This window comes from Notechis scutatus, chromosome 1 (genome assembly GCF_049901735.1).
Source record: "Notechis scutatus isolate UNSWTSFEM ecotype Mainland chromosome 1, rNotScu1.2, whole genome shotgun sequence".
NCBI classification, from domain to species: domain Eukaryota; kingdom Metazoa; phylum Chordata; class Lepidosauria; order Squamata; family Elapidae; genus Notechis; species Notechis scutatus.
In genome coordinates, this window is record NC_142009.1 from 123,741,218 (window position 1) to 123,885,396 (window position 144,179).

At 37.5% G+C, this 144,179-nt stretch overlaps 1 long non-coding RNA gene and 1 pseudogene across 1 annotated transcript; one reads left to right on the top strand and one right to left on the bottom strand.

Annotated features, from left to right (window-relative positions):
* Positions 1-12,020: 12,020 nt before the first annotated feature.
* Positions 12,021-121,073, bottom strand: LOC148132970 (uncharacterized). The gene is made up of 2 exons (XR_015745587.1): positions 120,716-121,073; positions 12,021-12,128 (listed from the first exon to the last, which is right to left on the bottom strand). It is a non-coding gene; the product is annotated as an uncharacterized LOC148132970 (long non-coding RNA).
* Positions 96,556-98,479, top strand: LOC148132971 (uncharacterized; annotated as a pseudogene).
* Positions 121,074-144,179: the final 23,106 nt, after the last annotated feature.

A 144,179-nucleotide genomic window follows, 5' to 3' on the forward strand; every position in this document is an offset into this window, starting at 1 on the left:
GAGATTGTGGATTTGGGGTTTTCATGAGCTATAAGCCGTAATCATCACAATTATGACAAATCACAGCTTGAACTATCTTGCCTTGCATGTAATGAGTCTATCTCATATATTAGTTTCACCTTTTAAGTTGCATTACTGAATTAAATGAACTTTTGCATGATATTCTAATTTTTCGAGTTTCACCTGTATACTTTTCACCATCTTATCCCTAAAGGCTTTGAAGTGATTAAATCAACTTAATAAATGAGTAACCTTAATATTTAAGCAGCAATCTATGGAATATATTTATTCCACTAAATAGGTAGAGGGGGTACTATTTTGAGTAAACATTATATTGTATTATGCTGTGCTGTGTTTTGTTTCATTGTTTTAAAACCTTTACAATAGAATCCCATTAGATTCAAGTGGCCCCCATTCTAGTAGCATTTTGAAGGACCCCAAAAACATGGCACTTCACACAACCTTGTAATGATTTATGTTTTTTTCTTCCTGATCCTTGTCTGCATCCGGATTTGCTTTCTCTGCCATTTTTGTTTCTTTGTTCTGTGTTTCTTTGTTCAGTTCCTTGTTTTTCAATGTTTTGAACAATTTGTAAAGAGTCACTGGGAGTCGGATGACACATATTTTTTTATGAACTACCCTTGTTTATTTTCTACATAGTTCTCAATGGTCTATTACTGTTTATTGACCAAGAAAGACTGATCCTGAAAGAAAAGAGAAACAAAATCTAGCTGAACTGCTTCCAAGTTACAATTATGGCTGCATTTTAACACAATGTAGGAAATCAAAAGTTTTCTCAGAGTCAAATGTAATCCCAGGTCATCGCATGGAGATTATGTTCTTGGTAATAGTAGAGAAGTAGCTTGTGACTGCTTTTTTCCAGGACTGTTTTAGTGTTCCATTCTAATCATCTTTGCAGAAGGCATGTCAGATATGCCTTCGTTATTCCCTCAATGGCCACTGTTGTTAAGAGATTTCAAAATTTTGACCTCAGTAACAAAGCAGCCAATGGCCATTCACCTGTTGGCAATTCTGGGCACAAGGCTCAGTGGGAGGCAGGGCAGAGGATGGAGATACTCCTCTCATCTTTCCTTGCAGCATAGAACCTTCGGGTTTCTGAGAAGTGTACTTGGAAGGCATGACAGCATTGGATTTTTCCACATTTCAATCCCATGTTAGTCATGAATCTCCAGTTTTGGACACATTCTGTTAGTTAGCCCATTCGAGGTATGTTGATTCAAAAATTGTTACTTTATGATGTACCATTTCATCCAGTTGAAGGTTACAAAGTATGAAACAGACACTAATGTTTTAGTATTGTATACATAGGGAGCAGTGGTAGTATTCTACCAGTTCACCCTGGTTCTGCCGAGCTGGTAGCACTGATGAGCAGTGGAGACCGAACTGGTTTTCTCCAATGCTCTGCTGTTATTCCCTGTTTTTGAAGCACAGCTGCTTTGCTGCTTTGCATCAGCTGCCGAAGAGATAGGGAGAGTGCAGAATTGCAGGAGGTGAGTTGGAAAGCCTCTGCGCCTGTGCAAAGTGCATATTTGGTGTGCACACACATGCAAATGTGTGCACGCGCGCAAAGTGTGCCCACCAAGCCATGCCCACCGAACTGGTAATAATTTTTTTTTTAAACGCACCACTGATAGGGAGGTGCCATGCACTCATCTATATAATTACAGAACTCCATTCATTTATATTACATAGATCCACATGCAGAATTTGGTTGAGATACAAGATTTGAGCCAGAGAACTAGAAGCCAGGGCCACAAACTGGAGATTCTACTAAGCTACAAAGTTTAGTAAGTGACTTTGGAGCACTCTTTCTCTGTCAATCTTTTAGGAGAATACAATTAGGTGAGCCTCCAATACACACAGTCTTGTAAAAACATATAAATTAACAAAAATACACAGGTACAGTATTTCGCCTTTCACGTCTGTACTGTAATCCTTTTCTGCAAATAATAGTATATTGCATATATGTATGTGCATGTGCATTTTTAATAAGTCAGACAGGAGACATAAGCAATTTCAAATCAATTGTAAATTTCCCCCTAACTCTGTCTTGATATGTTTTTCTTCTCATTTTTAGCTCCACATCCATCCCCTCCTATTGTTTTTAATTCTTGACATCGCAACTGATGTCTGCTCAGTAGATCATGACAGGTGGCTAGTTTCAAGTATTAAGTTTTTCAAGTTGAAAAGCCATCTTGTCATCAATAAGCATTTGAATCCACTCCCAAAGCAGCAGGACAACCTAAAAGAAGCTGTTGGATGGTATTTTTCTCTGTTGTTCTGTTTTGAACCCCCCTCCGTACTTACAGTGCTTTCCCAATACTTCAGATCTGTAGACTTGACACTATCTTTGGGAGAAGCAATATTGCAGACATTACCTTATAACAGTTCTGTTGTGGCAGAGCGCAGAAAGGGAATGCCTAATATGATCCTGCAGAGAAAGACTAAGTTATGATAGTTGTGCAGAGTTTCTACTTTGTATAGCAGCAGGATATGGAATGAGTGCCACCAAAGACAGCATCCTTCTAGATGATTATTTTGGAGCAAGGTGTGGAGTAGACTTTATGAACAACTGCACTGATCTCAAAGTCTCACACAATCCTAGTGGAACTTTCCTGGGAGAATTCGGCTGCAGCAAATCAAATCAAATTAATCCTAATATGAATTCATTAAGCAGTTGGGTATCTCTTATTACACACCAAGCAAAAACTGATTGTGAAACTAGAACAAGATCTTTTCTATTGTCTTGACCCAACTCATAACCCTTCCCTACAGTGGTGGGATTCAAATTTTTTTACTATCGGTTCTATGGCCGTGGCTTGGTGGCCGTGGCTTGGTGGGCATAGCAGGGGATAGATACTGCAAAATCCCCATTCTCTCCCCACCCCACTAACCTGCTTTCCAGCTCCATTCTCCTGTGCAGGGCAACAAAAGAAGACCCAGACGATCAGTTGGGACTCAGGAGGCAGAGAATGGATGTGGACAGGGCCAGTCAGAAGTGGTATTTGCCGGTTCTCCAAACTACTCAAAATTTCTACTACCGGTTCTCCAGAACTGGTCAGAACCTGCTAAAAACCACTTCTGGTTCCCTAAACATGACTATGTAATAAACTGAACCAACTAGAGTCTAGATTTTACAATGTTCAATTTGCATTTATAGAATTGATGAAGAAAAAAACTCAGCCTTATTGTATCCGTGTGTCTGAAAAAAATTCTGATGGGAGGAAATTTTGTTCAATTAGGATTTGAGAATTACTATTTTTTCCAGTTCACACTTTCCATGTGAAAATCAGAACAACGTTTTCATTTTACAAATACCATTTTCAAATTAGGTCCTTTTTAAAGGATATATCTAGTTACAGAGTTATACAATATCTTATTTAAAATGAGAAATGTACTTAAAATATTAGCATGTCTTTGTTTGCTATGGCATAGAAGTTGTTTCTCCTGTACAAGCAAGCAGGCAAGAGAAAATGTAGAGAATGTTCAATCATGTTTAAATCCCAAAGGAACCATACTGTGTAGATATAGCTGGATTAGCTTGTTGTTTTCAGCAAATGCTATAAGGAGTCTAAATTAAAGAGTGGCAGCATGTAATTTGAGTGGCTTGAAGTATGAGCCACACCATTTCTGGAATTCATGAAAATATAATATATACACAATCACATACAGGCCTAAATATACACCAGAGAGAGAAAGAGAGCACAAGTTATTTGTCTGGTCTTGGTTTCATCATTATGAAGAACTGGGCTCTGAAATGCATTGAGTTCACTTACATAATTCTTGCAATGATAACTAATCTTTCTCCAATATTAATAATGCTCTATTCTACTGCTGTTGTGTTTCCCCATTGAGTTTTGACAACTGCTAAGACTGAGTCCCACCACCACTTTCAGTAAAGGAACTACTGACAAAATCCTTGTGTTACATTGTCTGGATGAAGGTAAAGATAGAAAAGATCAGGTACTAAATCCCCTGCATTATCATAAAATAAAGTTATAACAAAGGAATGAAACAATGGCAGCATAATGTCTATGGTGCCATAATCTTCCAGCACAAGGAGCTTTCTTTTTTTAAGGGAAAAATAGATAAATTAGTGGATAGGAATGGGATAAGAAGTTACCATTTTACTTAAAACAAGTGGGGAAGTGATTAGAGCAATATCTCTTTAGTGGTGCAGTGGTTAAAGTGCAGTATTGCAGGTAAACTCTGCAAACAGCCTGGAGTTCAATCCTGTTGGGGTTCAAAGTTGACTCAGATCCTCCATCCTTCTGAGATTGATAAAATGAGGACCCAGTTTGTTGTGGGCCATATGCTGACATTGTAAACCACCCAGAGAGTGCTTTAAAGCACTATGGGGCGATATGTAAGTCTAAGTGCTATTACTATTGCTACTCTCTGCACAAAGTTCAGTCAATATTCCTAACATGAATAGTGAAACCTCATTAGTCTGTTTTGTGGTAGAATGGGAGACTGAGTTTTCTATTGGACACCTGGGAGGATATATAATTTGGTGCCAAATCTTCACTTCAATAAAACATTAGATTTTGTACTGACAGGTCCATCATTCAGGGTACTTAAAATAGATTCTCACTGTGAACCCAGGAAATAATCTAGTTGAATAATTGGATGTTTCTTCCCTCTCTTTATGTACTCACTATACAATGCTTAAATTTTCACAGCTATTATTTTTATCCCTATTCTTCTAGTCATGTTTGAGCATCATATTCAACCTCAATATTTGAATATATTTCAGTTAATTTGAGAATAAATTGTCATGCCTTGCTCAATAAAAACATAAAACAATCAAGATAAAGTTTATTTCTTTATTTGCCTACACTATATAAACAGAATCTTGCCAGATTAAACCCTAACCTAATGGACATACATTTGAAGATTCTAGGGAATGGCTATTCACAATCTCTTCCTTTTCCTACGATCCAGCTCTGGACTGGGCTGTCTCTTGTTTTGTGCCCCCTTCTTGGAAGGTGCTCCTTCCCTTTTGGAAAACTGCTTCATCATTGTAGTACATCACATGACCTCCCCATTCATAGACACTTTCCACAACACAAATGATGTACTGCCAGGATGGGATACTACTGGTTCGGCCCGGTTCTATAGAACTGGTTGTTATGATTCCCGGTAGTTCAGGGAACCAGTAAAATGGGCTCCTGGCTGGCCCCACCCATCTTTGCCTGTTCCTCCGTTCCCTGCCCAGTCAGTCTTTATTGTGCATGTGTGACATTGCATGCATGTGCAACAATCACTGATGGCATTCTCCTCCCGCCCACCCTGCCCAGTCACTCCTTATAGTGCATGTGCGCTACATTGCTTCCCACATTTTACCACCCACTGCAATCGCTTCCAGGGATAGAGAGAGAGAGAGAGGAAGAGAGAGAAGAAAAGAGAGAGGAAGAGAGAAAGAGAGAGGGAAAGAGAATGGGGAAGAGAGAGAGAAAGAGAGAGGGAAAGAGGGGAAGAGAGAGAAAGAAAGAGGAAGAGAGAGGGAAAGAGAGAGGGAAAGAAAGAGAGGGAAAGAGAAGGAAGAGACAAGAAAAAAGAAAAAGGAAAAAAAGAAAAAGGGACAGAGAAAGGAAGAAAAGGGATAGACAAAGAAAGAGGGGATGGAAGGAAGGTACAGAAAGAAAGAGAAAGAAAGAGAGGGAGAGAGGAGAAAGTGAATGAGATAAATGGATGGATAGATAGATACATGGAAGGAGGGAGGGAGGGGGAGAGGAAAAAAAGCAGAGGAAGGAAGGACATAAACCCTTTGAAATAGCACAGCAATCCAGGGCTTGCCTGGAAGGGATCTTGGAACATTTAAAATCATGTGGTTTGTTCTTTTTATGGTTAGTGATTTCTCTCTAAGCAAAACGGCATTAGTGATGGAAGAGCATCAATCTCAGGCTGAACTTGAAGCTTTGTATAAATTCAGGTCTTTAAAAAAAAATTGGACAAGTCAATGCAGGCTACATCATAGCAATAGTTGGGGTGGTGGTGGTGGTGTCCAAAGAGCTACAGCACTACACTTGTATTTCCAATGAACTGCTCAGAAATCCTATCAGAAGAAGAAATACTGCTGAAAATATTTTAACTAAATATTTTAAGTTTATTAAACCATACATAATTCAAAGAAAGTCCCACTAGACATGCATTATTCTCTGATTTCATGCTCTTGTTTCTAACTTCTGGTCTTCTATCATGCTGGATGACATTTCAGAATCATGGAACATTAAAAAAATTGGGGACATTATTTATTTAGACTTTTGTATATTGAATTGATAAACGACTTTTTCTCCAAGCACTCAAGAAGATACGTACATGGGGTTTCATGCTTTCATTTATCCCCACAATTACTCAGAGGTGAGTTGACTGGGAATGAACTGAACAATGGGTCAAACGCATATTTTCAAAGCACTTTTCCTTCTGGGATTTTATGTTTTCTCCAAATGTTTTATTCAAAAATAGCATTGATTTTTTTAAAATGAATAAAAATGTTTCAAATATTTAGAAAAGGAAATGCTATCATTTCTTCGATAAGATCTCGAGGTGATAAGAATTTTAGAGCCAACTCAGGGCCAAGGAATGGATAACACTAAGAAAGACTAGATTGTTGACATTAGAAGGCCATGATTTGTTGTTGGGCTGGCATGCCTTTCTATGGTATAAGGGAACTAAAACGCAGGGCTATTTTAGAAGACATTATATACGGGAGTCTTTGTGGTTAAATTGGGAGAAGATCAAAAGACATTGTTATTTGAAAATTCCAGTTTGGTTATCGACCATTGAAGCATTTTCCTATCCTATAATTTATAAGAAGGAACAAACAGTTAGATATGGGGAAATACTGGATGAAAAGGGTGAACTTAAATCGATGCAAAACTTAGAGGAACAAGGTATAAAGATGAATTGGTTTTCATATGCGCAAATACATTCAAGGTATGATGAAGATTTTAAAACAGAGTGATTTTATGATAAATTGACTGATTTAGATAAGATCTTGACAGGTACTGATGAAAAGGTGATTAAAAAATTATATGGTTATTTACTGGAAATTAAATTAGAGGAAGAACAAGTTAAAGAAACTATGATTGCTTGGGGGAAGAATTTTGGATATGGGATTGATTTAGAGAAATGGCAAAAATTGTGGTTTCAAAATTATAAAATGACTATGTCAACAGCTTATAAAGAAAATTTGTATAAGATGTTTTACAGGTGGCACTTTCCCCCGACAAGAATAGCAAGAATGTTCAAGAATAAATCTGAAAAATGCTGGAAATGTCATCAGATACCTGACTCATATTACCATATGTGGTGGACTTGCAAGGATGCTAGAAAATACTGGACTAAAATTCGCGCGTGGTTGGAAAAAATGACAAAGAAACATATAGATTTGAAACCAGAGATCTTTTTATTGGTAATCTTACCTGATACATATAACAAAGATTTGAAATACCTGATTGTAAATGTATTAATAGCGGCTAGGATTGTATTTGCTAAAAACTGGAAAAATGAGAAAATACCATTGCAGGAAGAAATTATTAAGAAAATATTGGAATGTGCTGAAATGAGTAGATTGACATTTGAAATTAGAGAACAAGAGGATAAACAATCTTATAAAATTTGGGACCTTTTCTATCAATGGTTGGATGATAAAATACAATAATAGAATATTTAGAATTTTAGATAATAATGAATATATAAAGAGATTTTTTTTCTCTTTCTTATTTAATATCACATTTATAAAATGCCTTTAGGGTAGATTTGGTATGATTATATGATTTGTTATAAAATAAATTAAGTAAATTATAGTTATCTCGTAAAGTATGAATGAACAAAATCATAGTCAAATGATTGTTTGATAGTGATACTAGGGTATATAATTTTTGATTGATAATATGAGTTAATATGTAATGTAACTGTAATTGAGACTACGAAATGAATGCACAAAAACTGGTAAACCAACCGACACACTGTTTGTATATTTATGAAAGAAAGCTGGATGTTTTTATGTTTTGTTTGTTTGTTTGTTTTTAAAAACTAATAAAATTGTTTTAAAAAAAAAAAATTTTAGAGCCAACTCCAACAAATGGAAAATTATTTCTTGGAATTATTTCTTGGAATGAGCTTGAAAGAATGCTGGATGCTAATAAGGGAGACTTCTTTGATGGGAATAGGTCTTGGGCTTCTCATAACATCTTATTTATTCCACTTGATATTTAGCTTTTTAAAAAGTTCAAAAGTGAGACAAGCAGCTAAACAAATGACCTTATGACATATTGCTTAATTAGAATAAATTAGCAGAAAATATTGTCTTAACGAGAAAGAATCTTTTGCGTTGACTTTAACAAGGCACTTAATTATATACATCAAGGAAAATTTCTTTGGGGACTTCTCTTTTCTTCATCTAAGTAACTCACTTAATGTAGTTTCTCATTTGCAAATGCGATTACAGGAAAAAATCTAACAAGATAAATTAGATTTAATTTCACCAAACATTAAAATAAAACTTTGTAAAAGTTAAAGCAAAGAGAGCAATTGTTTGGAAAGGATACAACACATTTTTCTTTTGCTGTTAGTTGTTTTTATTTTTTCCTCCTTGATAATCTAGTCATATAAATATAGCCTGGAGCCTCAAACTTCTGTGTATATGTGTATATGATATATATTCATCATATAATTATTGCTTGAATGTTATTAAACAGAGGGCATTGAAAGCAGCTTTTTATTTTTAAGAGAACCAAAAATTAGTTCAGCTGAAGAGACCTTCAATTTGTTGAGTTGATCTCAAGTTCAGATCCTATATAAAGAAATTGTCTTCTCCAAATTAGAAAGGCATATTGAAGATGAAACAAAATTAACTAATCATATAAATGATTGTCAGTAAATGTGAAATGTTTACATTTGGTTTGCAAGCTATTTCCCATCAGCTCCAGTAGAATGTCGCTGAAATATGACTTCTTCTTTAGAAATGAGCCAAAATAATTCATAAATAACCCATACAAATAAGCAGACAGTGTTGTTGCAGTTTCAGAAGAATCTTACTCCATATTATTTACAAAGTCTATTAATCTTCTCATCACTCCTAATCACCCATCCCCTCCCACTTGTGACTGTATGACTGTAACTTGTCGTTTGTATCCTTACAATTTATATTGACTGTTTCCTAGTATGATTTGATTGCTTATTGTACCCTATGATTATTATTAAATGTTGTACCTTATGATTCTTGACTCTTGATGAATGTATCTTTTCTTTTATGTACACTGAGAACATATGCACCAAGACAAATTACTTTTGTGTCCAATCACACCTGGCCAATAAAGAATTCTATTCTATTCCATAGTAATCATATTTTTCTTCCTAAATATTTCCAAGTCAATGGAATGCCAGAGCATGTAATTTATAGATATATTCTATTTTCTACTCCTCCATTAAAAATAACATGCAAATAACAAACAAATAGAGATGGCCATCTTCCAGTATTTCATATAGAGTTACTTTATATTTAAAATATTAAATTCAAAGGATAGTCATATTTATCTATATTTTTAAGAAGACGGATCTCATTTATGATGATGATCTCCTTGCCATGACTAGAATTATAATCATCCCAATATAAGTAAGATAGGTTATAAAATGAGGCACATAGACAGTTGCTAGGGAAGCATTGATTCCCACTTTCTTTCTATCTTGATTAAGCTAAAAGGCAGAATATTGATTTGCCTCTTAACATAGCTACGTAGTTCCTCATTTTTGTTGATTGATGATTTTAAACCCCAACAAAGTAAATTCTTTTATTTTATCTAACTTTTCATATCGATCTTGTTCATATCGATTCATCTATTTTAGGGATTCTAGGGCAGTTTCCTCTTTGTGTTTAATACTTCCCTATAATCTAGATTCTAACATTTGAATGAATAGAACACTATGCAGACATAGAAATCATATTTGTTGTTACTATCAATGCATAACAAAAGGCTGCTTTCATCCAATACAGTACCCAATGAAGGTCTACAAAGGAAGGAAATGTCATCTACAAGCCAATGGCTAAAAGAAAATCCCTATGGAATAGTTATAACATAACTACAGGTGTACTAATTATTCTCTTAAGAGTTGTGCATGGGTATAAATTTTTTTTTTTGAGACAAATTTTATTAATTTTAAAGACAAACAAAACATCATTAAACATTGAACACATAAAACCTCTTTCCATTATAAATTTTTACAAGGCAGATAAAACATTATTTTATACAACATAATTCTAATCTATCTCATTTCCATATGGACACATAAATATCTTTTAGCAAATTTCTCATTATTTCTCTTTACTCTTATTCAATTACATTTCTTTTCTATATTTATCCATTTTATAGTCATCATATTCATATTTCCCTCTGACTTGTTTACAATTATTCTCATCTGACATTCCTCCAAGGTTTTATTAATTCTCAAACAAACATAAACACACAAAACACAAAAACATAAAACTTCTTTTTAGAAAGTGGCTTGGCCCCAGATTACCTCTCTTTATACAGACTTCAATTAAATTCATGCTCATCTTATATACCATTACCTATCTTATTTACCATTCTATATCTTCTATATAACTTCTCCCCGCTTTTCACTCTTCTTAATTCTATTTTATTTATTTCATTTTAGTTTAAATCATTATACTTGTATCTTTTGTCCATTCTTTTCCAATTATCCATTTATCTCATTCCCTATAATAATAATAAAAAAAAGATTTCTCCTGAAATCACTAATCAAAGTATGATGCCTTTCTATCGTTCTCCTAAATTGACATTTAAAATAACACCTAGTTCCCAATCTGATTCTGCTTAGTACATTCTACCCACTAAATTTTAAGAAAAAGAGAAAATAGTAAATCTATAAAATAATTAAGTACATAATTAAATATTAAATCTTGTAACATTCCAATTATCTATTTCAAAGACAAATGCTGCAATAATAAGTTTATAATAACATCAACACAATAGTCAATTAAACTCTATAATTGAACTAAATATTTTAAACATTCCCTTTAATATTTTATTAAATCTTAAAATCTATCATTATTAAGCATTTTAATATTTTAATCTTTTTTTAGATCTTATAAAATTCTAATTTTCTATTTCTAATACAAATACTACAATACTATCTTATGTACCTTGCAGAATCTTTTTTTTTTAAAAAAATTATACATTACCCTTTATCCCTAAAAAAACTTTGCTTTTTCCCATCTTGTTTCATACCTTTGTGGCTTCCCCCCCCCCTTTCCCTTCCTTTCTTATCCCACCTGGCCTTTTTACACCCCCACCTCTCCTAACCTCCGCCTTTTTAGCTTCCCCTCTCTGTTGTATTCCTCTTTTCTTTTGCTTTCTAACATTGTATTGATTTTGCATCTTATTTTTCTCTTTCTTGGGTGTTTTTTTAGGTCTTAAGTCCTTCATTTTCCTTCCTCTCTTTCTCCTTTCTTTCTTAATCAAACTTTTGGATTCATTAAAGATGGCTTCTTCTTCTTCTTCTTCTTCTTCTTCTTCTTCTTCTTCTTCTTCTTCTTCTTCTTCTTCTTCCTCCTCCTCCATCAGTTGTTGTGTTTGCTGATAAATAGCAAGCGCCATTTCTAAAAAGTGAAAGGCTTCTTCCAAAGCGTCCTTGCCTTCTTTCTTTGTTTTTCCATATTCCTTTCTTAGTTCATCAACAGATAAAGCCATTATAAACCTTTTCTTCTTCTTTTTTTCCCCCTTCTTCTTCTTAAAACAACCAAGAAATTTCAAAGCTTAAAACAGTTCCCCAAAGTCCCAGAGTCATCAAGCAGTCCAAACAGAGCACAAAGTTCTTCCCTTTGCACTTTCTCTTCCTGGGGTAATATCAATTGAAAAAAAAAACCAGTCTGTATTTTAAAGCCTTATTGCAATTAACTTCTAGTCTCAAACTCTTCCAGGCATCTCCTCCAACAAGATCTTAATATAAATTTTTTTTTGTCCTCTCCCTTCCCACTTGTAACAAAGAGCTTTAAATTTTTACCTTCTATAAAAAAGCAGGTTTTTCAATGTCCATTTGTTAACTCCGTAGGGAAGGAGAGTAAACTTTCTCTTTCAGCACTTCCATTCGCCGCTTTAAAAATCTCCTCTGGAACCAAAGTATCGTTCAAAAAATCGAAGTTTTCAGGATGTTAGATGTATCTTAAGATCCCGGTTCAGCCAAAGAACTTTCACTTCAAAACTTTCTCCTTCTTCCTCCAGCACAATCTTGTCCAGCTGCTGGCTTCTTTGTGGCGGCCATTACTGACCGCCGCTCCACCGCCTTGAGAAAAGGGGGTTTTGCCGGTTGGGGAGGGGGTCTGCAATACCCCCAAACCCCTATCCGGATCCCCCCTATCTTCGGCTGCCTCTACGGGGCAGCCTTATCCTCCAGACCCGTCGGGGTCGGAGGCACCAAGACGGCTAGCGCAACAGGGATCGTGCAGGATTGTGAATCCCTGCTGCCGCCGAAGCCTGGCAAACCGGAAGTTCATGGATGTAAATTACACTGGTCTACAAATTTTGGAAAATTATCGACTTCCAAGATAAAAAGTGTTAATTTTACATATTTTGATTAGATGAATAATAAGGTGATAAAAGTGCTGGTTGGCTAAAGTTTTCAAGATATTTCACAATAAAGATTTATTCACAGGTGAGTATATTTCCCTACAAGAGAAGGAGGTGTCTAATGATCATGATGCCTTGTAGCTTCTCAACACGATACGGTAGAACAATGAAAATGGTACCACATGGAAATGTGTGCATTTATCTTCAGTTTGAGAACAGTAAGGCAGATGACTATGAAAAACACATGGAAGATTTGCTTAGGTTCTATAAAGCACTTGGTGCAAACATATCATTGAAAATTCATTTCTTAAAATCACATTTAGACTATTTCCCTTTGAATCATGGGGCAGTGAGTGATAAGCATGGGGAGAGATTCCACCGGGATATCGCAGGCATGGAGAGAATATACCAAGAGAAATGGTATCTGTCCATGCTTGCCAATTACTGCTGAAATCTCCCCAGGGACGATCCTATTTCAGTTCACAAGAGAAAAGCCAAAAAGCACAGTTTAGATACCGAATTAAGATGGAACCTTGTCATTTAATCTGATGTTAGAGCTTGTCAGTTTTTCATGCAAAAAGCATGAAAATGTTACATGAAAAATCAATAAATGAATGGAAAGTTATGTTACTGGTATCAATAAAAAGATGAATTTATAATGTTTCATGTGGGAACCATTCTCATTGCAAATATCACATTTTTCAGAAAAGATATGCAGCATAATCGCACATCGCTCTCATAATTTTGAATTATTTTGATGCAATTTTGACCTGAAGCTGCATCTTGGAAACTGGGACCAATTAATACTCAGGACTTCATTTTCCTTTATGAGTGACCTAATTCTGGTAAAATTAAGCTACTTTCATTTCCAAGGCTTTCTCCTTGTATACCAGTGTTATAAAGAGATATTTCACTGATTTTTTTCAAGAAGACCAGGCTGAACACTCCCAATCAATCTGGATCCTGGATCACAACAAGTATATGGTTTGCTCATAATAGCTAGCGAAATATAGTTTAGTGACACTAAACATGAGGAAATATCAAAAATAATCAATTAGCAAAAAAGACAGAAAGAAATGGTAGGCAAAACTGAGGAAGGGGGAGAGGAAAGAGAAAGAGAGAGGAGGGGAGGAGAAGGAGAGAGAGAACAATATGCAATGATTTACATTATTTGTATCTATATATCAGCAAAACTTTCCAAAGAAACTGAAAATAATATTGTGGATAATAAACCTGAGCCATCCCAAAGTGAATGGCCTTTAGTTATTCTAGTTTTAAACCTTTAACCCTTTTTTGTGTGCACCCACACATCCCATTCTGTTCTATACCACAAAGTTAACTATTTGGTGGATGTGGACGGTGCATCTAACAGTACAGTAGCAAAGCTTTCCTATGGCTGTTTTTCTGTACCTTATAAGGGCAGCAACTGTGTTGACACCCAGTCTTATTTTGCCTTTTGTGTAATATGTGTAATACAAAAATGCCTTTTGTACTATATATATATAGTAAATTTTATTTGAGTTTTCACAAAGAGAAAAAAAAATACAAATAAAACATCTTTTTTGAAAGCAGCATAATCCTGGGTTACATTTCTTTGTACAGACACAAATTCAGGTTCATGCTCATTTTTATATTCTATTCCCTATCTTATTACTATTTTACATTTTCTGCATAGCTTCTCCCCTCTTTTAATTTTCTCAATTTTATTTTAATTATCTCATCTCAATTCAAATCATTGTATTTATATTTTTTGTCTGTCCTGTTTCAATTATCTATTATCTTTTCTCATTAAACAAAATTTCTCCTGTAGTTACTGATTGGAGTATGACGCCTTTATATCTTTTCCCTAAAGTTGTAACATTCAATATAATACATAACTTCCATTCGGATTCTGCTTGGTACATTCTTAAAATACACACTGTATTCTTAAAAAAAGAAAAAAAAATTATAAATGTATATAATTAAAACAACATTCCATCCCAATTCAATTCTATCATTAATATTAATATTAATATTCATTAAAGTCTTAACATCTTTAACATTACTTTTCAATTAAATATCATACTTCTATGGGAACAATTATAAGCTTTCCATAATTAATTCCCCCCCTCTTCACTTATATTTTATAAAACATTAACTAATTAAAATGTTCCCGTTCCTTCCTAATTCAATTTTCTCATTTATTTTATTTCACTTATTTTATTCACAAACATTTCACTAAATTACACTAACTATTTTATCCCTCATTTAATCATACATTGTTTCCAATTTTCTAAAGTTATTTCTATTACTAATATAACAATACAATCTTATGTACCTTTACAGAACCCCTTTTCAGTTAGATTTTCACCCATTATCTCTAAATAGGTCCTGTTTCTCTATATCTTGCCCCAGTCCTTTGTAACTTCTTTTCCTTTCCTTCTTCCCTCTCTTCTTCTCTCTCCCCTTTTTACCCCCTTGTCTCTCTACCTCTATTTCTCTCTTCTGTATTCCCCTTTTCTGTTGCTTTCCAGTATTATACTTATTTTTCAAATTATTTTTCTTTTCTTTGGTTGTTTTTTTAAGTCTTAAATTCTCCATTCTCTTTCCCCCCTTTCCTTTTTCTTCCCTACATAGAATTACTTGTTCATTAAAGATGGCTTCTTCTTTGTCCCAGTCTTCTTGTTTTGCAGTCTTTTCTTGTTGTTTCTCATAGTTCCAAATCTCCATTTCTAAGAATTGAAAGACGAAGCCAAAAGAACCCTTCCCTTCTTGTGCATCTTCTTTGTACTTTTTAAGTTCCATTTTCAATTCATCCAGAAGTGGTGCCATTGTATAATTTTTTAAACAACCACCCAATTGATTTTAGTCATTCAAATATAATAACCAAAAATCCAAAGATCACCAAATAATCCAAATACACACAAGCTGTTTCTTTTTTTGCTCTTTTTTTTTCCACTTTCTCTTCCTGGGGTTACTATTTAGTTGCAAAGTTTCAGTTAAAATGTATCTTTTAGAAGTCTTGTTGAAGTTTTACTTTAGATTCTTTTTAATTCCAGGCAGTCTCCTCCCTCTTCCAGATCCTGCCCTTATTCTTTTTCTCTCCCTTCCTGCTTATGAAAAAGAAAAATTTTAATGTCCAGAAATCTTTATTATCCCTTTGGCATTTTGTTTTATTTTCAGCTTAATTGCCTATTGATGTCAAAACAGATTTTTGTGATTTCTTATTTAAGTCTCTTAGTTGTCAGTATAGGGAAGGAGAGAGAAGAGAAAAAAAAAGCCAAACCTTTCCCTTTTCACTTTCCTTCGCTGCTTCCGACTCTTCTTTGGGAGCGATGCTATTTTTTGTAAGTTTAAATTCCAGGGTACCTTGGTTGTTGCTTTTACAATTTAACCCGGTCAGCCAAAACTTTCACTTCTTATCTTCCTCCTGCACATTCTTTTCCGGTCAAGTTCTTCTTTGTGGTGGCCATTTCTGACCACCGCTGCAACCGCCTTCGGGAAAGGGAGTAATGGCCAGCTGAGAAGGAGAGATGCAGCTCTCCTCAACCCTGCTGGTGGTCTCCCCCCTCTTCACCACCTCTACGGGGTGGCTTAGCCCCGAAACCAGCCAGCCCGGGGCGCTGCAGCGGCGAGCCCAGACAGAAACCGTGCACAATCGCAGATTTCTGTCTGTCGCCGAAGCCCTTCAAACCTTTTGTGTAAATATATTAAGGTTGATTAAAAAAAATAGGATCGCCAACATGATCGCCAATGTCTGATGATATGGCACAAGAAGAGGAATATATTAAGAGAGATGATGACTGTCTCTGAACCCACCATTCCCCTAAAAGTGGGAGATATTTAGGGAAAATTCCTATGAAAGGGCTTTCTTTCTCTAGGATTGTGGCCAGGAAACAAAGAAGTCTTATTTTTCCCCCCCAGAAAATAATTTACTTATGTCTATAAGCATACACAATATGCTTCAATTAAAGGACCTTCAAAACAAAAACCATGTAACTGTTTCATCAACATGAAATATGGGATAAATATCAATAGAACTTCAGTTAGTGATAAGTCTGATACAACTAGTATGACTAAGCTTGCATCCAAACCTTAGAAATAAGAAAGGGCAAAACTATTTTGAAAAATAATCATTGAACATGTTTCTGTCTTTTTTTCCATCAAAAAAATTCAAAGAAAGATTCACTGGGGAGGAACAAAGGAGGTTATATCACAAGAATTTTTAGATGCATAGATTTATTAGTTTCTTAATACTTTATAGACAATTTTTAATCTGCTTTCATTTTTTTAAATATTTCTTGGCCTAACTTGCCATTATTTGACCTAGCTCTGGCCATTTCAACTTTTACAAAGAGCTTCCTCTATGCCAAGGATCCGGCCCGTGGGGTGCTTATATATCTGGCCTGCAGGGTCACCCTGGAAATAGCAAAGGATTGGGCCACAGTGCATCTGCCAGTAAAAACAGAGCTTACAAGGCCTGCATGCATCCCTCTTGAGCTCCGTTTTCACTGGCAGAGTTGCAGGAAGCTGCCCAGCTGAAAATGGAGCTTGCGAGAGCTGCCTGTGCCCCCCTGAGCTCCATTCTCACTGGCAAAGGGTTGCAGGAAGTTGTTGCAGCCAAAAATGGAGCTCAGGAGCTTGTTTTCCTTGGCAGAGTGCTTGAGCTGCTCCAGGTGCCCCTGACACAAGTGAATCATGCTGGCCACGTCCCTTGGTTACACATACCCTGCCCGAGGTCAAACACAACCCTGATGTGGCCCTCAATGAAATTAAGTTTGATACACCTACTCTATGCCGTCCCTTGTTAAAACACTGCAGTGAAGTGTGTCATCTTTAGCTATTGTTCCTACAGAATGGATATTGGATGTACCTTCTTTGATTATCTGAACTGACTGCTAAAAAGGTCAGGAAAAGAAGATAAATTTGTTAAATATACTGAATAAAGCAACACTTAAGAAAGTAAAATTAAGAAATATAAAAATCAGCACCTCAAGTTCTACAGATAGCATATAATAACAACAGTAATGCAGGAAGAAATGCGGAACATAACATTTAACCTCAATATAAAATAATTTCCATTCAAACTTACAAGTGGCATAAGGAATATATTGTCATTAATTATGCTAAACATTGCATTTTTTTGTCTTCATTTACAAAGTTTAAAATATAGGTCCCCAACTGTTACTGAGTAATTAGAAGAACCAGTATTATATCTTTGTAATTGTAATTAAAAATAAAAGGTGTTTTTTTTTAGTTTCTCTCCTCCTGGTTTTTCCACATTCCTTAATTACTTTCTAATATGCAAAGTGATTTTCTACAGGCCATCTCCATCTCTAGAAATATACTAATTTAAAATCAAGGAGAGGGCTTCTTCCCTTGTGGTCCTTAGCTACATCTGAGAAAAATAGTTTGTCACAGGACATTAGAGCCTTCTTTTTCCAGAAGGCATTAAGGTCATGAATCAGATCCAAATTCTTGCAACTTCATAGAAAATATCTGGTTAATCTGTTTTAACAGAGGTCTTCAGAAGTGTCTAGAGTTGGGCCAAAAGATGGCAAGTGACTGAGCAAACAAAGCTCTGCACCAGAGGTCTCCAAACTTGACAACTTTAAGACCTGTGGAGTTCAACTCCCAGAATTCCTCAGCCAGCATAGCATACGAATTCTGGGAGTTGAAGTCCACAAGTCTTAAATTTGCTACGTTTGGGGACCCCTGATCTACACTTCTACAGCTTCAAGCGTGTGGTAATCGCCACCTCTACTACCACCTGTGGTTGTTTCAATCGTTTAAAAAAATTCTGCATCTCACCACTTTATTTTAATTTTTTAGAATATCATGTTACACTTTTAAAAACTATTTTATTGCATTCTTGCCAATTGTCTTACATTCAGCTAAGAAAAAGCTGAGGTACATTTTATTTAAGAGAAAGAATGCACAAATACCTGTTTCTTTCTTGGTTTTTGGATTTTCCATTCCCCTTCAGGATTAAAAAAACAAATGCAAGGCTGGTATTCCAATTGTCTGTGAAGGAAGGAAGGAAGGAAGGAAGGAAGGAAGGAAGGAAGGAAGGAAGGAAGGAAGGAAGGAAGGAAGGGAGGGAGGGAGGGAGGGAGGGAGGGAGGGAAAACCCTTGCTTTATCTGCTGAGAATTTGATTCCTTTTAATTTCATTACACTTTCTTGTATGATCTTTGAGAAGCTTAAAACCTTAGCTCTGCAGATGCCAATGCTAACTCAGGAAGATTTCGTAAACACCCATTAAACCTTTTCTCCCTCTTCTGAAGAATGTAGATGCAGGCCACGGAGAGTATTCCTAACCAAAATCCTATTGCCCACGGCTGTTGTTGTTCTCAAGGGCTGCTGCCCTATCTCTTTGACAACACATAGCAGAAAGTGTTGTGGCAGCAGAAGCCCTTAACAAAAATCTGTAAAATCTCCTTATCTCTTTCTGAGAAATGTGCTTCTGTTGCTTCTCTTTATCCTAACATCCAAAGCATTCTATGCAATGGACCATTCTATGCCTAAGCTGCACACAAAAAAATAACTATGATATATTTATATATGAACATACCACAACATTACACTCTGCTAAACACCTAATTCCCACAGCATTGTTTTATGCTTAAGGATATTTAATCATGTAGTAGGACTGGATTTCTATTATCCTTCTCATCTTTTCTGTTACCTACTCCTATTCTTACAACTAACATTTTGTTGGTTGTATCTTATGATTTATGATTGTATCATATGATTTATGATTTATCACTTTGTTGCTTGTATGTACATTGAGAGCTTATGCACCAGAGACAAATTCGTCATGTGTCCGATCACACTTGGCCAATAAAGAATATTCTATTCTTAGTGATCTCCAGTGAGGTCACATTATACTCACTGTTGCATTGTTTTCTTTGATGTCCATTCCACAACAGTCAAGACCCAAATTGCTACATATTTTTTTCACAGCCCCATGAAATAATCCCACAGCTTCTTGTGACAATCTCCTCACCCCCCTTTCTCTCACTGACAAGGGATTTCTCATTCATGTCAACAGAAGGATTAAAGATATGTCTGCAAATATATTGTATATAGACACTGGTTGGCTGTCTCCTTGAAGAATAGATGCCAGCTATGAACAGCATGCATATGGATCTCTGGATAAATTAGGGCATTAATGGAATTTTTAGCAGGGATAGTAAAAATATAGTTTGGCCCAAGAGGAACCATGAGAAAGATCATAGTAAGATTCCTTTCAAAGAAGGCTGCTTCGGCTTGCTTTCATTCATGTTGGGCTTTGATTGAAATTAATATTTCTCAGCTCATCAGTGTGAGAGGTATATGAATAATGAAATTCCCCACTTCCTTTGCCAGCTGCCATGCAATCCTGAAAAGGCCTAAAAGAACTTTACTGCTATAAATGAGCTATGCAAAAAGGATCAACCCCCCCACTTGTACCTTGGCTTCATAATGGGATTACTAGAGTAGCACCCACTCTAGCCCTGTGTTTGGAGATAACTACATCTTTATGGATGAGCCAGAGACATTAGTTAATGCAGTATGCCAGAAGTTGCAGAGCAATCAAGATGGATTAAAGTTTATGCGCTGCTTGCTCCTCTCTTCGCTGCTTCCTCAGAGTTGAATCACCAGCAGGTTAATTCTTATGCAGTCACTCCTTGTATTATTAGATTTGAAGATCAAAACACAAAAATAGGGGACAGTGTTTATGAGAACAAGGATTTCCTCCTTCATCTTCTTTCTGTCCATCCAGACTCAGAAATAGCATCTGAAGACCAGGTCCTTTTGTTGGAATAGTGCTTTTGGGGATAGGATTACATATTCAATCTCTAGGTTAACACGAACCATTGTAAAGGAATATGGAAATAACCTTGAGGAAGGACTGGATGAGTCATTTAGGAAAAATGACAACTCCGTCTCATGAAACCGAAAAGCACGAGAAAGAAATTTTAAAAACCCTCAATTATGATTCTTTTTGGTATAAGGCCGTGATGGTGAACCTATGGCACGCGTGCCACAGGTGGCACACAGGGCCATTTGTGCCGGCACGTGAGCTGCAGGAAAACTTACCTGCACTGCACCTCACAGCTGATTTTTGGCTAGTTTGAGGCCTTTTTCAGCCTCCCAAAGGCTTGAGGAAGGCTTCTTTAGTTTTGTAGGCCAAAAACTAGCCCCGTTTCATCACTTCTGGTATTTTCAAAAAAACGGGAAGTAACAAAACGGGGCTAGTTTTTGGTCTACAAAGCTTGCAGAAGCCTGCAGAAGCCTTCCTCAAGCCTTTGGGAGGCCAAAAAAGGCCTCAAACCAGCCAAAAATCAGCTGTGAGGTGCAGTGCAGGTAAGGGGGCGGCGGGGGTGGGTGGATGGGTGAGTGATTGTGTGCGCATGCATAGGGGTATGGGGGACACGCATCCTTCTGGATGCTGGCATACGAGCGTACAAGCGCACATACAATTTTTGGGGCATAGGAGCCCAAAAAGTTTAGCCACTGCTGGTATAAGGAGAGAACAGGGATATTTTGTTGGGCATTCAAGATTCAATTACTGTACCCTGTAACAATAAAATAGCAATTCCTGGAATCCTTGCTGTATAGATAGTCCTCGACCCACAACAGTTCATTTAGTGACCGTTTGAAGTTACAACAGCACTGAAAAGGTGACCATTTTTCACACTTCTGACTGATTCATATTTTTGACAGTTGCAAATCTTCTGACAAACATAGTCATTGGGAAAGCCAGCTTCACTTAACAGCCATGTTACTATCTTAACAACTGCAATGATTTGCTTAACAACTGATGTGGCAAGACAACATTCACTTAACAATTGTCATGCTTAGCCACAGAAATTTTAGGCTCAATTGTGGTGATAAGTTGAGGATTACCTATATCTGTTTCCCTAACTGGCCTTACAACAAAGGGCTGCCTATAAGTATGACCTACAGACACAATAATCACAATTACATTAATTTGCATATCTGATCTGCAACATCTGTAATTGATCTTTCTCACATTTTTCAAGCTCCGTGCAACTGTCTTTGTCATCAGGCAGAGCTTAAGGAAGAAATGGTTGTTTTCCTTTAATCATCATCACTCCCTAATTCATATATGCTATAATAATTGGAGTAAGGGGCTTTTCCTCCAAGATATCCATAGGATGATGCTTATAGAGAGCAAAGAACTGCAGTGAACATAGAACCGGAATAGGTGGTCTCCAAAGTCCCTTCCGTAACATTCTCTGACTACTGGATATTATTTGCTCACATAAATGGAAAAAAAAAAACATGTCCCCAAAGGCCATACACAAAGAAAGGAGAAGAATTGGTGCTTCCAACCCCAACTTAAATGTGGGAAGACAGCATTTCTTTTCCTTTTCCTTTTCCTTTTAAAAGATGACTTCATTTCCAGCTTGTAGTAGAAAGGAGACAACCAGCTTACAGCTGCCACATAGAATTGTTCTGAGAAATGGGGCAACTATGGTTACTATGGTTAAAGGAATCTTTGGAAGCCATGAAGTAAGAGAAACAGAGCACTCAACCCTAGAATGTTAGTTCATCCCATTCCTCATGTCAGTGGTAAAGAAAAGATTACATGCAGATATAATACAGGCTTGTTGACAGCATTGAATATTGTTTATCGTAAGATGCTGAAGCTTGAATTATGATATTTTTTGATTTTGGCACATGGACTGAGACGTAGAATATTAACCCTATATGCAACAATTCTCTCATAATCTGGATTGATCCCCATTCATTAAAGTTGATCATTAAATCTGTTATGTTTGTGGGCAGAAGAGAGAGTCAGGACATGCCAGATTCTTTAAATGTCTTTCTTTTGAAAATCCCAAAAAGAAAAGCAGCAGAGTCACAGCCTGTGCTGGGTTTTTTAAACCCCGGCGCTGTCCAGCATTTCAGCCACTGATGGGGCTCTATTTCTCCTGCCAGTGGCTGGTCCAATGAGTGGAGTCTGATGTCAGACTCCTCTCTCATGAATATGTAATACATGAATATTTATTAGTCATGAATATTTAACAAAATCCTTCTTTTTGGATAACATTTTTCTGAGCTCCTCCTGGATCCTTTGGCTGTCCTCCGATCCTTTAGTTCAGTCAGGATCCCCAGCTTCATCTAAAGCTTCTGGTTCCTGGCTCATCATCTCCTGCTAGCCCACCTCCAATGTTGTTTTCTTTGTGTAGCTTAATTAGTCCATATGGGTCTTTGCAGAAATAAAAGCTGCATCCAAGAAACAGGAGGGAAAGAAATACAACAAAAGGAAGAGAAAGGGAGACATTCAAATTAAATGTGATTGCCTTCCAAAGCTTCTCACAATAATGGATCTGTACTTCCTTTGCATGCTGAAATTGTCAGTGTCTCCAGGCAAGGATGGGGCACTACTGTCAATCAATGTAGACTTTGCTGAATTAGACGGATCAATGATTTGTCTTTTGGAGAAGGCGCTTTCTATTTTTAGGAGCACATTGTGTGTGTCATCCCTCCATCATTTTTTAACAACATAGCTTAACTATGTTCCAGATGATATATTTTAAGTTATAAAGAAAGAATTTGCTAACATTGTCAGTGCTGAGTTCCTTCAGATAAAATGATCCTTCGTTGGTGAAATGAATGGAGCCAGATCATTCTATTATAATCTATGTCCAGATGAGATGCTCAAGATGTAATTTCCTTCCACTAGAAAGGAGCTTTCTTGGCACGGGCCACTAAGCTCCTGCCAATCTGAACTGCCATTTATCATGCTTTCTTGGCTGTATTTGTTCAGGCCATTACTTAATTTTATTTTAATATTCTGATTGTGAATTTGAAAAGGGGTGGAGCAGGAAGGGAGAAGATTCTCAAATACTGACATTTGTGTATTAAATAGTGAAAACTTTTTTAAGCTTCACGTGTGATGCATTGTGATTTTCTGTTTGAAAAAGTAGTATTGCTTTACTAGCTTTTCTTACGTAATAAGCCATTTAATAGCTTCAAGTACCTTGCTGGCTTGCATGCCAAATATCAGATAAATGATCTTAAAGAGTCTCCATATAACTTAAAAGACCTTTTATTTTTTTAAAGGTGGACATGACACGTCATGGGGACACCAGTTCACGAAAAGAGGGTCATAGAAAGTGAGATGAAATGGTCCATTAGGATAAGATTGCTTATGATTCAGAAGTGGGCATGTCACAAGAAAGAATTGAAGCATGGCCTATCTACCGCCATCGGTTGATTCGGCTTGTAATAAGTGACTTCTGTGCATGCATTTTATGAACTTGCAGGAGTCATTGTTACTAAGTGAAATCAATCAGCATAGCTATTTTGATGAACAGAAGTTGGTAGCGTTCACCGAGATGCTATAAGCAATGTTCTGCTTTGATGTACTTTTGAGCAAAGAATTCTTGTAAAAATCCTGCATAATGTAATAGAGAAGACCACCTGTCTTCCTTGGATACCTGTCTCACTTCTGAAAACAAAGGAACTTGAGTCCTGAACCTCAAATGTTGGAGGCATATTTCTGATCCTGAAACATTTAGGATAAAAGATTAGTTTCAAAACTTTAAAGCAACCACAATTAAGTTTCCAAAATTTTCCAGGGTCATCCAAATATTGACAAGATTATTGGGATAATCTAATGTGGGTATACTGAGCCTGTGGCTCAAATTGTCATAGAAAAGTTGAATAGCAAGAATAGAAATAACTATACCTAGCTCACATCATTACCTTTCCACACAAGGAACATCTCAGTGCAGAAGTTTCTTGAGTTTGTCTCAGAGTCTCCTGAACTGGATGAAGCTCTCTAATGGGAACCTTTTTTTAAAATGAAACTAAGGTTCTGAAAGTATATTATATACTTCTGGGGGGGTTGGATCTTCTAGTATTCTTTAGCAGGTGAAAGGGAGCTAATGCTTATAGAACTTGCATAAGTATATGCAATACTATAAAATATCTGTATTCTACAGTAAAAACCTGATATTAACAGGCTAGCTGAGAGAAGAAGTATCCATAATTCCCAATTGTCTGTTAAATAAAAATATATATGTCATCTCTTGGGTTTCCATCATTTTATACTATATGTGTGAATTGCATCCTGTGTATTGTAATATCATGACACAAAGGGCTTAAACTGGAGTAAAATGACTAAATTTACATAGGATTTGTTTGGCATGAGTTGTTTTTGACAAACCTGTATTGACTTCTGGTTATAAAAAGTTATAACCAGTTGCTTCTAGGTGTTCACAGATCTGTTTCATTATCTTTTCCAGAATCTTCCCAGGTAATGATGACAGGCTAATTTATTTGTAGTTTCCTGCATCTGGTTTTTTTCCTTCCTTTTTTTGAAGATGGGAGCCACATCAGTTCTTTTCGAGTCTTCTGGTAGTTCTCCGGTGCTCCAGGATCACTGAAAGATATGGTTGAATGGTTCGAGATCACATCTGCCAGCTCCTTCAAAACTCTGGAGTGTAATCCATTAGAATTATCCATTTCATTTGTTTCATGTGGAATCTGTTGTATCAATATCAGGTAAATGAAATCTACACATTACAAGCATTTGTATTCCATTTTCCATATTCATTCACTAATCTTCATTTCCAACTTCATGTTTCTAGGAAAAACAGAGATGATGATGTTGAATAGAAGAATATTAAAAGAAAAAAAAATATCTAGGACTTGCAAGACACAATCCGAGAAAAGCCTTACCACTTTAACTACCTTCAAGGGTTTTTTTTAGACAGCATGGCTCAATACCAGCTGTTTTATTTCCCCTGAGATATGTAATGATGCTCAATGGCTAATGTTTTTTTTTTCTGCTCCAACACAAAGTATTTATTCCATGACAGAATGCAGTGCCCCAAAACATTGAATTTGTGTCTTTTTTATTGTCAAGAGACAAACAGATTGCTGCAGAGTCAAAAACCCTCCAGCACTGCAATCTGGTTGCTCAGATTTTATAGAAACTTGTTAATATCTTTTAAACACAGGCATTATTTTGAGAGTGTATCAGTCTCAAGCTAAATGTCAAATAATGTAACAAGAACTAGCAGTTCTTATAGAGCATTATGACATATAAGCAGTCAGTTACCAAGCTCTCCTGCTTTATGACACAGTACTTTTTTTGCAAGCGAGAAAAAAAATGTATCAATTATTTAATACCATCTGGAATAATTGGTATCTTAAAATTTTATTTAGTTCTCTCAGCAATGTCTTCCAGTAGTCTCGTTCTCAACTTAAAAATAAATAAATTGCAAATTATACATTTATAGTTGGCTGTAAGTCAATTCCCATTTATAGACAAAAATGCTGTGTGGAAACTCTTTCTTACATAGCAGTTTAAAGAATTGGTTCTTTACTTACCACACTGAACTCTGGTGAAGCTTATATAATTTGTTTGGCAGAAAAGGTCTTCAAATGTTATTAAAATTAAAATTTCCCAGAAGGTATTTCTCTGAGAAAACTTCTGAGATTCCTCCCACCCTCCCTCCCTCCTTCAATCCCCAGCTCCCAAGAAATGAAGGTAATTTTGCAGAATTTTTTGTGCATATTCTTCATCATAATCGTATATGAGTACATCAGCCATTTGTTTCCTCTTTTCTGCCATGATACTAGACCCAGGGATTGAAAAAGGAGCAAAATGGTGGCCAGGCTGCCAGTAGCAAAACAAAACAAAATAAAACTTCTTTAAAAATAAATAAATGCTGTAACTTTCTATGCTACAGATGAGTCCCATCATCAGGAAATTTGTTGATTAATTTTTCCCCTTTATTTGTTTTAATATTCAAAAAAACATACACAATTAACTAGCCAATTTTTAAACTTAAAGAAAAAGAAAAAAATAGAAATGTGGGGAAAAAAACAATCCTAAACACACACACACACACACACACAAAGTTAATCAATAGACACTACTAAAATATAGCATGTCAATATAATCAGTATAAAATGTTACTGTAAAATATCACATAACCTTTGTCATAGTAACATATATTTCTGTATCCTTGGATTAGTAGAACATACTGCCTGAAATAGACCACACATTTCTGAAAGTCGTTCCTTAACATCTGGAATGATATGACTTTTCCAGTATTGCAATATGATTCTTTTAGCCACACCTCATGCTCAATATAACCATAATTCTCATAAGCAGTCACATTCCAAAACTTAGGTATATAACAGAAAAACAAAGCTGGAAGGGACCTTGGAGGTCTTCTAGTCCAACCCCCTGCTCAGGCTGGAAACCTGACACCATTTCAGACAAATGGTTATCCAATCTCTTCTTAAAAACTTCCAGTGCTGAAACATCCACAACTACTGAAAGCAAATCATTCCACTCATTAATTGTTCTAATATAATTCAGCATTACATTAACATCTTTAAAATTTTGTCATAAACCTACTTTGTCCCAAAAAGATAGCAAATCGTTACATGATCATATGATATGGGTCACTGAACCAGTGGTGGGATTCAAATTTTTCTACTACCGGTTCTGTGGGCGTGGCTTGGTGGGCGTGGCAGGGGAAGGATACTGTAAAATCTCCAGTCAGAGGTGGTATTTGCCGGTTCTCCAAACTACTCAAAATTTCCGTTACTGGTTCTCCAGAACTGGTCAGAACCTGCTGAATCCCACCTCTGCACTGAACACTCAATATTTTTATATCTCCACCATAGAAAAGCTGATGTTCATACTATTAAATACATTCTCTTGGGGGAGTCCAGTTATGCTCTAAGTGCATTTTTTGATTAATCAAAGAATCTGTTCATAGTTTAACATTTTTTAAAAACTTGAATGTATGAATTAGACATTATCAGAAATTCTGCTTCTTTAGCTGATGTTTGGAATATCCCAAAATGTCCACTTGAGACAAATGTTATTGACTTTTTGATAAAGTTATATTGTCCATTTTAGTTCTGTCCTGGATTCAGACAATGAAGAAGGCATTTTAGGTGCAGTTGAAGTGGCCAAAGCATCTGGCCCACATTGCTTTATTAGAATATGCTTAAATTGAAGACAGCTATAGCAGCAGCACTTAGAGTATACTTCCCCATAGTGCTTTACAGCAGCAGTTGCCAACCAGTGGGCCATGGCAAAACATTGGTGGGCTGCAGAAGAAATGGTTCCTGAAAGCAATTAATCTGGGCCGCACAGGAAAATAAGGCTGCTCCACCAACATGGCCAGTGCAAAATTTCCTTTAACTGAGACTGAGCAGCAGAGAGCCACACAAGCTGGAACTTGAAGATAAGACCAACGATGGTGGAGGGAAATCCGCCCCGGGGTGGCTTGCTGATGGTGGGAAAGAAAGGCAATTATAAGGAGTATCAGTGTAGCCATTCGGTTAGTTCATAATCGTCCTACCTGGAGAAGGGGGTGCTGGAGGAGGAGGAGGCAGTAGTGGAGAAGCAAGCCAGGCATTAAAGATCTGGGAAGAAAGGCAGCAGCTGCTGCTCATGCTTCTGCCGGATGGCTGCAGCAACTACCCATTGCCTCCAGGTGGGCGGGGGTGGTGGTGGAAGGAAGAGAGAGAGAGAGAGAGGAGGGAGCAATCCAATGCTGCTGGAGAATTGAATTCATGGGGAGAAATGTGCACGGCTTGACTGCTACAGAGTGACCTATATCAGGAAAATGTTAGATAGTACTGTGCATTCAAATGTTTGTCCTGTAATGACTGGAATGAAAATGGAGTGGAAATGTTTCAGTATTTTGTGATAATTGCACTAACTTTAATAATTTTGTTACAATAAACATTTTGTTATAATCAAGCATTTATAATTTTGTTATAATTAAATAAATATATATTAAAATATATTTTAAATATTAAATTTATGTTTAATATAACAATTATTTTTTTATATTAAATATATTATCTTTTTTTAAAAAATTCATATTAGTGGGCCTCAGAATTTAAAAGCATGAGTTTGGTGGTCCCTGAGGTCCAAAAGGTTGGCGACCCCTGCTTTACAGCACTCTCTGAGAGGATTATAGAGTCAGCATATTGCCCCCAATAATTTTAGCATTTTAGCAATGGAAAGGATGGAAGCAGGGGTGGGATTCAAATTTTTTAACAACTGGTTCTGTGGGCATGGCTTAGTTGGTGGGTGTGTCTTGGTGGTCATGTGACTGGTGGGCGTGGCTTGATGATCATGTTATTGGCTGGGCATGGCCAACTCAACATCACCCACATCGAGGCACGCATCTCCTCGCCTGGCCTCTCATGACTGTGGGGATGCTGCAACAGTTGCAAGTATGAAAAATGGTTATAAGTCACTTTTTTCAGTACCATTGTAACTTTGAATGATCACTCCACACAAGCAAAGTACCAGCAAAGGAGGGGGAAAAAACTCCAGAGAAGTTCCTGAGACAGGAAGTCTAGTCCTGCCAAGAATGTAAAAAGGGTTAACGGAGAGGCAGTTTCAGAATGTTTCCTTCCTTCCTTCCTTACAGGATTAGGCCTGTAATTTCTTCAAACAACCGGTTCTCTGAACTGCTTAGAATGTTAACAACCGGTTCTAGCGAATAGGTGCAAACTGGTGGAATCCCACCCCTGGATGGAAGGTTGAGTCAACCATGAGCCCTGTCAGGATCAAACTCTAGGCTATGTGCAGTTAGCCTGCAATGTTGCATTCTAACCACTGTGCCACCAGGATACTACTATTGCTGCAAACTAGGAAGAACAAATTCAACTTGATGTCAAGAAAAATCCTTTAAGCAATCTTCAGCCTTCATCCAAACTGTCCAATAGAACATTTTACCATCCATTTTCAAAGTAATTTTTTTTTAAAAAAACCTTCCCATTATCAAAATTATACATGCACATATGGGCCAAAGATTTCTTACTACAACCATTTCTGGAAATAAAACACATTTTCAATCATATTTTGTTCCAAGCACTTGCCATGATTGCTAAGGGAATAAATAACAACTTTCCCACATACTTCATAAAGGGCAGTATTTCACCATATCTTTTTTTCCATTTGCTGATGACTGATGAAATACTACCTAATGATATCTTTGCAAATCAGATAAATTACAACCATCTTCTTCAAACGTCACTCTCAATTTAGGTAAGGAAAACCTTGGTAGTTCTCTGTTTGCATATACATTTCCTAAATAGTCTATCAATTTGAAGAAAATATTTGGTAGGAGCATCAATCAAATGTGGGACAATATTCATTTTAATTACCTTAATTTAACAAGCTTAAAGGAATTTTAACCATCTATTACCATACAACTCAATCCTTTCTAAAACTTCAAATATATTTATTTCCACATATTTATAGTTTTAAATATATAAAATCCCAAAGATTTAATACAATCAGTAGAAATGACAAAATCCAGCTCTTTAAATAATTGTATTCATATGTTAGGGCCCAAGGGCAGTTAAAAAAAAAGTTTTATTCCAATAAATTTTTTAAGCAGGATACATTCCAAAATATTATACTACCTTTATAAAATTAGATAAAGGAGTAGAACATTGATAAAAATTATCAGCATATCATCAACATATAAAAATAATGTATGCTTATATCCTGCCAATGTAATACCCTTAATGTCTAAAGATGACCTTAACATTGGAAGCCAAAGGTTCAAGGATCAAATTAAATAGCAAGAGTGAAAGTAAGCTGCCCTATCAAGTGCCACATTGTAGCTCAAAAGTGCTGAAATAATAATCTAACAATCATTCTCTGACCAAAATCCTAACTCTTTGTGCAAAATAATTTTTTATTGGTTTCTCTAAGAAGCATGCCTGAGTCCCTCAATCTCCAGGCCACAGATTGCTACCTGACTGTGGCTTGTTAGCACCAACTGTAGGTTGGATATGTAGTGGGGAAGCGAGCAAAGCTTCATCTGCACATGCACAGAGTTTAAGTAGCACACGAAACCATCCACCTGCTGATCGATGGAAGAAATTTTTTCTTCCAAAATCAGTCTCTGGTACCAAAAAAGTTGGGAACCACTATGCTAAAACATAACTTTGCATACAAGTGTTATAGGAATCCTATACATTCTGCAGAGTGGATGAATTACTATTATTTTTTTTAAAAAAGCTAAAGTTAATTGTCTAATATCACTTAAATAACATCTTCCTGGTTTAAATTTTTTAAACAATAGGGTTATATAATATGAGCATGGCACTATAGAACTATAGGCTAGAAGAAGAGACTAAAACATACTCCATTATTGAAGAGGAAATGAAGAAATAAATAATAATAACCTAGATAAATTAAATTTAATTGTATGAGCATAAGAAGAAAATTCCAGGAGAGAAGTGAATGCCATACATCTATCCATTTTTACATCTATCAAAATGCTCAGGTCATGTCATGCCCCTGGTGAAGACTGACTCTGAGGAAGAGGAGGAACAGCCAACAGGGAGTGGGAGTGTGGCTCCAGAGGTGGTGGAGGAGGCTGGGGAAGGGCAGAGGCCGGCTGAGCAGTCAGAGGAGGATCCAGGCCCATCCCCTATCTATCCTAGGTCACGCAGGGAGGAGAGGATCAGGGAAAAGTGAGGTCTACTCAAGAGGAGATTACCATGATCCTCCTCGTGGCTTGCAGGTGGGAGCTATGTATATAAGTTTGCAACTGCGCAGTTAGAATTGCTGAAGTCAATTAGTGTTCACCTTGAAAGAGGCTTATCTTTGCTGGCATTCTTCCCATGGACTTTTCTCGGTTATTTTCCTGGAGTTTATAATTAGTTATCTCGGCTTGCTTCAGAACTCTCATCAATGCGGTTTGTTTTGGTTTTCTGTTTGACTCATTATTTACTTTTATGACTTTAAACTGTGCCTAATAAAACAGTGAAGTTAAATTGAAGATTTTACCAGACTTTCATATATGTTTTGAGTTTTGGGTTATTTTGAGAGACTACGGGTCATCACAGGTCACTCCCTAAAATCAAATAGTCAACTACTAAGACATGCATTCTTGCCCCTCATCTATGAAATATTTCAGATTCATATTTTGTAAGCCCATAAAAATGACCAAGAACTTAATTTCTCCCTGTTGTGGTCCACCGGAAGCCTGTGGAATTGGCAGCAGAGTCGGACAGTGGGAAGGAACATGGGCCAGTCTGGGGAGGGCTCGGATGAGGGATCTCTGTCCAACACAGAGATGGGGCCAAGGCCATCTGAAAGCTATGTACTGACTCTGGAGCCTCCAGAATCTGACATCAACAAGGCAGAGGAATGGGGAAGCCTGTTCCCAGTACGCACTTGTGCAGAGCTGCCAGAGGGCAAGAACAGTTAAGACAAAAGGGGAGAGTGAGCCTTTGCAGGAAGCAATGTTGTTCGTTCTGGTCGGTTTAAACTCTGAAGCTCAGTGTTGACTTTGTGCTCCCTTTGGCCTTGTACAGCTAATTGGTAATTTAGTTGTTGGCAGCATTTCAAGGGGGATAAAGGTGGGTACTTATCAGCCTTATCCCGAAAGATGGTGGCAGACATCTGCTGGACTATTCATAACCTGTTTGGGACTCATTACGGACTGTGAATGCATATCATTCACAGCCATTGAAATAATTTTTAAAAAGGTTTTTGGGATCAGCTTGTGATTGATTGTTACTGTCTCATGAAGCCTTGGTCAGAACACTCTCCTTCTTAGAATAGTTCTGTGAAATATTCTCATCTTTTTGCCTTTATATAATAAGACAGTTTTAAATATGCTTTGCATTGTTTGATAATGGTACACCACTATCATAAATTCTGGAGTAATTTACCACATTAAGGACAAATCAACACTAATGCCAAGGGCTTCAATTGAAAACTCCAATCCCAATGTTCATGGTAAATAATTTAAAATTCGGACAATAGCTCACCAACCAGTACCCTCGCCTGTTACCATCACACTGGAAGTCTCCTTTTAAAGATGGAGAAAGGCTTCAGCAAACCATCAAAACAGAAAATCCATCATCTCAGGGTTTGTTTAAGTTGCTGGAAACAGACAGACAGAAAACAATGCACACAGCATGACCATGGTCCATCCAGTTGAATTTACTGTTTCCAGTCTCGCTCTGTCTGTCAAATAACTTCAAGAATATTAATAGGACTTTGTAGAAATCTCCCTGAGAAAGTTGTTACAGTTTGCATTAAAAAGCAATACAAACAAATCAAAAGCAGAAGGCCTCACAGTCCACATCAAGTTTTGGATGAAAACAGAAGGGATATTTGGCCACTTTGCCTATCTTTTCATCTCTCTCTAGCACAGGGAGGGCGGGGGGGGGTGGGGGGTACAAGGAGATCCCTGTGGATATCCAGGACTGCAGGCATCTCAAAATCATTTGCTCAAAATGAAACATTTCGTATCTCTCGTGTCTTCTCTACAAATGGTTGATGCTGAATCAATCATTCAGCAGATTCTTAAAAGGGAAATGGAACCTATAACGTGTTTCTCCCTTTGGTCAAATAGCATGGTGAATGACTTTTGTATGAGAGTTCAGGTTACAAATTGCTGCCTTAGGGCACCTAAAGCACTTCCAAGTACAGTTGGATACTATAAGGTAGAAAAATGGTGGACTACATAAATGGCGGCTTGCTTCAGGAATGTACTTAGGTTGTGAGAATGACAGTTAATTTTTAACATTTAAATTCACTGCATGTACCTGGACAGATATGGACTGCTAGGGATAATTGTTTGTGGCCGGTAAACATACTCCCATTAACTTAGCTCTAATCACATTGTTCATTATTGATTTATGCCAACTATTATAAATGTAAAAGAGGCACAACATTAATAAATCAATTAGGGTATCCTAATTAAATTAAAAGAACAGCACCCATACGGGTATGAAAAATGGTCCTGTTAGGCTGGAATTTGACTAATATTTTACCAGTTCTACAACTGAAGCTGTATTTAAGGTGGCTATAGAAATACAATAGACAGAATGACAGAATGACAGACAGACAGACCAATTAGACAGATGACAGGTAGGTAGGTAGGTAGGTAGGTAGATGTTAGATAGATAGACATCTGTAACCCGAAACACATTAAAATGTATATATGTGCAGGGAAGCTCAAATTATGAAATCATCTTTAGTCTAGAAATAGGGCAAAATATTATTGTGTGCATCGTGAGAGGCAAGGATAAAATATAGATATTGTAAAATTTTGTTTCTTCTTTTCTTGTGGCCCATTCTCCTACTGGTTTGTTTTTCTTTTCATGACCCAGCCTGTTTCCTAAATCATGCCAAAATATTCCTTCATATTTCTTCAGGGATAGAATCTTTTCCAGTTTAGGTTTCCAATTCCTTCTGAATACTGCTATGTTTTAAGAACCTGCCAACAGTTCTCCTTCTGGTCCGCCGCTTGAGCGGGAGCGTCGATCGCTCCCATTGGCTGATGCCGTTTGACAGCCGCTATAAAAGGGAGCTGTCAAATGGCATCAGCTGTCGCCGCCAGCTGGCTGTCAGATTGCCTCTGAAGCCGCGGCGACCCTTTATTCTCTTGAATAAAGACTGTTAGCTTAACCTGGCTCTGTCTCCCTCTGTAACCGCCGCTCTACAACACTGGCGACGAGGATGGGATACAACAAAGACGTCCAGGCGAAACAATTGAGCCGAAGTCACACTAAGAAAGAGCTGAAGCCGCTAAGGGCTGATTGAAGTCACTGCCGCCGGCGCTCTCCAAAAGAGCGCGAACTTTAAAGCTCCACAGCTGAGGAGCCGAACGCCGCTGACAGGCACTACCAGAAACGCTTTTCTAAAAGCGACCTCTAATTTTCCTCACCCAGGAAACCGACTCTGCCACTCCAATGGCCTCAACTCCGACATTCCCGCATTTCCAGCTGGGAGCAGAGACTTGGGAATCTTACATTAGCAGATTTGAATGTTTTTTAAATGCCATAGATTTGTCTAGGGCTACAGACCTGAGGAAAAGGTCTTATTTTTTAAGCTTCTGTGGGGCTACCATTTTTGACACAGCCTCTGCGCTAGTGTCCCCACGACCCATTAAGGCTATCCCCTGGGATGAGTTGAAGGAAATTTTGTCAAACCACTATTCCCCCAGACCCTCTCAGATAGCTAGGAGGCTAGCTTTTAGGAGAAGGATTCAAGCTGAAGGGGAAACTGTGAGTCAATACATGGCAGCACTAAGATCAGCTGCCATACACTGCGGGTTCAGGGATTACCTTGAGGACATGCTGCTAGACCAAATTGTAGGAGGAGTTAGGGATTTGAAGCTTCAGAGGAGGTTATTGGCAAAGAAAGATCTGACCTTATCTCTAGCCATTGAGGAAGCCCAGGCTGCTGAGTTATCAGAAGTATCTGCAGCTCTACAATAAATACTGTCTCACTTTTCTTCCGTCATTTTATTGAGGCAAAAACCTTAGTGTAAATATGAGATCAATTTGTTACAAAGTCCAATGTCTTTGGAAACAAACAGCAGTCCATCCTAGATCTGTTTAAATAACTAGGGGCCTCATGCACCACTACATATGGAGATCCCACTCAAACCTGGATTCAGACAGCAGAGGAATTCCCACAAACTGAAATATGAAAACTCTTGAAGTTCAAGACAGAAATCTGGGACTACTGTCATAACTAAAAATTCAAACTTCATGAAAAAGATGCAGAACCCAGTATGCAATTGTGCTAGAAAAAAATAAACTGGTTCAATCTATATCTGTTAATCAAGTCTATCTGAAAACCCTGTCAACATGATCCATTGGTAAACACAGAGCTACATTAATGGTGGGTAGACTTATCTGGACTCAAATCCATCCGCCCAAAGTAAACAGGAAGCACTTTATGGGAGTGGAGTGGAAAAAATAATCAACCATACCTGTTATTTGTTGTGTTTACACTTATCCATAATCCATTTCAACCTGATGATCTGTTTCCAGACTATTGGGGATTATCTATCTACAGTATCTATCATCTGCCTGCCTGCCTGCCTGCCTGCCTATCTAGCTAGCTCCCTTGCTAGCTATCATCTTTCCCTGTCTATCTCTATCTCAAGGAGCCATGGTGGCACAGTGTTTAGAATGAAGTATTGCAGGTTAATTCTGCCAACTGCTAGGAGTTCGATTCTGCCCAGCTGAAGGTTGACTCAGCCTTCCATCCCTCTGAGATCAGTAAAATGACAACCCAGATTGTTGGGGTCAATATGCTGATCCTTAAAACCACTTAGAAAGGATTGTAGAACACTATGAAGTGGTAAATAAGTATAAGTTCTATTGCTATCTCTTGATCTATTACCTATCACCTATCTATCATCTAGCCTGTTCTGACCCAGACTTCGTTAAACGTAATTAAACACAAACTTGTTTTAAAAGCAAAACCTATTTTATTGCAATGCTGGGAATTACTTTCATTCGCAGCCAGAACTAATTATAAACAGTTCCCCAAGATAAGCACACACCTTTCAGTGCTATGGAATGCTGCCAAAAACAGAAGTATCCAATTATAACATCAACCAACCGAAATACCAGAAAAAAACCAACCAGAGCTTTAAGGAGGACTTGGAATCTATCGAACTACTTTGCTTCCTGCAAAGCTTTCATCATTGAGGTCTGACTTTTATCCTTTATGGGAGGGGCAATCACCTCTCAGCCTTACTCCTGAGTCACCCCTTTTGTTTCAGCTGCTTTCACCTTCTAGCAGCTCTGCGCACATGCACACTGGGAACAGGCTCCCCTGGATCCTCTGCTTCACTGCTGCCAGACTCTGAAGGCTCTGAAGGCAGCACCCCACTCCCAGATGGTCCTAGCCCCATTCCTGTATCGGAAGCAGGACCCTTGTCCAAGTACTTTACAGTCTCCCTGACTGGTCCCCTTTCTTCCTCACTGTCCGACTCCGCTGCCGTCTGCACTGGCTGCCAGTGAACCACAACATATCCATCCATCCACCCATCAGCAAAAAATGCATCAGCAGTCTCTAATTCTACTGAGTTAGTCTACTGAGCTGCACACAGTTCATTTTGGATTGGAAAGCATGCACAATCAACCAAAGTCATTTTCTTCACACTGAGTCTGAACAGTTCAGCTGTGTTTTTATTATTAATTCTCAAAAGTTGCCATGGGAAAAAAAAAAAGAATAAAAAGCTTGCAATTGAAAAACTGCTATTTTTATCTATTTATCCGGGATAGGTGTTCATTTTTTTTTTTTAAGTGGAGGAAGCATGGATAAATATGATTTCAGCATGCTGGTAAATGTGCTGCCTGAGCATGGTGCTAGATTTAGAAGTCAGCCCACTGCTATCAGATTCTGGCATTATTTCAAGATATTACCGGTTTTGATCAAATTCTTGAAAAACAAAGGGGAACCAAACAGCTGAAAATTGGTGATTCTTTTACTTGAATTGCATTATGTAGGACTGTTATTTTTAGCATCCCAATATTTATCACAGGAGATATTCTTTACAAAATATTGATTGAGTTTTTCAATCAGTTCAGGTTTAATCAAGAATGGCCGACATTATCTTTCACATAAGTAAAACAAAAATGCATGAAGGAACATAGCTACATCAGCTTCAAAGAAAGTTACCAGCCATTTATTTTCTTTTGACTGAAGGTGGGCTAAATTTATGGAGCTAAAAATATAGAGCATATCAGCTGCAGAACTTTAAAACATTCAGAATAAATGAATACAGCAGAAGCACAATGCATAACCGATTAATCAGAGGAAGAACGTGGAATCAAGGGAGCATATTCTCATTTCATGTGCTGGGAATGATACACACAATCTCCCTTAAGTGTCAATTAGAGATGAGACTGTAACCCTTAGCTGCTGCCATTAGATCACAATGGACAGAACAGCTAATGCATTACGCTGCTATTGTCTATCAGTGAACATATTAAAGCAGTGGGTTGAGCAAAGGGGGAAAAGCCAGAGCTACATTTTTGTAGAGAAAGTAAAAGATAAAAAGTGGAAAGTTTACATTGTCTTCTTTGATAATTTTGTAGATAAGAAATAGAAAAGTAAAAATACAAAACAAAATGGGACTAAAAACATCTTATTGAATCACAAAGTACAGATGGTCCTTGACTTACAACAGTTCACTTAGTGACCATTTAAAGTTGCAACGGCACTGAAAAAGGTAACTTATGAGCAGGGATGGGATTCAACCAGTATAACTACTGGTTCTGTTGCTCTGCGTCGTGCGCGCATGCACAAGTCGCGGGAGTGCAATTTACGACCTGCTGAGCTGCCCGGACAGCTGAGCAGCGCTGCATGTGGGTGGGCAATGGTTAGAAAATCCCTTTTTTCCTGCTTTTTCAACCGCAGCTGTGCCATGCAAAGCAGCTGCTGTTGAAAAAGCAGGAAATAAAGGACAGGTAAGAGCCCAGGCGGGTGGGCAGGCCAAAACAGCAGCAGACACAGAACCAGTTCTGTGTCTGCTGCTCTTCAGAGCTACCAGTTCTGTAGAGCCAGACAGAACCAGTAGAATCCCACCCCTGCTTATGAGCATTGTTCACACTTACAACCATTGTAGCATCCCATGGTCATGTGATCAAAATTTGGACACTTGGCCACTGACTCATATTTATGATGGTTGCAGTGTCCCGGGGCCATGTGATCCCCTTTTGTGATTTTCTGACAAGCAAAGTAAATGGGGAGGCCAGATTCACTTAATAATTGTGGCAAGAAAGATCATAAAATGGAGCAAAATTCACTTAACAAATGTTTCACTGAGCAACAGAAATGTTGGGCTCAATTGTGGTTGTAAGTCGAGGACTACCTGTACCATGGCTTTGAAATACAGTTTTTATTACTGTATTATTAAGATACTAGAATTGGCTTTTTTGTCCACACGTTGAGTTCTTCCCAGATGTTGCTTAATAATGGTGTTACTATTACTATTATTTTGGTAAAAGTTCAGAGCTGGTTTCAGGCAGTCAAAGAAGAAGGAAGGAATAAATAAGGAAGTTTTCTTAAATAATGTAGCAGCCACTTCTATGAAGATGTACATGTGCGTGTGATACACCTACCTTGTTGTTTTGTGTTGAATAAATATTTTGGATCACAGGTGTACCAAGAATTTATTTTTGCCTTCCTTCTATGGCTCTACTTTATAAGCAAAAGGAATGATCCCAGTTGATGCAGAATGGGAACTAAATAAATCCATAAGTCAAGCACCAAGCAAGAAATATATCTTCTTAATTTAACTTCCTGAAGTAGAAGTTTATTTATTTATTTATTTATTTGATTTGCCAATTGTTTACAAGATAATAAGTATAAGTGTATACATAGTTGTGAATACATGAAATGGGTACATATAAGAAAAATAAAAGAAGAATAAGAGAAACAATAGGACAGGGACGGTAGGCACGTTGGTGCGCTTATGCACGCCCCCTACAGACCTCTTAGGAAAGGGGTGAGGTCAATAGTAGACAGTCTAAGGTTAAAGTTTTTGGGGTTTGGGGAAGAAACTACAGAGTCGGGTAGAGTATTCCAGACATTGACCACTCTATTGCTGAAGTCTTATTTCCTGCAATCAAGTTTGGTGCGGTTAACATTGAGTTTGTATCTATTGTGTGCTCTTGTGTTGTTATGGTTGAAGCTGAAGTATTCATTGACAGGTAGGACATTGCAATGTATGATTTTATATACCATGCTTAAATCAGACCAAAGACGGCGTAATTCAAGGTTTTCTAGTTCTAGAATTTCAAGTCTGGTGGCATAAGGTATTCTACAACGAGTAGAGGAGTGGAGAACTCTTCTTGTGAAATATTTCTGGACTTTCTCAATTGTGCTAATATCAGATATGTAATGTGGGTTCCAGACTGATGAACTGTATTCGAGTATTGGTCTAGCAAATGTTTTGTATGCTCTGGTTAGTAGTGTGATATTACCAGAGAAAAAGCTACGTAGGATTAGGTTAACAACTCTTAATGCCTTTTTGGCTATGTAGTTGCAGTGGGCTCTAGCACTTAGATCATTAGAGGTGAGTATTCCAAGGTCCTTTACAGAGCTTGGGTCATCAACAAGATCTTGACTATTCAGCTTGTATTTTATTTTCTGATTTTTTTTGCCAATATGTAAGACAGAGCATTTATTTGTTGAGATTTGAAGTTGCCATTTGTTTGACCATTCTGATACATAGTCAAGATCTTTTTGTAGGGTAGCAGTATTGTCTGTGGTATTGAACAGCTTTACATCATCAGCGAAAAGAATGCAATTGCTCTTAATATGATCACAGAGGTCATTTATGTAGAGTATGAAGAGAGTTGGTCCTAGAACACTGCCTTGGGGGACACCACTATTGACAGGTACAGAATTTGATAGGACACTTCCAATTTTGACCATTTGTTGTCTGTTTGCCAGGAATGCTTCTATCCAGTTATTCAGTTGTCCAGAGATACCATAGGATTTTATTTTTAGGAGTAGTTTGTCGTGTACCACTGAATCGAATGCTTTACAGAAGTCTATGTAGATTGTGTCTATTGCTTTGCCCTGGTCGAGTTGTGTCGTCCATATGTTTTTGCAGTGTAAGAGTTGCAGATTACAGGATAGTTTTTTTCTGAAACCAAATTGTTTATTGGAGAGTAGGTTGTTTGTCTCTAAGTGGAGGATGATGGATTGGTTAATAATTGATTCCATGACTTTACAGGTGACGCAGCATAAGGAGATTGGTCTGTAATTTTCAACTAGGCTTGGGTCTCCCTTTTTGAAGATGGGGATGACTGTGGCTTGTGACCATAGGTTAGGCAAGGAGCTGGTCCTGAAAGATTTTTCAAAGATTATGCTTAGAGGTTTGGCTATGGCAGTGGATAGCTTTTTTAAGAAGTAGGCACATATTCCATCCGGTCCAATAGATAGAGATGGTTTTAGATTGCGTAGTGCTTTTTCAACATTGTCTTCTGTAAAATCGATATGTATTAGATCATTGTTGTTATCTGTGGTACGGCTAGGAAATACTGGGCATGATCCATTGCTGTTTACAAATACTGAGCCGAAGAATGTGTTAAAGAGGTTGGCTTTAATGGTGTCGTCGTTGCAGTCTTTACCATCAGGTCCTATCAAGGGTGGGATGGACCTTGAGTCTTTTAGTTTGTTGTTTACAAAATTGTAAAAAGCACGGGTGGAATTGGTGCTTAGAAGGTTTTCCTCTTGTTTAATGTGATAATTGGTGCATTCGGTCTTTATCTGGTGGCATAAATTTTTGTATCGGCTTTTGAAATTGGCAACGTGACCAGATTTGTTTTTCCGCCAGAGTGATCTCTTTTTGGATTGAAGTTTCCTTATTGTTATGGGTAATCTGCTTTTTGTTTTGTTTTGGGAGTTGTTGTTGGTACATATAGTTTGATGACTCTTTTGACTTCAAGTAAAAATATGTTGTAATGGTCTTCAACAGTATTGCATCCAGTGAATAGAGATTGCCAATCAAGGGATGAGAGATCGTTGTCTATAAGATCATAGTTGCCTTTTTGAAGTTACAATTGGGGATTACATCATTGTGGTGATTTTTGTGTGGGCGTATGTTGAGACAAAAGTCAATCATATTGTGGTCACTGCTGGAAAAGGGTTCTTTAGTTTGTATTCCGTAAATTAAATTCAAACTATTGCAGAAGATGAGATCGAGGCAGTTGTTTAGTCTAGTGTTGTTGGTTACTAGTTGTTCCAGTCCCAGATTTGTAATAGCATTGTAGAAGGTTGTGTGTATGATTTCAGTTGTACATTCATTTAGGGTCCAGTCAATATGAGGTAGATTGAAATCACCAAGAAAGATAAAAGGGTATGGGCAGGATGCAGCCCATGTTAGTAATGTATTTAGCTTGTTTACATGTTCGATGTCATAATCAGGTGCTCTGTAACATAGTAAGAATAGAATTGTGATATTTAAGGATAGTTCACAGATGATGGTCTCAGGAAGAGCAAGCTCCTGGGTAACTTGGATATTTTTTAGATGTAAGGACTTTTTATAGAAGATAGCAACACCACCTCCTCTACGAATTTCACGATCTGATCGGTAAACATGATAGTCCCTTACTGTGGTAATGGAGTCAGGGAGAGATGCATTGAGCCATGTTTCACAGACAAATATAATGTCAAATTTAGCCATATTTAGTAGGAGGAAAAATTCAGGTATTTTATTCACGAGGTGGAAGCATATTGGAGCTATCAAACCTAACAGAGTTATGATGGAACAAAGAATCAAAGGAAATGGATGAATAGATCAGGAGATTCAAACTTCCACTATTTAATACTACAAATGTCAACCTGGCTACTGGAATTCTTTTTGTTTGTTACTGGCATTTTTATGCCACTCTACTTCAAATTGGCTCCAAGTGGTATACATCAGAAATAAAGGTTGAAAATTTCAAAATAGTGACAATGAATAGATATGACAATAATATTAACCATTGAAATTAGATTATTAAAAAAGCCCCTCACATTCCTTCAGTTTTCATTTCCTTTTACAAATTCAGCAGTGACATTCATTCTTATATGTGAAGGAGCCACCATGGAGAAGGCTACGTTCAAAATCAGGGTATTATGTAGTATCTTTGCAGCCTGTCTGTTATAAAATTTGACTGAAATTATTAAGGTGTGGGATTCAATGAATCTTGTTCCTTGAGATCTGAGAATGTGTAGTATATGGGTATAATGAATGCTGAAATGTTATTTTTTCTTCACACACACACAATTCTAGAACTGAGGTCATGCATGGAAACTGAACACTGGCAGATGAAAGAGAGAGAGAGAGAGAGAGGTGATGACAAATAGAGGTAGATGATAGATAGATAGATAGATAGATAGATAGATAGATAGATAGATAGATAGATAGATAGATAGACAGACAAACAGATGAGAGAGAGACACACAAAGAGAGAGAGAGACAGACAGAGACTGGCCATTACTCATATCTCTGCTTACCTGCTTTCACCTACTTTTTATCCAGCACATGTAAATTGTTTTAGTGTTTGCTAATATTAAATAAATAAACATCAACATATCCACAGTATGTATGTATGTATGTATGTATGTATGTATGTATGTATGTATGTATGTGTGTGTGTATATATATATATATATATATATATATATATATATATATATATATATATATATATATATATATATATATATATATATATATCAGTATATACAGATCTCTCTGAATCTCTATCTTGATCTCTATATTTCACTATATTTCTATCTCATCTATCTGTTTGTCTGTCTATCTGTCTGAACAGAGTAACAGTGTGTTTACTGTAATTTGAACATAGGGATTAACTGAGAGTGCTGAGTGGAAACTAAACTAGAAATTACCCAATTTTCTGAATTACAAACATGCTTCCATTCATATATTAATAATAATAACAACTGGGATGCAGTTATTTCCCCTTCCAAGAAACAAAGTGCCTGTTTACTAAGTGCCTCTATCGATCATCAGTATTGATCAACTTCCTATACTGTGGAGCAAGATGATCATTTTCATGAGTCAAGCTAACCCTGGGGTCCTGGGGCTCCCCATGTGAATGAGCAGGAACTTTTTCTCACCCCCCCCCTTCAAAAAAAGGCTTTGCCGAAGCCAGCTGTAGAGGAGTATAAAGTGACTCATTTAGAATTCTAAGAGCAGATAGCTGCCGCCTACAAAGTTTTGTATGGAAACAGAGCAATCTCCTACTGATTAAAAAGGAAACCCAGAGAGAAGCAACAAGCTCCATTGACACCTAAAGCCAACTACTTATATCTGCATAAAAACTTGGAAGGACAGTGTAGGCAATAACAGGCTGAAAAGCTTTTTTCATTTTTTTAAGTTTACTGTTGCTTTTGTGTTTCCAGCAAGGATTTATAAAGGGTTAGTCCTTTTATTAGCCAAACAATTTAATAAAACTCATGCATACGGTACCTTAAGCTCTATCTCTATCTATCTCTGTCTCTATCCTTATCTCTATCTATCTATCTATCTATCTATCTATCTATCTATCTATCTATCTATCTCCCAGAAACTTCTAGAATGAACCAGAGAATTCTGATGTGGCTAAACAGTCCTGTAGCATTTAGAATGGCTGGCCTCAGTCCTTATCAAAGCAGAAAAATAATTATGACACATGTCTGATGTTTGATCTAGTGAATAAGGCACCAGGGTAAAAACTAGGAGGCTATGAATTCTAATTCTGCCTTAGGCATGTAATGCAGCTGAATGTCTTTGGGCCAGTCCTTCTTTCTCAGCCCAACCCACCTCACAGGATTATTGTGGGGGGAAAATAGGAGGAAGGAGTATTATGTATGCCTGCCGCCTTGAATTACTTATAAAGTAATAAAGCCGGGATGAAACTCTAATCAATAAATATATTTCTAAATGTAGCAAAATATAACACATTTATTTCATAATGAAATTAGGAAGGAGAGGATGTGTCATAAAAAGAAACAGATTTGCATTGAAAAAATGCCCCAGTTATACAGTATTAAAATAGGACTTGGTTTTGGATCACAGTGCTTATAGTAATTAAACATTAAACTGGCTCAAGTTCTGTTCAGACGGAGACACTTCTAACAGTGGCAAAATATTTAGTCTGGACTATAGATGACCACACCCTCCCATTGGATGGTTGGTTCTCCTGCTGCCCTCCCGCCTTGTTCATCCAAGGAAGCAATTATCTAGTCTTTTCCTTCCTGCGAACAAATAGTCTAATTGAGTCTAGGGGCTATCTGATAGCCAAAGAAGAAACCCTTCTATCCCAGGTAACCTGATAGGATGGCAAACCTTTGGGTTATCTACTCCTGAAAAAAAAAGTTCCTTAAAGAAATATTATCTGCCAGATTTCAAATTGGTAACCTTTTCTATAGTAAGTTAATTAAACAATTGTTATGGTTTTTAATTGTTAGTGATGAAAAGAAATATTGAAATATTTTATTTATTTAAAACATTTATACATCCCACCCCACACCCCACTCACCCTCATGCCACATTATGAATTGCACCCTAAGGAGTGGATAAGAAACACAACTTTCTACAAACTAATTTTCACATAAAAGATGAATTTGTGATTTAGGGTTCTGAGTGTTAGGCAGGATAGCTTATAGAAAGATAGAGCCATGATATAACTTTACAGAGATAAAGAGAGGTTACAATATAATTGTACTGATAAGTGCTGTGAAGAATAACAGAAACTACTTTATAACTTCATATATTTCTCTTCTTTTCCTAGTTTCCTGTGCTTGTATTCTTATTGCCCTTTTAGCTTTCCCTTTTATTCCTCTTTCCTTTTTGTTTTATTTCCATTTGTATTAGTTCTTATTATTGCCATTAGATCTTTCAATTATACAAGTATAAAAACATATACATATGGATATGAATGTCCAACCTTCTGTTTGATTGCTCTTTCATCTGTCTGCATTTTGTGCCTAAATTAGGGTTTTGCCCATTAACTGTTTCTGATCAACAATTTGCGCAAGATTTCATGCAGACAACCTACCTCTAGTTTCCTTTGTACAAGAACAAAATCCAGGACTAGCTGGCTGATATAACCCCAAAATAGCTGGCAATCCCTAAATCCTGAAAGCAGTGGTCCCAAAGAGGTCCCTTTAATTTGTTGGTTAATTTGTCCATCAGATTGGAAGTATGTCGTTAGGCAGAGGTTTATGAGATCCATAATCTTGGGAGTTTCTATCTTCGTGTATTTGGTTAAGTCAGGTGTGATGTGGAGCAATGCGGTCATAGATTATGTGGCTAATTCCAGATCTATGGACGTGAAAAGGATTTTGATATCAAATGATTTCATTGTCATGACCCTTTTGGGGTGTCCATAGATGTGTGGGAAGATGCTTCTCATCTGCCACTATTCCTCTTTTGGTAATTTGGTTTTTCTTAGTGAGGTTGCTGAAAGTTTTATTGATCTGGTTGTCTTGTTTTTGCATTCTGTTAATGTTCACTGTCTTGTATTGTGCTAGTCTTGTTTGTCAAAGAAAGGCCACAGTACCAAAGAGAAACAGAGATACAGAGTTCTCCTTAGAGTTTTATTTTAAAATCTGTTCCTTTTTGTTATTGTTGTTTTATTTTAACTATGATGAACCAGACAACTGAATTTAACTATTGATTTTATACATGGATAGTGTTGTAGCTCATTTATACTAATGAGCACAGCCCTGCATACAACTGTAAAGCCTGCACTCTTTTGAAAATCCTATAGTTATCATTAGTAAATGTCTACTTTAAATTAGTACTAGAAAGTATGTTATTACTGAAATGAACTAATGCTGAGATTTTTTTTTCTAATTCAAACTTACCCTCCTCCTCTCCCCACAGGAAAGTCTTTTACTGTTAACTAAAGTCATTCATTATAAGCTCTACCTCAAATAAAATTTCACTTTTCACAACCAATATACTTATTCCTATGATAAATGTGGGGAGTATATGAGACATTTTACAAATAGGCATAAACTGACTAATTTTGGTTGAAGGAAAAGCTGTTATGCTGAAAGGATATGTTAAAACTATTCACCGTTTGAATGATAGTTAAAATATACCATCCTGAAGAATAAAGCTATCGATGATTACTTTTATGTTGTTTTCATTATCAAAGGTATTCAGTCTCTGAATACAAAGTGCTGGGAATAAAAAATCAAGAGTGTTAAATGATGTCTTACTTGAGTTCTTCTAAAAGAGAGGTGCTTGGCTATTACAAATAGACATGTGAATTCTGCAGGACTTTGATGCATTCTTTGTTGTTTTTAATTACTTTATCACTGAGTTCTCTTTTATTTTCCCCCCATCATTGCATAAGATTTCAGAAAGTTTTATCCTATTATCAAACACTTTAATTAGGCCAAATGATCAGAAAGTAACATATGCAAAGTCAGAGAGGGTAGGCTTTAGCATTCTTTCAAATTAGCTTGGGTGTGCCTAGGTAGCTTCATCAAGAAACAGAGGGGAACTTGTGACTACTGATGAAATGTGTTCTTTTCAAAAAGTGTCTTGGGCAATAGGTTACCACCGTTTCTTTTTTTAAAAAGGAGAAAGCATATTTATTTATTTAGCATATGGCAAATACATGGACTTATAGTGGTTCAAATGTTAATGTCCAGTCTACCTAGCTATTCAAGGATAGGGTGATCTATGTTGAAAAAAATCAGACATTGGGCCGGTGTAAGCTCTTGATGGACATTTGGATACAATGTGATGGATATTTTGCCAAGGAACATCACAGTCACACTGAAGGGTAGAGACAAGACCCCACTTAAACAATGAGTCCTGGCAGACACCATGTTGGGTACGGATCCTATTCAGAGTTGAGCAATGTGGGCGAGGAAGGTCAAAACCTGGCACCTTTTGGCAGTTAATGACAGTTGGCAGCTAGACATCTTTGTAGAACTACTGAATCTCTAAATATCTGGCAACAGATAAACAAAATGGGCCTTTTCAGGCCCAAAGGACTAGACAGAGAAAGCATAAATAATCTTTGGAGGAAAAAACTTGCCTATTCTTCCATTCATAGAACTTACTCATTAATAAACATCTGTCTCATGTGCAACTCTTATTTATAGAGATCATAATTGAATAATTGTAAGGTTATTCGTATTTATTAAATTTGGAAAGATTAATTAGAGGAACTGCTAGTCTGGAAAAGTTGAGCCTGAATGGTCTGTTATTGCAAATTTATAAGAAGAAATTCATAGATCAATAAATGGAAGCCAGGTCCACATATGAAGGTTAAGTTAAACTTATTGCTTATGCAATAAGTTTAACTTAACCTGCATAGAAATCTTCTCAACTAACAGCTCCTGCTTAAAGTTAGGTAAGAGTCAACAACAATCAAGGAGGGTTGGATTTAGTTCTCTTGCGGCTACGTTAGGATTCTAGGTTGAGCTCCCTTTTCACTCTGCCCTCAGGTTCTGCTGTCCCTTCTCTTACAGGCACTCAATAAATCAATTACAAAAGATGAAACAAAAGAAACAATATTAATATTGAAAAAATATCCCTCAGACTAGATGGTTTTTATGAAATATATTATAGACCTTCTAAGAAAAGTTGATTAAACCATTTACTCAGGAAATAAATTACATTCACCATCAGATACTTCCTTTTTGATTGCAAAAGCCTTTAGAGTCTTGATATATTAAAAGGAGAATGAACCAGCTCACCCAGACTCATCTTTCTGTTGAATGTAGATTACAAACCTTTTATAGCAATACTTGCAAAAAGATTTAATGACATTTTATGTGACTTACTGTAGCATGATCAGAATGGATTTGTCCCAAATAATGCATAAGGGACAAGATCAGGTATGTTTAGAAATCAAAAGAAAAAAAAAGACCTATGGGGTTGTTGTTTTTTGACATAGAGAGAGCACTCAATAATTTATTTGGAATAGGCTTTTATATTCACAACTCTGAAAAGCATGATGGTGGCTTGAATTTTCATATATGGATATGGAACAATTATAAAGAATAAGTAGCCAAAATAATAATAAAAGAACTGTTATGATAGATTGTCTTCAATCTCAATCTCTCTCTCTCTCTCTCTCTCTCTCTCTCTCTCTCTCTCTCCTCTCCCTCTCTCTCCTTCCTTATTTCAATTAGCAGTAAAAACTTTCACAAGGAAGATACAACACAAAAATATAATTAGAGAAATGAAACTGGAAAATCAAGAACACTGATATTTTATGCATATGTTGTTATATTTACAGTTGCTCATCCAAATAATCTCTACAATTAAATATGCAACATATATAGAAGTATGGTTTGGTATCAATGTCTCAGATTAATTAGAATAAGAGTCTAATCATTTCATGGAATTTGCCTTAAAGAAGAGTATCTGCTATAAATAGCAGAGTTCACTATCACTGTTATGTTTAAGTACTTGGGGATTCACTTAACCAAAACAAATTTAAAGTTAAGAAAAAAATATTCAGAGACTTGAAAAAATAAAATAGAGAAAGTTAAACTTGTCTAGGAAGACTAGCAGCAGGTAAATAGAATCTTTCAGTGAGATTTTCTATTTTAAATGAACCCAGTAAAAATATAAGAGAAAGTATTAAATGAGTGGCAGAGACAAATAGCTAACCAAATATGGTCAAATTGGAAATCACAAATTAAACCCGTGATTTTACAAAACTTGAAAGAATTGTCACTGGCAGTAGGAATTTCAAATGATACTATCCAGCCAGCTGCTTAATTGTGATGACAGATTGGATTATATTCCTTTATAGCCGAATAACATTTTGGACATTGTTGATATGCAACAATGGGAATGGAAAATATTAAATTCACTGTAAATATTACACTTAGAGAAAACTAATACAATATCCTGGTTTATGTAAAGAGTAAAGAAAATGTAGAGAATAAGAAAGATAACCATGATGGAGATAAAAAGACTTTATTGTCAAGGCAACAGGTTTTTTTTTTTAATTCCACAATATTCAGAAGTGGTTCAGATAACTTCCCAGTCCATTCAACTATAAGAAGGAGATGATATACAGCAAAACTAGACTTGCAAGATTATGTTGTTATATCATACCTCAATAAAAGTAGTTGCGGTTATCCTTTGGAGGTGATTTTATGGTCTGGTCCATCTAGTGTGAATGACAGGATATTTCTTCACTCTGATTGTACTGATCTAAGTATTTCAGGTCAAATTCTCTTTCTTCCCAGCTGTTAGTGTTGTTAAAATTTACCAAACTTTATATCCTTACAGAGTTTCCAAGTTAGATCTATATATTGACAGGACCTTTTATGCTTTTAATTCTCTCTTTAGAAAATGGTTAATTGCATATGAATGTACAAAATAATTACCTTAAAAAAACTGGCATGATACTTAATTCAACATTTATTATTATAATTATATCTAAAATATATAGTCTACATATGGACTTGTATTGCATCTAAAATTTGGATTTCTTTTAACTTGGTGTTTAATATATAAAATATTGCTTGAATCAATAAATATGGATTATTTTAGACAGAACAGAAGCATTTCTTAATAGTTTGATGTGACTTATGATTCATATTATATTGCTCATTATTTTTTTTAAAAAAATGATTTTTATTACATAATGGTTTGAAATTTCATTTAATACAATAAATATTTAATATTGAGTACCCTAACATTAGCTAGAAATTTTAAATTAATTTTATACTTAAAACTTAATTTTATAACTTGTAAATCTCTTTTCTCTTTGATGTATTTTATCTAGCTAGTGATTTGAAATATCTACAGAAAGGAAGGAAATATTTTTTCAAAGTTCAGAGGGTTAGTGATAGCAAAATCCCATATTAGTATTCACAAAAAAGAGAAAATAGTCTTGTTCAAAGCCTTAACAGCAAGGGAGAAAGGAGATAAACAGAGAGCTAGAAATGAAATGGAACAAAAAGGTAGCCTGAGCAGATGCTATAAAATTTTATAAGAAACCAAAAAGTAGGATCAAACAAGGGAGTTTGGGAATTTATGGTGCCCTTAGCATTCCTGTATTCTTTCTAGATGTTACATTTCCTATGCATATAAGCTGGAGAAATTAGTTCACAGTAAAAGCCACATATAACTATCATATTTCATCACAAAAGACAGGGGTTTTTAACTGCATGAAGCAATTTTAATAATCAACTAGCCAGAATCATACCAAAATAGAATAGAATATGGAGCCTGACAAATATATTTTGGCTCTAAGGATGCATAATGCTTGAATTTTAATTTTACAGATAATCAGAAAGCCTCACCGTAGAGTCTTCTAAAACTATGCATTTAAACTTCAAGTATACAGACTATAGACAACAAAGAAGTCTGTGAAGATGGGCCAAAGTAAAAACTGCCAAGAGGCTGCCATGAAAATGGTAACCTGCAGAAATCTATTTTACTCAAGATTTTTCAGGCACTTCATCTTTTCACTTTTCAGTTCTGCTTCATTGGTCAAAACAGACAATAGAGAATCAGTTTGGGATGAAGCAAACTTGGCAATGTTCAGACTTGTGAATTTCAACTCCCCAAATGGCCAGCTGAGGAATTCTTTGTATTTGTATTTATTTGATTTGTCAATCGCTTACAACATACAGGTATAAGAATAAACATAGTTTTGAATACATGAGATAGATACTTATAAGAAAAATAAAAATAAACAATTGTACAGGGACGATAGGCACAATTGGTGCGCTTATGCACGCACCAATCTGGAAGATGAAGTCCACAAGGTTTGGAGATCCATGGTCTAATGGCTAAGGCACCAGGCTAGAAACTGGGGCACCATGAGTTCAGGTCCCTTCTTAGGCATAAAAGCCAGCTGGGTAACCTTGGGCCAGTCTTTTTTTTTTTTTTTGCTTGGCCCAGCTCAATTCACTGAGTTGTTGTTGTGGAGAAAATAGGGGGAGGAAGGTGTTTTGGACATGTTTGCCACCTTGAATTATTTGTAAAAGTGGGATATAAATAAATAAAGTAAAGTAAATATAAGGTTTATCTTAATGCCCCATACTATAGCTAAAAAATGCTGTGGTAACCATTTTTAGAGGACACTTCTTCATGATATAACTTTTGTCTTGTTTTGAGCCAACACAAGAGGCACCTTAATAATACACATTTAGTTCTTCCAGTTTTAAATTAGCATTTGTCCTCTAGATTCTAGTTCAGTCATAGCTTCACCCTTATATCATAACACTCAGGCAACCTGAAAGCAAATGCAGCCTCTATCCCAGATAACTATTCACCATTCTCCTAGATTATGAAATACATTAATAGTAGCAATTAGTGCTTCCTTTTCCTACCAGCAAGTTACTTTGGTCAAGATAATATAAAGAGCCAAGAGGATTTACCAACTGCAATCCATAAATTGTCCCACATTAAAACTATAAGAATTGCACGAGTCAGCATACTCATTATTGAAGCAGAATATAACTGAACCATCAGGATAACATAATTCATGTCAACACACCTAATCAAGCATTGGAGGATTGCACATTATGGTCATGAAAAAGAGATCACAGATGCATTAAATTCTTAAACTTGTTCCTGATATCTACCAATCATCCAGATTCTTCATCCCAGATATGGCAACTTTCGTAAAGCACGATTTCTTGATTCTGCTCAATAATTAGCATTCCAGATTGAGAATACTTAGTCTTATATTTGGGGGCTCTTTCTTCCCTTTGGAGGTTGTTTCTGTATTTTGAAGGGGAGAATTTGTGTGATGAATGTATTTGTATCCAATTCCAGGAACATTAATGTTTTAGATTTCTCCATTGATTTCTCTGGACAGATCTCTGCTGAATCCTCTGGCATTTATAATAGATTTTCAGTGAGAACCATGAAATAATTGCACATGATTAATTTGTTCTGTCTGGCTTTCTTTTCTTTCTTTTCTTACTGATATCAATTAATTCTACTTTCTACTTTCTTTCCTTCCAATGATCAACTCAGTCTAGATTCTGGCCACACTCAATTTTTACTGCAGAGGTTCAAATGCACTTTTTGTTGTTGTTTTATATATATTTCTATTATTGAAAAACTTCAGGTTCTAACTGAGAACTGTTATTACAGCCTTCTTTGTACTGTTTTGTTTCAGCTATAAAAGTAAAGATTTTCAAACCACTGAACTGTCACTAGCATACACAATATGAAAAAGAATAGATCATTTGTTTTTCCTCCAACTTATCCTTTCTGGGTTACAGGTAGTTCTTTCTTCTTTCCAAACATTTTACTTAAATCCCATATTTTTCTTTGCAGTATGTTTCACTTCTGTTGCAAGAACTGAACATTCAGAAAATCCTCTGTTTGTGAGAATGATTTTAGTTCTTTCTTTTTAATAGTAATTAAAGCACTAATTTGGTTTATTGACAGAAGTAATAGAAAAACTGAACACACATTTGTCACCATCCATTAACTACTACAGCTTACTCTGTTTATTTGCAAAATAAACAAAGAAAGGCAGGTTGTTTCTTATTTTAGTTCCCTGGGTATATAACTTTTATATAAAACATCAGAAATCAAACTGTAGTTTTAGATATTGTCCTTTTGTTTTGATGCCGTGCTACAGTTATAAGCAGCTTTAATTAAATTACAGAGATATTAAGTATGATGAGAGTGTTGGCCAATGAAAGAATAACATGGCCTTTTTTCCACCGTGAGAGAAGATGAAGAAATTCCATTGGTCTTGCATTGCAAAATGAAATCAAACCTTTTGTCTATCATTTGATAGCAGATTCATAGCCAGTCCATGATGACAAACCCTAGCAAGAATAGGGGAAAAATTATACTCATACTATTTAATATCTTTTTAAAAAGAAAAAGTAGTCAATTTTGTTAAAAAGTAAAGGGTGGGATAGAACAAAAGCCCTGATGGCGCTGTGTTAGAACGCAGTATTGAAAGGCTAACTCTGCCACAGCCAAGAGTTCAGTCCTGACCGGCTCAAGGTTGACTCAGCCTTCAATCCTTCTGAGGTCAGTAAAATGAGGACCCAGGTTGTTGGGGGGCAATATGCTGATTCTGTAAAATCTCTTAGAGAGGACTGTAAAGCACTGTGAAATGGTATATATAAGTTTAAGTGCTATTGCTATTGCTAAATGCTATTTCCAGGTTTGTAGACAGAGCTTTTGGCCCCTCAGGATATATACTCCAATATTAGTATATTCAATTACATTTTCTGTCAATGTTTACAAAATTTCCAATCTACCCCACTATTGTTCTTGCGCATACTTTTCCTATGACATTTTACATCCATGTTTTCATAATATGTTTCCATACATATATTTCCTAATACACATATTTTGGGCGCAGAAATTACCAATATTCTATCTAAATAGATATCCAATCTTATACAATATATGCTTCCCCCCACACACACACTACAAATTGCAAATATAGGATTTTTTTTTTAAAACCAACCATTCAGACAGATCTAACTTAGCTCTGACCAATGTATCCTTTTTTTCTATATTGTTTATGATGGGTTTATTTTGTATGGTGGGGGGGGGGGAACTAGGTTGAAACATAGAATGATGGTGTTTTTTCCTATTTAATTTGTTATCGTCTTTAAATATGGAAATAATTTAATAAAAAGCATACAAAGAAAAAAATGTCAAAGTCCAAGTTTCATCTTTAGGCTTTGCTATAGCAGTGCAGATTCACCAGTTATAAAATGAAACCATGGTAGGTTTCATTTATTGGTTATTGGTGGATTCAAATTTCATCTGAAGAAATTGATTTCCTGTTATATATTAGGGTTTCAATTATTCTTCATACTATCTGACTCTGGTCTAGTAGGAAATCATGAATTATCACACAACAGAGAGAGAGAGAGAGAGAGCACAGAAACTAACAAGTTCCAGCTCAAGGTTGACTCAGCCTTCCATCCTTCCGAGGTGGGTAAAATGAGGACCCAGATTGTTGGGGGCAATAGGCTGACTCTGTAAACCACTTAGAGAGGGATATAAAAGGAAGGGACTGTGAAATGATATATAAATCTAAGTGCTATTGCTATATGTATACAGCACTCCTTGTTTAGCAACTGTCTCATTTACCAACCATTTGCTGACATAACAGTGATGAAATAATAACTTTGTGACCAATTTTCAGGTGTGGAGAGTATAAGAAAGATGAAGTAAGATTGTAAGCAGAGGTACACTTTCACTTAGCAACTGCTTCACTTAACAACCAAAATGCTGGTGACAATTATGGTTACTAAATGAGGACCACCTGTACTGGCAAGGTTCTTGACATTCCTATTTCCTTCCCCATTTGCCAGATTGACAGCAATCAGGTGTATTTTGATCATTGCAGCAAATTTGGAAAGTGTGCTTTGAACTGCCAAGTTTTATTGGAAAGGCTCACTTTTTTCCCTTGAACTCACAGTAAGTAAAATGAATTGAGTTCAAAGGTTTCCATAATGCTGCTGATTAGGCAATGTTATTTTAACAGAACCAGGAACATAACTGGTCTTGTTTTGGTTTTAATTAAGCCTCCAGGATATTAATTGACTCAGGTGAAATAATCTATCGTTGGTGCTTTCCTAATCCACTAACATCTTCATTAATTTAGTTGATCCCGATTGAAAAAAATGCCTTGAATATCATTACAAAGAAAAGGTCTATTTTGCCCGCAGAAGAATATAAATATTTTTTTAAAAAAAACCTGAAGTGGCATCTTATTAATTATTTTCAGATTGTGAGGTGAAAATCAATTATTCAGAAGTAGAAACAAAGCTCTTCTATAATTATATTATCCTCAGATATTTATCTATACACCAGATATATGAAGTTGTAGATGAAGGCATGTCTTCATGACTTTTATTATTGAGGGTGTTTTTTTTAGAAAAACAATCCCAAGGGTCTTCCATTCATTATTTTAATTGTACTGACCTACTATTAATAATAAAAATATTAGTCCCTCTTATTGCAAAAGGGAGGATGAAATGTTTTCCTCTTCATACTTCCTAACAGTCAAAAGAGTTAATCCCATAATCCCTGGATGTATCACACTTTTTTAAAAGCTACAAATAATGATTACGCTCAAAGCAATACATTAATATCAATCAACATGATCAGAACAGTATAACTGAATGAGATTATAAACTACAGTAAATGCAATCCACACAAGTTTTCAAGTAGATGTATTAGAAAGTTAACTTCCATGACATTGGTAAATCCCTTTTTTATTCATTTATATTCTATTTTATAACTTCTTTCCTGCATTCTTTTTCTTGCTTGTTTGAATGTCATCTTTAAAATGTTCAGTTTTTAAAAAAGGTTAGTGGAATGAGATTGTGATGCACCTGCAATCAAAATGGATTTGAGGAGGTTCTTTCTGAATCCATATTGTCATGCATATACCCAAATAAGCACTTTCTCTGATAAAGGCAGCAGATAAATTTTAATTTCCTTAGGAAAGAAAAAGAGGATTGCAGGCAAGGTGGTTCTTGATAAGAGCACTTAAAAATCATTAGACATGATTTCCAGAGAGAAATCTGAATTGGAAGCAATGGCTGGCAACTAAAATCAATTGATTATTCAAAATCTATGTTCTGTCCTCACAACACATTAGTCTGTGTGCAGCTCAACATGCAGCAAAACACACTTATCCTCCAATAAAACAGACTATGTGTGTAGATGTTTTATTGGAAGAACAGGATATGGTGAAATTAGGGAAAATAGGAATATATACAATGAGAACCAAATACAAGTTAGACAGTATTGAGTCAGTGCTGAATATAACAATTAATTAATACAAGCAATCTAAATCTCACCAGCAATGCTCTTTGTGTGGGATGTGGTTTGTCCTTGGATGACCATGTGCCACAGATTAAGATGGATTCTTCTTTGTGCTTCTGCCTCCTCCAAATGCTAAAGGAAAATGGAGTCTGGCTTCCCATCATGCACTTGTTTTGAGAATGGGGGCTGATGGGTAAAGGGTTGGGTCAGCCTCAAATAATATAATTAGTATTTGTCCCTCTGATCACTACATGAGGCTAGAGACCAACAACAGTATATAAAAATTGTATGTTGGGGCATGATAATCTATGTTTTTATTTTTAGAACAATATAGCCTAGCAAACATTAATCATACTGTAGATGGGAATGTTTGCACTACTGAAGCGTGGTTGATTTAAAGAAGGTCTGGAGAAATTTTCTGAAAAAAATTGTTGCCTATGATCTGGAGACATGTGCTGAGAGGTGCTATGATGATGTGTCTACCCAAACTTCACCCAAGACAATGCTCAGAGGAGCTGAAGTTTTTACTAGCTAGAGAAAAGCCAGCTGTCAGCCTATCTGCTGCAAAGATAACATTTCCAAAAGTCTAAGCAAGCCTTTCTTTTCTATCAGAATTAGGAAGTTGTTAGAGTTAGAAATAGAGGAATACACACATAAATTAATTTCACATCATAACTTTCAAATAGAGATGCTTAGAGATGCTTTAGGCTGAAATCTTGGCTACAAAAAATGTTTCCACCTTACAGTTTAAGAGTCAAATAGCTTTGCTTGTGCTATCACCTAAAATGTGAAAGAAGGAACTGATAATTAATGGAGTGAGTTTTCTCATCAAGGTCAACTATGAATATACATTTGCTCATGCTTCTCATTTAAAGGATTTTTTTAAAAAAACAAGAAAAGAGATCTGAAGTTGAGTCTGCACTCAATTTGTATCAAATCCTAACAACCTACAGGCTACTCCAGGGATAATTCACTGTATTTCTTGGGAGCTTCCCCCCCCCCCCCAAGAAGATCAATGGCCATGCCTGTCAAAGGAAGGCCATGATGGCTGGTCTCTGCTCAAGAAAGCTATTAGGAAAGTAGTTTTTTTTTGCGGCCAGAATAACCTATGCACAAAACTGGAAACTGTCTTCCATTGCTTCAGAGGATATGGTAATTTAAAAAATACATGAATGCGCTGAGATGGATCGCCTAACCAAACTGTTAAAAAATAAACAAGATAGTGACTATTATGAAATATGGAACATTTGGTATGAGTGGTTAAAGAAAAGGTAATATTTGATATTTGGATAAGTTATGGAAATGACAGAAGACGTGCATTTAATCATAAACTATATAGAGAAATTAAAACATTAAAAGAACGAAGGAGTTATGGTAACAAGGCAGATCACGTCAATGATAAAGATAAAGAAAAAAAAATTAACCATCGCTCAATATATGCTGTAAAATGTATATATGTGTATATATATTGATTTATCTGTTTTAAATATATGTCAAATAAATGTTTTTTTCTAGAATAAAAATTTAAAAAAAAAGGAAAGTAGTTTTTTTTTTGTCTTGGTGAGAAACTTACAACTAAACGAGCTTTCCTGCTTTCATCAATGTCTTCAAAAACATGAATGAAAACCCCTGCTATGGATCAATGGTGGTATTCAATTTTTTTTACTACCGGTTCTGTGGGCGTGGCTTGGTGGGTGTGACGTGACTTAGTGAGCATGGCTTAATGGGTGTGGCAGGGGAAGGATCCTGTAAAATCTCCATTTCCAACCCACTCCAGGGGAAGGATACTATAAAATCTCTATTCCCTCCCCACCCCACTAACCTGCTTTCCAGCTCCATTTTTCTGTGCAGGGCAACAAAAGAAGATCCAGCTGATCAGCTGAGATTCTAATCAGCTGGGACTTGAGAGGTAGTGAATAGATTGGGTTGGGGCCAACCAGAAGTGATATTTACCAGTTCACCGAACTACTCAAAATTTCCACCTGTCAGAACTGGCTGAACACCACCTCTGCTCCAGATTGGCTGGAGGAAAAGGAGAACTTCTGGTTGCAATTTTCACATTGATGTGACAATTACACATAGGACTTAATAGCACAGCACCTTTTTTCTAGCCTACAGCTAATGTCAATATGTTGACTCCGTAAACTGCTTGTAGTACTCTGTGAAGCACTATGAAGTGGTATATAAGTCTAAGTGCTACTCCTATTAATTACATTTTTGGCCTGTCCTCTGGAGCAATGTAACAGTGCTGTCTTGTAAGTCTTTCACATTTCTGTGGAGTATTCACAAGCTAAGAATCTAATCCATCATAAAATATAAATGCTAGCATAAGGGTCAGCCCTTAAAGTGCGTGTATCTACATATTCTCTTGCAAGTTGAAAACACTCAACAAAAGTAGGATTCTGCTGTGTGGGTAACACAGCAAATTCATCAGGAGAATTTTTACATAATTTATGTAAAAGAAGCACTATGCCTATTGCTTGTTTGCCATGCAGAGGAAAAGTATCAGGGAAAAAAAATCAGGTGGTCAACTTAGTTCAAGGAGGACAGAATGGGGGATGAAAGAGATTTACTGTTTGACATGATCCCTGTTTGAAGACCAGGTTGACAGCACATCACCTCTGCAGTTCAAGCTGACAATTGCAGCAGAGTTCATTCAAGAAGAGAAAAAAACCCAGATGCTTGTTGTATTAAGCATTCAAGAACCAGTAAGGCCACATTGATCAGTGAAACAAAATGCTGGTTCATATAAAGAGTACTGAGATGACATGTATATCCTATTAGGTGTAATAGGATAGGATTACCAAGTTGCTGCTGTTGCTTCTTCCTCCTCCTCTTCCTCCTCCTCCTCCTCTTCCTCTTCCTCTTCAGCTTTTGCTTCATCTGCTCTTCCTCCTCCTCCTCCCTTTTTTCTTTAATGTACATGTTTCAAGGACAGCAACAAATGATTTCATACACTTGCTAATAATAATACAATGCAGTAATGAAGTGATTGTAGCGGCCCAGGGTCAAACCCAACCCAACCATTAAACTATGTGATCTTAAACCAATCACCACTGCTCAGTGTGATCTATCTGACAGGAATTTTGTGAAAATAAGATGTGATTCATGAGGATTAGATATACCAGTTGGAGTAAGAGCGGACTATGTATATAATAAACTTCTCCTCACATTACATCACCCAGTCACTGCTGCAGAAACATAAAATCTGTTAGCTGCATTGCTTATAGTAGCATTTGGAAGGTGTTATTAAATGCTAATGCAAAAATACCTGCTGGTAAGAAATGTAGATTTGGATCTTGCCTTGTCTCCAGGGATTTGTAAAAGGCATGCAGAGAGGGCATGAAGTAATCAAGATCTTTCTTTTTGTACAACCTTTCTTTCTGAGGATAGGGCAGTAATTCCCTTAACATTTTGAGATTAAAGTATTACAGAAGGGTCACTATTCTCTTGTTAAACTGATTACTTGCTAAAATGTGGGCAAATTCACTGATATTTCCTTACAGGGAATTAAACTCTTTTCCTGAATGAGAAAATTGTCTGCAGATTTAAGAGGCTAAAACCAGTATTTTGCAAAAGAATTTAAGGGGGAAAATGGAAAGGCTTCCCTCACTGGAAGATGGACAGGAGAGAGAGAGAAGTTCTTAAGTTGAGTGAAAAATCAAAACAAAAATTATTAAGGAGAAGGAGAAGAACAAGGGATGTGGAATTACAACTTTGTTCTGAAGGTCTTCCTCAGTGGTGGAATTCAAAATATTTTACTACCGTTTTTGTGGGTGTATGCAGAGAGTTCTAAAATGGACAATTTTAAGCATGAAAACTTGCTGTCAGCACTGGTGAGTAAAACAGCTGAGGTACAGCAATCCGCTCTTTCACGCCTATCAGCTGAGCTACAAACAAAGGAAATATAGGACAGGAAAGGGCGGGAGCAGGTGGGCGGTGCCAACTGCTGACTGGTGCTACCGGATCGCTAGAACCAGTGAGAACTGGCAGCATATCATCACTGGTCTTCCTGTAGGATTGGGGTGTTTGGGGGGCGGGGTTTCTCCCTCTCACTCTGAATGCTTTTTTTCTTCCATTATGTTCTATGAATCTTCTTTTAAAAGCTAAGATAGACAGTGCAAAGTCTGAATGAGTAATCCAGAATACTTCCATCTCAAAGAAAGTGAACTTGTTTGGATTTATCCACCACTCAGAAGACTAAGGAAATGGTTCACAGTAATTCAGTCTATGGCATATGTCTTACCTTTCTACAACTTTGCTTTTCCATTTGTAAAATGCATAGAAAGTCTCCTGTTCCTTGGTTCACTAGAGACATTCTGAAAGAAAGACTTGGAGGACATAAAACAGATTGTGTATTTCAATGTGTGCATCAGGCACATTACAGGTTAGTGGGGTTAATTTGAGAGGGAGGATGAATCAAACTGAACCACTAAGAACTGAGGAGAAATCTGGGACCAAGCCCAGCACCTAGAACTCAGAAAGAACATTCTTCAAAGATCATAAATTATTTAATTTCATCAGAAAGGTGATTTCATGTATTCTATGTACTGCTCAACTTCTTTTTGTTGTTGTTCTATAAATTAATAATTGAGAATCTCCCAGTCTTCTAAACAGGCATGCTGGGATCATGCACTTCATGAAATGTGTGGAGCTAGGGCAAAGCCTAAATTTGATTAAGATTAAATTTGGTCTTCATTAATGTTAAATGTAATTAAATGCACTTTTTCTTCTTCTGACACTTGATTAAATTGCAACTTTTAGGCCAGGGCTAGGGTTGTCTTAAAGGGCTGGGCAGAGGTGTACGAGCATCACACAGGCTCCACAAATGTCTATCTCTGGCTTGGCAAAGGAAAAAATGTGAGATGGTAGAGAGAAAATTCTAGCACTTAGCTTCCAGATGATTAGGATGAATTCCATCATAAGATTCCACACCTATTATCTGATGGATGAAGACAAAGTCAACAAAATTGCAGAGCAGGGGCCTTGAATAGCCCTAGGGAATAACACTTTTGATTTGCTATTTCATATTCCCTCCACAGATGTGTCACATAGCATCCTTTCTCTTTGAGAGTAGATTGGACGTTCTATTCGTAATTTTCACTGAAAGTAGCTCATGCTTTCCATGAAAATGAGCCACCCATCAATGTTTTAAAACATCTCTCCCAGTGGCAAAGGCATGGGATGAAATGATTGCACTCCAAAAAGCAAGAATTACCAAAAAAATCCCAAATATTTGATTCTTTTTTCTTCCAAAGCCATTTGATTGTCTGTAATACTTTTACCAATGTAATGATTCTGCATAGCAGCATTTCTAATAAACAATCCTTGGCCTTCCTTTGACCTATTTAATCTTAAAACAAAGGGTAACAAAACCAAGATAGTGAAACTTGAATATATTTTAAATTGCAATTTATTTTGCAAATGGCATCATAGTTCACACTCAGTATTTCAATCATTTCACAAAACTTGATGAAATGACAAATTAATCTATTATTTTACCAAGTAAATTAATAAAGTCAATATCTGATTAAACATGAATGCTTATTGAATAATGCAGTATTATTTGTCATAATTTGGAAATCTACAGTCAGAACCTGATGTAGCTCTGCTTATAAAATCTTTTCTCATAGCTTCATTTCCATATTGTGAAATGCGCCTGCTTATATTTAACACAAAAATAACTCTCTCGAATGAGCTTTTCTTGAAAGCTTTTGAGTTCATTATTTTACCCTGAGGAATGATTGTGAAATGGCCCAAAACATTAATTATAATACTTTCCTAATTCAAAACCCATTCTACACATTAAACACAATAACTTACGTTTACTCTAGCCCTTCTTTTTATTCTTTTACCTCCGAGCAGGCTATCATTTATAGGGAATGGAGTGCTGTTCATCTTAATAATTAAATAAATAAGCCTAAAGAAAGCCTTTGATCGCAGGGATGTTTATTTTGTCTTGGATCAATTGCTGTGTTGGTAATAGGTAATACAAGAGCTGCAAGCCTTAACAGCAAAATCTTATGCTGATGGTGATACATCAGAACAAAAGAAAAGAAAATGGGGGAAATAATTACCACCATTATAGTTCTTGGCAGTATGGACATATAGTACAAAAATAAATAAATTTGAAAGATGTGTAAGATACAAATCTTTCTACATAGAGCAATAACAATTGAACTTAGACTTATCTGCCGCTTTATAGTGCTTTACAGCCCTCTCTAAGTGGTTTATAGAGTCAGCATATTGCCCCAACAATCTGGGCCCTCCTTTTACCCACCTCAGAAGGATGGGAGGCTGAGTCAACCTTGAGCCTGGTGAAATTCGAACTGCCAAATTGCAGTCAGCCGGCAGTCAGCAGAAGTAGCCTGCAGTACTGCACTCTAATCACTGCACCACCGTGGCTAATCACGAAGACATTACATTGGAATATTCATCCAGAGATTCTGACCTTGTATAGTTCAGCAGAGATTTAGTATTTAGTATTTATTTGATTTGTCAATCGCTTACAAGATACAGGTTTAAGAATAAATATAGTTTTGAATACATGAGATAGATACTTATAAGAAAAATAAAAAACAATAGGACAGGGACGGTAGGCACGATTGGTGTGCTTATGCACGCCCCCTACAGGCCTCTTAGGAAGGGGGTGAGGTCAATAGTAGACAGTCTAAGGTTAAAGATTACTGATATCCTAGAACTACAGGTAGTCCTTGACTTACAACCCACAATTGAGCCCAAAAAGTCTAAGTAAAATGGTTAAGTGAAACATGTGTTAAGTGAATTTGGCCCCATTTTACAACCTTTCTTGCCACTGCTGTTAAGTGAATCACTGCAGTTATTAAGTCAGTAACATGGCTGTTAAGTGAACCTGGTTTCCTCATTGGCTTTGCTTGTCAGAAGGTCACAAATGGTGATCACGAGACCCAAGGCACTGCAACTGTCATAAATATGAGTCAGTTGCCAAGCGTCTGAATTTTGACCATCACGTGACCGCGGAGGCGCTGCAATGGTCATGAGCATGAAAAATGGTCATAAGTCACTTTTTCCAGTGCTGTTCTAACTTTGAATGGTCTATAAATGAACTGTTGTAAATTGAGGACGACGTGTACTTATTTATGCCGCAGGAAAATAAACTCTGAATTTTAAAGGCACTTCTCCATTCATGAAAAGAAGAATAAGAAAAAAGTTCACCTTCATCACCATATTCTTAATGAAACTAACATGATGGCAGAAGAGACAATCTTCTCTTTTGCCAAATACAGTAGGCATTTTATATGCCACAATTTTGAAGAACTTTATTTAAAATTATTATTATTTAATTATATTTTATCCCATCATTTTTAATATGTAACTGAAGGCAGTGAACCTACCTAATGCTCCTGCAAGGTATTTTCTCTTTAATAACAATTCTGTGAAGTTGGGGTGGGCTGAGAGATAATAACTGGCTTCCTCCTATCCAGTTGGCTTTCATGATTATGTATCTATTTAAAAAATGGTGCATGAACTGGATTATATCACGTAATTATGTAAAGTATTCTGGAATTGTTAAATGCATGCTTGGAGCACTTTCAAATGATGGTTTGCTGGTATTACACTGGTATCTATGGCATAAGTAGGGGAGAAAGTTAAATTCAGAATCAGCAACTGAATCTAAGATATTTCATAAATGCCAATACAATCATACCATTTTATGACTCTGTGGTGCAGTCATATTGTCTACATCTATTTACGTTCATAATGATAACTTAAAGCAAGAAACATAAAGTTCCATAATGGGAAATTAAAGCAAGAATATAATAGGTTACGAAGAAAGAATATATTCATTATGAGAAACATATTCAGCTGGGGGAAAAAGATTGAGGAAATGCAGCAGAGATTATAAATGTAGTAGAGAACCATTATGCCTTTATCTTGATGGTACAATTCAGAGGAATCCGGTTAAATTGATTCGTAGTAAATTTAAGATATAAAAGTAGTTTTCCTCACAATCAATAATTAAAACAAATACTACTAATGAATAGCCACTGGCTTAACTCATTTCAGGAAAAGAGTAGACAAGCACTTGGAAGATAATTGTAATGATGAACAGCTATTGTTAGATAAACATGAAATTTGGATTTCAGAGATAATATACAAATATTTAAAGAGACTGAAGACAAAAGAGAAGGTCATGAAGGACAGCCCTCTTATTATTTGTTACAATTTTGAATCAACTTAAATAAAACAATTTCCCATCAAACTGGAAACCATTATTGCAATTCACTGATTCCTAAAGAACACCTCAGACAGACTGTTAATTCTCTAACCAAAAAAAAAGGGGGGGGGAGTTAAAAACAGATTAATGTCTTCCATTGCCTATGAAAACTCTTCAATCATTACATCTCTGACCATGTGCTGAGATGATAGAGTCTGGAGATAATGAATAGATTTGATATGCAACTCCTTTTCTGTGTCCAGAGAAGTTTTTTGGCCATAATCCCTGAATCAATGGCTTTACAGATCTATTATTTGGGGGATTGGCAATTTAAACTAGGAAAATGTACTAGGAAAATGACACTGTAAGAACTAATTGCGTCTGAAATACGCATTAAAAATGAAAAGCCATTTGAAAAATTGTTTGAAAATTCACGAGCATTTTGAGCATACTATTCCCAATGAACACATTTTTGCAGACAGTGTCCATTCAATTGTAATGAAGTTCACTGAAGGACACTATCTACATTTTGTATTTCCTTTTTTAGTTGTAAATTGCATCTCAGTCTTTGAAAAACTGCAGATTTGAGGGCAAAGCTGCATTAAGTCATCCTGCAATTCTAGGAGCAAATGTTGTAAATTCAGAAAATATTCCAATAGACACATTTTTCATTCTTCTGTATAAGTGGTAGCTATCTCCAGAATTCACTGAATTTCTCAAAGATGTCTTCACAGGATAAAAAAAGGAAAGATGAATGAGTTGGATGTTGATTGAATTAGAGAGCTCTATTTTGATTCTCAAGCTGCTCATACAATACAGGAGTAAACTCACAAACTTTTCCATTTCAGGGAGAATATTCTGCATATTATGTACATATTGTATTATGTGCATGCATATCCCTTACCCATCACATTACTCCTTTTCAAATTAGGAAACATGTAAAGTGCAATAAAGCAATAAGAGGTACTAAACCAGTGATGGCTAACCTATGACACGCGTGTCACTCGTGACACGCCGAGGCACTTTGACTGACACGCCTGTTGGTGTGGGGAAAACCTGCACATTTAGAGGCTGCCTGTGCTCTGCTCCAATCCCTGCTCCCTGCTTGTTGCGTGGAGGCGTGGTGTCACCACTGCCACAAGATCTTTGCAGCAGAGAACCAGTTTTAACCGCCATAAACTGAGGTTTGTCAGTTTCATTACCTCAGGAACGCTACAGGAGGAAAGGAGATCCATGAGGTTCACAGCCCTGTAAGGTGGCCTTCCGATCCCCACATCCTGCACCTGCAGCCCTGAGACCAGGGAGATGAGTTTCACAGCCCTGTGTGATCACCCCAGCCCAGTCCGTCATAAACCAAATTATTGATATTTCTTGAAGTGACACACGACCCGAGGAAGGCTACACTTTTTCCCGATTTTTGACACACGAAGCTGAAAAGGTTAGCCATCACTGTACTAAACCATACCTCTGTTTAATTATTGAACCATTCACTAAGCATTCTGTTTATTTTCACATAATTTTAACTCTATATTTATGCAAAATTTTATAATTTAAGCCTAATGACTTTATCATAAATGTTCCTTCAGTCAAAGAAGGGATTGCATCACTTCAAAGAAGGGATTGCATCACTTTCAAAGCACTGATCAGCAAAAATCTGTTCCTCCCAAATTGGGTTGCTGGGTCCTCCACTGGCCTTGTCTCACCTCACCTCATGTTGCAATGCCACATATCTGACCAGGTCCAGTACCCATTTATCTACTCATAATATTATATGTTTTCAAACAGCTAGGTGGGTAGGAGCTAAGGAGTGAATAACAGGAGCTTACCCCAACTCACAGACCTGGCCTTGAACTGCCAGAATGTAGATGATTCCTGGCCAGATCAATAGATATAGATATAGATGTAGATATTTTCCCAGATTAAAATGGTTTGCTTCCTCACCTAGAGATGCATTCCCTAGTGAGAAAGAAAGACATTCTACTTATGCAAACATTTTATCACTTAGAAACTATCCAATCCATTCATATAGATTTTCTGTGTTAACATATCACACTAAGCTACATTTTACTTATTTATGTTTTACTGAATAAACTATAATTGCCCGGTTTCATATAAGCTATAATTGCTTATCTAATGTTAAAATATAAACCATGGTTTAAACATCATACCTGATAGCCTTTGCATAGTCCAAAACATTATTTAGAACGATGCACTAACAAATCTATCATATGTTCCATCTCCTTTGGTGTGTTGAAGCAGTCTATCTCTAATGCTAACCCAGACAGACAGACACAAACACAAACACACATAGACACAATTAATACTTCAAAAATGTAAAGCAACAAATTACAGACTATATAACAACACTCTTTATGCGAGTAGTGTGTTTTATGAATACAGTATTTTAAATGTTGGTCTATTCATTTACTAGAAATTAGTAGAGGACCCAACAGATGGCAAAGCATGTGGTTCGCTTCTTGCAATAAAATGAATGTTGCAGGCTTGAATATAGAGAAGCAGCATAACTAAAGCAGTGGATTTCACTGGTTGTTTTTTTTTTATGTAAAATTCTCTTCTGTTAACCCTTGTTTTTCCTTCCAGGGATCTATGTTTTTTTTTTTCAATTGCATAGTTTAGTTACATACATGCACAGATAAGTGGGTTTCATACAAATAAGATAAGAAGCCAGCTCAGCACAATAAATTTCTTACTGGTCATTGACATTTTGCCTTACATCTTTCAACTGTTGTGTTAGCCAAATGCAGAATAAACATATTTTCAGCTAATAGGACTTCTGTTTTATAGGTTGATTGGGATGTTATGCTTCAGGACCTGGGTATTCTCATTTTTATTTTTACTTGTTGAAAAGTATCTAGTTTTTAGGTGGCTAATTATACAAGTTGCATAAAAGTGGCCATTTCTGGGCAATGGGACATAATGGGTAGGAAACCCATCTTTGCAGAAACAGAACTATCTGCACAACATCTGGAATAAATGGTCAGTCCCTTCCTTTGCATGAGTTGTTTGTGCATTCCAATTTATCCACCTCTGAGGGTACCTGCCACTTAGCAATACCAGAGATTTTTCTTCACTGAAGCTTTGTAGTGAGTACATGAAGTACAACCATGTATTTGAATCATCCACATTGCTGTAGTTTCAACATGAATTAAATAAGAACTGTCAAGATGCAGTGATACCAGTGATGCTTTGTACCATCAATATCTAGTATGAATATCATTTTATTTCAATAAACTGTACTATAACTGTCCTCAGAAGTACAAACTTAACTAAATGTAATCCATACCTATATCTATCTATATGATCTTTAGTTATATCTATATTTATCTACATCATAGCTCTATGATCTATCTATGATCTATCTATCTATCATCTGTCTATCATCTATCTATCTATCCTTGGTTTTCCTTGGACAAAAGCATCCACACAACTGGAAGACAATTTGATTGGAATAATTCCATAGTCATCCCTATATGTATTAAGTTTGACAGGGGAAAGGATACAACAGCAACAGCCATAAAGCAGTAATAAATTAAGCTGGGATTTTACTGCACAGCATAATCCTTTTAGTCAGAGATAAATCACATTAATTTCAATTAAGCTGATTCTCCATAAGTGTTTAAAGTGCATATGATATCAGGAATTCTACACTACTTTCCCAATCTGTTTAAATCAGTATCAATAAAATGCTACTAGATGATAATAATCTATCCATTCTATTACCAACCCTAAGAGCAAAACTTGGGAGACACTCATCACAATATTTTAGTTTTTTGTAGATTCTATTTCATTTCAGTGTCTCACTTATTTTGGCTACGTCGTATGGAGGAATTCATTGGAGAAAACAATTATATTTGGAAGAGTTAGCAGTACAAGGAAACCAGGCAACAAAGAACATGGGGGCTAGACACCATCAAAGCTGACACCAGCCAAAGCATAAAATAACTCAAAGAAGTAGTGCAAGATCGGAAGATGTGGGGAGAGACCTGGTCCATAGAGTTACCAAGAGTTGGACATTACTGACTTCATTTTCATATGTCACATGCAATAGGACACTCCATATAATAAGTGATGCCATACTCAGTAGTTCTACTATGCTGCAGTTTTCTCCACTTGAATACACTTATTGATATGCCTGCTGGGCTGATAATGCAATTTCATTAAGAGATATAACAAGGAGAGATAAAGTATTACAATGACATGTTTTTTTATTGGTAGGATCTATCATTTTGAACCTTCAGACTAACAGATATTAAAAGAACAACCAATTGTAATACCATCTGAAAATATTATACAGCCATTATAAGTAGGAATGGGCACAAACTACTTGATTTGGTTCAGGAGATCAGTAACCAATATGGAAAAAGTCTAATACCAATTATGGCTGAATGTCTGGATCTGAAGCAAGACTTAGAAAAATAATATAAGTCATCCATGGTATATTTTTTTAAAAAGCACAATGACTTTGGATATTTCCAAAAGAGCAGGATGGAATTTGCCAGAAAGTCAGGTCTTTATGAATGGAGGAAATGTGCCAAATTACCATATTTCAGTGTCTCATCTCTCCAGTTAAATAGAATGGAGCTTTGCAGAAGCCTAAAATAGCAACATAATTGGTCCAGGCTGAGAGAGTCTACCACACAGGGGTGGGATTCTACCAGTTCGCACCTATTCACTAGAACTGGTTGTTAACACTCTAAGCAGTTCAGAGAACCAGTTGTAAGAAGAAATTACTGGCCTAATCCTGTAAGGAAGGCAGGAAGGAAACATTCTGGGGTTGCTTACAGAAACTGCCTCTCCTTTAATCCTTATTACATTCTTGGCAGGACTAGACTTCCCGTCTCAGGAACTTCTCTGGAGTTTTTTTCCCTCCTTTGCTGGTACTTTGCTTGTGTGGAGTGACCATTCAAAGTTACAATGGCACTGAAAAAAGTGACTTATGACCATTTTTCACACTTACGACTGTTGCAGCACCCCCACAGTCATGAGAGGCCAGGCGAGGAGATTCATGCCTCGATGTGAGTGATATTGAGTTGGCCACACCCAGCCAATAACGTGACCACCAAGCCACGTCCACCCAGTCACATGACCACCCAATCCATGCCCACCAACTAAGCCACGCCCACAGAACCGGTTGTTAAAAAAATTGAATCCCACCCCTGCTACCACAGAAGAAAATGAAAATCAGATTCAGATGAATCTGGTGTGCCTGCCAGCTGTAAGACAGGTCATGGACCAATTATGAATAGAACAATCTGATTCTCCTCAAATATTTTATACTTCAGTTTCCATCAGCCAGCATACCAGGGGAAAATGCATGCCAATATTACAATCAAAAGCACCATGAGGCTTGACATTTCCCCATTAATCACAATGTAATTTTAGTAATGTACAGGTATCCTAAAGATTCAACATATGCTCTCTTCACCCCATCTCTTACCTTGAGTCTCATTATTTGTTTCTTATCAGCAAATGTCCAATAAGACATTGAGATATAACTAATTGCCTATATTAACTTTGACCCAATAAGCCAGTACTGTATTCCTTTTCATTATTTTTATCAATCTTGATTGTAACTCCTTCTGATAAAGTTCCATAGCTTGATCTGTTGTCTTTTTTCTTTGTCCTTTCTAAACAAATCTTTCAAAATTTTATATTTAAATCTTTAGCAGACTTCTTTTGTACATCTATAAGACAAATGTGTCATTTTTGTCACTTCTCTCATTTGTAAACCTAGAAAGAAAAAGTTATCCAAATATATCTTCTGTTTAGTAGTTGTATATTTCCTTTAGGCAATAAAATATCAACTGCTTTTCTTTGTATGTTCAGTATGTTTTCTCATTTGTGGCAACATTTATATCCACATTCAAATTAATTAGATCTCTAATAGCTTTAAGATAGCAATAGCAATAGCACTTAGACTTACATACTCCTTTATAGTGCTTTACAGCCCTCTCTAAGTGGTTTTTACAGAGTCAGCCTATTGCCTCCAACAATCTGGGTTCTCATTTTACCCACCTCAGAAGGATGGGAGGCTGAGTCAACTTTGAGCCTGGTGGGATTTGAACTGCCAAATTGCAGGCAGCCGATAGTCAGCAGAAGTGGCCTGCAGTACAGCCCTCTAACCACTGTGCCACCAAGGCTCTTATAAGATGATTAGCTAAGCAATTTCCAAAAGTGATTAGAAGCAAAGTTTGTGAATTTGGTGTCCTTTAAAGGTTCCCCCATGGCTGTGAGCTTGATAATTGATCTCTTGGTCTTCTGGCATTCAACCCTATGGGAAACCACTATCTTGTGGTCTCTGCCAGGAACAGCTATCTGGAGCACATATGGGCAATCTCCCATCCTCTCCTTGTTCTGAGAGGTTCTGCAGAACTGCTCTCCCCACCAATTCTTCTGTGGTAATGTCTGCTCTCTCAGAGATATGTTTAACTTGCCATGTTTCCACCAGAAAACTCAAATTTGTGATAGGCAGAAAAATTGAATGGCTTGTTTTTTCTTTTCTTTCTTTTCTTTTCTTTTTTTGGATTGGGAAGTTCACCATGAAATCAACATCAGACTATATTTTAAAACAATTTACAAAATTCCTTTTCCTCTCTAGCCCTGTCAAATCTAACATGCAGATAAAAAGGATTTATTGACAAATGTGTAAAATCTTTGTTCACCAATAAAGAAGTTCTTAAATCTGTGCTAGCATTACTATTGTTTTATGGGTATCCTGTGTACCATTCTGAAAGATATGACAATTCCTTTTTCCATTTCATGTTAGTTTAGTATGTTGCTGCTGAAAGATATTGTCGTACTTTGTGACTATAGAATAGAATATTACAATTAATTGTTTTCTTTTATTAAAATTTGTTCTTCTGATACCAAGTAGAGATCTGCAGAAGACAATTATGATGGATCAAATATAATCCTGCAGAATAGGAATGATTATTTTTTTCAGTGTTATTTACACCCAGTTTCTCATATGGCTTTCTGCTTCTCTAGAGCTCTGCTGTGAGTGAATTCAAGAGTCGAAGTTTGCAAAAATATTTGTACACTTCACAAGCAGATCAATTTATTTTTACCTATCTGTTTTCTGTAGTCATCAAAACAACTTCAATATTACCCAGGGAGATACAATTTTGTGTATATCATATTTATTGTTCAGCATTGCTTGTGCAAGATTATGGCCATTTAAACTAAATACAATAAATTAACATATAAATGTATTAAGAATATTAAGAACAGCCATGGTGACACAGTGGTTAGAATGCAGTATTGCAGACTAACTCTGCTGACTGCCAGGAGTTCGATCCTGAAGGACTCAAGATTGGCTCAGCCTTCCATTCTTCTGAGAACAGTAAAATGAGGACAGTTTGGGGCAATGGTTGACTGTAAACTACTTAGAGAGGGTGGTAAAGCAGTATGAAATGGTATATAAGCCTAAGTGTTATTGTTATTGCTATTAAAATTCTGCAGTACAACTTTTGTCATTGACATTAATTCTAAGATCTCCATATATTCTGTTCTGCACCTTGTAAATGAGTAAGTTGTTCTAAATAATCTAATGGTCTAGATTGTTTTAATCTCTTTCTAATGTCTGAGCATGATATTATTTACTGAAAGCAGGTTTTGTCACAGACCATCATAGAACTATCTTGAATTTTTCTGCTGTCGAGGGAATAATGTAGGATTCTAATTTTTGACAGAAGTACTTTGTGATAGAATTATTTAATTATCCTATATCATGGTTTGAAAAACCCACAGTTCTGAATCACTGTATCATTTTCTGAGCAATATCCTCTCTGGAATTTTCCCTTGCATCCTATATTACCATAATACAATATAACAATTTTTAAACTTTGGGAAATATTAACTATAGCTCTAAGCCTGCAATTTTAGGCACAGTTGCATGAGAACAGCAGCATTATATTCCCTAGTAAATATGCACGGATTTTATTCTATAAAACAATCTGAGGACATTCCTATCAGTTATACTGCAATGTAAGCTGCTGTTCTGTGCTATGATGAAAATCACATTAATAGGCAAATATGAGATTATTACAAGATTTTACAGAACAGTTAGGAGGGAAAGAATACTGTTTCTTCTATGTTGAATGAACATCTGGTCATGCATTAAAAAGAACATCAAAATGATGGTTAACAAACATATAAAAAGGCAATTTTTGTAATAGCCAAAATCTGACTTGGATCATATAAATCACAAACAAGGATCGAGTGCATAATCCATTAGCTCTTATAAAATGCAGTTTTGTGTTTCCTTAGAATCAAAAGATCATCCAGAGGCAGGAGTTGCCTCATTTCACCCTTGAAAACTTTTTCTGAGTCAGCTACTCATGAGGTCTGTGGCTTATCAAATTTGACATGCTGCTGGACTAGACAATTCTCATGACATAAAATGCAAGAGTTGGAATAAAAAGCACCAGTGGGTCAAAAGCCAGTTGAGAGAAAGTTCTGATGATTCTCCTTGCTGCCAAAAATAAATATGAAATAATGGTCATCACAGAAGAAAAAAAAATGTTGTCAGACACAAGGGATTGGAGTTAAGCAGACTTTGGGTTTATGGGACTGGTGTTGACACTAATAAAATAAAGGTAAAGTCTTGATAAGCTCAACTTCTCTTGAATATATATATATATATATATATATATATATATATATATATATATATATATATATATATATATATATATATATATATATATATATATATATATTTGTTTTCTGAGGTTCTCGGGTATTTGTATGTAGATCTTTGGTTATTCGGGTTTTCTCCCGCGTAAGATTCAAAGTATCTAGGCAACGTTTCGGCGAGGTCCCACTCGCCATCTTCAGGCTGGTGCTTTCGGCTTAGTGCCAGTGCAAGCAGTGTGTGACCGGAGCTGCCATCTCTCTATATATACAAGTGGTGGGGGATGGTGTGCTGGGCTGGTTGGCTGTGCTGCAGCCTCTTGATTGGTTGATGGAGTTGATGTTGGTATAATGGGCTGTGTAATGGCCTTTTGTTGTAGAGATATCCTGGATCTTGTGCTGTCATCTCCTGGGTCGTTAGCCTCTTGTGTTTTAACGGCTTGGGTAATGGGTTGTGTGATGGGCTTGTGAGTTCTTTTGTTGTGGTATCCTGGGTCTTGCGTTGTAATCTCCTGGGTCGTTTGTGTTTTGATCTCTTTTCGATTAGCCTCCTGTGTAGTAACAGCTTGGGTAATGGGTTGTGTGATGACCTTGTGAGATTTATTGCTGTGGTATCCTTGGTCTTGTGCTGTGATATCCTGGGTCATTTGCTGTGTTGTGACTTCTTGAGTTCTTGAGGTGTAATTTCTTGAGTTTTCTGATGTGATGTCCTGAGCGGGTGGCTGTGATGTAGCATTTTGGGTTTTTAATATGGCTTTGAGTTTGGGGTCTGGGTCTGTGTTCGTTTGGCTTCGAGTTTGTGGTCGTGCCACATCTTCATGGTGGGGGTCAGTTCGCTTCATGTATGGTTCAGAGGAGTTTGAAGTGGGTAGTGATGCAGCTGCAGTGCGGCTTCTGGTCTGTGGTCGTGTCTCATCTTCTGTGTGGGTGTGAGTCTGATTTTTACGTGGAAGTGTGGTGGTGGCATCTTGTGTGGCCCTCATGGGTGTGGGTCTGGTGTCATTTATCATGTTGGGTACTCGTCTGTTCATGAGGGCGGGTTTCCAAATGGCTGGTAAGCGGGAGGTGTCATCTCTAGCATGAATAAAATGCTATTCATAGCATGAATAAAAGAGATGACATATAGCGGAAATTTTGAGTAGTTCAGAGAATCGACAAATACCACCTCTGACTGACCCTGCCCCCATCTATTTTCTGCCTCCCAAATCCCAACTGGTCGGCTGGGTCTTCTTTTGTTGCCTTGCACAGGAGAATGGAGTTGGAAAGCAGGTCAGTGGGGAGGGAATGGAGATTTTACAGTATCCTTCTCCTGCTACACCCATCAAGCCATGCCCACAGAACCGGTAGTAAAAAAATTTGAATCTCACCACTGGGAAGTAGCTTGGAATTGCCACCCAGGTGGGTGCCATTTGTTTTGCTTTTGTTCTACCACCCAATCTAATCTAGAACTGCAAGATTTCCCAGTGCTTTTCTATCCAAATACTAAGCAGGATTGATCTTACATAGGTGCTGTTATTACTAGCTCTTAAAATCAGGATGGAAATTATATAGTAAACTTTTTCAATGCAATGCCCAGGCAAATTTACTTGGCCTGGTATTTAAAAAAAAATTCATTTCTCTTGCAAGGAGAGACTGTCAGGAAGTAGGTTCTTCATCCACAACCACCTGCTATCCCTACTGATAATGTTCTAACCTCAATACAATAAACAGTAGTCTTACTTGTTAAATAGCCATCATTCTGATTAACAGAATCTACAGCAGGCACACACAGAACTTACAAAAATAATAAAAATAGCCATTTACAGAAAAAAAAAATTCTTCCTCCTCCTCCTCCTCCCAGATGGGAAGGTTTCCTGAAGGATACAGTCAAATTATTTGAAATATGTGTTCAGCAGCACAGAAATGTCTTCTGGTAGTCAATGCAGTCTGCCCCAGTTAAAGCAGATGCAGAGGGAAAGAGGAATCATGTGGTGTAAACAGAGGTCTGCTTCTGTGATGCTGGGGGAATCCTTAAAGAGGCTGAATTTGGATATGTCCTAATGAGGTAGCCATTCCCATAGAGAGAAATGTATGGTTGTACCTGTACCTAATTGTTTGGCCATTGTACATGTGACCTCTCAGATCTGATGCTGTATTTTGTCGTCGTGCCCCCATACACCTGTAAATGAAAATGAGCTGTATACAGAATCTTAGTGAACTCATCAAACCTAATCATGATGTCATGTGAGGTTTATGAGAACTTCACAAAGCAAATACAAAGATATGCAACATTGAATCTTGCGGATGTTCCCAGAGCAGCAATTGCAATTAAGCCAATAAGAACAGTATGTATTTCCTGTTCAGAAATTAGTAGCATGCCAAATATCAGTTTTCTTTTAAGCAATTGTTCTCATCTGATTTTTCAACCCCAGAAAGAAAAAGATTTTTAATGAAACATACAATCTGCGGTAGGGAAGTGAGACCGCCAAGCATAGTAGTACAAAATATCACTGTAATAATAGTTGAGTAATATGTATTTCTCTGACAATGCTGGTTCTGAGAGAAAAATCAACATAATAAGAAACTAGTTCGGAACAATTAAACTGATACATTTTCCTTCAAAATGTTCCTCATGAAAAGCAGCAGTTGGAAAATGTACTACCCAAAAATATGCTTCTCTCTCATTAAAGGAATAACGAATATGGGAACAAAATTGTGGCAATAAGAACATCTGTTCTCTCCTTTTCAGCCATTTCTGCTTTTGACAATGCACTAGGATAGCTGTAGGTTGAATCTTTATCCAAGTAGCCTCCAGACAACTCTGATAGGAATCCTGATCTTATATTGTAAGTTGCCCAGAGTTGCTGTATTAGTGAGATGGACATTATAGGAATAAATAAATAAATTAGTTGCCCAGCAGTCCTGAGGACAAGAGTGCAATCTCATTCAAAACCAAAATATGAGACTGCTATAAACTCAGAAGATCCAACAAGTTATTCAATTTTTGTTACATTTGAGTCTAAGTTTGTTCCTCCACATCCAGACCCATGGAGTGTTCAGACACTTTAAGAATTTTTTATTATTATTTAGATGTGACTAAGAATATTGTGACAGCACTACCACCTTGACAAGATGGGTGGCACAAAAGTCTAATAAATAAATTAAAACTACTAAGGAAACTGGATCCCAAATCAATGAATAACCTCACCCAACAACTTCATGTAGATATTCCAAGAGGAATGAGAGAATCAAAGCCCGAGACACTTTATATAATAGGGGTCAGTGGTGGACTTCCGGTTTGTCGGCTTCGCGAGCGGCAGGGATTTGCGACTCTGAGCGATCCCTGCCGCGCTAGCCGCTTTTGGTACTCCGATCCGGACGGGTCCGGAGCTAGGCTACCCTGCAGGGGTAGCTGAAGATAGGGGGGATCCAGAGAGGGGTTTGGGGGTGTTGCAGACCCCCTCCCCGGCCGGCAGAACCCACTTTTCCCAAGACGGTGCAGCAGCGGTCCGCAATGGCCGCCACAAAGAAGCCGGCAGCTGGGCAAGTATGCGCAGGAGGAAGAGGAGAAAGCTTTTGAGAGTGAAAGTTTTCTTGGTTGATCCAGGACTCTAAGATACATTTAATATAATTCCTGGAAATGATGGCTTTTTGGATGATTCTTTCCACAAGAGAAAATAAGCGGCAATTTTGAGGTGCTGAAAGGAAAGTTTATTCTCCCTCCCGACGGAATTAATAAGTGGATATTGAGAAACCTGTTTTTTTTTTCAGGTAAAACTAGCTTTATGGGATAAGTCGGAAGGGAGAGGACAAAAAATATATTCATCTGGTTTGATTTTGTTGGAGGAGATGCCTTAAGGATTTGAAGACAGAAATATAGCTCCAATAAGGCTTCAAAATACAGATTGGGACTTTTCTTTTTTCTTTTGTCTGATACTACCCCTGGAAGAGAAAGGGAAAATTTTGTCTTGGCTTGGATTGATTGAGGATTGTGGATTTTGGGATTGTTTTACTTTTTTTTTGAAATATCTTGGTTGGTGTAAGAAGAAAGAGGGAAAAAAGAAAAGAAAAGATCTATAATGGCTTTTTCTTTTGAGGAACTGAGGGAAGAATATGAGCAAACAAAAGCAGCCGGTAAAGATGGTATGGAAAAAGCCTTCCTATTTTTAGAAATGGCGCTGGTTAACTATCAACAAACAATACAACAGATGGAGGCAGAAGAACAACAACAAGAAGAAGACGAAGACGCCATCTTTAATGAACTCCAAAATTTAACTAAGAAAGAAGGAAGGAAGGAAGCGAGGAAAATGAAGGACTTAAGATCTAAAAAAACATTTAAGAAAGAGAAAAATAAGATGCAAAATAAATATAATGATAGTAAACAAAAGAAAAAGGGAACACAACAGAGAAGGGATGCCAGCAAGGCAGAGGCTAGAAGAAGCGGGGGTAGGAAGATTTGGTGGGGGAAGAAAGAAAGGGGAAAGGCGGAGAAAAGCCACAAAGTTTTGAAATTAGATGGGAAAAGAGGAATTTTTTTAGGGACAAAGGGTAAAGTACAATTTCCTTAAAAAAGATTTTGCAAGGTACATAAGATGGTATTGTAACATCTGTATTAGAAATAGAAAATTAGAATGGCTTAAGAGTTAATAAGAAATTAAAATGTTGAAATGTTTAATAATGATTGATTTTAAAATGTAATAAAATATTAAAGGGAAAGGCAATGGGAATGTTATAAGATTTAATATTTAGATTTATTACTTAACTATGTATTTAATCATTTTGGATTTATTACTCTGTTTTTATTGTTATTAAAAGAAAAAAATTAGTAGATAGAATGTACCAAGCAGAATCAGATTGGGTATTAGGTGTTATTTTAAATGTTAATCTAATTCATTTAGGGGGAGGATAGAAAGGCATCACACTCTGATTAGTGATTTCAGGAGAAATTCTTTTTTTTTTTCATTATAAGGAATGAGATAGAGGGGTAATAAAGAATGGGCAAAAGATACAAATATAATGATTTAAATTAAGATGGATTAAATAAGATAGAATTATGAAGAGTGAAATGTGTGGAGAAGTTTATATAGAAGATATAGAATGGTAAATAAAATAGGTAATGATATGTAAGATGAGCATGAATATAATTGAAGCCCATATAAAGAGAGGTACCTGGGGCCAAGTTACTTTCCTAAAAGATTTTTTATATGTTTGTTTGTTGTGTGTTTATGTTTTTGAGAGTATTAATAAAACCTTGTAGAAATACAGAATGAGAATAATGGTAATCAAGTCAGAAAGAAATAGATGAAATAATAATAGTGAAATTGAATAAGAGTAAAGAGAAGTAAAGAGAAATTGGATAAGAGGTATTTTTATGCTCATATGGAAATGGCTTAAAATAGAATTGTATTGTATAAAATAAGGTTTTATCTGACTTGTAAAATTTATAATGGAAAAAGGTTCAAATATGTAATGGTTGATGATGATTTGTTTGTCTTTGAAATTACCGTATTTGCCGGCGTATAAGACGACCCGGCGTATAAGACGACCCCCCACCACCACCGGAAACGCCCTCCAGAAATCCCCGGGGCTGCAGCGGCAGGGCAGAGTGCCAGGGGCCGTGGGAAGAGCAGTAAGGCTGCAGCCTCGGGCGGAGCGAGGCGAGCGGGATGAAGCGGAAGCGACGCAGGGGATCCAGGAAGCCAGAGGCGCCTTCGCTGCGTCCAACAAGCCTCCGAAAGCCGGCAGTGGATATACCGGCGTATAAGACGACCCCCCCACTTGGAGGCATGTTTTTCGGGGCAAAAAAGTCATCTTATACGCCGGCAAATACGGTAATAAAATTTGCTTAAAAAAAAAATAGGGGTCAGTGGTTTGATCTCTGTCCCAACATCAAGATCAAGTGGATCTACACACAAAGAAAAAAGAACTGCCAGGACATCTTGCTCCTCCCTCTAATCCAGCAGTTGGTCCAGACATTTTCAGTAGTTGACGGTATTGAAAGCCATGAGAGATCAACAGCGGTATCTCCATATTTTCTCCACCAGTGGTTATTAACAAAAGAGATAAATGCAGTTCCCTAGTCCGAAAAAGACTGAAAAAGGTCTTAATAATCCCTATCTTCCATTGTCATCTAAAACTGCAAGCCAACAACCTTCTCAAGAAATTGTTCAGAACAGTTAGGTTCAGCAAAGTTTTCCTGCAAAGGGCATACCAACATCTTCTTTAAGGCAGGGCATTCTGCATTTTTGAGAGAAGAGTGATGCATCTTGCTTTCGATGCAGAAACTAAAAAGTTACCTCCACTTGTCAAATAGTAAAATTATTCCATGTTTGTTTCTGATACCTTTAGTATCATCAAGGACTTCATCAAGAGGATATCAGAGCATCTGCAAAGGGACTACATATTTTAAAAATGAGGGGCTTTGATATATTATCATACCAATGATCTTTATTTTTTAAAATCCCATCATTGATACCCCTGGATTATATGGAACAGAAGGCTTTTTTGTAACTTTTTTTTCCTCTTTTGCACGATCTAGATCATACAGAAATTATTAATTATATCATCAACCTTTAATTACGCATACTCCAGTGAATTCAACCATATGGTGGATCTGAGCTGACCATCTTTGAACATACATAGTCTGTGGAATTGAACAACTGTTTTTCTTTTCCCACAAACTGTCACCCATAATTTGGTTTCTGAATATTTATCTATTTCTATTCATTTTTTGCAAATGAAGAATGAAATGTAGTAACTTGTAGTGGCTTGGTTCTTTTTATAATGTATTCTTTGCAAGCATCATTTAAATCTTGTGTTCCGTTGATGGTTGAAACAGGCATAATAAGATTTTTCTTCAAAAATTCAGAGCTATATTGAAATGAGTGTTATACTCTCTGACTGGTATAGAGCAAACAAGCAAGACTAATGAAATAAGACATAAGTAACTGTTTAAAGTGAAGAAAAAACAGTCAAATGGATCAGCAAGGATTGTTGAAGTTGGAAACTTGATTTACCCTTATTAAAACTTTGAAAGATTGGATTTATGAACAACCCTCATAAAAGTGTTTTGTTTCTAGCATCTGAGATAGGCTATCTAACCAACAAAAATAATTAGGGGGCTGGAGGCTAAAACATACGAAGAACGGTTACAGGAATTGGGTATGTCTTGTCTAATGAAAAGAAGGATTAGGGGTGACATGATAATACTGTTCCAATATTTGAGGGGCTACTACAAAGATGAGAGGGCCAAACTATTTAACAAAGCACCAAAAAGCAAAACAAGAAACAATGGTTGGAAACCAACCAAGGAGAGAAGCAATCTAGAACTAAGGAGAAATGTCCTAATGGTGAAAGCAATCAACCAATGGAACTGCTTGCCTTCAGAAATTGTGGGTGCTCCATCACTGGAGGTTTTCAAGAAGAGACTGGACAACTATTTGTTTGCAGTAGTATAGGGTCTTCTGCTTGAACAGGGGGATGGACTAGAAGACTTCCGAGGTCCCTTCCAAATCTATTATTCTATGTTCTAATACAGGCCTTTCCCAGAATAACCACACCCTTAAGTGGATGGACCAAGTTGGCCCATCATGTGTTATTAACTCTTTGGGTACCATAGTCCTCTATAAAAAGTCTTTCCAACTCCACATGGATGATTCTCACCATGTCAACAATGTTATACTTAATCAAATGATCAATTTCTTTCATCAGATTAATTAAGTCCTTTGGAAAACTATTGATGTAGATTGTAACCATTCTAAAGATTGCCTAGTTTGTAAAAATAGGCATGATTCGCCCAAGCATTGATATTGTCTTCTCATTCTTAATTGTCTGAGACTATTTTAAATGTGTAGTTGCATGGTATTGAACTGAGACCCTATATGCTTGATTTGATGTAAATATGGAATGTAGGAAAAAGAAAAATGTCTATGGATAGTTGACACCCAGATTTCTATTTGATTTTGAAGTAACTTATAAAGCTTTTACTGATTTGATTAGCATCTAAGTACTTCCTTCTTTAGCTTTTAAAATAACAATAGTATATAACACCACTGGAATTAATTAGGCATAATGATTATGCTAGATATTATGCTTAATCATCAAATCATCAAACAAAGGGTGAGCTGTATTTCTAAGTGTTACAGTAATTGTCTATGGAGATTCTCAGTCATCCAGGTCATGGTTGTCTCTGACTTGTTTTTCTTTGAAGATGTTTCACTTCTCATTCAAGAAGTTTCTTCAGCTCTGGCTCCATCCTTCTATTCCCCACCATCCAGTCAGAGCTGAAGAAGCTCCTTGGATGAGAAGCGAAACATCTTCAAAGAAAAACAAGAAAGACTAGTTGCCTCTTGGAAAAAGCACCTTTGGGTGTTACAGTCATTGTTCACCTCTATCAAAGTTTAGCATTCAAAGATACTTCTTCCAAATATAAGCATATTCAAGCACACCTAAACCATCTTTAGGTATGTATAGAATATTGTACAATGTGATGGTCACTAGCTTGTTATTTTTTTTATTCATATTAAACTATACTACCAGTGGTGGGATTCAAATTTTTTTACCACCGGTTCTGTGGGCATGGCTTATTTGATGGGTGTGGCTTGGTGGTCATGTGACTGGGTGGTCATGCTTGGTGGTCATGTGACTGGGTGGGCGTGGCCAACTCAATGTCACTCACATCAAGGGGTGCCTCACCTGACCCCTCCCTTTCCAGCCATTCCTTGTCACACCCAGCCTCAACATATCTATAGTTCTGTAAAAATGTTCACCTTTTTTTTTACTTTATTATCTACGTACTATAGATGTACTTTCATGGACCACTGAAAGGAGGAAATGGCTCACATGCTTTGCTCAAGAGAATGATAGGCAACAGGCTTTTAAGTGGCTGCCAGAAAGAGGGGGGGACAATGTATTTTCCAAAGCACCAGAAGGCAAACAAGAAGCAATGGATGGAAATTGAACAAAGAGAGAAGCAACCTAAAACTAAGGAGAAATTTCCTGACAGTGAGAACAATTAACCAGTGGAACTGCCTGTCTCCAGAAGTTCTGGGTGCTCAATCACTGGAAGTTTTTAAGAAAAGACTGGACATTTCTCTGAAATGGTAAGGGTTCCCCCAAGGTCCCTTCTAAGTGTTATTCTGTTATTCTGACACCTTTCCCAGGACCTCTACTCAGAGTTTGGCATCCTCAGTTTTCCTGCCTGAGCAGAAAGGTGGACTAGAAGACCTCCAAGGTCCCTTTCAACTCTGTTAAACACACATGTATCTATACTCTGGATTAGAGACACGTAAACCCTGAAAAATACCTGGGCAAAAGAAAGGCAGTAAAATCACTCTAGGTGTAGCGACACTGTAAAATATTAATATATGATAAATAATGGAACAATTAAAAATAATAGCACATATTTCTCTCTCTCTCTCTTCCAATTTCTCTTTCTTTCTTTCTTTCTTTCTTTCTTTCTTTCTTTCTTTCTTTCTTTCTTTCTTTCTTTCTTTCTGCCTATTTGTTTTTCTTTCTTTCTCTTTCTCTCTTTCTCTCTCTCTCCTTTCCTTTCTTTCTTGCTCTTTCTTTCTTCCTTCCTATTTCTTTCTTCCTATTTCTGTTTCTGTTTCTTTCTTTCTTTCTCTTTCTTTTTTGTCTTTATTTCTTTCTCCCTTCCTCTTTCTTTCTTGCTCTTTTTTCTTCTCTCTCTCTCTCTCTCTCTCTCTCTCTCTCTCTCTCTCACACACACACACACACACACACACCACACTCTCTCCTTTCCTTCCTATTTCTTTTTCTTTCTTTCTTCCTCTTTCTTTCTTCCTCTTTCTTTCTTTCTTTCTTTCTTTCTTTCTTTCTTTCTTTCTTTCTTTCCTTCTTTCTTTCTTTCTTTCTTTCTTGCTTGCTTTCTTGCTTTCTTGCTTTTTCTTTCTTTTCCTTCCTTCCTTCCTTCCTTCCTTCCTTCCTTCCTTCCTTCCTTCCTTCATTCCTTCCTTCCTTCCTTCCTTCCTTCCTTTCTTGTCTCTCTCTATCTCTCACACACATAAAACTCTCTCTCATGACACACACACACCTGCAGTGGTGGGATTCAAATTTTCTTACAACCAGTTCTGTGGGCGTGGCTTGGTGGGCATGGCAGGGGAAGGATACTGTAAAATCTCCAGTCAGAGGTGGTATTTGAGGGTTCTCCGAACTACTCAAAATTTCCGCAACCGGTTCTCCAGAACTGGTCAGAACCTGCTGAATACCACCTTTGCACACCTGGTCTGGGAAGAACTGATCCGGCGAGCTCCAGAGCAGTGGGCGTCAGGAGAACCAAGAAAGCAGCAGTCCTGGAACATCCACCCGCCCTCCCTTTTGGAGCACCACGGCGGGGGGGTGCAGCAGCAGTGGCAGCGCAGCTGCAGGAAGCAGTCCCAGGAGTTCCTGCCCTCCCTTTTGGGGCACCCCTCTCAGCCCCAGAACAGCCCCAGCACAGTAGAGAAAGCTAACAGCCATGGCATGCTCCAGCCGCCACCATAGCCGCATTACCCTGAGGGTCACCTGCTCGCCTATTCACTGGCCAGACTGGCCTAGAAATGGTGCCCCACCTTGGCCTCCTTCTGCCTGACCACCAGTTTCTTGACATGAGCAGAGGCTGCTGGTTGGAGCGAGGGGAACCACAGTGCTGGGCTCCAGTGGCGGCAAGTACCAAGGGCATAGCTAGAATTGGAAATGTATGGCTGTGGCGGAAAGAACCGGGGCAACACCTGGCAGCTTGGATAAGCAGGCATGGGCATGACAGCAGCTGCTTTCATGTCAAGAAGTTCTGGTTCTTTCTGCCACAGCCCCACAGCCTTTTATTCCAATTCTAGCTATGCCCTTGGCACTTGCCACCGCGGGAGCCCAGCACTGCGGTTTCCAACCAGCAGACACTGCTCATGTCAAGAAGCCAGTGGTCAGTTGGGAGAAAGTTCGGTAAGGCCCCAAGCAGTGGGGGAAAGCCCAGCAAGGCCCCAGGCAGCAGGGGGAGGTTCGGTAAATCCCCGAAAGGTGGGGAAGGCCCGGCAAGGCCATGGGGCAGCGAAGGAAGGGCTAGCATGACTTACAGGCTTACCTGTGAGCAGGTAGATCAGGGCTGCTCAGTTTGGGCTCAGGCACCATGTGGGGAAGGCAGGTTAGAAAGGCAAGCCACAAGGACCCAGCATGCTGCATAGGAGGAGAGGAGTGACTGGGCAGGGTGAGCGGTGGGCGTGCGAGTGAGCATCAAGTGGGTGGGGCAAGTGAGCGAGCGGTGAGCAGGTGACCAGATCAGGGGCGTGGCCAGCCAGAAGTTACTACTGGTTCGGCGACCCACGCCAAATCACTGCTACCAGTTCTCCTGAACTGATACAAACCGGTTGAATACTATCTCTGTATACTGCCCATCTTACCAAGGCGACTCTAGGTGGCTTACAGTCTTACAATTAATATACCAGATAAAACATTAAGACAATAAATAAGAACCATATATTTAAAATTCAGTTAAAAAGCAGTTAATCCCGATGGAAAAGAAGGGATCAAAGTGTGCATGGGGAGTAGGTGGGGTCTGTTGCCATTGCAATATACACATTATATATTTGAAATATATGGAATTGCAATAGGGTGCTATGTAGACACAAGCTTGCATTCTTAGAATAAAACTGCTCTGTCCTTTTTATAGCCACAACTTTCTCTCAAAATTGAGAACCAGTGGGCTGGATTTGATAACTGCAGCCCAGTAACTTGTATATTTATTACTCCACCTACAAAATCCTCAGCCAGTCAGTGACTCAATCCAAGTGTGGATATTCCTAGTTCTGCTAGGAATAGATACTTAAAATAACCCTATTCCCAAAACAGAAACCCTAAATCCAGGATTGATTATAGCTGGCATGAAACATAGGACTTAGTCATTTTATAATATATGCTTTCAGAATAAATATCACAAATTGGGAGACTTGATCTGTTTGCAAACCCAACTGGATAATTAACTGAAAGTTCAGCTGTCTTAGCTTTGCTTTTTTTAATGTTCATAATAGATCACCAGTACAATTGCAGGCAACATCAACTTATTTTAAGTGAGATTTCTTTCACTGGGTTCAGGCAATGGATCATTCTGACTATATCTAAATGTTGGTATATAAGTCAAGCAATATGTTAAATACATGGAACAAATTACGTTCCAATAGTACAAAAGCACATTTATTTATTTGGCCTAGCATAATTACCTTTTCATTGTCTCCTTGGATTCATTACTGTTCCTTTTTTCTTACCTTCTGTAAATCTAGATTGTAATGATTAGTTCTGATGCCTGGGCCTGCGTCTGCCAAGTATTCTGCAGCTTGTATATAATTCTCTTTGCTATTATCTTTAGTTATGTAGTTATGTAGTAATGTATTATGTTGCAATTTTAGTGTGTGTGTGTGTGTGTGAATAAATAATAATAAAATAAAATAAATAATTAGTCTTAAATGCTTCCAAAGCTGTTTTTAGACAGCTAAGAGCCACACAAAGTTTGTGTGGTCTCTTGTTATTCTTCTTCCTATGGATTAACTTTACATAAAATATTTTGTGAACCAAAAGTTTCATGCCAAAGGGCTCCATTTTGTTCAGAACTTGCTCAGGGCACATGGGACAATAGAGATTTTTGGCCTGGACATCCTCCTGCAGAATACTCTGCTGGCCAAAATGGAGGCTGAACCTTCCTGTGCCCCATTTTGGCAGGCACAGTGCTGCAGGAAGGTGTCTGTCCTGTTTCCACCTCCAGCAGGCCCACAGAGGAGAACCACAATCTGCCCTTGAAGAAATCCAATGGATGGAAGGAGAAGAAATGTCTCCAATAGCAAAGAAAAAAGCAAGTAATTAGGTGGGGAGCTACAGCAATGCCCAGAAAACTAAAAAGAAAGCTATGGCCATTGCATTGCTATACTTTACCATATACAGTATTTCTCCTATAAATCACATCTATGTTTTGTTCTTTTTATTCAATGCTGGTCAAATCTGATTGGTGATAAGAGTTGAGGAGGAACTAATTTATGGACCAGTTTTCCAGAAGAAATTAATAGAGCACCAGAGATTAGTGTGCATGTCTTGCAGGATGTGCGTGTGGAAATTCCTATGATTGTACAAAATTCAATAGTTCAAAAATATTTTTCTGCCAATAACCTGATTAAGCATCACAAAGAACTGTCTCATCTGTATCTCTTATTAATCAGGACATTTAATTGGCACATTTCTTCTCATACTCCTATATGATTGGTAATTGATGACATCATTAACTTATAACTATAACCGTGTTGCTTGTATTTTTACAATTTGTATTGTTTTATTTGTTCCCCAGCATGATTTGATTTCTTATTCGTAACCTATATATGACTAAGTGTTGTATCTTATGATTCTTGATGAATGTACTTTATTTTTTCTTTATGTACACTGAGAGCTTATGCACCAAAGGCAAATTCTTTGTGTGTCCAATCATACTTGGCCAATAAAGAATTCTATTCTATTTTATTCTACTTGGGCAATAAAGAATTCTATTCTATTTTATTCTACTTGGCCAATAAAGAATTCTATTCTATTTTATTCTACTTGGCCAATAAAGAATTATATTCTATTCTATCATAATTCTTAGAAAAGGAAATAGATCAGAGAATAGAGTCAACAGAAGAATCATGTTCAAAGTGGGAAGTTTCAGAATTCCAGGAGTGAAAAAAACAGGAAACTTTATTGCTATGATATGCAGAAATTCAAAAAAGATGTGTGAGATCATGCAGTCACCCATAGTTTATCCTTTCACCTAGATGGACCTGTAGTTCACTTTAGCTGGCAGCAAACCCTGAGAATAGAAGAGACAGCAAATTGCACCATAAGAAGGTCTTCTGGGAAAGAGAACAAGGAAGAGTGGTAAACCAAAATGGATTGGAAACGCCATTGGTTGTGGAAGACACATAGTTTACAACAGAGCATAATGTAAGACTCTGAAAATGAAGGTGTGTGGAAGTTCTATAGAAGACCTGCTGAAGGAAAAAGAAGAGTAATGAAGGGCAGCTCTACTCCTTGTAGATTGTTTTCATGGGAAGCAAAGAAGACAGAAAGGAGCTTTCCAAATTGAGAAAATGCCATTCTGAAACAACACACACACACACATGCACACCTATGCATAGTCAATACAATTATCCCTTATTTAAAATCTTGAGAAGGAGGTAGAAAGGGAGCATATAAAGTCACTCTGTGAATGATGGGTGGTCTCTAAGTTTGATAAATAAATAAGTAAGTAAGTAAAAATAAAAACAGCAATCCACCTATATACCTTGAAGCACATAGTTTGCTTACATATCCAGAACAGAGTGAGTTATCATTCAGACACTTCAGTAGATATACATAAATCAATCCTGTTTGATTTCCTTGCAGAAAATATTCCCTTGATGTTGCTTCAGGAAGCATCATGGCTCCTTTACTTCTCAGAGCAAGGCAAAGCAGCAACATTGCTTTACTTACCTGTTCCATCTCTCTCCTCCAGTACCTTTTATGCCCAAATCTTCTTCTGTTATTAGAAGTGTGATATCAGGACAGCCGGAACAAACAATATAGCCTCTTTGCTTCAAGAAGGGGTACTACATTGTACCTACAAGGAAAAGCATCTTGTTTAGGTGAAACCAAATAATTTCACGCAGGCCTAATGATTACACCCATGGGATATAAGATAAAGATGGGATATAAGAAAACGATAAACTGCTGAAATGTATCAAAAACTAACTGGGAACTGGGTATGTCTAGTTTAATGAAAAGAAGGACTAGGGGTGACATGATAGCAGTGTTCCAATATCTCAGGGGCTGCCACAAAGAAGAGGGAGTCAAGCTGTTCTCCAAAACACCCGAGGGCAGGACAAGAAGCAATGGGTGGAAACAAATCAAGGAGAGAAGCAACTTAGAATGAAGGAGAAATTTCCTAACAGTGAGAACAATCAACCAGTAGAATGGCTTACCTTCAAAAGTTAAGGGTGCCCCATCACTGGAGGCTTCCAAGAAGAGACTGGACAACCATTTGTCTGAAATGGTATAGACTCTCCTGCTCAAGCAGGAGGTTGGACAAGACAACATCCAAGGTCCCATCTCACTCTCATTATTCTGTGTTCTATGAAAGAATGTTTGTCAGACTCACAAATAGTTTCCTGTTTGATCAATGGTTAATAATATCAGCAAAATTGCTGTATCATGTTTCTTTGGACTATAAACTGGGAAATGTTAGCACAAAATGTACTCTAAAATCTTGGCCATTTTTTAGGGTTTATTTAAGCCATTATAACATATATTATTATATTTTTTAAAGAAAATATCCAAATGCAATTATGCTCGGGGCTATCTCAAGCATTTGTTGTTTTCGCATTATTAATATTTTCACGGTTACTAGGAGGTTATCAATGGTTAAGTCAGCTACTGCGTTCAAGAATTTAATTATGTCTATGGACATCTACTAAGAATTTTCTGCTTCCAATTGCATGTTCATCTGCATGTATTCCTTTATCAACTAATCCCCCTTCCAAATTATGTACTTATTTGCAACATTCAAGCAACATTCATTTCTATTTTGAGGGGAGGGGGGACTGCAATTAACTTTTGTGCCTTTTCAGAAAAATGAGAAACAGAGGAAGAAAAAGCTTCTGATTTTAAAATGCAAATGTTATGTTTAAAAAAGGCTTTTTTCCTAAGGTGTTAGATAGCCAACTCCAGTCTTCTCTAGCCTGCTTTGGAAGTAGCCATGTCAAATAAGCCCTGGAAATTATTGTAATCCAGTACATCTTGAGAGCAATTATATGCTGTTGAGTCAGAATGGCAGGAAAGCACACCAGTGTCTGGGTTTAGAATTATAAAAGGACTCCAAGCTCTCATCTAATGCAAGGGCGCATCTTAAAGCATTCCAACAGATCTAGTTTGGGTCAGTCATCAAGACCAGAAATTTTTGTCTCCTGAGCTTTCAGACTCATGCTAGTATTTATGTGGTGCCTGGTCAGGTGCAACTTTTTTTAAAATTTGTTGATTGGGTGTTGATGGCCAACTATTAAACCATTGGTTGTTGTTTCCTTGTGCTGCCGTGTCCTTGGGTCCTGATAAGTTTATGATAAATCAGCACTCCTGTTGACTGACAAAGGGGCCCATTTCATGGCTTCAATCATCTCCCTGGCTATCTTTATACCTGCTCGGCCAACAATATTGAGATGGCATATAGGCAGAAGTAGAGAACCTGTCTGTCTGGTGTTCACAGAACAATCTGTCACTGAATGTCCATAAATCCAAAGAACTGATTATGGACTTCAAGAAACATGGACAGGACCCATGCCCCACTCATCATCAACGGAGAACGAGTGGAAACTGTCCCTACGATCAGATTCCTTGGCATCCATATTTCAGCTGATATCTCCTGGTCCCCTAACACCAAGGCCATAGTGAAGAAGGCTCAGCAGCAGCTGCACTTCCTGCAGGTTCTCAGGAAAAACAATCTGGATAAGAAGCTGTTGCTGGCTTTCTATAAAGCCTCTGTGGAGAGCACTCTGACATACTGTCTGGGTGTGTGGTATGCAGGCTCCTCAGCTGAGGACAGGAAAACTGTACAGAGGGTTATAAACACAGCTCAAAAGATCATTGGTTGCCCTCTGCCCTCCCTGGAAGACTTAACCAGGTCCCGCTGCCAAAGCAGAATCAAGGCCATCATAGAAGACCCCTCACACCCTGGCAATTATCTTTTTGACCTGCTGCTATCTGGATGGCGCTTTAGGTCAGTAAAATCCCACACCACTAGACTAACAAATAGTTTCTTTCCCTGGGCCATCTGAACCAGTCACTACCTTATTAAGATGTGAAAAGATGTGAAATCACAATACCTCATTCAGATGTATAACAACATATTACAGTACAATCCATCTCTTGTATATTACCCTTGGCAAAGCATCACAGTCAGTGTTGGATGTATATTTTGTGTATATTCTTAGATATTGTACTTTCAAATTGCAAATGGAGACGTGTGTACTCTATTTTTCTTATCTTCATTTTTAAGTGCTCTGGTTTTATTGTATTGCAAACAGTTGCTGGGGTGCATCCACAGTTTCATGTACTTGTACAATGACAATAAAGTTCTTCTTATCTTATCTAGCTGTGAAATTGAATGTATGTCCTTGTTCATTGCAATGGGAGGCTTCCAATGAGTTTGGGTTTCCTCATCTGACCATTCACTTGTGTTCTGGCAATGTGGTGGTTGGCTTCTTCATTCCAACAGATCATCATTCAGCTTCTTCTTCAACATGTTAAACAAAAACAAACCACCGTATCACAAGGAAATGGGTTCCAGAATCACACTGCTCTTACTGTTAGCAAATGTTTCCTATAATTCTTCTAGACCCTGCCTTGCTATAATTGAAGAATCACAACCTTTGGCTTTCACTCTGAGGAACACATGAGGAAACTTTTGGCTTCTCTGTGATTAAAGCCCCACAGTTAATAAATATTTTCTCCTCAATACTAAACTTACACAAGGCCCTCAGTCTGTTTCTCCAGGGTTCCCAATCACCCTTACTGCTCTCCCCTGAACATTGTCTAAAGTTTTCTAATACTGCAGCACCCAGAACCGGGCACAATATTCAAAAATGCATCTGACTGTATTTCCTCACAGCTATGAATTCCCCTTATTTCTATCTCATAATAAGTAATTAATTATGTATGTTTTCAGCAAACACTTGTTTAGGTCATTTGGAGATGTGCATCCAGGAAGCATTAAGGTAGCCATCATTCTGCTTCACTTCTGAGATGCTAACCTCCAGAAATATTAATGTTAGTTTATTCTGCTAATACTGCCAAAATGTTTGACCTCCTAAAAGGAGTTGACACACTGAGTTCCTTTTATCAGTGATCCCCTGGCTAAAAGTAAATGTTTTATGTGTTCATGTTTATTTCAGTGCCTGTTAACTGAAATGTTTATCGAATGTAGCAAGCAAATAAAAGCTGACCTTTGTCCTCTGTCAAGCAATAATCTGCAGAATCTTCTTGTCGCCCTGTTGGGATTCTTTAAATTGGTTAGTCAGCATAACTACAGCCAATCTTTGCCTCATCATCTTTCTGAAGACGTCTCTGCAACAATGCTAAAAGCAGTGGCTCACTGTCGGATGAAACTGAGAAACTAAACATGCTCAAGTGGCTGCTTAGCCAGCTTTCTGGACATAATGAAAGCGACCAGATGTCACCAAGAAAGCCATTAAGGGTATAGGCAAGGGATCTCTAATTTTGAAGTTGTTCGTAGTAATCAACTTCCTTTCGACAGAGTTCCTGAACTTTCATCTCCTTGGAGGGAATAGAAAGGGGGTAGTAGATCTCTGAAATGAAATCTTGCTCTTCAATACTAAATTGCCATAGATTGCATTGCAAATCAATCCTGAAAGTAGTAGAATATTCTGCTGGAATGTGTGGGGGAAATGGGAACTGATCTAAGTGGTGGTGTATGAAAGGCAAGGCAAGGTAAGGCTGAATTTTTTTAATAGAGACTAGATCAGAAATGCTGTAGTGTAGCAGCCCCAATCAGGGACTGATGCCATGGAGAGAGGTTTTCCGCGGACCAGAGGGGGTGTGGTTTCACATGCTACCTGCATCCTGCACCTGTGCAGATGGGGCTTACTTATTCCCGTGGCCTGGTTTCCGGTGCATCATGGACTGGCACTGGTCTGTGGACCAGGCGTTCAGGACCCCTACTCTAGTGGAATCTGACCTAAGCAAGTGGTTATTATATTTGTTGCCTACACAAACTACTGGAAATGGTACCAGCAGTTCTCAGTATTTTAAGGGATAAAAGATTCTTGGGCTAGAAGATTTTGAAGATCACTTCCAATTCCATAATTTTTTTCTATTAACAAGTCCCTTAAAATACTGAGAACTGCTGGTACCATTTCCAGTAGTTTGTGTAGGCAACAAATATAATTATTTGTGTATCAGTAAAAAATCTCAATTTCACCCCCTTGGGAGATAAATCACTCTCCAAAGTTGGCTGCATTCCTCCATTATTTCATCACTCTCCACTCCCCACTATTACCTACTATCCTACAATACTTCACTATCCTACTACCTATGACACTGAATATCACAAAATTACTAGCTCTCTTCATTAAAACAGGTCCATTGCAGTTAACTGGGGTGATCTTTCTGCTTTTAGGCTCTCTGTCTAAAACGTATAGACATAAAGTAGCTTATGATCTACTAGTCAATTGCAAGTTGATTTTGAGTTAATTGATTATGCACCACTAAGTTGATGTTGACTTCTAGCAACCACACAGATAAGTTTTTCTCCATGACAATCTATCCCTGACCTGATCCTTCATGTCTTTCATTGCCACTATAATTAATTCCATCTACCTTTTGTTGGTCATCCTCTTTTTTTCTTTCTCTTTCTCTCTTTCCTTCTACCTCACTTCTTCCTATAGTGCACTTATCTATTTTTGAGGATGAAGTGGGAGGTATCTTTTAGCACCCTGCACTTTCATTTTAGTCCTTAGGGAGGCCATTCTTTTTATTTTTTATTTATTTATTTATTTGATTTGCCAATTGTTTACAAGATAGTAAGTATAAGTGTATACATAGTTGTGGATACATGAAATGGGTACATATAAGAAAAATAAAAGAATAAGATTCCCACAAAGAAAGAACTATTTCTTTTGCCAAAACTGGAAAACAGTTTCTGTGTTCCAGTAGTGCAGAGTATCTTCGATGTGCCTTGATTCAGGTTAGCAGTTTTATCTACTGTGTTACTCCTTTACTTGTTTATAGAGAAGCACTTTCTCTGTGGCACCTTGCTGTCATGCTCCTTTTGTTGGTTCTAAAAATCTTCCTTTATGTATTAGCCGAGGTGTATGCTGAAAAATCCACTTCTGTATGCGTTTCCTTTCTTGAAATTAGGAACAACAGGTGCTGTCAGTTACTGCAGGGACTCCTTTCAATGACTTCTTTGCAATTCCCTCTTTCTTTCTATCCATAAGACCTATAATTGGTTAAAGTGATGTTCTCGGAGCTCTTGTATTTTTCAATTCCTGTTCCTTATGCCTAGATATTTTTTTCTTTTCCCCTTTCTCCTTCCCTTTCTCTCTCTCTTTATCTATGCCTGCTTTTCTTCTTCTTCTTCTTCTTCTTCTTCTTCTTCTTCTTCTTCTTCTTCTTCTTCTTCTTCTTCTTCTTCTTCTTCTTCTTCTTCTTCTTCTTCTTCTTCTTCTTCTTCTTCTTCTTCTCCTCCTTCTCCTCCTACTCCTCCTCCTCCTCCACCTTCTCTTTCTTTCTTTCTTTCTTTCTTTCTTTCTTTCTTTCTTTCTTTCTTTCTTTCTTTCTTTCTTTCTTTCTTTCTTTCTTTCCTCTCTCTTTCCCCCCTCTCTCTCCCCAAGCCCAACCCTAGTAATGAAGTAGATTCACATGGTCTAACACACTACATGGCCTTTCACCCTTTTGCTAAAAACAGATTAAATGTTTATATTTTCTATCTAAATACAAGATTCTCTTCCTTTTTAAAGATAAACACCAATCTCCAGATATATTTCTATGATTTGCTATCTGATTTTTATTTCTTTCTGCATGCAATACTCTGTTGCATGGAACTACTTTACTCGGTAGGTAATTGCTGCTTCATTCCTCACACTTGTTCTTCAAGCACTGTCAAAAGCTTGTTCTTACATAAATATCTGCCAGATTGTCTTCTGGCAAGCACAGAAACATGCCACAGGCATTGTAAGCCATGCTGCAAAGTCCTGTCCATACATCTTTATTTATATTTATTTATTTATTTATTTATTTATTTATTTATTTATTTTATTTTATTTATTTATTTATTTTATTTATTAAAAATAAATAAAATAAATAAAACTAAATAAAAATATTATTTATTTATTTATTTATTTATTTAATTTATTTTATTTATTAAAAATAAATAAAATAAATAAAACTTTTCCATCAGTGGAAAAGTTTTTTATTCCTTTTTACACTTTTGTAAGGTTTCAAGCCAACTGGGTTCCAGAAGGGTTACCTTTTGTGCCATCTAAAAGTCATTCAGACTTTTTCAGCCTCAATCCCGTACCTCCATATCTTGCTTGCTTAGAAGGAAAAGAATGTGTTAGAAAACGTGATATCCCTTGCCAAAGGTCTGCTGGATCTCTGACATGCATACTGTGTTTTCTCACTCCCTGGAAATTTGCTACTTTATATTCATCTACAAACTTTGCTGTAAAGTCATACTGTAGGGGGAAAAAACCTTGAAGACAGTCTGTTTAATAAATAAAGAATGTACAATTCCTATCTTCTTTCCAGCAAACTTTGCTTTCTGAGCAGGAAAAAGCAATTCACAATGGGCAGTCAGTGGCTCTTAAGACAAGGGAGCCTTTGCAAATGTTATCTCAACTGAGAGATAAATTGAGGAACAGTACATATAAAACAGATTTTCATGGTGTTATGAGGCATAGTATAAAAGAATAACCAAACTACAAAGGTTCCACTGAGAAAAAGGTTGAAACAGGGTGAGCTGTTTGGACTGACCAGAAATAAATTATTTTATAGATCTGTGACATACACACAGCTAAGGGAGCATAAGAGACACGGTGGCTTAGTGGCTAAGACGTTGAGCTTGTCATTCGGAAAGATTAGCAGTTCAAATCCCTAACGCCGCATAACGGAGTGAGCTCCTGTTACTTGCCCAGCTTCTGCCAACCTAGCAGTTTGAAAGCATGTAAGTAGAAAAATAGGGACCACTTTGGCGGGAAAGTAACAGCGTTCTGTGTGCCTTCGGTGTTCAGTCATGTGCCAAAGGTTTAATCATGCCAGCCACATGACCACGGAGACATCTTTGGACAGTGCTGGCTCTTCGGCTATGAAATGGAGTTGAGCACCGCTCCCTAGAGCCGGAAACAACATATGTCAGTGGTGGGATTCAAATTTTTTTACTACTGGTTCTGTGGGTGTGGCTTGGTGGGCATGGTGTGGCTTGGTGGGCGTGGCAGGGGAAGGATACTGTAAAATCTCCATTCCCACCCCACTCCAGGGGAAGGTCACTGCAAAATCCCATTTCCTTCCCACCCCACTAACCTGCTTTCCAGCTCTGTTCTCCTGTGTAGGGCAACAAAAGAAGACCCAGCCAATCAGCTGGGACTCAGAAGGCAGAGAATAGATGGGAGCAGGGCCAGTCAGAGGTGGTATTTGCTGGTTCTCTGAACTACTCAAAATTTTCACTACTGGTTCTCCAGAACTGATCAGAACCTACTGAATATTACCTCTGACATATGTGCAGGGGAACCTTTACCTTTAAGGAAGCATAATCAAAGCTCACATTATTTCCTGTAAATAAATCTGCCTTGGCAAGAAGGTTCAAGTATAGATAAACTGGCTGGAATGTGAATGGCTGGGTTATAATGGAAGAGGAGGAGAAGGTGAACCACCCAGAATTGTTGACAGTCAGACATCATCATCATCATCATCATCATCATCATCATCATCATCAACATCCCCCACAGGGTGTCTTCTTGACGTGGTGGGGGTCTTAAATGTTCCAATGAAGCTGAGAGCTGTGCTGGCAGTAGTGCACACTGCCAGCATTTCCAACCATGTCAGAGAGGTCTAGGCCGAGGAGCAGAACTGAGTGCATCCAACAACCCGTGCAATGAATTATGGTGAAACACAACCGAACAAAGCCTATACCGGTTCGGACGTCACCTGGGCTAACAAGGACCGCATCAGGTGTTGGGAAACCTGGGCTTCCGTCGACAAGTGGGCTACAGGCCATGGGTCCCATAGCTAAGCAACCAGGGCATGGGCCTGCAGAGCTACTGGAAGCTGAACAACCTCAGAAGCGGCAGAAATACACCATGTCAGAGAACTGCACTGTGATGAAATGCTACTACAAAGCAGAACCAGAAAAACGAGGCTATCAAAAAAGGATGTACAAGTTATGGAAACAAGAATACCCAGACTCAAGGATAACTGAATTACGATTAGCCGATCAACAATGATTCATCGCTCAGAACAAACTGCTCAGTGAAGTCAAACTTGAAGAAATATGGAAAAATTGTGAAACGGGAACACAGACTGCTGAACAGCAGACTGCTGAAGTGTCAGTAGAAAATACATCAATAACATCTGGAGCAACTGAACAGCCTGGATTTGAAGAAAATGCAGATATTTTGCAAAAACAGGATCAGCAAGGGCCTGAAGTCATCATTGAAAAACCAGGAGTACTCAATGCCAGGCAGCAAGAACTGAAAGCTAAAATCTTGCCACACGCTGCAACAAATGCAGAAAGAAGAAGGCTTCCAACATTGAAGACTGCCTAGAAAATATTTGGCTCCATTGATGATAGATGCGAACTATGCACTTGCAGCAATCCAGATAACATCAATTGAACAAACAAATCAGCTTGCCTACAGTACAGCAGTCATAGTAACAGAAAAACTGGGGATTCAACAGCCGCAGCCCCCTAGAAAATCGACTGGAAAACCGCAGTGGAAAATCAGGTTGGAGTTGAAAATCAAGAGCCTGCGAGCAGATGCAAGCAACTTGAAGCATTTACAGGAGAAAAAGCTGAAGAACAGCAAGATCAAGAAACATCTGATAAAAAAATGGGCTCAGCACAAGAAAAATTGCCGAAGCATTGGAAATTGTGAAGCAGCAGATAACAGCAACAGCAAGAAAAATTGAAAGATACGAAGCCAGAGTCATCCAGTACAAACAAAATCAATTGTTCCAATCAGACCAAAGACAGTTCTATCAGAGTCTGAATCAGACAGGGGATACGAAAATTGAAAAACCTGAAAAAATGGCAACGACTCAGTTTTGGAAAGACCTATGGGAGACTGAGAAATGTTACAACAAAAATGCTGGGTGGATCACAAAATGGACCAACTGGAAATAACTACTGAAATGATAAGCAACAGGGTGAAAAAAGTCAAGAACTGGACATCGCCTGGCAATGATCAACTGCATGGCTTTTGGCTCAAATACCTGATCATCATGCACAGAAAAATAGCCAAACAATTCAATGAGATGCTGCAGACCGGAAACATCAGTGAATGGTTAACAGCCGAGAAAACCTACTTGATACAGAAGGATCCAGCAAAAGGGACAACACCTGCAAATTACAGGCCAATAACATGTCTGCCAACCATGTTCAAGCTGCTGACCGGCATCATAGCTGACAGGATCCAGGACTACCTAGAAGCAAATAACATCTTGCCAGTAGAGCAGAAAGGAAACAAACAAGGAAGCAGAGACACAAAAGATCAGCTCCTGATCGACAAAATGATTTTAGAGAACTGCAAAAGCCGAAAAACAAATCTGCATAGAACTTGGGTTGACTACAAGAAAGCATTTGATTCACTACCGCACAGCTGGATCATCAAGTGCCTGAATGTCATCGGAATATGCAAGTGCATTGGTACTTTCACTGCAAATGCGATGAAGCACTGGAAAACAGAACTGTTTATTGGAAGTGAAAGCTACGGACTGCTCAACATCAAAAGAGGGATTTTCCAGGGTGATTCTTTGTCACCTCTGCTGTTCATCATCGCCATGACCCCTCTGTCAACAATTTTACAGAAAACTAACCTGGGTTATCAAACTGCTAAAAATTCACAGAAAATATCTCACCTGCTGTACATGGATGATCTGAAGTTATACGGAAAATCAGAACTTGAAATCCATGCGCCACAGTGGCACTGAAGAAAGGGAAGATCATAGAAAATGATGGAATTGAAATGCCCAATGGACAAACCATCAAATGCCACCAACCCGAAGCCTACAAGTACATGGGTATACTGCAGTTGGACAATATCAAGCATGGGCAAGTGAAAAATGTGGTCAGCAAAGAATACACACAAAGGGTCAGAAAACTTCTAAAAAGCAAACTGAATGGTGGTAACGCCATCAAGGCTATAAATACCTGGGCCATACCCGTCATCAGATATACTGCTGGGATCATAAACTGGACACAGGCAGAGCTGGACAGCTTGGATAGGAAAACAAGAAAACTGATGACCATACACTATGCGCTACACCCGCGTAGTGACATCGACAGGTTATATTTGCCCAGAAAAGTAGGTGGCAGAGGACTTTTGCAAGTGAAGCAGGCAGTTGAAGAAGAGAAGCATGCTCTGGCAGATTATGTGAAAGACAGTGTTGAACCAGCTTTGATGGAGGTCAACAAGAGGAAGCTGCTCAAAGTGCAGCAAACCAAGAATCAATATAGAAAAACAGTGATGCAAACTCGGGCTGACAGCTGGTGTAACAAAGCACTGCATGGACAGTTCCTTGAAAAGATCCAAGGAAAAGTAGATAAGGAAAAGATCTGGTTATGGCTGACCAACGGAACACTGAAGAAACAGAAGGCCTGATTCTTGCAGCCCAAGAATAAGCCATCATAACGAATATAATCAATGTAATCAAAGCCAGAATAAAAAAAAATCTGTTGATGACCACAAAAGCAGATTCTGCAAAAAAGCGGATGAAACCATTGATCACATACTGAGCTGTTGCAAAACAATAGCTCAGACTGACTACAAACAACGTCACAACACAGCTGCTCAGATGGTCCACTGGAACTTGTGTCACAACTACCATCTGCCTGTAGCAAAGAACTGGTGGGATCATAAGCCTGAAAAAGTGGTTGAAAATGAGCATGCAAAACTACTGTGGGATTTCCGAATACAGACTGACAAAGTTTTGGAACACAATACCCTGGATATCACGATTGTGGAGAAGAAAAAAGTGTGGATTGTTGACATTGCCATACCTGGTGACAGCAGAATCATCAAGAAACAACTTGAAAAAGTCAACAGATATCAAGATTTGAGAATCGAACTGCAGAGACTCTGGCATAAACCAGTGCAGGTAGTTTCAGTGGTACTCGGCACACTGGGTGCTGTGCCTAAAGACCTAGGCAAGCACCTAAAAACAATTGGTGCTGACAAGATCACCATTGGTCAGCTGCAGAAGGCCACCTTACTGCTCGCATAATCCGCTGATACATCACGCAGTCCTAAACGCTTGGGAAGTGTTCAACTAGTGATTTGTGATACGAAACCCAGCATGGTTATCTCGTTTGCTGTGTATATTGTCATTTTTGTGAATAATAATAATAATAATAATAATAATAATAATAATAATAATAATAATAATAATAACAACAACAACAACAACAACAACAACAACAAAAACAACACTTGGATCCATACATATATTATATTGATCAATTGTGATATACTAAAGTCTTGCAAAGAACTCAATGCAGGTGGGAGAAAAGAGAAAAGAAGATAACCAGCAGTAAGATGGATGGATTCCATTATAGTGACAACAGATTCACCATTAGAAAACTGGAAGGATCAGGTTAGGGACAGATCGCAGGGAGAAAATCCATTCATATTCTTGCTTAATGAGATTTCCTACTCTGTCTTATAATTCCTGTGTTGATTTTATTCATAACATTCCTTAATATGCACAAGTACATATACTTCCCCAATATGTACATTATTTAGGATTTTTGAATAGGTAATTGGATTGCAAAATTCAGTGAGCAAAGAACTAAAGGAGAGTTTGGGGAATTGTGTAAAGTACATGAGATTATTTGAAAATACAGTCAAAAGAAAATTATCTGATATCTCTATAGGTATCTCAATAGTGTAAACAATTTTTATACTTATAAGTGTGAGTGACAGCTGGTAAGTGGTAGCTGGTAAAGTGTTTTCAGAATTTTTGGTAGAGAACCACATATTAGTAATCTCTCTCTCCCTCCCTCTCCCTCTCTCTCTCCTTCTGCAAGAAGATTTGGGAACTTTGGATAAAGGGATTTTAAAGTAAACTGAATAGATTTTGAACATTGCTAGTCTCTTGGATACAAATCATGATTTTATAGAAATTGGGAATGAAATCCAACTTTTCTGGATATCATGTTGAATGTAGTGAGAATCGAATTTGAGAATGAATCCAATGAGATGAAAAAAATATCATTTTTGACATGTTCTCAATTTAAAAGTAAATGGTGTCAGATATATTTTTCTCATTGCTAATACATATCGATAGTAATGCCCTTATACTGAGAATAGTTTCTGATAATGTTTTCTTATTTTTTAAAAAATAAGCAGTGATACTTAGTATTTTTATATTTTCTTCTCTATTTAACCAGCCCATTATAATAAATTAAAATTTATCTCTACATTGTCTTGTGCCTCCAGGAATTTTTCTGCTGAATTTTCTTTGTGTTTACAAATTTATTAAGGTGCAGACTAAGATAATTAGCATTTAGAATGCCTTAAAGAGATTACACTTTTTTCAGTATTCATCTTCTAAATGTACCTTCTCTTTCTTTTGATAGATAACATGGGACTTAAAAATAAGAAATCTGATGTATTATCTCAGGTACAATTGGTTCCAATGGCAATTTATCCTGTTAATAGAATCATCAAGGGGCAATTAAGATGAAAATTGAAGTCAAAGTTTCCCCATAGTTAAAACTCACAATTTGCTGCTATATGTGTAGTAATTCCTTCAAACATCTTTTCAAAGTAGTGATTGGATGGCTTTTTCCCCATCTGGAATATTTTGTTAGAGACTGAAAAAAACCCGTCTATGAAAAATTCAATGCGAAGGAGATCTAGATCAGAATGTCCACCTTTGACAATGTTAAGACTTGTGGATTTCAACTCCCAGAATTCAACTCCCATGAAGATATAGATATATAAACAAATAAGGCCAGTGTTTAAGTGACAGGACCAGGGGTGGGATTCTACCAGTTTGCACCTATTCGCTAGAACCGGTTGTTAACATTCTAAGCAGTTCGGAGAATCGGTTGTTAGAAGAAATTACTGGCCTAATCCTGTAAGGAAGGCAGGAAGGAAACATTCTGGTGTTGCTTACAGAAACTGCCTCTCCATTAACCCTTATTACATTCTTGGCAGGACTAGACTTCCTGTCTCAGGAACTTCTCTAGAGTTTTGTTTCCCTCCTTTGCTGGTACTTTGCTTGTGTGGAGTGACCATTCAAAGTTACAATGGCACTGAAAAAAGTGACTTATGACCATTTTTTGACACTTACGACTGCTGCAGCATCCCCACAGTCATGAGAGGCCAGGCAAGGGGAGATGCGTGCCTTAATGTGAGGGATATTGAGTTGGCCACGCCCAGCCAATAACATGACCACCAAGCCACACACCCCAACTAAGCCACACCCACAGAACTGGTTGTTAAAAAATTTGAATCCCACCCCTGGACAGGACATATCTGTTTGGATAGTAATTTTCCACTGCAGTGAATCCATTATACATTTATCTAAAATAATATAGATCATAAAAAAGAATGGCAAATACTATTAGCATGATGGCTTGGATTAATTTTTTTTTCTGCTTAGTGCTGCTTAGTTTCCTGCTTGCTGAAACATGGTTTGAAACAGTCAAGTTATTCGCTCACGCACAAGATGCAGAAAGTAAGTGGAATTCAGAATGGAATATTTGCCTATCCCCTGACCCTCTAGAACAATAGTGACTGTGTCTATGTGCATGTGCTTGTGTATATGTGTGTATTCGGTAAAAGGGATTTTATTTTTTTGTACTCCATGTAAGTTAAAATCAAGGGAAAGAGGTGCTCATACAATCCAAAATCTTCAGGTCAAACACCACAAAAGTTTCTTTGTGGTATTCTGTATGCTTATTCAGAGTGTTTCCATGGAATCAGCAAAAGTCGGCTCAAAGTCTCTTGTACTTTCAGCTGATATTTTCTTCCATCCAGTCACTCACAAACTGTAGGAGAAGAGCAGGCAGAGCTGGAGGGTGGAGTTAAATGTGTCATCAGTTTGGAGTCATTGTACTGCCACAAGAGCCCTCCATGAATTCCATTGATCCTTTTCTAGTGCCAATTCAGCACAGACCATTAGTTGACTAAATTATTGTAAATAGGTGTCAGTAATAAGCTCTTCTGTGTTTTGAACCCAATGATTGCTTTTAATTATTTGTTCCTGACACAAACCCAATCACATCTTCTAACTGGCTGATCTAGAAGCCCACAGTTATACTACAAAAGGCAACATTTGGGAACATAATCCTACCTGTCAATGAATACTTCAGCTTCAACCATAACAATACAAGAGCACACAACAGATACAAACTCAAGGTTAACCGCACCAAACTTGATTGCAGAAAATACGACTTCAGCAATAGAGCGGTCAATGTTTGGAAAACTCTACCTGACTCTGTGGTTTCTTCCCCAAACCCCAAAAACTTTAACCTTAGACTTTCTACTATTGACCTCACCCCTTTCCTAAGAGGCCTGTAGGGGGCGTGCATAAGCACACCAATGGTGCCTACCATCCCTGTTCTATTGTTTCTTTTTATTTTTCTTATACGTATCCATCTCGTGTATTCATAGCTATGTTTATACTTATACCTGTTATCTTGTAAGCAATAGACAAATCAAATCAAATTAATAAAATAAAATAAAATAAAATAAAATAATAAAATAAAATAAAATAAAATAATAAAATAATAAAATAAAATAAAATAAAATAAAATAAAATAAAATAATAAAATAAAATAAAATAAAATAAAATAAAATAAAATAAAATAAAATAAAATAAATAAAATAAATAAAATAAATAAAATAAATAAAATAAAATAAAATAAAATAAAATAAAATAAAATAAAATTCACAAGCAGTTTCTCCAGGAAGTCCCTGCACTCACAGAATCCTATTAGAACTTCATTATATCATTAATCCCTATTGCCAAGCTGGCAGCAGCAGGTATGGCTTGTGCCCACAAAGAATATTGAGAAAATACCCTGTTTGCTATTAAGTTTGATAATGAGATATTCGTTTACTTGTTTTTTTCCCAATCTTCTTTTTATTTCAAAATGACATATGCAAATATGCAAATATGGGTCAGTTGTCTGTTTTAATGTTCCCATACCATGGCTGACAAATTAATTTACTGCTACAGATGATGCAGTTTTCAAGATTGGACCAGTTTTGTGCTAAATCTTATTTCCTTAGGTAGTTGAGTAAACCAAATAATCACTGTTAACTGTTCCTATAGAATTGTAGCCTTCCAATACTCAGTTTAATATCCTATGTACTGTTTTGTAGGTTGTTTTTGATTTTAACTTATATGTAGTACAACCTCCCCCCCCCTTTTCTTAGAAAATATAGGTTTTCAAAGATCTCTGATAGAAGAATCAGATTGTTCTGTGAATATTTTTTTCAAATCATGCTGCATTACTTATTTCAGAAGTGCTTGTTTTATTAAGTAGAAAAAAGAAACAAAATAATATTCAAATATTTTAGTCGTTAGCTGTTCATTGGAGGGAAGTTAGATTAAATAATGTTTTAGATTGAAAAAAATTCTCAAATGTGTTTAAATATTGGTTGGGTTGCACCAAATGTTAAATGTAATATTTAGACACTATAAAGAGCTAAAGTCTTTCATAGGAGTTGAAAGCTTGTGTTCTTATGTAGTCTAGAGAGCTGCTAAGAATGCTTTTTAAAGCATTTTATTTCTTCCTCTGAGGCTTAGTTAACAACACTTTAAAAATACAAGTGACAAATTCACCCATGATATCTGAACAGCAAGACAAGAGTGGATGTTACACGTTGAATATAAATGACATACCACAAGATAATTAAGATTTACCATTGTTAAGAGGATCTAGCTTCCATGTATTAATTGCACATTCACTTTGCTAAATATCGCTTTTTATAGTTTAAAAATTATCAATTATTAATTAATCTATGTTAAGTCTTCTTTTTACAGAATTTAATGGTGTTGTGTCAGCTTTACAAAAGAAAGTTTAACTGTTAGATAACTGAAGTTTTCTTCATGACAGTTTTGAAAGAAAAAGTCTAATCTGTTGATGAATCCAAATCCATCATTGCAAATCTAAAGATGGGGAAATTATTTAAACTAGGACGTATTCTGGATTTTTTAATAGAATCCCATTGCTTCAATCAATAACCTTCTGAAGGCATGAACATCCCAGCTAGTTTCCATTCTGGTATTCTATCTGCCCACTCCTTTGCAGATATAAAATTGTCTCAGTTGAAATTAATGAACAGAATGCTGCGTATATATTGAGGATGATAATACACAAATATATTAGGACAAAGGGAATTTTGCATACTAACCATATATATAAAGTAGAGTTTATAATATGTCTCTTCTATGGCATGGATGATGCCACATTTGTTGGAATTATCAGACTTCCAGAGTCAAACCAGCATTAATCTTAAAAACAAAGAACTGCAAATATAATGATACAAGTAAATTCTACAAATAATATTTTCAATTTCCAGAATAATGTTTCTGTAAAATATTATGCAATCAGCTTCAATCCAATTATGCCCTTGGTTCAAAAGGAACCAAAAAAACCTCACAGCTCAGTCAAAGTTAACCATCAGACAAGTTATTCCTTTTTATTATTATCATTTTCTTTTTTTAAGGATGAAGCTAAATCTCCTGCTGTCCATATTTTTTTTTCAGACTTCAGAAAGAAAACATTGTTAAGAAGGCATAAAGTGCTATGCATCTTTGATCTGCCAAGAAGCATTATCAAGCTAGGCCTAAATGAGATCAAGATCAAATAGAAAGAGTATATAGAAGTACTTATAAATGCCACAGTAGACCTGGAGTCAGCTAAACTGAAGCCCATTAAACTCATTTTTCTGTGCTATATTCTTGTGCAGGCTAATAAAAAAAAATGTGGTGATTTTTAAACTCCCAATGCGAAGCTTATATCTTTTTTTTTTCTTACACTGGCTGATATGTATTGATTGAATCCTTCTTTTGCAGTCAGCTGACAGAATGTTCCTTTGTTCAGCATTGCTAAACCCATCATTTTTTTGTTTGTTACAGACAATTTTAACTCGTAAGATCAGGAAAGAGCCTAGTAATAGGTAGGTGGACATTATAAATCATGTACTACCTGAAACCATGCTAGGAGAATCTTAGACACGCTGTAGTGAACTCTGACAGATGGTCTACAAGAGTTTATTAGAAAGAGAGTGAAGTACACTTTTCTGTAATTCACTTTCATTCCTTCATCTTCAGGAAAGTTCAGAAAATGCTTTGTGATGTCCCGTCATATAGCTTATGTAAAGTGATGTGGGTTATACTTCATTATAATTAATATCATAATTTTGGTGATTAAATATATGCTCAACTATAAACAAAACCATTCAGTTCAAGTATTAAATTTCATTCATTATGGGAGAGTGTTGGATTTATTAATGATTATTCTACCACAATCAGATCTTAGATTAAATGAAGGGGTCCAGCCTTCAGATTGGTATGAAGACATATCTTAGGCAGCATTCTTTGTGAGTTAAAAATGATTTACAAAGTGGTTTAATCTGGCTCTTTTGTTGTGAAACCACAGAGGTGAAGGATTTCCCCCTTTTAATTTCATGATTGAGGAAATTTAATAAGGCATGTATGTCCTTTTATAGATGGAGCCATTAAACACTCAAGTTTAATGTGGCAATCTTTAAGAAGCTAACACACTCTTTGTTGTTGTTTTTTCAACAGATCATATATTTACCTGAATCGGTTGACAAATTAAATAGAACCATGCTTTCAACATTATCACATATAGGTTGATATTGTGCTATTGAGGATCATTCAAAATACATTTGTGGGAGAACTGGGCCTTCATAATTTATGTGGGTGAGTTGCATAACATAAGGTACCTGTGGATTTTTATAGCTTGGATGACTTCTTGCTATTTTTTCCAGATTTCTGAAAGCATGAGATAGTTGCAAACAATATAGCTATACGTGGAAGCTTCACTTTAGAAATACTATTGCAGTTTCAGCAGATGTAAAGTAAAAGTAGAACATGCTTTCAACAAACCCACAGCAGAAAGAATGAAATATGATTTATGTTTGTGTGGATGGAAGGGTAGATATATTCAAACATTGATCCAATGGACAAAGAACACCTTTTAATGTTGAATTTCAAATTTTAATAATGAATAAATGTATAAATATTTTCTGGCTCTTTCTATTTTATGGTGATTGGATTATCCATCAACAGATACACTATTGGAGAGTTTGCTAAGTTACTGGATCAGGTTAGAATAGGATACTTCACATATTTCTCAGAGTTTCTACTGTCAATTGACCAATAATCTAACAATGCAATGCGGTTCACCTCTTGTTTGCATAGACATTAAAGCATTAGATGAAATAGCTAAGTGATCTAAACAAAAACTTAATAGGTATAATGAAAAATATTTTTCTCCTTTGCTAAATCTTATATAACTTGAGGATTAGTTAATGCTTGAAAAATAAATCAAGAAAAAAAAAGCAAATGCAAAATCTATCTATTGGAACATCCCTTATTCTTTGTATTCCTGGTGTTCTCTCAGTTACATGATTTCCTTGCAGACATTTCATTATGTTACATTATGTTATGTTGCCAAAGTAGGTAACATCATCAGTGTCAAGGTTCCAACTGGTGAACCCAACCAAAGCAAGCACGGTCAAGATGATCCAATCTCTTAATGCAAAACTTCATTGAGTACATCATTTCAGCACAGGTGAGGCAAAACCAGATCTAACCAATTCCCGTGCGAACCCACATAGTTAAAGTTTCGTTTCTTTCTCTCCCCAGGTCACATTGTTCAATTATGTCTTATAGTATTGTTATGGGAAAGTCTTTTGACTCTGGTAAACATCTGCCGAAGTGTCCTTGGTTCACATGGCTGGTTCCTTGATGTCTGGAACCTACATTCCATCTCCCCTTTCTCTCCCCCCCCCCTTAGTTCATTGGCAAGCTGAGAAGCAATAGTAGTTGCAAAACTAGTAGCACCAGAGTTTGAAAAAGGATGTTATTAGGTATGCTCAAAAATAATGTTATTATTATTTGAAGGAAGTAGCAAATATTGAATAATTTAAAATTGAAGGATTGTATGCTGATATCGATATGTGTAATGACATTAGACCATGTAAGTCTGATTAATTCTCATTGCATTAATATTACTTTTGTATCAAAATGAATGACACTCAGATGCCACACTGTCCATGAAATGATATTGATGTATGTTTAAATTTTTTTAAAAAAATTACAAAAAAATAGTTGCAACAGTAAAAGCACCTTTTGAAGCTTGACAATCAGTATGATGATGTTACCTAGTTTGATAATGAAACATCTGAAAAAAACCCGCCAAGCTCAGAGAGCACTAAGGACCACACAGTTCAACCCTAGGCCACAAATATTCACTTCTAGGTTTGTATCTTCTTTGAAATTTTTCCTATTTTTTGAGACCAGGGTTGGGGTTACACTTCAAAACAAGTTCGGGGACACAGGATTATAGAAAGATGTAAAGGTAATTGGAAGTGAGTAGGTTTTGGAGAATGGAAGTCCCATTGAATTTTTGAGTGATATGGAAGGGGATGAACTCCAAAAATGGAAGATGAGTATGAGAACTAGTATGAAATCAGGGCAAAACCTAAAACCAAATCACAGTCCCATTCAACTAATGTCAATAAAATATCCATTTCTTCCACATAATAACAGATGTATGATCCAACTACAACTTCCAGATATAATGTAATTTTCTTGCCTGGTAATAAATTGCTTCTTTCTAAGATTCCAGTGTTTCAAGAATAAAATGTACTGTTCACTATAAGAACAGAATCCCCATTTTGGCTTGGTTAAAGAAAGAGGAACATCTATATTCCTGAGCTGCGGATTTTCACATCTGTCTTCCAGCTCAGTTGCCATATCTTCTTCCAGTGACAGTAATTAAGTATGTATGAATTCATCTGCATTAGTTTTTATTTTGAAGTGCCTAGAAAAATAGGCCAAACAATAGTATTCCCATTTACTATTTGTTTCATACGTTCCTTGGAGAGTGTTTCTGTATTTTGAATATCATTTCATAGGCAGATTGTATCTGGGCTCAGAACAGCTACAAAGAGGATTGAAGTAATCTGATCTGACATGCATCCTTTGGAAAACAACACATTTCAGTACTTAGTCCTTTTATGAATGCATAGTACTAGGGATTCTTTTCTAAAGATTACTCTTTTTTCATTTAAAGGGACCTTTTATAGTGCAGTGCTTGTGAAGAGCTAATATAATGAAATGGTTAAAGTGCTGAATTAAGACTAGAGAAACCCACAAAATCAGTTAGATAAAATTCTAGTTGGAACAGAGGAAAAATTTATATCTAAAACATATAAATACCTATTGGGATTTAAAATGGAAGAAGAAATTGTGAAAGGAAATATGATAGAATCGGCTCAAAATTTCAGCTATAATATTGATTTGGATGAATGGGAGAAATGATGGATTAGAAATTACAAATTAACAACCTTCACGGCATACAAGGAAAATTTATATAAAATGTTTTATCAGTGGCACCTGGCCCCAATGAGACTGGCCAAGATATATCCTAACACAAAGCCAAATTGTTGGAAGTGTGGACAGAAAGCTGGTACCTTCTATCATATGTGGTGGCTATGCCCCGATACCAGAAAATACTGGACTAAAATAAAAAAAACTGGCTTCAAGAGATTGCTACATATCAAATTGAATTTAAACCAGAACTCTTCCTCTTAGGAATAATTACAGAGCAGTACCCAAAAAAGATAATACATATTATTCTGCATATTTTGATGGCAGCCAGAATAGCTTTTGCCTGTAGAAAGGAGCCAAAATCCCATCAGAAGATCTAGTCATACACAAAATATTGGAATGTGTGGAAATGGACGTGCTCACGTTAGAAATGAAAGAGAAAGAGAACTCTGAATATTACATAATATGGGACAGATGGTATGAATGGTTAAAGAATAGATATAAAAAGGAGGAAGAATGGATTAATGTAATCAAGAGACCTTAAAAGAATATTATCCTAGATACATAGACAATAAGGTATATAAAGGTATATAAAGAAATAATTATAGATATTTAGAATAAACCACACAAGATTCATGCTGATGTATTTAATAATGATATATATAATAAGACTTATAAGATATACATATCTGTTGATGACAAAACGCTGTCACAGACAAGATTGAGAATTGTATTTGTGAAAATGTAATAAAAATCTTTTTGGAAAAAAAAAAGACTAGAGAATCCCAGATTCTATTCTAGCAAAAATGTTGGTACTATTATTGTGTTTCCCCCAAAATAAGACCCTGTGTTATATTTTTTTGCTGCCAAAAAAGACACCAGATCTTATTTTCGGTTCGGGTATCATCCACCAATTCACCTCACTTGTGCGCATTACATGTGGTCTCCTTTTCCCTGTCAGAGGCCTCTGTAGCTGATAACAGAGTTTTTGATCGATCTGGAGCTCTGTTATTGGCTACTGAAGCCTTCAGGAGAGCCCTGCTGGCTGCAGAAGAAATGGGCTGAGCTGTGTAAGGCCTGGTTGCAACTATCCAAAGGTAAGTAGTAGGGCAACTCCACCACCACCCATCCCCACCCTAGTTTAATTTTTACCCGTGCACCTTGGAGTGGGCGGGGTCTTAATTAGGGCTTATTTTGGGGGGTATGGCTTATATTGTGTATGTATGTAATAATCATGCTAGGACTTACTTTCTGAATAGGTCATATTTTCAGGGAAGTATGGTACTAATAGTAATAGTGTTTTTAGTTATCATTTATTTATATATATATATATATATATATATATATATATATATATATATATATATATATATATATATATATATATATATGGCATTCAGCTTTGTTCAGGTATTTTCCACGTCATTGTAGTTGTGCTTTTAAAGTTGTAGCAGCGTTTCAGCAGAATCTCATCTGCCATCATCAGGCTTCTGTATATATATACAGAATATATATACACTATACAGAAGCCTGATGATGGCAGATGAGATTCTGCTGAAACGTGCTACAACTTTAAAAGCACAACTACAATGACGTGGGAAAATACCGAACAAAGCTGAATGCCATACATGTAAAAACTTATATATATAATATATATATATATATATATATGTTTCTGAGGTTACTATAGTGGATTTGTTGTATATATATATATATATATATAACATATATATATATATATATATATATATATATATATATATATATGTGTGTGTGTGTGTGTGTGTGTGTGTGTGTGTGTGTGTGTATGTATGTATGTATGTATGTATGTAGGTCTAGGTGTGTTCGGGTCTTTTCCCATGTAAGATTAAGAACTCTTAATCTTACACGGGAAAAGACCTGAACACAACTAGACCTACTTACCTGTACCTGTGAAAATCTACGAAAACAAATTTTATATATATATATATGTATGTATGTATGTATGTATGTATGTATGTAAGTATGTATGTATGTATGTTTGTTTGTTTGTTTGTTTGTTTGTTTTCTTAAGTTTTCACGGGTATTTATATGTATGGTATTCAGCTTTGTTCGGGTATTTTCCCACATCACACCACAAGCCAGGCAAACACCTGGGCACAAACAGACTCCCCTGATACCTCCAGCTCAAACACACCCCAACCAGGCACCCAGATGAAACCTAGCTTCCTAATAAATGATCGCCATCCGTTTACTCGGAGCCAAGCCACACTAAAAGCCTCCAATACAGGAAACACAACGTTGCCAGCCAATCAAGACAAAAAAGCCACAAAACAGACAGAAGATATTAGAAACACCAATCAAGCAGAACACAGCTAACTTCAAGACCAATAAATACAGACCAAGATTCCCAACCAATCAGGATGAAGAAAAAACTATTCTGGCACAGCAGTAGGCTAGCACCAAATTTAAAACAGAAACGGCTGTGAAAGTCTGAATCACAGACGAACACAATACAGAAGCCTGATGATGGCAGATGAGATTCTGCTGAAACGCCATTACAACTTTAAAAGCACAACTATAATGACATCTGCTGTGCCATTCTTCAAAAGGCCCTCATTGGTAAAGGAGGTAAAGGAGTGGAGAGGGTGGTAATCTGGCAGCTACAGAGCAGCCTAGAAGATATGAATTACCTGGAGTTGTTTCATTCAGGGTTTAGACCTGGGCATGGGATAGAAACACAGTGGTCATGCTAATAGATGCCCTTTTTGGGGAATTAGATGGTGGGAGCCCATTTGGAACTTTTGATACTGAAAATCATTTGATCAGCACAGCATTTGATACTACTGATCATGGTATCTTTCTTGATCCTTCATAAGGGTTAAGAACTACAGGCACCATTGCAAGAAGTTTAATTCCATTCTCAGTTGTTACAGGGGAGAAGAGGCTGTCTCTGTAGCCACTTGCATGTGAAGTCCCCAAAGGGTTCATTCTCTCCCACTGTTATTTATTATATAAATGAAAATATTGGAATATACCAGGAAACGGTGGCAAATAAAGTCCCTCAAAACTTAACTAACCCAAAAGACCCAGGAATCCCAGAAGAAAAAACAGGCATATCCTACACACACACACAGACACACACACACAGAGAGAGACACACATACACACACACAAATATATATAAGTGTGTGTGTGTGTGTGTGTGTGTGTGTGAGAGAGAGAGAGAGAGAGAGAGAAAGACTGAGACTGCCACTAAGTAGGATAGTCAGGCAGAAGATTAGCAGACTAAATCCATGAAAACCAACTAGAAGTCATGAGACGCGATAAAAAGTCCTTAATCTCACAACACATACATAGACAGTTTTAGTTAGTTTCAACAGAGAAACTGAGCATGCTAGACCAAGCTAAATCCAAACAAATGCTGGGGAATTCCTGGAAGCTTGGCACTCAGACAAATCAGCCATTAACAGGCACATAGAGAGAAACAACATTTAAGCACCATTCAAAAGAGAAATAGAAAAAGAAAGAAGGGAAACAAAAAGACTGCAACATTTTTCCTGCAATCAACACCCAGATAAGCAGAGATCAACATCAGGATTAACACCAGACAAACAAGCAGTAAATAATACCTTATTCAAGGAATTACCAATTAAGATAAACAATCAAGCAGCAAACAACAATCTAATCAAAGAACTTGCAAGGAGAAATCAACACCCCCACCAACACTGTCAGGGCAAACAACTGTATGTAAATAAAGACCAAACATCACTCTCTTCTAGTACTAAAGATCAAAGCTCAGAGAGCACTAAAAGCTCCACAATATACAGTAATACTTTTATTTTTATTTCAGTGACCCTCAATTCCAAACCAACTTGGGCAACACACAATATGAAATATATCTACAATCCTGTTGACTTTTTACAAAGTTTTAAAACTTGGTTATGTACCTGGGCCTAGGTCTCAGAACGTGTTAAAGACCCTATGACTTGGCTTCATCAATAGTTTATTAATCAGCATGGGTGCTTTTTGTACTTACTTACTTTGTGTGTGCTTTTTATTGTTTTGATTGTCTTATCATTTTAGAATCGTAAACTGCCCAAAGTCACTTGGTTGAGTTGGGCAGCTATAGAAATTGAATAAATAAATAAAAACAAAATGTGATAAGGTGAAGTCACATGATAAGGTAAGTCACATGAAAACATAGACAACGTCTTTATTAAGGAGAGATTTATGCATAGTATCCTAGGTCCTGGAAGTACAGACAGATCTTTAGGATTTATGGGATGCCATCAGGATAGGAGTTCTCCTGATCTCAGGAACAACTTTATCCAGAAGGCAGATCTCATGGTAGAGAAGGCATGTTTCTTGAGCCTCCAAAGATCACTGTTTGGTCAAGGCAATCCAGAATGTAGTTGGCTAGGAGATAGACAGTCTGCCAAATAACTGGGCTCTATGGTACATTTGGGCTTTCCAGGTGATAATCTATAGGCAACTTGCACTCAGTTTAGCTTGCAAAGCAGAGGGTATTATATGAGCATGCTAAAGGAGGCCTAAGGATTTCCTTGTTGCTGCATTCTGAATGACTAGAAGCTTCTGTGTGGTCTTCAAGGGCACTTTATATATATGCTTGCAGTTCTAATCTCAGTAGTTATTATAATAATAACTCTAACATTATTTTATTCCACTACTGAAAGTACATAATTGATAATAGATGCCCTTTATACAAGTACCACTTGCAAGAAGAAAATTACTTTATTTCCAACAGTTGTTCCTTCATTGCTCAGAGTTAACAATGAACTTTTACATTAAATAACATTAGCTATGTTCCCTTATTTAGCACTCCAGATCTTGCTGCTTGTCAAATGAGCTTTCTCTCATGAGTGAAGCAGCATGTTCCAAAATAAAAAAAATTAAAAAAAATGTGCCATTGTGACAAGTATACAATGGGATTAGTATATGTACTAACAGATACCCATGATGATCATGTGGGAGTAGGAAAAAGTCCCAATTCATTGTAATTTCACATTTAATCAACGAATAATTGTAACATTGCTATGGTGACTGGGGTAGCTGTCACTGAGGAGAAATTTTCATCTGCTCCCCTGTTTTCCTCAGCATTTTCAACTTTCTTGAAAATTACCCTTTCAGTGACATTTCTCAAGCTTGTACTTAACTCATCAGCAATTATTTTGTGAGAAAGCTGTTAATGTTCCTCTGAGTCATACTCTGTGGCATTAAGAGCAAAGCTTTTCAAGCTGTTGATTTTTTTTTAAAAAAAAAGCAATTTGCATTCTAAAGTTTGTAGCTGATGAGCACAAAGTGGTTGGTGGGGTAAATGGACATTGGCATGAATTAACTAAGACCAAAATTTGGAACATAGAACACAGAGAGAATAGAGTTGGAAGGGACCTTGGAGGTAATTCTAGTCCATTCCCCTATTCAAGCAGAAGACCCTTTTTTATTTCAGACAAATAGTTGTCCAGTCTCTTTTTGAAAACCTTCATGGTGGAGTACCCACAAGTTCTGAAGGAAAGCTATTCCATTGGTTGATTGCTCTTATCATTAGGAAATTTCTCCTTAATTCTAAGTTGCTTCTCTCCTTGGTTAGCACACTGGGTTCAATTTTTACCACATGAAATCTATCTGCATGTACATGGAACATCAACCGCATGAAGTCTACTCGAACCTCAACACTCTTGATTATCTGGTGTCAGGAGAATAGAAAACATCAGCAAGTGGATCCCCTTTGCTTGAGTCCTCTGATCATTCTACCATTTTAACTTGTGGACTTGGAGATCCAACAGGTTCTATTGGCAAAACAGCTGAACCTGCATTTGCTTGTGACTTCATATGCTTTCTAAAGTTTTGAGGCCTCTGGAAAGAATCCATAGGCAATATACTTTTAAGGGATGACAGATCCATTTTAATACAATAATTTGAAATATCCATATAGGAAATATAAATGTTGTGCCAGGAGGCTGCTATTCATCTCACTGAGGCACATTCATCTTGTCAACACCACTATGTCTGCTCTATAGCAGCTGAAAAAAACTTCTAGGTATCCATAGAAAACTCTTAGGAAGTATCTTTTATCTACTAGATCTTCTGGAAGAGGTCATCTGAACATTTCAATGTTTTTAGAAACAGATTTTCTGTGTTCCTTGAATGCATAGAGCATGAAGCAGTTTGAAGGGATGCTTCAGTTGAGGCAAATATCATATTCTAAATATTTTTTAATGAAACAAAGGTTCTCTTTTGAACACTTTCTTGAAATTTCTTCACAAAGTAACAGAGTTATTTTTCTCTGTTTGCTTTCTGGAGTAAAATATACAGTAAAAAATCCTAATGCACGTATAATGCAAATTACCACTGACAAAAAAGAATGTACAATATAAGAATGGCAAAAGGTTCTGTTTATCCCATATGAACCATATTCTCCATTGAATCATTTGAGAAGCAATTGATAAGTGCAACATGAATCTTCTTGCACAAATAAGGTGATTAGCATACACTTGGTGATTAAATAATGGATTGTTATTGAATTATTAATTCCAATCAACCATATCACCTCTATGTGAAATATAATAATTTATCTTTGCTTTTAAATGTGATTTTGTGAGAATGAAAGACTAGCATATCTTCCATATCCCCATCTAGCTCAATGGTTAACTTCCTGAGCTACTACTACTTCTTGTGTGTCAGAAGCATTGAGGCAGTTTTGTGGTGAAAGGATTAGCCGGTATCATCACCGTTGCCAAGGGTTGCCAAGTTGGTAATTCCTTTCAGGTCCCTATTAATGATCTCACTGAAGAGGTAGCTATTTATCTACTTGCATTTGCACACTTTCGAACTCTAGGTGGGGAGGAGCTAGAGCAAATGATGGGAGCTCACCCCAACACACAGCAGCACTCAGACTTTGAACGCGGGCTTGCAAATTGTCAACCCAGCATCCTAACCACATGAGCCACTGCAATCCTGAGCTGGAATAATTGGATCAAGCAAGATCTGTCTCAAAATATTCCCCTGAATTTAAATGTATGTAATCCCAAATGTAAATTTGAGGGTTAAGATTAGCAAATTGATATTTAATCCATTTAATGCAATGTAAGCAATAGCCACAGCTGAAATAGCATTAGAGTAAATGTACATAGCACCTATTGAGTTGAATCCCTGCCTGTAAACCTACAGATATATTTATTCCTGATATTTAGAGTAGGAATAAATTTATTTAGTATATTTGTCTGCATGGCTCTGGAATGCCATCCATCTGACCGGAAGTGATTCCATTTTTTAAAAAAAAATCAGTGGATGAAACAATATTGAATTGCACTTTAACTCCTTTATTTTAATCAATTACTTAAATCTGAAAGAGAAAAAAAATGAGTTGTTTTAAGATTCTTTCTCTGCCTAGTCTATTTAGTCACTGCCAAGAGATTTTAGTTCATTATGCCAACATTTTTTTTCGTAGTTCAAAAATACCAACTACTTCTTACTGTCTGAATATTGCTGAAAGTCGTCCTGTATTAATTTTGGCACATTGCAGAGAAAGTTTACTTTCATGTGCTGTTACTTTCTCCTGTATAAGGAAGGCCATTTGTGAAGACAGAGGTTATGCACCATTCACGTAGGAGAAAGTGATTTTTCTCTGCTCAGTGGCTCTGCAGGGAATGGAGTAGATTGCACTTTAGCCTATTCCATTTTAAGATTAGGAACTTCACCTAAAATGTATATTTTGGAAAGATCGAATATGAAGTTCACTGGATTCCAAATGCAGACTTCAAATATAAAGCCACCATTATGGTTCAAAGGTGGAAAAGCTACGGCCTCAATATGTTGCTGAGTTACAGTCCCCACTGCCAACGGCCTACAGGGCTGATGTTAAGAGACATTGGGAGCTCTCATTCAAAATACTCAGGAGGGCCAGTGTCAATTTTTTGTTTTCTTTCATCTTGAGCTGTAATTTTATTCTCAGACTTTTCTCCCACTGGTCTCTTCAGCATCTAATCCTCTCCCTTCTTTTGGTTTATTTGAATATTTTCCTATTAACATCAATGTGTAAGTCAGTGGTGGGTTTCAAAGAGGTTTACCACCAGTTTGGTGGGTGTGGCTTGGCGGGCGTGCTTTGCGCATGCACACACACTTTTGTGCGCGCACATCAAATGTGCAGTTTGTGCACACACAGAAGCTTTCCGATTCACTTCTCGCAATCCTGTGCCGCACAAAGCAGCTGCGCTTCAAAAGTAGGGTCAGTATGGGAGCCCAGGCAGGAGGACAGGCCCAACAGCAGCTTGTCAGAAAACCGGTTCAGTCTCAGCTGGTCTTCGGCACTACCGGTATGCCAGCACCTGACTAAACTGGTACAATAGCATCACTGGTGTAAGTCCAAGAGTTAGTTTCATTCTCAGGCTGGTCTATTAGGCCACTCCAAGAGCAAGTCTAGGTCCTATGAGTTTTAGGAAAATGGGGACTTCTAAATATTCCAAAGCAGCTTTTTCTTTTTCTTTTTTTAATAGTATTTTTTTTTAATTTTTAATATAATCATTCCATCTTCACTTGGACAGTGTGTTGTCTGGGTACAAATAGCTTTGTTAAACAATAGTCAGAATTACAACATCCTTCATTAAATTAATATTGATTCAGCAATCTTTAACATAATATTTCACTTATTAATTCTACAATATTAACGTAATAATATTCAGCATACTAGTCATAATATTTGCTTATCTCTTTTAACATATCTTCTTTATTTTATTTCTCTGTTTCTAACTTCCATTTTTATTACTTACTTTTTTACATTAGTAAAATAGATCCCATACCATATAGTATTCAGTTTGGTCTTCCTCCTTAATTGCCAGCGTTAATCTATTCATTTCCGAACATTCTAATATTTTCCTAATCCCATTCTCATCTGTAGGTATCTTTTCACTTTCCCGATTTTATGCAAATACAATTCTGGTAGCAGTTAACGTATGAATAACTAAATATGCATTTTCCTTACTGTATTTTTTGGGTAGAATCCCCAATAGAATTATTTCTGGTTTTAAATCAATATGTTGTTTTATCATTTTTTCCAACCACGTATGTATTTTTGTCCAGTATTTTTTTTGCTTTTAGGCAAGTCCACCACATATGATAATATGACCCTAGTATCTGGTGGCACTTCCAGCATTTAGCCAATTTGTCTTTAAACATCCTTGCCAACTGAAAGAGTAGCTTTTTGTCAACCTCAACAACTTTAAGAAGACTGGACTTCAACTCCCAGAATTCCCCAGCCAGCCATGCAGAACAATCATTCAAGCTGTTAACTGAACAACATGCAACTGAGTCAGTAAGCCATGACAGAAATCATTTGAGTTCATATTAGTTGCTTTTGATAAGCATTCAGTATCCCAGGAACTCTGCCTCATTCAGTGTCAAGTCATTGGTCAATCAAGCTTAGGCCTTTCTTTACAAAATGTTGAGAGTCTTTCCGTGAGATTTTTTCCTCTTACCAAGATAATGTTTCGATATGAATCATTTAGAATACATAACATGGAATAATAGTGTTGGAACTTGGAAGGGAACTTGGAGGTCTTCTAGTCCAACCCCCTGATTAAACAGGAGACTCTGTACCATTCTGGACAAATGGCTGTCCAGTATCTTCTTGAAAACTTCAGTAATGGAGTACCCACAATTTCCAGAGATAAACCTTTCCATTGATTGTTTTCAGTGTCAAAAAATTTCTCCTTAGTTCTAGGTTGGAACTCTCTTTAATGATCTTCCACGTTCTTGTCTTGCCCTCAGGTGGAGAATAGGTCAATCCCTTTTTCTCTATGACAGCCCCTCATGTACTGGAACACTGTTATCATATCACTCTTAGGCCTTCTTCTTTGTTAGTCTAAAGGTAAAGGTTCCCCTCATGCATACGTGCTAGTCATTTCCAGCTCTAGGGGGCAGTGCTCATCTCTGTTACAAAGCCAAAGAACCAGCACTGTCTGAAGACGTCTTTGTGGTCATGTGGTCTGCATGACTAAATGCTGAAGGTGCACGGGACGCTATTACTTTCCCACCAAAGTGTTCCCTATTTTTCTACTTGCCTTTTAACTTGCTTTTGAACTGCTAGGTTGGCAGAAGCTGGAACAAGTAACGGGAGCTCACTCCGTTATGTGGCACTAGGGATTTGAATTGCTGAACTGCCAACCTTCTGATCAACAAGCTCAGCATCTTAGCCACTGAGCCACCACATCCCACTTTGTTAGACTAGACATCTAATTTCCTCAATCATTCATAATATGGTTTAGCCTCCAGACCCCTTGTCATCTTTGTTCCTTTTCTCTGAACATTTTCTTGGGTCTCAGGATCATTTTTGTATCAGAGTGACCAGAATTGGATGCACTATTTCAAGTGTGGTCTCACCAGTGCAGTATAAAGTGACACCATCACTTCATGTGACCTTGAAATTATCCTTCTGTTGATGCAGCCTAGGACTGCATTGGCTTTTTTGGCAACTGCAGCACACTACTAGCTCATACTTAAATGTTGGTGTAATAGGACACCTGGATCTCTTTCCCAGTTGCTAATATTGAAATTCATAAATAGTCTTCATTAAAAAAAACATGAATAAGTATTATTAATATTTATTAATGCTATTTAATGCAAAGTATTGCTTAACAAGGCAAATAAAAATGGTAGACAAATCTTAATAGCAATTTGCAGAGCAATTTTAGGCTCCATGATTTAAAGTCCTATTTCATCTGTGTCTGCACCACACATCAGACTTAAGTATCTAATGGTGGCACTTGCATGTCAATTTTGGTATCGATCCTCAGATCTTTATCCACTACCTTCAGTAAATTAGAAACAACAGGAATATATTTTCTACTTCTTGCCTTTTTTGGCTGTTTGATGATTATGAAAAAACACCAACCCTCCATAGTGAAGGAGATGATTTATTTTTATTTTTTTGAAACAAATTTTATTAATTTTAAAGACAAACAAAGCATCATTAGACATTAAAGACATTAAACCTCTTTCCATTATAAATTTTTACAAGGCAGATAAAACATTGTTTTATACAATATAATTCTGATATATCCTATTTCCACTTAAATATCTTTTAGCAGATTTCTCATTATTTCTCTTTGCTCTTATTCAATTACATTTCTTCTATATTTATCCATTTTATACCCATCATATTCATATTTCCCTCTGTCTTGTTTACAATTATTCTCCTCTCGCTTTCCTCCAAGGTTTTATTAAATCTCAAACGGACATACACACACAAAACACAAAAACATAAAACTTCTTTTTAAAAAGTAGCTTGGCCCCGGATTACCTCTCTTTGTATGGACTTCACTTAAGTTCATGTTCAACTTATATGCCATTACCTATCTTATTTACCCTTCTATATCTTCATTATAACTTCTCCCCGCTTTCCATTCTTCTTAATTCTATTTTATTTATTTCATCTTAATTTAAATCATTATATTTGTATCTTTTGTCCATTCTTTTCCAATTATCCATTTATCTCATTCCCTATAGTAGAAAAAAAAAAGATTTCTCCTGAAATCACTAATCGAAGTATGATGCCTTTCCATCGCTCCCCTAAATTAACATTTAAGGTAACACCTAGTTCCCTATCTGATTCTGCTTAGTACATTCTACCTACTAAGTTTTTTAAAAAAGAAAAAAAATAGTAAATCCATAAAGTAATTAAATATATAATTAAACATTGAATCTCATAACATTCCAATTATCTATTTCAAAAACAAATACCACAATAATAAGTTCATACTAACATCCACACAATAGTCAATTAAACTCTATACTTAAACTAAATATTTTAAACATTCCTTTTAATATTTTATTAAATCTTAAAATCTATCATTATTAAACCTTTAATGTTTTAATCTTTACTTAAGTCTTATAAAATTCTAATTTTCTATTTCTAATACAAATACTACAATACTATCTTATGTACCTTGCAGAATCCTTTTGAAACAAAATTATGCATTACCCTTTATCCCTAAAAAAAAATTTCTTTTTCACATCTTGTTTCATACCTTTGTGGCTTTTTCCCACTTCTTCCTTCCTTATCCCATCTGGTCTTTTTACCCCCCTTAGCTTCCCCTCTCTGTTGTATTTCTCTTTTCTTTTGCTTTCTAACATTGTATTGATTTTGCATCTTATTTGTCTCTTTCTTGGATTAAGTCTTATGTCCTTTTTCCTTCCTCTCTTTCTCCTTCCTTTCTTAATCAACTTTGTAGACTCGTTAAAGATGGCTTCTTCTTCTTCTTCTTCTTCTTCTTCTTCTTCTTCTTCTTCTTCTTCTTCTTCTTCTTCTTCTTCTTCTTCTTCTTCTTCTTCTTCTTCTTCTTCTTCTTCTTCTTCCGCTTCCGCTTCCGCTTCTGCTTCTGCTTCTGCTTCCTCTATCAATTGTTGTGTTTGCTGATAAGTGGCAAGCACCATTTCTAAAAAGCGAAAAATTTCTCTCACACCATCTTTACCTTCTTTCTTTATTTTACCATATTCCTCTCTCAGTTCATCAACAGATAAAGCCATTATAAACCTTTTCTTCTTCTTTTTTCTTGTCTTCTTCTTCTTAAAACAACCAAGATAATTCAAAGCTTAGAACAATTCCCCAAAATCCCAAAGTCATCAAACAATCCAAACAGAGCACAAAGTTCTTCACACTTTTTCTTCCTGGGGTAATATCAATTGGAAAGGGGAAAAAAACCCAATCTGTATTTTAAAGTCTTATTGCGATTAACTTCCAATCTCAAAATCTTCCAGGCATCTCCTCCAACAAAATCTTAATATAAATTATTCTTTTGTCCTCTCCCTTCCCACTTATAACAAAAAGCTTTAAATTTTTACCTTCTATAAAATAGCAGGATTTTCAATGTCCATTTATTAATTCCGTATGGAAGGAGAGTAAACTTCCTCTTTCAGCACTTTCACTCGCCGCTTATAAATCTCTTCTGGAAACAAAGTATCTTTCAAAAAATCAGGATTTTCAGGATATTTAATGTATCTTATAGTCCCAGTTCAGCCAAAAAACTTTCGCTTCAAAACTTTCTCCTTCTTCCTCCAGCACAATCTTGTCCAGCTGCCGGCTTCTTTGTGGCGGCCATTGCTGACCACCGCTCCACCGCCTTGAGAAAAGGGGGTTATGCCGGGTGGGTAAGGGGTCTGCAAAAACTCCAAACCCCTGTCCGGGTCCCCCCTATCTTCGGCTGCCTCTACAGGGCAGCCTTATCCTCCAGACCCATCGGGATCGGAGGCACCAAGACGGCTAGCGCAACAGGGATCGCAGAGATCGCGAAACCCCGCCGCCACCGAAGCCTGGCAAAACCGGAAGTCCCTTTAGGTCCAAGTCTTGTTCGCACTTGGATTGGTGGACCAACAAGGAGATTGTAGGCTAGCTGAGAAATTCTAAATGGTTGAAATCGCAAACATCTTCCATGTTGTTGTCAAGAAAACCATGTAGATGTGCTTCACCACAAACGGAGCTTTATTTGAGAGAGACATTATGTAACATAAGCAAACTCTGAAAACATTTACATAAGCCATGATCAATGGAATAAACATCTAGCCTGCTTATCAGTAGGGGCCACACAGCGGCAGCTGCTGCAGCTAGAGGCAGGTTGACTAATTTTTGAGGAATGTTTGAAGGGATTAGCTAATGTGGCCAAAGGGGTTACTTTTGTCATTGCTTCATTTAAAAAAAAAAAAAAAACAGCAGCAGCCTTAAAGCTGCTGAAAATCACCCAAAGATCCTGGTGGAAATATTTGTGACATTAATAGGAGCTAGCTTTTGATATTCAGTTAGTGAATGTCTGTTAAGGAAGTTTGTGAAAGTTTGGTTGTTTCAGAAACCTTTGTCACTTGATGAATGTAGCACCAATAGTGCTGTTGGTGGGTGGATTTTGAATTATTCTCTTTGTTACATTTATCATTTGTTTTAAATTTTACCATTTACAGGTAGACCTTGACTTACAACCATTTGTTCAGTCACTGTTCAAAGTTGTACATGCTAAAAAAAAGTAATTTACAACTTGTCTTTACATTTACAATCATCATGGCATCACCATGGTCACGTGATCAAAATTTGAGCACTTGGCTCCTATATTTATGGTTGTTGCCATGTTCCAGGATCATGTGATCATCATTTTGTGACCTTTCCAGGGGGATTCTGACAAGCAAAACCAGATTTACTTAGTAACTGCATGATTCGCTGAAAACCTGCAGTGATTTGCTTAAGATCTGTGACTAAAATTGGGCACAAAATAAACTATTTATTACATTTATATAGCTGCCTACCTCACGTGATTCTGGGCAACAGAGACAACTAAAATGACAAACTTCCTAACAGTGAGGACAATTAACCAGTGGAACAGCTTGCCACCAAGAAATTGTGGGTGATCCATCACTGGAGGCTTTTAAGAAGACACTGGACAGTCATTTTGCTGAGATGGTATAGGTTCTCCTGCTGTAGCAGGGGGTTGGACTAGAAGACCTCCAAGGTCCCTTCCAGCTCTATTCTATTCTAATTGATAAATAATGGAAGAATACACACACTAACTAAATAATTGCCCACAACTAATCCAAGATAGTAGTGTTTGCAAATAATTTTAGTCAATACATTTTGACTAGTAGAACACTTCTGTCTTAGCATGTAGTGTAAAAAAAATGTGACTGTTAAATTACCTGTAACTGGACAAATCCTTGCAAAGTCTGCCTGGGTGTGTGGTAAAGTTGCACAGACCTGAAATATATGCTTAATTCCATTCCAGAATAAAACTGTTATTGTTTCGTTTTCTAGGAAACAAAAATTAAAATGAATTATTATTGTTAATTTAATCAGAACTTTTATATTTGTAATTTTAGATATAGGTGGAAGAAACCAGGAAAACAAATAAGATATTGGTTTATCAAGCTATTTCATTTTCTTTTAGTCATTATTTGTGGCTATCAGAAAACCATGATAAAGACAAATCGTGATCTGGTGACCTATGTGAAGGCGGCCATTTTCTTTTGCTCTTTTAGCCCTCCCACACCACACATACACATACACACACACACACACACACACAATCAATAACAGTTTTTTATGTTTAATCTTTATCAGTGGCCTTATGCCAAAGTTTCTGATGGAATTTATGAAGTGGTTCCACATGAGCTTAGGTCACATTTCTTGCCATGTTATAAGATTACTGAATTCAGTGGGATTTATTTTTCAGCATTGTGAAAATGTTGAACAGAAAACTGTCCCATTACATGTCAAGGGCTACTTATCATCGACTTAAGGATGAAAGTTGAGCCTAACATTTCTAATGCTAAGCAAGACAGTTGCTAAATGAGTTTCGCCTCATTTTACGACTTTTCTTGCCACAATTGTTAAGTGAATCACTGCAGTTGTTAAGATAGTAACACAGTTGTTTAGTGACTCAGAATTCTCCATTGACTTTGCTTGTCAGAAGGTCATAAAAGGTGATGACATGACCCTAGAACACTGCAACTATCATAAATGCATGCAGTAGCCAAGTGTCTGGATTTTGATCAGGTGACCATGGGGATGCTGCAATGATTGTAAATGTGAAAAATAGTCATAAGTCACTTTGTTCAGTGTCGTAATTTTGAACAGTCATTGAACGAATTTCTGTAAGTCAAGGACTACCTCTAATACTAACCTTGAATTTCATTTTTTTTTTCCTTTAACATCTCTTCCCTGTTCCAAAAAATGGAAAAATATGGAATATTTATCTTTAATAAATTCTTATTTGGATGGACTTTGTCTCTGAGTGTTGAATGGATATGAGGAGTTTCTTTGGAATGCTGACACTCTTTCTGATGCACTATTCTAGCAAGGAGGAAGAGACAGAGAAGAAGGAGAAGGTATATCTTCAGAATATATGTTTCCTGTCATAAATCAGCGATGGCATGGTGGCTCATCGGTTAAAACTCTGGGCTTGTCAGCTGGCAGCCCAGGCAGACAGACAGCCCAGTGTCGAGACCCAAGCACCACATGATGGGATGAGCTTCTATCCTCGCCCCAGCTCCTGCCAACCTAGCAGTTTGAAAGCATGCAGATATAAGTAGATAAATAGGTACCACTTTGCTGGGAAGTTAACGATGCTTCATGATGTCATGCTGGCCACATGACCACAGAAATGTCTTCGGACAGTGCTGGTTCAATAGCCTTGAAACAGAAATGAGCATCGCCCCCTAGAGATAGCAACCACTTGTGGAATAAAACCCACAGGGACTATTACCTTCACTATAAATCAGAGGGTCTCTATGATTTACAGAAAGCCCAAAAGACTCTGTTGATTTAAGAAAAGAATTCCTGACCTCATTGCCTTGCCAAATAACTTTGAAACCAGCAATAGAAAAAGGATCCTTTTTCAGAATTGGTGATCTCTTCTCCCAGGAAGGATTTTTAGAGCAAGATGCTGGGTCTGGCTGGTACTTTGTAAGGGTATTGTTTGCTTTTAAGATGGGTGTTTGTGTTTTTGCAGATAATGGGTGAATGCATTGCTTCTTCTATATGTTTCTAAAGCTCAATAAATAAAATATTTATTTCCACTAAATAATCTCTGTTGCTGACAGTTTTTTGACATAAGGGTTGTGAAGTTGAAAAGGGCTTAAGGGAGTTTGAGCACAAATCCTTAAAAAAACACTTTTATTCTTTGTGTACCGGAAAGATAAGAGTGAATTCTGAATTCTCAATGTAATGGAAGAAGTTGAACATTTTAGCACTACCACAGGATTATATTTCTTTTCCCCCCTTTTTTCTTGTTTTTCTCATTTTGGTTTCAATGGGATTCACTCCCTCTGTGATACTGTATGCCTTAAATCAGATTAAGAGGGGAAAAGTCTATGCGTTTTTGTTTTATCCTCCTTTTCTAGGTACTTGGGTTAGGATTCATAAGTTTTATCTTCACACTAATTCTCTATGAAGAGTCGCTGAGAATCAGGTGGTGCATATTTTTTATAATTGTTATTATAGACACAAAAAGAGATGCCAGCTTTTTTAGCTGGGGATGGATTTCATGCTTACTGAATTCTTCCCAAGATCCTAGGATCTCATAATGTATCGATGTACTATACTATATGTCTGGTTCCAAGCAATGTGGCCTTTTGTAATTGGCAGATGGAAATTTTGTTAATGTGCAGATTTTCTAAGTGCTGTCCAAGACTTTTTGATATGCCACCCAGTATGCTAACTGGGACCTCCATGACTGGTTTATAATCTTTAATAATCTTTCAATTTTGATTTTCAGTTCTTGCTATTTATGATCTTCTCCAGTTCTTTGTCTTCTATTTAACTATCATTGACATGCTGTCATAAGATATCTTGATTCCTTCAGTGTTCATTATGTTTCCATTGTTTAGGGTAAGGATCAGAGGTGGTGTTCAGCAGGTTCTGGAGAACCGGTAGTGGAAATTTTGAGCAGTTCGGAGAACCAGCAAATACCATCTCTGACTGGAGATTTTACAGTATCCTTCCCCTGCCACACCCACCAAGCCATGCCCACAGACCTGGTAGTAAAAAAAAAAATGAATCCCATCACTGGTAAGGATGGCATATTTGTCCAGTCCAAGCTCTACTGCAATATCTTGGCTTTTATATGGACAATGTTGAGCAGTGATTCTATTTCATATGGTGTTTTTCCATTCAGCTTCAGATCTTCCATAAAATAGGTAGAATAAACTAGCTGATGTTTCTGGTGTTTGATAGCCTGTCCTGATTTGTTCAATGTTGTTCGATGTTGTTGCTATCCCTAAGCCTAACACATACATGAAGCTTCTAGTATAAACCAAAGTAACATTCATTCATTCATTCAATTTCTACAACTGTCCAACTCAACCAAGTTACTCTGGGTTTTTTACAATTCTAAAAGTTTAAAACAAAACAATTTAAAAGGTATTGAACAATAAACACACCCACAAAATGAATGAGCTTAAACAGCACTCCTGATGATTAATAAACTAATAGTAAAACCAAGTAGCAAGACCTTTAGCATATTCTGAGCCCCAGGCCCAGGTAGACAGTCAAGGTTTTAAAGCTTTGTGAAAAGCCCACAGGGGCCATTCTAATCTTCGAGAGGGGAGAGAATCCTCCATAAGGAATATGTCACAGACCACAATCAGCTTTAAGGCAGAATGGGAAGAAGTTGTGAACAATCATCATTAAATCTGTGTGAATCGACTTTGCTTTTTCGAATGACCTTAATTCCCCCGGGATTGTGGTAGAAGAGAGTAGACCTTATTCCGCTCTGATGCCATCAGTGGAAAAGCTGGGACCGGCCCCTTTGGTTCAAGGAAAGCACATGTGCAGTAGGCCATCAAAGGCCAGCACAGTGTCTTCTTCCATGTAGCATGGGGTCTTTGCTAGAAGCCCATGTTCGTTTGTCAAGTCTTGGCCGAGAGGCATTTCACTAAAGCCTTGATTAAAGTGAATTGAGAATGTGACTTTACACAGGAGTCTACTTAAATTATGGGGTGGGGGAGTAATTCATTGACGAAGAAAGAATTCATTTTAAGCCCTTCTCCAAATGTAAGAGGATGAAGCACTAATTCATCCCCACCTGAAACTGGCAGCAAATAATCTGCCCACAGTTTCCTGTTGCTGTGCAGCCCCAGCACTCTGACACGGCCTAATTTTAGACTGAAGCTTTTCATATAAATCAATGTCAAGGAGATAATATCAAAACTGAAGAATCACCACGTTCCCCTTGACCTTAAGCTGGAGCTCTTGTAGAGAATGAAGGAGACAGACCAATGTAATTACTGAGAGATGGTATGTGTGATGGACAATCCAGGTGATAGCTTTAATGAATCAGCAACAAAATTGTTGAATAAAATGGGACTCAATTAGCAAGAGGTTTAACAAAGTACTACAGCCCGGAGACAAAGCTAATAAGAAGAAAGAGCATTTGCTACCTGCACCATTAAATGAGACAAGAGAGAACATTTCAATGTCACAAACTTTCTATGTATATGCAGCATTTTCTTTTCTTTTCTAGAATGAGAACCCCCTCTGGCATTTGAGAGGTTTGTCAGCAAAGAATACAAGGAAAAGTTTTGAAGTCCCAAGCTTTAGATATTATATATCTTTATCTATATTACAGTGGTGGGCAGCAACTGATTTAACAACAGGTTCTGTGAGCGCACATGCACAGCATTCAAAAAATATCAATTTGAACCTCTACAGGGCAGCCCCGATAAGTAGAACAGCTAAAGCCCACGAAATCCACTGTGCCATGCAAATCAGCTGAGCTGAAAAAGATGGAAATATAGGACAGGATAGGACAGAGGCGGACCAGCTGATTGTTGGAACTACCAGTTTGCTAGAACCAATCAGAACTGGCAGCAGCCCACCTCTCTCTCTCTCTCTCTCTCTCTCTCTCTCTCTCTCTCTCTCTCTCTCTCTCTCTCTCTCTCTCTCTTCAGTAACAAAAACACCGGTTGCTTTAATGAAAACTGAATCCAACTCATTGTTCAAAAAGATGCTGGGATGGGATTAATTAGCGATGACAAATGTATGAGACTGAATTCAAGATCCTGAACCAAAACAGTCCATTGATGATTGATCTGGTGGCTCCAAGGTGGAGAGAAAAAAATGACCAGTTCAAATGAGGATGTTCAGAAAGCCTTGTGAATAATTTCACTGAGCTACAAGAAGGTAGCTGACATGCTAGCAACACCATCAAGTTACTACGTCTTTCATTTTGTAAAATATCAAAATGGAAGGGTCTATGGAGATTCTCAGTCATCCAAGTCATAGTTGTGCCAAAAGTGCTTTTTCAAAAGGCAACTGGACTTTGTTTTTTCTCTTGAATATGTTTTGCTTCTCATCCAAGAAGCTTCTTCTAGTTCTGAAGTAGAAGCTTCTTGGATGAGAAGCAAAATATCTTCAAGGAAAAACAAAGTCCAATTGCTTTTTGAAAAAGCATTTTTGGGGTGATCAAAATGGAAGGGAGTTGAATGCAAGTTCATGCAAGGTTCCTCAGTTCCAATGCATAATGAGAAAGAAGCAACATCTCAAATTGTAATACATTCTGCTCCTGGGTTAATAATGATTTATTGAGCGAGTAGTCTAGATCATTCATTTACTCCACCCTGTGTTGTTGTTAACTTGTATGGAATATCTAAGTACAGTTCATTGGTTTCCTGAGAGCTGCATTTCTTAGCATTACTCATAATCAAAAGCTACCTGGGAATATATTTATCTCTAGATCAGGGGTGTCAAACTCACATCATCATGGCGGCATCACATGACGTATTGAGACTTTTTTCCCCTTCACTAAACTGAGTATGGGTGTGGCCAGCACGTGACGCATCCAGCTCTCAGAACAGGAGTTTGACAGCCCTGCTCTAGATAGATAATATCAGCAATAGCATAAGCATCAACTGTTTCGCCAGAGTACTATGGCACCATGGTACTCTCAGCAGTTTGGCAAAAAAAAAAAAAAAGACTGCATTTGATTATATATCCCATATATTAATATGGGATATAGTTGATGTAGTTGATATGGCTCCTCCTCTCAGGATGCTGCTATACAGCATTGCATGCCAAAACAACTAGATACAGGGACGCTTTTTCCTCTCTCCCATCATTCTACTAAATACATAATTCCAACAGCACTATCTTATGCCTAAGGATTTCTAACCATGTACTGGGACTGTATAACTATTATCTTTCTACCTTTCCTATTACCTCCTCCTATTTTTATCTTATTGCTATCACTTTGTTGTTGTATTTTACAATGATTGTATCTTATGATTTATATTTATCACTTTGTTGTTTGTATATATATATGGAGAGGTTGTGCACTGGAGACAAATTCCTTATGTGTCCAATCCCACTTGGCCAATGTAGAACATTCTATTCTATTCTGTTCTGTTCTGTTCTGTTCTGTTCTGTTCTGTTCTGCTCTGCTCTGCTCTGCTCTGCTCTGCTCTGCTCTATTCTATTCTATTCTATTCTATTCTATTCTATTCTATTCTATTCTATTCTATTCTTTCTTTTTTAATTTTTAAAAACTTTTATTGAAATTAAAATATTAAAATACAAACATATCTATAAAAAGAAAATAAGTTGGTACAATTTACCATCATTCTCTAATAGTACAAAAATAAATCTTGGCTATATTCATACATTCCAAATGTTCATCCATTTCAACAGGTTCTCATTAATCATATACATATACAACATGAGAGAAAAGAGAAAAAATTAAACTTATTTTTAACTTATAACTTTCATATTTCTACTGTCTATCCATTGATACCAATTGTTCCAAGTTGCATAATACTCTGAGTCTTCCTTGATGTTCAGTTCTATGGTGAATCTATCCATTTCTGCACATTTGAAAAATTTTCAGATTATTAAACAATCTGACGATATGTTAGACATTTTCCAAGCTTGTGCTAGTGCAATTCTTGCTGCTGTAATAATATATATCATCAAATCTTAATCTTTTGGGGTATTTACCCTTAACGATCCCGAGGAGAAACAATTCAGGCTTTAACTCTATTTGACAGTGGGTGATTTTATTTAGCTATTTTTGTATTTTAATCCAATACTTTTTAATTTCCGGGCATAGCCACCAGACATGGAAAAAAGTACCTTGCTCTTGTTTGCATTTCCAACAATTAGGGTTTAGGTTGGGATGTATCTTTGCAATCCTTGTTGGGGCTAAATGCCAACGGTAAAACATGGTTTTCTTTGTATGGGGCGGATTTTGTTAAAGTATAATTTTTGTTCCACATTTTTTTCCAATCTTCTAACTCAATATTGTGTCTGAAATTTTTGGCCCAAGCAAACATTGGCCCTTTTACTATCTCCTCTTCTTAGTAGAAATTTAATAAATAATTGTATATTTTTGATAGTAATTTCTCTTCTGGTCCCAACAATAATTTGTCTAATTGAGTTGTGTCCAGGTCAAATCCATATACCTCTAGATCTATTTCGTATTGCAAATGAAACTGGAGATATAGCCACCAGTCTATATTTATTCCCTGTGCTTTTAATTCTTGGTTGGTTTTTAATATCCCTTGATTGTCCAAAATTTTATTATATCTGGTCATATTACCGTGTTTCTCATATAATAAGGCCGGGTCTTATTTTTTTTTGAGCCCTGAAAAAATGGCTAGGGTGTCTTTTGGGGTGACTTAATTCCCCCCTTGAATCTTTGCACAGGCGGGCTGCGGCGGCTTGGATGTTGACCTCAGCGTTGGTAGGGCACTTCGTATCGGGGTCAACGCAGGCAGCACCATATCCAGGTGTGCAACAAAAGTACTTCCTAATGGCAAGGGCCCCCACCATTCCCCCCATTTTGCATGTTTTAATATAGGCCTTAATTTGGGGGAGGGGCTTAATTTCATTTCATGCCTATAAAACCTGCTGGGACTTCCTATTGGGGGAGGCCGTATTGTTGGAGAAACAGGGTACTAATATCCAATGTGTTGGGGTGGATCATTGCCTCCATAGTGGATAACCAGCCTGGGATATTAATATAATGTTTTTTCCTAATTTCCTCCCAGGTCTGAATCAGCAAATCTCATAAGATATGTCTATGGAGATATGAGTGTTTCTTATTTCTGGCATTCCAAATGGAGGCATGCCACCCAATCTAGATGTCATGTCCTTCCAAGGTCAAAATTCTCCTATTGTCTAAATTAATCCATTCCCTGATCCAAACTAAGGATGCTGCTTTATAATAAGTCTGCCATGCTGGGAGTCCAAAGCCACCTTTACTTCTACTATCCTGTAGATAGATTAATTTTATTTGCACTTTTTTTCCTGACCATACAAATTTCATGGTTATTTTATTGAACTCTTTAAAGAAATGTTTATCTAATTTTATGGGAACCTATTCTATCCTATTCTATTCTATTCTATTCTTCTTCTAATTTGCTTACCAGGAAAATGCAGGAGAAGACTAGAAAAGATAAAAATATTATTTTTGTTAAAGTAGGCTAGGCAGGAAGACATTGATAGTCAGAAGCAAAGAAAAACAGATGGACTTCACTCTCTATCTGCCCAAAATCTGATCTGATGCTCTCTCTCTCTCTCTCTCTCTCTCTCTCTCTCTCTCTCTCTCTCTCTCTCTCTCTCTCTCTCTCTGTCACTTTCACACACAAACATTGTTTAATTTAATTATATATCATTTTTGATATCTGACAAATCCTATCTTGGATTCAGAATACTCCAAAATAATTGTGTTTGTATTAAATCCTTCCAGCTACAGTCTGACAAAGAAGGAGAAAAAATATTAGTGGGAAAATGACCTAAATATTATAGAGATTTGGACTGTGGAAAAGGGATTATTGCTCAAGGAAGATCAAATTAGGGCCTTCAAATTCACACACACAGCATTCTACCTCCCTTTCTATAGATATTCAAAGGCCAGTCTGATATGAATTGCTTTCCTGGCTGCAGTTCTGGCAATAAGATTATATCACTTAAATAAAAAAAGGTCTATTGTTAGCATATACACCTTTCCTAACAATGAGATACCAGATCATACCATTATATAATTGTATGTGTATTATGTCACAAGATAAGGAGAGGAGGGAGGGAGGTGGTAGGGAGGGAAAGAGAGAGGGAAAGAGAGAGAGGGAGAGAGAGACCCCGTGTGGATATGTATGATTACATATCATAGATAGGCATCATTATGTTGAAATTAGCTGGACATAAACTTGTGATATGAAGCTTTATCAAAGTTTGTAATAGCTTTGTGCTGCATACTGATGGTCTTTGGGGAGGGGGAGGAATGGCAGAAAGAAAAACACAATAGGTGGCAGCTGTAGAGAGTAAAGTGATTGGCCTTGAGAAAGAGAAGGAGAGATGAGAAAGAAGGAAAACATAGATTAATATTGTGGAAAATGTGTTCAAACGTCTCAGACAGAACATCATTAATTCTAACTGTAGATGATGTAGCTATCCCTGATGATGTTACCTAGTTTGGTAATGAAACATCTGCAAGAAAACAACTAAGCACAGAGAGCAAGGGGAAGCCTACAGTTCAATCCTAAACTACAACTATTCCCTTCTATCAATTCTAATTGTTATTTTAAAAAAGAGTAGGGGGAAAGATGATTATGTCACTCTTGCCAATCTAAATAAAAACAGTTGTTAATCTTCTGAGTTCATCTCTTCAACAGGTTTTCTTCCAAGGGCTGACAACATGAAACCCTGCATATTCTGAATTAATAGTGCTCTCAGTTGTAACATCATCACCTTAGTAAAAGATTGAATTGTCTTAACTGTGCCTGCCCAAATTACCTTTTAAAAAACCACAAAGGAGTGTGCATTTTAAAAATGTAGTATTGCAAAAGATTTGGGGATAATTGGTATGCTACCAAAACATGGGGAAAACAACTTTGCAGACTGTGTTGAAAATTGATTTTTTTAAAAAACGGTTGGAAGGTGTGCGGTTTTTTGTTTTTTTTAATGCTGTGGGGTTAAGTTTTGGAATGATTGATTAAAGCTGCATATTATAAACAGCTCTAGTTTCAAGTGTAACTGCTGGTGGAATAAATTACTACAGGGATCCCCAACTTTGGAAGTATTTAAAAATAGATCAGATAAACATCTGCCAGGGATAGTTTAGCTAGAATTAATAGTGCCTTGATATGGGAGCTTGGGGTTTGGACAAGATGACCTCTTGAGAACCCTTTTGGCGCTAATTGTATTAAATGAAGTTATTTGAGCATGAAGAAGTTAATGAGTAAAACTGTTCATTCACAGACAGGCACCTGCATAATAGATCATCTCTGTATTCATCCTCTGAGTTTCAAATCAGTTTATCCTCCTTGTCTCATGGAGGGAATCAAGTTTTTACAAGTGAACAAAGATAACCAGAGACATTCAGAAAGGGATTTCCAGTCCAGAGTCTGTGTATCTAAAGCCAAACTATCTTTATAAAATGACCAGTTATCCACCTCTTCTCTTAGATAAATAAGCACTTCTAAAATTAACAATGTATTAAAATAATTAAATATTTTTTTCTGTTCAATCCAATGCATTTTGTTTTTTTAATATATTTTATTTTGTTCAAAGCAAGATTAAAATACTTAATATAGAACTCCCCCAAAAAAAGAATCCAAAGGGAAAAAAACACAAACATCTCAAGATATGTGTGTGCGTGTGCGTGTGTATACACACACACACACGTATAAGTGTACATACATACACATACACATCTCTCTGTGTGTGTGTGTGTGTTTCATATCATAATGAGATGTCTGGAAAAGGGACACATAGATTTTTAAAGTAGAAGCACAAAAAATGATGGATGCTAAATTATTGTCATGAAAATTACTCCTATTTATTGTATTTTCATGAAAGCCTAAGCTATATTTTCCTGTCATTAGCCCATAACTTATCACCGTGGTGACAAATCTATTCATGTTACTTTTTTCCCCAAACCATCTAAATGGCATGTTATTTTGGCAGCTCAGCAGCATTTCTCAGTTGGCTAACTGATCAACATCTGGCACAATCAATGATTGGTAATCCCATAGCTACTCAGCACCATGGTGGGATACTATTTCCATCTTGTAAGAAACCTGGAGCCCAGCAGTGGAAACAAAACACACTATGATGTTGGCATCAACAGCACAGTAAATTGAGAACTCAGTAGGTGGTCATCCACAAATACAGAGGAATATTGATGTTCTAGCATCAATATTCAGGATACTAGATATGGTTCTCAGAGGCAATTGGAAGTCACATTTGTCTAAATACTACAGGAGAAGTAAAATTATCTGTATAAAATAATGAGAGCAGAATAGTTTTTTATTTACCAAAGAATGAAAGAACAAGACAAGATATAGAGAAAGTATGACTAGATTTGAACTAAATGATAAATATATTGGTATTATCATTTCCTCATAGAATTTTTCTGAGCATACATTAGAATTAGATTAACAGAGTTGGAAGGAACATTGGAGGTCTTCTAGTCCAACCCCCTACTTAGGCCAAAAACCCTATGCCATTTCAGAAAATGGTTATCCAATCTCTTCTTAAAAACTTCCAGTGTTGGAGCATTCACAACTTCTGGAGGCAAGTTGTTCCACTGATTCATTGTTCTAACTGTCAGGAAATTTCTCCTTAGTTCTAGGTTGCTTCTCTCCTTGTTTAGTTTCCATCCATTTCTTCCTGTCCTGCCCTCTGGTGCTTTGGAGAATAGCTTGATTCCCTCTTTTTTGTGGCAGCCCCTGGGATATTGGAACACTGCCATCATGTCATCATGTTACCCAAGATGGCGACGACAACAGCTGCCTCGGTGAAATGCTCTCTAATGGTTTCTTTATTCCCTATTATTATCTGCAATTCACTACTGATTTCATACTCATGAGACCATCTGCTAAGAATTAGGCAATGTTTCCTTAAGGAGCAGCTTTCTGATTCCCCACCCCCACCTGTCTTTGCAAACCTGGAGGAGATTCTAACCAATTTCCCGGTGCTATGGATTGCAACAAAGAAAGCAAAGAAGAAGCAGCGCCAAAAAAGGAGATGAGGTAAACGAGCGGGAATTTTAAACAGACTAAGGAATAGGGGGGAAAGAACTCCTCTCCCTTCAATCTTTCTGACTAATTTATGCTCACTGGCTAACAAGATGGATGAAATTCATCTCTTAAATAGATGGAATTCTGATTTTCATAATTCAGCTGTTCTTTGTTTTATTGAAACTTGGCTTAATCCACAAATTCATGGGGACAACACCATATATATCCCAGGATTTCAGACATTTAGATCAGACAGAATTGAAGAGACATCCGGTAAAACAAAGGGTGGAGGATTATGTGTATATATCAACAACAGCTGGTCTCAGGATATAACTATAATATATAAGTTTTGTGATGAAAACTTAGAGTCTTTACATATCAACTGCAAGCCATTTTATTCTCCACATGAGTTCTCATTTCTCCTAATAGCTGTGTATGTTCCTCCACAAGCCTGTGTAAACAAGGAATTACGAACTCTTGCTGATCAAATTATGGAGGCAGAAGCCAAACACCCAGGTTCACTTCCCATCATTTTAGGAGATTACAATCAAGCAAAGAGCTTGAAAGAGCTCCCAAAATATTTCCAGCATGTAAATTGTCCCACCAGAGGCAAAAATACTTTAGACCACTGCTACACAACAGTAAAAGATGCTTATAGGTCTTTACCATGAGCAGCTGTGGGACACTCTGATGACTGCATGATTCACCTTATACCTGCCTACAGACAAAGACTTAAAACCATTAAACCAACAATTAAATCAGTGAAGACTTGGTCAGATGAGGCAAAGCTGAAACTCCAGGCCTGCCTTGATTGCACTGATTGGAATATTTTTGAAGATGCCTCTGCAGACCTAGATGAGCTCACAGATACTGTAACATCATATATTAGCTTCTGCAAAGACTTATGTGTACCAACAAGGAACCTGCAAATATATAGTAACAATAAACCTTGGTTAACAGCTAAACTTAAGCAGCTACATCATTCCAAAGAGGAAGCCTACAGAAAAGGTGACAGAATGCTATACAACCAGGCCAGAAACATATTAACAAGAGAGATCAGAGCAGCAAAAAGAAGCTACTCTGAAAAGTTAAAGAATCAGTTCTCAACAAATGAACCAGCAAACATGTAGAAAACTCTTAAAAACATCACTGGCTTCAGCAAACCTCCTTCCCAGGCAGAAGGAAATCAACAACTAGCAGATGACCTGAATGTATTTTACTGCAGGTTTGAAAAGAAACTACAGCCATCTATCTCCACAACCCACATCTCAAACATACCAACAACACCAAGCCTCCTGCAACTGGCCCCAATCCATTGGGTTCACAACCTCTGGTGATCACAGAAAAAGAAGTGCAACATCTATTACACAGACAAAAGCCAGGAAAAGCACCAGGGCCAGACAAGATAACTCCTTCTTTCTTAAAAGTTTGTGCTGACCAATTGACCCCCATCTTCACCCAAATCTTCAATAGATCACTAGAGATGTGCTAAGTTCCTTCCTGCTTCAAACGTTCTACCATCATCCCAGTGCCAAAGAAGCCCTCCATCAAGGAACTGAATGACTACAGACCAGTTGCTCTAACATCTGCAGTTATGAAAATCTTTGAAAGGCTTGTGCTGTCCCACCTGAAAACCATCACAGATCCGCTGTTAGATCCCATGCAGTTTGCATACCGAGCAAATAGATCGACAGATAATGCTGTTAACATGGCTCTGCATTACATCCTACAACACCTTGAATCTCCAAATACCTACGCAAGGGTCCTCTTTGTAGACTTCAGTTTAGCATTCAATACCATCATTCCAGATACTCTTTTAAGTAAATTAAACCAATTAGTGGTACCTGAACACACTTGTAAGTGGTTCATAAGCTTCCTAACAGACAGGAAGCAGCAGATGAAGCTAGGCAGAATCACATCCGATACCTGTACAATCAGCACAGCACACACACACACCCAGGCTGTGTGCTATCTCCACTTCTCTTCTCCCTATATACCATTGACTGCATCTCAAACGATCCATCTGTTAAAATACTGAAGTTTGATGATGACACAACAGTGATTGGTCTCATTCGAGACGATGAATCTGTGTACAGACAGGAGGTTTTACAACTTGCCTCGTGGTGTAACCAGAACAATCTGGAACTGAACACACTCAAAACCTTAGAAATGGTGGTAGACTTTAGAAGAAACTCTCCCTTACTACCACCTCTTACAATACTAGACAACACAGTATCAACAGTAGAGACCTTCAAATTTCTAGGTTCTACTATATCACATGACCTAAAATGGATACTGTTAAGTTTGGAGAATAATGGAGACCAGACATCTGACCAGTGACTTCAACTCTTTAATAACAGTAGATAGAACAGAACAGAGCAGGCTATGGGTAGCAGTAACCCTTTTATAGGGTTGGCTGCTACCTTATTAACCAATAATATGTGCAACAAGTTCAACTAATACCCAATAAGAAGTGTCCTAATATTGGCCAATCAGGGACTTGTTATGGACCAATCCTTGTTCGTTGTTTAAGGACCAATCAGGTGTGCAGGCTTTCAAAACCCGCTTTGCATTTGGGCTTAGTTACTTTTTATTGATTCACAACACCCCTCCCCTTGGGCTCCGTTTGAGGAGCTGTAACAAAATCCTCAAGATAGACAGGCCATTTGGTCTGTCTGGATGATTTCGTGGCTCCACCGGGTTTGGCCTAAAGTCCGGTTCGGTGGAGCGTTTGGATGATCTCTGTTAAGCTCCGTTTCGCTGCACGGAAATTCCGTGTTGCTTTTGTTGTGGTTGTCCCCACCAATCAGTGTTTCTTTGGGGTTTCGCAGTTCGGTTTCCCCGTGTTCACGTCCCATGGGAAAGTCAACTCCTCCCTGCTTCGATTCCCGGTACTTCGTTGGGCCGTAGGGTTTCCATTGGCCTGCTATCTGTCATATCGAAGTCAATTTCCTCGATATTTCCTCCCCCTCAGTTGGTGAACCCGGGAGCCATGGGCGCTGTGTGGTAATCTCGAGCGGCGTTGGTCTATGTGGCGTTTCCACACCCTCCCATCGTCTGTTAGCAGGCGGTAAGATCTAGGCCCTGTGAGGTGGGTGACGGTTGCGGTATCCATAAAGGGTCGCGGAGAAGTTTTTGGCAAAGATTAAATCGCCTACCTTAAATTCCCGGCATTTGCTGCTGGAGCTGAAAAGCTTTTCGGGTGCGTATGCGGGGTGGAGCCGGTCAAGGTGCGATCATAGTTTCCGCCCATGAGAAGTTCGGCGGGCGTTTTGTTGGTAACGCTGTGGGCGTGATGTGCTGCAACAATAAAATTCGATTGATTTTTTCAAAGATGTCGCCAAATTCCATTTTGTGGAGGGTCTTTTTACAAACTGTACCATGCGCTCTGCACGTCCGTTCGCCGCAGGGTGCGCGGGCGAGGTTAGCGCATGGCGGATGCCCTGGTCAGCAAGATATTGTTCAAATGGTAATGCTGTGAACTGTGGGCCATTATCTGAGACAAGAACGTCCGGAAAACCATGTGTGGCAAATAGCCTGTTTAATTTGTTGATAACTGAGTCCGTTGTAGTTGTGTTCATTCGATGGATCTCAAGCCAATTTGAATAGGCGTCGACTGTAATAAGAAAAGTGTGCCCTTTTGTAGGCCCCCAAAATCAATGTGAATACGGGACCATGGTCCCCTCGGAGTTTCCCATTCGGTTGGGCTTGCTTTAGGTGGGGCGTTGCTGGCGTCTTGGCAACGTTGACAAGTAGCGACCCAGGCCTCGATTCTTTTGTCGATTCCCGCCACCAGGCGTAGCTCGTGCGAGTGCTTTCATTCGCACGATGCCGGATGTCCGTCGTGCAATACCGCTAAAACAGTTCGTTGCAGTTTGCCCGGGATTACGACTCTATCGCCCCACAAGATGCAGCCCTTTTGGAAAAACAGTTCGGTTTGGCGGGCTTTGAAAGGCGCCCATTCAGGTGATAGTTGTTCTGTTGGCCAACCACGTTCAACCCAGCGTAGGATGTGTTGCAGGACCGGATCTCGTTTTGTTTCGAGGGCAATGTCTCTCGCCGTCAATGGCGGCGCGTGTAGAGCCTCAATTTGCAGCGTTGATGGTTGGGGCTGGATCTTCAACCGATTCTGGGAGCGGTGTTCTGCTCAATGCATCAGCGTGGAGAATTGATTTCCCGGGCGGTGTTGCAAGGTGTAGTTGTACGCCGCCAAGAATTCCACCAGCGGGTCATTCTGGGGGACAATATATCGGGGTTGGTTTATTACCCGCAATAATCCCCAGTAGTGGTTTATGATCAGTAATTATTGCAAACGCACGCCCTACACATATTCATGAAATCGTTTAACTGCAGCCACAATAGCTAAAGCTTCTTTATCAAGCTGACTATAATTTCTTTCAGCTTTAGCTAAAGTTCGCAAAAACGCGACGGAGCTTCTGCTCCGTTCGGTAATACGTGGGCCAGGATTGCTCCAACCCCAAAAGGTGAGGCGTCACAAGTAATAGTTAACGGCAGAGTCTCGTTGTACTGCATAAGTACAGAATCAGAAGTTAGCAATTTCTTTACTTGTTGGAAAGCGTATTGTTCACGTTGTCCCCAAACGCATGTTGCTTTTTTTGTCTAAGAGTCTATGTAATGGTTCAGCTACCGTTGCTTTATTGGGTAAAAAGATGTTATAAAAATTGATAAGTCCAAGGAACGCCTGTAGATCTGCCTTGTTCCTTGGAGTGGGGGCCTTCTTAATTGCCTTTAATTTGTCCTCAGTGGGATGGATTCCTTGACTGTCCAGGAGGTATCCCAAGAACTCCACCCTTTCGGTACATAACTGGCATTTATTTTTTTTAACTTTGAGGCCGGCGTCTTGGAACCTTTGTAAGACCATTCGGAGTTGTTTTTCTAGAATGTCTCTGTTAGGGGCGGCGATGAGTACATCATTGAAATACGGTACGACCCCTCTTATTCCTTGTAACAGCCTTTCCATTAAGCTCTGAAAGATTCCTGGAGCGACGCTCACCCCGAACTGGAGCCGTTGCATTTAAATGCGCCCTATGCGTGACGATAGTTTGCGCCTCCGCGGTGGCCGGATCTACAGGCAATTGTTGATACGCCTGCGCTAGGTCTAATTTAGCGAAAACTTTCCCGCCGCCCAGGGAATGGAGCAGGTGTTGCACTACCGGCACTGGATATGCACTTTGCTGAAGTGCGTGGTTTAGGTGGCCCGGTAGTCTCCGCAAATTCTCAGTGACCCATCAGGCTTGATAGGCGTCACTATTGGGGTTTCCACCGGGCGTGGTCGGTGGGTTCCAGCACACCCTGTTCTATTAGCTTATCGAGTTGTTCGTCGAATTTAGGTTTCAGGGCGAACGGCACCCGGCGTGGCTTAAGGTGGATGGGTGCTACCTCAGGGTTCAAGTTAAATGAAATCGGGGTCCCCTTGTACTTGCCTAGTTCGTCGCGAAAACGTCTTGGAATTCTTGCACGATGGCTTCCTCCCAATCGTTGCTCTGGCACGGTGGACTCCCGCTACAGTGATTCCGAGCGGTCTGAACCAATGCAGGCCTAAAAGACTAGGCCGGTCACGGTCAACGACAGTCAGTGGCAGTGCGACGGTGCGGTCCTTGAAAGAGACCTGGAATCGGCGGGACCCGACAACGGGAATTTGGTTACCCTGGTAATCTTTGAGTATAACCCTTTGAGGGTTGAGGTCTTGGTGGCGAATCGTCGGAACGAGCTGTTGGAGTGTCTTCCAGGACACCATCGAGAGGGATGATCCTGAGTCCACCTCCATCACACAAGGTTTGTTTTCGATAGCGACCTTCACTCTGATTTTCTCGGCATCTAGGGATGTAGCGTGGCCTATGGTAATTGTCTGGTGGGTCTCTTCCCGCCTGGTTTCTTCCTGCCTGGTGGAAGTGGTGGACGGTTTGTTTCTGTAGGAGTGGCTTCCCCATTGGTGATTCAGTTTGTCTCGGGTGTGCCGATGAATCCTGAAGACTGGCATTCGGCCTGTCAGGGTTTGAGTTGGAGTTTTGTTTGCTTCTGCAAACCTTTGCGATGTGACCTCTTTTCCGCAAACGCGGCACAGTGCGTCGAGGAATTTACAGCTGGATCGTGGGTGATTCGCTCCACATCCTGCACAAGGTCGAAGTGAGCGTTGTGTGAACTGGTCTCGTTCCGTTTCGAGTCGGTTGACCTCTTCCTCATCACTTTCTGACGGGGATTCTAGGACTTCGTGGTGAGTCGATACCGGTGTCTCTTTGAGCGAGGCGAGGTATCATTTGCGAGTTGACGTAGCGGTGCGCTGGTGCGGCGTATTCGAGCTGCCGACTTCTTGGTTGCTTCTGCTGCAGTGGCTTCTTTAAGGGCATCGGTGAGGCTGATGTCCCCTTAGCCATGATTTTGCTCTGGATCGTGCAGTCTTCTAGGCCCAGAACTAGGCGGTCTCAGAGGGCTTCTTCTAAGTTAGAGAATCCAGAGGCCTCCAAGGTTGCGGAGGTCTGCGACGTAGTTGGCAAGGCTTTCGCCTTTCCGCTGGACCCTCTGGTAAAATTCGTGCCTTCTGACTAAGGTTGGCACGGTGGGCACGTAGTGGGCCCGTAGCAAAGGCTCGAGGACGTCCCAGTCCATCGCTTTTACTTCGCTGGCTTGGCAAGTGATTTTGCCATTTTAAACATGGTAGGCCCGCAGTGGGTTAGAAATACAGCTCTTTTTTTGCTGGTTGTTGCATCTTTCAAGTTGTTGGTCTCCAGAAACATCTGGAACCTATCCATGTACGACTCCCAGTCTTCGGTTTCTGGGTCGAATGGAGCGGGTGGTACGGCACCGCTGGCCATGTTGCCGTTGATAGTGCGTGTTCGACCACGTGCTCTGTTGGTTGCTCTGTAGATTAGTCAGCTCTTCGGTCTCCGTATCCCACCTTCGTCGCCAGTGTTAAGTTTGGAGAATAATGGAGACCAGACATCTGACCAGTGACTTCAACTCTTTAATAACAGTAGATAGAACAGAACAGAGCAGGCTATGGGCAGCAGTAACCCTTTTATAGGGTTGGCTGCTACCTTATTAACCAATAATATGTGCAACAAGTTCAACTAATACCCAATAAGAAGTGTCCTAATATTGGCCAATCAGGGACTTGTTATGGACCAATCCTTGTTCGTTGTTTAAGGACCAATCTGGTGTGCAGGCTTTCAAAACCCGCTTTGCATTTGGGCTTAGTTACTTTTTATTGATTCACAACAGATACCTAACATCAAAAACATCATCAAAAAAGCACAACAAAGAATGTTCTTTCTGCGCCAACTCAGAAAGCTCAAACTGCCCAAGGAGCTGCTGATACAGTTCTACAGAGGAATTGTTGAGTCTATCATCTGCACCTCTATAACTGTCTGGTTTGGTTCTGCAACCCAACAGGAGAGACACAGACTTCAGAGGATAATTAGGACTGCAGAAAAAACAATTACTACTCACCTGCCTTCAATTGAGGACCTATACACTGCACGAGTCAAAAAGAGGGCTGTGAAAATATTTACAGTCCCCTCACATCCCGGACATAAACTGTTTCAACTCCTTCCCTCCAAACGATGCTATAGAGCACTGCACTCCAGAACAACTAGACACAAGAACAGTTTTTTCCCGAAAGCCATCACTCTGCTAAACAAATAATTCCATCAACACTGTTCAACTATTTACAAAGTGTACACTACTATTACTGTTAACCTTCTCATCATTCCTTATCAGCCATCCCCTTCCACTTGTGATTGTAGGACTGTAACTTTGTTGCTTGTATCCATACGATTTATATTGACTGTTTCCTAGTATGATTTGATTGTTGGTTGTACCCTATGACTATCATTAAGTGTTGTACGTTATTATTCTTGATTCTTAACGAATGTACCTTTTCTTTATGTATAATGAGAGTATTTACACCAAGACAAATTCCTTGTGTGTCCAATCACACTTGGCCAATAAAGTATTCTATTCTATTCTATTCTATTCTATTCTATTCTATTCTATTCCTTCTTTTCATCAAACTAGAGATATCCAGTTCCCAGTTACAGTTTTGGATACATTTCAGCAGTTTATGTGAAATAATCTATAATGATATCTAAGCAGGCTGATGAGACATTGCTTGAAACAGAATGGATCCATGTAGACAATATTGTTAGAATTCACTGGAAATAAGAATATGAAATTTGAAACAGACTTGTGAAGGTCTGAAGATAGGTATTGAAGCAAGGATATTTTTCCAGACTAGTGATCCATTTGGGTTGAAAACATTACATATTTGGGCCTCTTGTATTCTGGCTAGGAAGATTGATTGAATAATTGAAGTTCCACCTTTCTCCCTGGTGCACAGAGGAGGAAGACATGGGTGTAAAAATTGTACAAATAATGCTGAACTACATTAAACTTTTCTGTAAAAAGTTTGTAGTCTGGGAAGAACTGGCTGGGATTTGGAGGTGGCATGTACAGGGTGAGGTTCAGAGGATGACATGTATCTTAAGTTTTTGAGATGCTCCACAAATGTTCTTGAAGCTAAAAGGTTTCTAGAATTCAAGTAATGATTCCATTCAAAGTAGTATTGAACAAAGAATATAAACAAACAGGGCCCACATGGATCAACTCACTTTAATCCATCTTTGTCTCCTGCCCTTTAGCAATAGCACTTAGACTTATATACTGCTTCACAGTGCTTTACAGCCCTCTCTAAGTGGTTTACAGAATCAGCATATTGCGCCCAACAATCTGATTCCTCATTTTACCCACCTCAGAAGGATGGAAGGCTCAGTCAACCTTGAGCCTGGTGGGATTTGATCTGACAAATTGCAGGCAGCTGGCTGTCAGCAGAAGTAGTTTGCAGTACTGCGCTCTAACCACTTTTCCCATATATCACTGGTTCTTTGGTAAAATAAAGTTCCCAAATGCCCAATTTATCCCATTTTCTTTTTTCTGGACTGAAAATAGTTTCTGGGAAAATGTCTGGGAAACACTGGGAAAATGACTAGCACACTTCCCCTGAAAGTAATAATTTATGGCAGCTTCATGCTCAGAGTGAAAACAAAAGAAAAATCTTTTGTCCACATCCTCGGTCACCCATTTCCTCATAAACCCATGGCAAAGTATCTCAAAAGCCAGTGTGCAAATGTTCCATTTTGGGAGCATTTAAAAAAATGAGCTTTCTAGCTAGCCTGAAAATCACTGTTAGTAAAACTAGGTGCTGGGTTGCAGCGTGTGTTGTGTTTGTTTAAACAGAAGAGTTATTCAAGAGTAACAGAATGAGCATGGCAGTAATTTTAGGGAGGTAAAGGTACGTGATATACTAATTCATCTTCCACTACATAAACTGCAAATTCTATTGACTGGTTTCTGTAAACAGAAAGGCTTGCCTTGTGTTTGCTCATTTCTTGTTTAATGAGAGGAAAAGCATTCACTCAACACTGAATAATTTGATATCTCCTTTCTCTCTCTCTCTTCTCTGTGTTTATCCTGGAGTAACAAAAACCTGGCTAAATAACTGAGGGAATCAGAGCCTACACTTCAGGGTGGATAAATGTTTATTGATGATTTATACATTAGTCTCTATCAAATCTGCTCTATTTTTCCCAAAGATCTTAATTGTTTGCCACTCTTTAAAGTTCTAATTTTACATCCCTTCAGTTCTTCAACTGGTTTTCAACAAGCTCTCAATTTTATCAGATAATTCTGAGCCAAACTGGTTGCTTCTGTTAGACTGAACATTTCAGGACCATTATTCTAAATAAATGTGCTGTGTCTGTGGAAATTGCAGTATTTGGGCACTTCTACAAATCTCCATCAGTCTTAGCTGCACAGTATTTTACAGTCAGCATGGTTATCATATTTCATATACAGGTGGTCCTCAGCTTACAAAAGTCCA